We start from the raw sequence: 144,179 nt of genomic DNA, 5'->3' as shown, positions 1-144,179 counted from the left end.
TATCTTTTGAAGAAAATATATCATTATTGTTGTTGATTTTCGAAAACGGGACTTTTCTACACGCAAGCTTGTGGGAACTGTAATGGGGAAACTTATAGCAATTGCCCACCAACTATTTCAGATGAAAATGTGATAGAAGAGGATGAAACCGGGGAAAACATTTAACTTTCATTATACCGTGAGATCATTTAAATTTATAATTAGAGCAGGCTATGACTTGAAAATTATATTGGCAACATCGCTGACATCTTGATTTGGTTTGTCAAAGTGACGCTTCAAAATTCAACAAAAAAATATCCAACTACGAGTTAACAGTTGTATCGAACATCCGGCTTGGATACAACTGTTAACTCGCCGTTTCATAATTTCTATTGAATTTTGAAGCGTCACTTTGACAATTCAAATCAAAGTGTCAGTGGTGTTGCCAATATAATGTTAAAGTCATAGCCTGCTCTAATTATAAATTTAAATGATCTCACTTAATACTCATAATCTCAATAAAAAATTCCGATCAAGATATACCCGATGTCAGGATGGCCACAGAGCAAGTGAGGTCATCGTTATTCCCTGCAAAAGCGCGCTTGTGTTGGTGTTAAAATTCTGAAGCATCATCTTCGATCTCGTCTACATCTCCTAGTGGCATACGGATTTCGATTAATTCAAGGTGTGTTCCATAACATTAAACATTAATTATCGTACCAATTGTAAAAAAGTTGAAAAATAAAGTTTATATCTACGTTGCTATAGTTATTTAGTCATTCATAACGGCCGCTCCCGCTCATAACGGACACCCTTAGACCCTTAACGGACTCCGGCCGTTATGAGGTTGTTTACATGGTGACAAACAGTCCGGAAAGCCACCTTTAACAACTAGATATTACTAAAAAGTATTAACAAAGTATCATAGATTGTGTTGGTAACATCTTGAAACATTCGCGCCACTGATTCTCATTGGTTGTTATGAAACCCACTCGAAAAATAAATTATATGACATTTCAAATTTGAAGTAAATTTGCCAAGTAGTTTAAGCATTTAGATTTGTGGTTTTTCACCTTTAGAGCTTTGTTTTGCGTTTTTCTGGTTTTAAAAGTTATTAGTTTTAATCGTGTCGCTGTTTTGATCTGTTCCGTTGCGATTTTTTTTTTATTTTTTTGATTTTGTGAAAGTGAGTGTGTGCCTGAAGAATCTAGCATAATGAACACTTTAAGAGGAATCCTACCAAAATGCTCCAGCGTTTAGCGGGGGCGCGGGTGACGGGAATTGTACCTGGAAGGCGGAGTTAAGTTGCAACCCAAGATCAGAATAAATGCATTCTGCAAACATTCACCTCTCTAGCCCAACTATAAACTTTATATTTTGTCATCGCTCATACTGACAAATTGTAGATGAATTTGACAACAATTTCATCATTCATGTGTGACAATTTCAATAAAGCATGATTTAGAGTAATTTTTTTTAAATGACAGAAAAATGATGTCCAAAATTTAATGATTGCAATAGTACCATTAGAAATATTGCTGCCGAACTGGATGTTAGCACTAGCACTGTGTTGCGGGCGGGTTTATTTTCACGAATTTGAAAATTTTAAATAAAACTTTGACAAATCTCGGTACGTTCTAAATTTTCAAAAAATCTTACGTTAACTGTAGTCGTTTTTTATTATCACGATGGTACAGTCGATGGACAAATAACACTGGGACAAAAATGATAATCACATACAGTTGCGGCCGTTGAAATCTCAGACAGGAAAGATTTAAACACTCTGTATAAATTCCGAAATTTGATTAGCGTAAACAGGATTTTCATCAAGGTTTATAAAGTCAGTGTCAGTATTTGACATATTAGGTCAGAATCGCGCGTAACTTTTGAAATGCCGCAATTATCTGATTTGCAAAAATGTGTTTGACTGAGGGACGGTGTGAGTATAAGAGCCATTGCGAGAGAAATTAATGTGGATAATATTTGAGTGACATTTTGAGAACGTCACTTTCAATACCATTTACAAAGCCAAAAGTTTGGCGTTGTCAAAGTGTCTGAGTTTTCAACGGCCGTAACTGTACATTCAAAATTTACAAATCTCCATCGTTTAATTACGGCTTTATCACACATATAATCTGTTTCAAAATCAAAAATCCACCAACACTGCATTGTCCCTCGAAAATACAACCGACAACGTCACCAACTTTTGTTCTTAGTGTGTCTGTATATCAGAAAAAACTAGGGTTATGAAAGAAAACTGTTGACAGTCGTTTTGGTCGTAGTTCATCGTGTTTTTTATTCTCATTTTATATTTTACTCAAAAGGTATGATATGGTAGCTACCACCTTTTTGCACATAATAATTATTTTGTGTTAGGTACTCTCGTGTCAAAAATGGATTACTCCCTAGGATTTAGGGATATTCGTTACTAGGTTGCCATAAATTTGGTTAGGTTGGAGGCTATGTGGTTTCTGGTGACAAACAAACGATATCCCAAAAATGTAAGACAGCAAATTAATTGTAACAGTTGCAAATGACTAATTTCTTGCTAAGTGATAGATGATTTTTCGTTTCACAATCAATTTTGGTTACTAGCGGCATATTTATTTGGATTTAATCTCTCAATTCAAAGTAACCAACCTTAGGCATTCAAAATAACTTTTGAAAATTCTAGTTACACACAACATGAAAAACGTTATTTCCCTAAAAATTCGAATTCTAGGGAGTAATCCATTTTTGACACGAGAGTAAATAAACTCAACAGCTCGATGTCAAATTTTGGCGGGAGGTGGGGCCAATCCAAAAAAATGAAACTTATTCTAGGGATTTCTTTTTTCTGCCAACATAATTCCACAGGTGGTGGATTTTTGATTTTGAAACAGATTATAGGTTAACTTTGGTATGACATTTTATGTAAACATTGAAAAATATAATATTTTCTTTATACCATACTGTTATTAGGATTTATCAGTACTCAATGCTTGATTGATATGATACCTATAACAGACTAGGCCGTTATTCAAAATTATCAGACCGAAGCCGTTATTTTTGCTACCGTTGCTACGGTTACGGCATAGATGACAACTAAATTTAATTTTTAAAGTAAAGAGAAATGTCAGTCATCGTTAAATGTTAAGTATTATTGGTATAAAGAAAACTATAAAACAACATACGGCCGATATGGATATAACAGACTCGGTTGATTATACAATACCTCAACCATGTCTGTTATATAACCCATATCGGCCTAATACCGTTATATACTATAACAATTTAATAGTCTGGTTTACGTAGATTAAATTTTAAGTGTTCCAGTTTTATTTGTCCATCGACCGTACATTATCATTATACACAACAATTGATAAATGATTAAACTTAAAATTCCACGGTGTTGTGAATTTGGTTGTGATAACAATGAAAAATCAACGAATATTAATTTTTTCTCATTTTCTAATAAAAATAAAAGTCCGAAAATATAGGTACAGGCAATGTATATTAATATTAGTTGATAAATAGTTATCAAAAGAGTTCTGAAAAGAACTGTTTTTTGAAAAACAAAATGAAAACGGAGGAATGAATTTGCAGAAAAATCATGAAAGCACGAAAGAACACAACTCAAAATCTCAAAAATTGAAATTTGTAATGATATTTGTCCCAAGATGCCAATATAAATTTTCAAATATTGGTAGCACCATGCACCGCTGTCAAATGTCGAAAGCAGACGCAGGTCATGTCGACTTCTTGATTCGGACTATAATAAAAAATGGACTATATTTGTTTTCTTTTAATCAACTTGCAAAATTATTTGATTTGTTGCGATGTTTTGACTGCGGAAGCACTTTCAAATTACAAAAGATTTGTTTTAGGGGGTCTATGTTGCTAGCCACTTTCTTATGTGAAAATAACCATTCTCCCACCTGGAAATCACAGTCCACGGAAAATGTATCATTCCAGTGGAAATGTAGGACTGTCTGCTGCGATGCATTGAATTTTAGGAAATATTTCATTTTTATTGTATCTATGGAAATAAGAAAGAAAAATCAAAGCCAAATAACGAAGTAAATAATCGCAAACCTGATCACAATAATTCAGAATTATTATAGCATTGGCTAGGAAAACACGAATAATCAAAATCTTTAATGTTTTATTTATTTTAAATGAGATCAAAGCTGCACCTTTTGAGCCCCCACATCTTCAAATCTAAAAGAGATAGAATTTTTTTATTGTTTTTCTCATAATTCTCTAACATAATTTGACATTGCCCCCTGAGTTGTTCCACGAATTTTGGGGCACTCAGTATAGTGAGCGGCAAAAGTATGGAATAAATTCATTAAAAATTAAACGAAATCTTTTTCAAAAAATCTTTGGACGTGTCAATTTAAGTTTATAAAAATGCATATTTTAATACAAATCAAATTCCAAGGAATCATTTGTTTTCGAGTGATGACGTCATCGATATTTTTTTTAATGGAAACCCCCAATTTTTTTTATTCTTGATTCTGATAGCCCTTTTATTTGTCTAAGCCTCAGTATACAAATTTTGTTCCCTAATATAAGGACACTTTTGAGAAAAAAAACGTTGGATTTTTTTTTTATAATGAACAAAAACGAGTCAACAACTGTGTTGCTGTGGTCGGTTTCACCAACGCCAGTTAAAGTTAAATCTAGGTTAAAATGGCTCGTTACTTTAGTTACCTATTGTTATAACAATGTTCTCCTATATTTTAATCTGAAGTTAAATTTAACCACGTTGGTGAAACCGGCCCTAAGTACTTAAAATTATGGAATTAAATGTTCGAATTGCTGTCTCCCAGCTTGTTGACAATAAGAAAATCTATTAAGAAATTCCTCCTGTTTTAGTTTTATCTAATTTTATTCCCGCACCCAATCAAAATTCAAATTTCTATACGTTGTGTATAGAGAGTTAAATGAGCCGTTTTGTAAAACAAATAACACATAGGATTGAAATTGACAGTAGGTACCATTTGACTGTTTAATTTATCTACTTGATTTTTTGACTTGTTTCTGTTCGTTATAATATAAAATTTATTTTTTCCAACTTTATTATTTTTTTTCTCAAAAATGTCCTTATGTAAGATAACAAAATTTTTATACTGTCGTTTAGACAATTAAAAGGGCTATCAGAATCAAGAAAAAAAACAGGGGGTTTCCATTTAAAAAAAATATCGATGACGTCATCACTCGAAAACAAATGACTGCTTGGAATTTTATTTGGTATTATATGTATTTTTTATAAACCAAAATTGATACGTCCACAGCTCCTTTAATGTTTTCAGTTTGTCTAATAGCGCAAAAAGATCTTCAATCGATCCGCTAGAGCGCAGCATGCGACAATTAAGTTTTCACACTTGTAATGTTCTGCTATTTTATTAATTACTCGGAAAGAAAAGCGAATTTCATTAAGCAATTGAATCTCATTGCTAGACAAATCTACATTCTGTTCCTGCCATAGCCAAATTAAATTTTTCGACTTAAATTCTGAAAATTTATGTACATAAAATACCGTAAATTTAGAGCTGCGTTAACAAATTTGTAAATACATTTCGAAAAAACTGGCACGGTAGAAACATTGTATGTACTTTTATCTTCAATGCTTTTTTAAATTTTTTGTAATAAACAGCCCCAATTTTACACAAAGTGAAAAATACGGAACAGTGTTTGTGGTATTCAAAATAGCACCGCAGGATTCCTCTTAAGTGACATTATAAACATCGAAAATGATACAGAGGTAATTTTTGTTCATGCATTAAATATTAAATAATCTCTTGTTTGTGTTTAGCCAGTTCCGAAAAAAACTGGATATTTTAATTTCAGTAGCCAGCTTTTTACGGAAATTCGAAAATGTATTGTGGATTGCATTTTTAATTCCGTCGGGCCACGACCTGCTAGATAGTCAGAGTGTCTATAGCGGCCTGAAAAATACCGAAAAATCCTATTGCTCTCATGATTCTGACATTTGGGGTTGTTTTCGGGGGTTGCTGTTAGCAACTAACTGTCATTCTATCAAATGTGTGACAACGTCATGTGCATCGTGACAATTTTGACATGTATCTGCATGATGCATGTAGTCATGCGTAGTTGTCCTGTGATAGTGATAAATGATTACTCTAATTATAATGACAGTTTGGATATTCTAAATTGGCAGAAGCAAGATGTTGGTCCACTGGTTCGGTTGTGCGGGAGGGACAAAGTTTCGGCGCCGCTTTTTTGAAAATATCTTGCTCGGTGGCGACTGCAAATTCATAGAATAATAATTTGTCCAAAATTATATAATTATATTCAAAACTGTACAAAACTTAAAATATACTTTCCACTCATTTCCACCAAGAATGGCACGGATTAATTAACATAATTGTTTTGTAATGGACCCATCTTTATCTGAAATGACCCGCTTAGAAAATAATGTACCTACTGCAAATCCAACAGTTTTAATATTATTCCAGAAATAGGTTTACTATTGGGGACAAATTACTTTGGTCGTCAAAGTCAGTTGACTGACATAAAGTTGTAAAGCAAGCATTAGGACGGTTAACCTTATTTTTTACTACTGTCAACCACTGTCACTGTCAAACTCATCATTGCAAAATGTTAAATACCGAAAAATGGACAAATGAAGGAGATATTAATAGGAGGAAAAATTGAAAAGGTTTCCACAAGGCAATAATTTGAAATTGTCATCACTATTGACTTGACGTTAATGCTTGGTTTACATTAATTTGTTTTGAAGTGACAGAAAAATGACGACCAAAGTATTTTGTCCCCAATAGTACAACTAACGGAATTTGTTGTTGCTGCATTTACCGCAATATCAGTTCTAATATGATAAAAAGCCAGTTCATAAACACTAACAGCAAAATACTAAAAACCAGAAACACCACACAGAACTAGAATCAAAAATTTTTGTTATTAAAGGTACTTTTAAACTATGACACTCTCTGACATTGCACTTTGACAACTTTGCTGAATTTATTACATTTGTTGTAAAGTGGCGCCGTGGAGATCACAGGCACTAAAGCTTCGCCCAGGCAGATGTATAGTGAAATATGTCAATCATCAAGATGGCGGTGCGTCGGGCACATTATCACTCGTGAAATATCCTGTATTAATAAAACCTAATACAGGGTGTTAGGTAAATGTCCGGCCAAACTTTCACCGCGAGCTACTGGCTTCATGTAGAACTCGGAAAAAATATTTAAAAAATTCTACGTCAAAAAATAAATTGACATTTAATTTTTGAGGTAAATTTTTTTTTAACTGCTTTTAGTCTTCTACGTTGTCCCACAACCTTGTAGGTAAAATTTCGGAATATTTTTTTAAATACACCCTGTATATCATATTTTATAAAATGTACGCCAATGCGAAGTAACCTCTAGGAAATATGCTTTAAAACAAGAAAACCGCATTGGTGTACGTTTTATAAAATATCATATACAAGGTGTATTTAAAAAATATTCCGAAATTTTACCTACAAGGTTGTGGGACAACGTAGAAGACTAAAAGCAGTTAAAAAAAAATTTACCTCAAAAATTAAATGTCAATTTATTTTTTGACGTAGAATTTTTTAAATATTTTTTCCGAGTTCTACATGAAGCCAGTAGGTCGCGGTGAAAGTTTGGCCGGACATTTATCTAACACCCTGTATATTACTTCTACTATACTGTAACTTTTCGACCTCTTTTCCTTTTCCTCGATGATTTTTTTCTCCCTCATTTCGTGTATTGTTGGTTGCCGCATTCCCTCGGATGTTATTTTTGCGGAAAAATACGAAACAAAAATAATGACAATGAGAAAAGAAATATTTATGGATCCTACGTTGTGTTTTATTGTTTATTTTGTTTAATTAGGTTCTAACGAGAGGCCGTACCTTTGGAAGGTTTTTCCAAATAGGATTAAAACGATTGAGCACACTTCACTTAAATTTTATTTAACAAATAATCGAGTGTGGTGGTGTTTAGTCCCAACAAATTAACCTTATTTTGAAACCTAAATTGGGCTTGAAACGCTGTTACGTAGTAATTGTCATGTCATGTAACTAAATTCCGTTGATCTGCTACTTCTAAAAATTGTTCTACATTGGTTTGATTCCCCAAAACCGTAATTACTTCGTAAATTTCATTCTCTCTCTCTCACTCACACGTCTGATTTCTACGACTACCTGGCTTTACCGTTACCCGATCCTCTGTGTTTTCTACCGACTCCCTTTCTACTTTGCTTTGTTACTTTTCTAACTAAAAGTGCAAACGATTCTAGTTATTTTCTACGATAAAGCGCTCTGTTTTTTAATTTGCAATTCTCGCCCTTTAATTACAAATATGCCACTAATTTGAGAATGCTAAAAAAAGGTAAATTAACCTAATGAACATTAATTTTGTTGTTCTCTCAATTTGAAACCTGCTAACATCAAATTCATTAATTCAATTATCCCCTGATTTTAACTGGACTCCCCAAATTGTCGAACGAGTAAATTTTGCAATGTTTCTTTTCCTATAAAAACTGTTATCTTTGTGTTGTGTTCGGACAGGACGTGTACCTGCATTTTCAATGAAAGGTTGGCAGATTTCACTTGAGGAATGTGGTGCCGACACGGCTTCAATAAAATTTACAACTGACCAGCATTTCCGTCGCAAATGAACGGTATTTAAAATATTTCGTTGAAATTATTTTAAAATTAAAATTCTTAATTTATCGAACCTATTCGGACCGTGACAATACTGAAGTTTTCTTTTGTCTTTCCTAAGTTCAAACATGCAGAATAATAATAAAACATCACGTGTAAACCTGCTCTTTCCATTTTTTTAAATTTTGCGCCAGATCTATTTGTTGTAGCGTAGAATGGACATTTTTAGTAACATTTATGTCAAGCAATCTATGAGTGGACAGAGTTTACCTGCTAGTTACTAAACAGGGATGCCAAATATTAGCGTTGTTTTGTGGTCGTCGGAAAAATATCGTGTATAACACGTGTTGAAAATTCGATTTCACACTCGTTTGCTTAAGCTACGCGCCTACGGCTTGTGGCTCAATTCTGCAAACCCGTGTGAAATTTTTCATTTTCAACACTTGTTATACAATACTATTGTAAATTCGTTACAGACGCATATGAACAACTGAAATTTATCGACTTTTTTGTTGTTATTTTCCAGTTTATTCCAGGTTTCTGGCATTATATCTCTTCAGTTTTCTAATTGTACACAACATCGTATCAAAAAAATCAAATTTGAATTTGAGAAAAATAATTTCATGGTGTGATCCATCTATATTAAGATCTTAAATGATCCAAAAAGTCTGACACTGAAGAAGTGCACAACTTACCATAAAGTTATATAACTATTGCAATCTTCACTTGTAACGGTGCTTCGTTGGCGACATTCTGAAAGTAAACGTTACATTCGAGAAGAACTATTTAAAATCAAGTATTTAGTCGTTGCAAACGTTTCACTCGAGTTTTGAACTGGCCCACTCATGCCAAAAAAGGCCCAATTTACACAAGGACGAATTTAATACAACGTTTTTTTCTTCGACGAGTCCCCCCAAAGACTCCAAATGGCTGAAAATCTTTAAAATTAGCTTGATGTTTCGTTTTGACAAGTTGTCAAATTCATCAAAATCCGTTCACACAGGAGAACATTCTCAAATTCTGAGTGTGGAACAAAAAAAATTTTTTGGAGAACCAACGAACGATACCTTTGAACTAATACAGTGGGGAGCACAGAATTTCTGGCAGCAATTTATGTCATTTAAAAAAAACACAATGTAGTCTAAGCTTTATTGTCATAAATGTCATAATAATTAATTTTGATTGACCTTCAAAATAAACTGTCACAATTATGCCTTCAGTTTTGTATTATTAATTAGAATGAATGCAATTTGTCAAAATAACGTGATAATTTTTTAATAAACAATTGTCAATGTCAAAATTAAGTAAAAAACCACTCTGTACCACCCTAAAATGTGCGCATATGGACCAGCTGTATAACAATTTGACACCAAATCATAGTTAAGGTTATGTTCACTTCACTTCCCGTACCTTCCTCCCGCGAATTTATTTTCAAAACAAATTGAATGAGAAATCAGCAGAAATCTTTTTCGAATTTGAAATAAACTCTCGCTCGTCAGGGCGCAGGCTCAGTTACATTAAAAAAATGTTGACACTTAGTGTGACTAATCGTATTATCATGAAAATCACTGTTTGGCTCATACCAACATTACAACGTTTTGACAATTGTTTATTTAAAAAATTTCAATTATAATTAGGTATTAAAATATAGCTATTAATATAACGAGAAGATTATGGGATTTATAATATGCGAGGACGTTGCCAGGTGACGAGGCGATTAGCCGAGTCACTTGCACAACGTCCGAGCGTTATTTAAATGTCATAATAATATTATATATATTATATTATAATATTCGAGTTTTGTATTTCAAGCTTTATCGTATGATTGTATTAAACGTATTATGAGCGCGTAACTAATGTATTATAAGTAACTAAGGAAGCTGAGTTATTCGAATATTATGGACTTCATAATTATCAATAAATGTGTAACGTAAAGTGATCATAATCGTTAATGTTACGATGAAAGTTATTAATACGCCTAGCAGTCAAATTCTCTCCAAAGTCCCGTGCTCGCAAAATAGTAAGTACAAGTACCACGTATAAAGATAAATGTATTAAAAGAGTTCTTACTTAGAATACATTATCTGATTTTGTCTGTTTTGAAAAGCAGCTTGTCACAATCACATTGTTTTCGCTTGTCCGATTTGATAAACATCATACCGATAAAAAGTTTATGTAAGTTTCCGATTTAAAAAAAATATTTTCTTTCCATTTGGATCAAACCGGTTTACTACTTTAAAATTGCAAATCATATCTGCTACTATATTTTAAATGGTTTATTTAATTAAAGTAAAATTTATCTTATCACGTGTTTCTGCGTCCTATTATATCGAGCGATTAAATTAATTTGTAATCGAGTTATCCACTTTTCTGCGATCGATATCCTTAATTGTGGCATCTAAAGTTCCGTCATTTTAAAGTTTTTGTTTTTTTAAATTGATTTGTGTTTCAAGAATTTTGATAATGTAATTTTTAAATAGATTCGAAAAAACTGCAGCCTCCACATCTAATTTTGTTGTTAATTTCAATTTTTGACTCGATTACAAATTAATTTGATCGCTCGATTCAACCTGTACTTTATTGGGGGTATTACTACCAAGTACCGTGTGAGCAACAAGTACTGATTGAGTTGGCAATAAATTCTGGTGATTTTTGGTGACTTTTATGTCATGTTCCAATGAGAAAACCATTTTATTAGTAAAAGATTGCAGAAACCAAGACGTTTAAATTTGAAATGTATACCAGCTGTCAATAATGTCAATAAAACAAACCGAAATAGGTACGGTCGGTGGACAAATAAAACTGGGACACTTAAAATTTAATCTATGTAAGTCAGACTATTGAATTGTCAATATATTTGTCAGTGTCTATATAACATGTCATACCAAAGTTAACCTATTTGTGATAAAGCCGTAATTAAACGATGCAAATTTGTAAATTTTGACTTATGTGATTGTCATTTTTGTCCCAGTTTTATTTGTCCATCGACTGTACAATTCACAGTCTTGAAAATTTTATGTAATTTTTTTTTTCCAACTGAAACAGTTATTGTTGCTCACCCTGTAGTAGCACTAATTAACTAATTACCCTAATTAATTAATTAAATGACGTAAAAGTCTGTTCTTCGGTTTAACTTGAGAGCTAGAGCAGTTTCTTGTATTTTTTCTGACTAACTGAAACATTTTTCAGTGCATTAGCAGTGTCATTTAAGATTTTAAACCAAAGATGGATAATTTGCAATGAGATATATCAGACGAAAAGAAGCAGTTGCTTCTTCTACCTTCACTGAAAAGATGTTTCCTTTTGGTTCAATTCAAGAAGGGCATTGAAAAAATGGTTGACGGATGAAATAAGCAATTGTGAAATATTTCTTTGTCTTTGAAGAAGTAAATTTTCGATTTAATGAATGCTTTATCGACGGAGACAGACAAAAATTCCAAACAGTGCTTTCTGCAGAACTTATCGTAAACAAAAAAAAATGTCTAGGACCTACAATAGAGATGTTCAACAATGATGATAACTTCCAACACATAATATCGTTAACACTTTAAAAGTGCCAATAAGAAAAACCGTCGTGGATTTTGTTGGTAGCAAAAACCACCAAATCAGGAAACGTCACAAAATGTCTTTACTCACACACGCCACTTTTATGCCCCGACCTTCAGTTCTTATAGAGAACTCTAGTACCAAAACTGTACGCGCTGCCACTAATCAGACCACTCATCACCATCAAGATAAAACCATTTCAACGAACAATATGTTTCAGTACTGAATGCACGTGCCACCAGATAAGTCACAAAATGTCTCAAATACTAGGTTACACCTTACTAACCGTCCTAACAGGTAAGTAACCCCCAATTAACTTCAGATCGAAAATCAGGACATCATAACTCTTCTAGTTGATCTATTGGCAACTACTGGTGACCTGGCAATAACATGGACATCTCCAGTCTTAACCAAACTGTATTCGAACGATTCTGAAATAAATCCTTTTGGCCGACCCATCACAGCAGACGAAGACTCTTGGATTGTATCTCTGATCAACATAGGCGCGATGATTGGTCCATTCCCTTATGGATACATCGCTGATAAATATGGACGCAAGATAGGTCTGCTCGCCGTTTCCGTTCCTTCCATCGTATCCTTCCTAATTCTCGCTTTTTCAAGAAGCGTATACTTGTACTATTTCGCAAGACTTCTTAGTGGTATCTCTGTCGGTGGAGGTTACACTCTTCTTCCGATGTACGTCGCCGAGATTGCCGAAGACTCCAACAGAGGTATGCTGTCAGCAAGTCTAAATGTATTTTGGACGTTAGGAAATTTAATACCGTACGCCGTCGGTCCATACACTCCCATCGTTTGGTTCAACATCATTCTAGCCTGCATCCCAGCGATATTTTTTGTATTATTTTTTATAATAGGACCAGAATCTCCACGCTATCTAATCGAAAAGAAGGATATCGTTGGTGCCGAGAAGTCACTGATGAAGCTAAGATCGCAGAATAAGAAAGCCGTCGAAGCTGAAATAGACAATATTAAGTTGGGAATAAAACAAACCGAGACTAAAGGAAATTTCTTGGATTTGTTCAGATCAAGAGTGTACATAAAGGGTCTTGTCATATCTACGGTCTTGGTCGTTGCCCAAGAGCTTTCCGGAATCAGCGCCGTACTATTTTACACTGAAGAGATCTTCACGTCATCCGGTGATGGTGGAATGGCACCTGAATTGTCGTCGATAGTAACAGGAATCGTCGTGTTCTTGTCGAGCTTCGCAACACCATTTCTATCCGATAGATGGGGCAGGCGATTGTTGATCCTGATATCACTGATGGGAGTGTTTCTGTCGCATTTGGCACTCGGCGCGTACTTCTACTTGCAAACTTCGACAGACGTCGACGTTACTGGCATCTCTTGGTTGCCGCTGTTCAGTCTGATCATGTTCTTTGTGATGTACAACTTTGGGATGGGACCCTTGCCGTGGACAGTTTCTTCTGAACTGTTTCCAGTTAGTGTTAAGTCGTACGCAGCGTCGCTGGTGTCGTGCGTTTGCTGGACCACTTCGTTCCTCGTGACAAAATTCTTCAACAATTTGAACGAAGCAATCGGCCAAGGGCAGACGTTTTGGTTGTTCGGCGGGTTCTGCTTGGCGACCTGGGTCTTCACAATATTCTTCGTGCCGGAAACGAAAGGAAAGAGTTTTCAAGAAATACAAGAGATTTTGGAGAAGAGGTGATCGGAATGTCTGTGTCACCACCGTTTTGAAAACTTCTCGGAATGCATTATCTGATTTTGTTGAATAGAATTACATAGAAAGACAATAAATGTTTGAGATAATAACGTTTTGTTTTCATTCAATATCCGATCAACATATTTTTGTAATTCGTATTTTCATAACTCGTATCTTTGTGTACACCGCACTTATGGAAAAAAACTTGTCTATTTCTAATTGAAATTCCTTTTTTTACACTTGAATCAAAGTAGATTGTGATATCTATTGATGATTCAGAGTTATCATTATCAATGATCAAGTCAGGTGTTTTTGCAACTACAGAGAGATCTCTGAAAAATCTGATCGCGACATCATTTTTTTCTAGATGTCTGTGATTGAATAGTATATTCTGTAACGAGATTAGAATGAAAATTCGATCTACGAGTGGAAGCGCGAGCGTACGGTCGCGCTCGGAATCTTCCCCTCGTAGATCGAATTTTCATTAGTAATACAACGAGAGGGTACGAAATTGCCGGAAATTTTCGATCTCATTATACGAGTATTTGTTTCGGCGACAATTGTCTAAGGGCCCGATTTCAATGTGCCAATTATGCGCATTGAAATGATTCCAATGATTCAAAATACTACAAGCTGATTGATTGAAATTTTCTGAGTGGAATTGTCATTTATAATACCACGAGGATTTTCTTGAGCCCACACATGCACAATATGGAAGTTGACAACACTATCTCGTGTAAAACACACTTTATCTGCTGCTAAAACTCTAGCAGGAAAGTCAGGATCATCCGCGCTTTTTTGTAAAAACCATCTACAAAATCGAAATCTTTGTACATGATAAGGATAAAGTAGCTGTTCATGCAAAGTCCTAGATACAACCCACTGTGACACATTAAATTGGCTGGCCAATTGTCTGGTACTTAATCGTGGATTCTCTTCCGCTGCGTTTAAAATTTGCTCTTCAACGCATTGAAAGCTGAAGTAATACGGTTTCTCGCAACCTTTGGGCAACTTCCACAAAAATTTGTCGTCTGGGCACTCTTCTGTTATGAAACCGAGCACAATAATGCAGTCTGGATTTATTCGTTTGAAGAGACGTTGGCAGAATTTCAGGAAATTTTTCCCATGGCGTGGAGTACAAAGAAGTTTTGGACAGCACAAGAAGAATTGTTAATAATTTTAGACAAAATGGAAGCGCGAAACGTAAAGAAAGTAGTGGGCCGCCAAAAGTACGGTCTGAAGAATTCATTAAAATGTAAGGCAGATTGTGCAAGAACAACCCAAAATATCTGTTCGACATTTAGGATTACAATTGAATATTCCTTCCACAACAACAGGATATTAAAACAAGATCTGCATTTATACCCTTACATACTTCAAGTATACCAGGAACTGCTTCCTGCAGATCCTGCAGATGGATTAGAATTTAGCACTTGGTTTGTTAATATTTTAGAAAACGACGAAAGAGCATTATCAAAAACTTTTTTCACCGATGAAGCATATTCCCATTTATCAGGGTATGTGAATTCACAAAATATGAGGATGCAGAGTGCTGAAAGCCCTCATTATTATGTTAAGCAACCGCTACATCCTCAAAAAATTGACATGTGGGTAGCCACTAGTCAAGGAAGAAGCATTGGGCTAATTTTTTTTTGAAGATAGTAAATACGTAATTTCAGTAATTTCACTACATAAATAAAATTGTAACAATACAAATTTTAGGTAATCTAAATGCATACATATACCGGAATGAAATATTGACTCCGTTTGCAGAAGAACTGCACGACGATGAATTAGCAGAGAAGGTTATGTTCAGCAAGATGGGGCAAGAGTTCATACAACAATGACTAATATCACATTCTTAGGGAGTTTTATGATAAAAGACTTATTAGCATAAATGCAGCTATAAGATGGCCTCCCAGGTCTTGTGATTGGTGTCACGTCAATTGGACGCCGAAAACTGGACGCGCGAAAACTGGTCGCCGCAACCTGGATTGGCGACAATTGGACGCGCGCGACAATTGGACGCGCCGACAATTGGACGCGCGCGACAATTGGACGCATGCGACAATATTTGAAGTAATTAACTTCATAAATTCCTTATTAAAGGTATCAATAATATTATGTATGTTACAGCTTTTAGGAAACATTCTCTTTTTCTTTAGAATTTTATTATACTTGTTAGGGATGTAATATTTACCTATCTAACCCTTCCGTCCAGAGTAGGTATCATTCTTGTCAGTGGGATGGTTCCTTTCTTAAGAAACAATTAGGGAAATAAGAAAACAGTTGCTGGCAAGATTATTTAAGCCGGTGCTGAAATAAGACTACAAAATTACAGGTTTTCGGCGTTCGGTACTTTGTAAATATTTCGGTTTATGCCCATTAAAAGGTTCTTGTGTAATAAAGCATATTATTCATTTCAGGAATATAATGATAAATATATAAACATGTAAATTCTATTTTATTTCATTTCTTTTGTTGACGAGTGTGCACATATTTAATATGTAATAGCACTTTCACAGTCTAGGACTGGTTTACAAATCTATGAGGGGCATGATGACTAAGGTTCGGATTTTATGTAAAAAACATCTTTTTTGTTGTTAGGAATATCAACCCTATATTTATAATGAGATTAACAATTAAAAAAAATTACATATTTTGCATAAAATATCGTTTTAGTACATATTTTTAGTTTTTGTGGATAAAGTGAATATTTTCTTCTTTTCCGACATAAAATCGTATATTTTTGACAAATTCTTTAGTTTATTACGGTCGCCGACAGTGTTCACTGGAATTTTTCCCACTGACAAGATAAGAAATGCAACTTATTTTAATTTCTATGAATTCTGTTGATTTACAAGAAGAATTATATTTTACAAGCCGATGGTCCATTGTAGGTAAACGAGCTACTTTACCTGCAGTTGTGTCGGATTTAGAGAAAAAGCCTTCGAACCCTTTTAACCACCTTTACTTACTTCTTTCTTATTTACATTTGTCTAACGGTATTTTATTTTTATAACTGTTCCAAAAATTACGTACCTTCGTACCTACTGTTTAAAAGGTTTTGAGATTTTTCAAACAATTTATGTTTTTTTAAGTAGCTTAATTAAAAAATTAGAGACAGATCTTTATGCGAATCAATTTCTGTTGTAAGACATTGCGAAAATTAATTGAAAAAGGTTCCAGGCAGAGTTGGTAAAATCATTCTAGATAAATTTAGTAGTGTTTTAGCGAAGGGAATATCAAACATTTCATCATTAGAGGCCACTGATAAAGATAACAATGATTTAGATCCGCAACATATTTGGTCATTAAAATACGCACCAAAATTTAGAAAAACATTTAATTATCAACTGGTATAATAATAAATAAGTTAAGCAAATCTGATTGTGAAACTGAACAGATTTTGAGTGATACCCATTGTACTTAGGTTTAGTTATTATTATATTACGTAAAGATGGCCCCACTTAAAAAATCGCATCCCTTGTGATTTCACCCATTGCGATTTTTTTCTGTGGCCCCACTTAAAAAATTCAATTTTTCGACAACCAGTGGACAACTTAGGCCAATTACAGGGATGAATTGCAAAAAAATCGTGAAATCAATAACAATCCCGTGATTCTAAATATGTAACGTAATTGAAGGTTTTAAACGCAGAAAAAGGGTTTGCATCAATGAAGATGGACACCATGTTTCTCATTTAACGTAATCAAATAAGTGATGATTATTTTTAGTTACAATGAGCCGTATCATGACATCCTTATTATGTTTACTTTAATCACGACTCTAGTTAACGGCAACTTTAATAACGGTGTCGTGATACGGCCCATTGATTTTGATTTTTCTTAATAATTATTAAGTTAAAACTCCCACTTTTTGTTAAAATGTTTATGATTATTTGTTTGTTGGGGCGTATTCTGTAACTGCTAAATTTTAAAGCCCGTTAAATTAAGTTGTTATAGCAATGGCCAATCAGGGCTTAAAATTTTAAATTTTAAAGAGCGCTAAAATTTTAACGCCCCTTTAAAAATTACAGAATACGCCCCATTATGTGTTAATTTATTATTAGTTTACTCTTAATTTTTAGTTTAACAATTAAGAATGTTTTGTAGTTGCAATAAATGTTAAAAATTGTGTAAAGTCTATTTGATTTTTATTTGAATTGTCAATGTCAAAATTGTGGAAAAAATTCACCATGTATACTAGAGACACTTTTCTGAATCACTCTAATAAGTTAGTAGATTCTGGAAAATTAAAGTGAGGTTAAAGTTCTTCAAACTGTCATTTAGAAAGCGGTCGTAGGTAAAAGTGCATGAACTGTTTTGTTATTTTACTTCTTATTTACTTAACGTCAATGGTTGTGCAGATATTTTAACCTGAGATAGTACGTATTAAAAGAAGGCAAAATGACTCAACTTGCCTTATACAAATGTTAATGGTTTAGAAGAAAATCAAAGGAATCTCTTTGTTTGGGACACGCTGAAAAATTTGGCGGGCAATCTAAAAAGTCAATTGAAGATAACCGTCTACATTCAAACGGCGAGGTAAAACATAGGGGCCTACGAGGTGATTTTCAACAATCTCATCCCACACGTTAATTAAAATGACTCCTGGACTCTTGAATTTCTGTCTTCTTTTGCAACTTCTCGTTGGCGGACAAGATCACGCTTATTCATTTCGAAACGCTCCAAATCGCCAAGATGCTGTGCAAAGTTTACAAAAGGTTCGTGCATTGGAAAGTATCATTTGAAGCAACTTTTCACCTTAGATTTACCGTGCTAGCTTTGAATGTCCACGGGCTTGGCCACAGATCAAAAACAATCGATTTTCTCCAGGTTGGTGAAAGACATTTGTGATTTAAAGCAATGGGCTTGCGAAAAGGAGACGTCACGTGGTCTAGAGGGATACCCGATTCAGTGGCCCCGCCCATCCACTTCTCGGTTTCAGCAAATAATCAGTTAATGGGTTGAAGAATTCTGCATTATCGACAGTATTGTTGGTTGCCTATAAAGCAACATATTTTTGTATTAAGTTTAGTTTAGTTGGCGTTGACGAAAGACTGAAGATTTCCTTTCTTTTCCAGTTGATGATGCAGAAGCGCGACATTGTCCTGACGGCGGTGTTCTCCCGCTTGGCCGCCTTCTTCCTTCTTCCTACTTCTTCCACAAGCGCCGCCGCAAGCGCGACGACGACGAAGACTCTCCGGACGCCAACAGCAGCCGACTCGAAGCAGGCCATGAGAAAAAGTCCCGACTTAACGGTTTCCCCAGTCTCAAGACGCCCATCATATCGACGAAGACCCTAGGGTGAGTCACGTAAACACCCAACCGCCTCCGGGAAACTCCTCTCGATAAGCGCCCCTTTGGCCCCGTTTGGGACTAGCTCCTCGCACGCCCGGCTAGCGGCGATTAACTCAAACCCGATTAAAAATCGCCGCCCCCAGACGCGGTTCACATCGCGACCCATATCGTTGTGGAGGATGTGAAATGGGTCCGCGCCAAGAGTGTGGCGGTATTGATCCTATGTGGCGGTGGCAGTGAGTGAAAGCGTCGGGGTTGGCGTCGCAATAAGACATCAAATGCACAACTGGACCCCCGATGGAATAAATATAATTACGCCGTCATTATTTTCGTTCTGTTAAGGGCGACGGAGAGCTTTTGCCAATTTGTTAAAAGCATCCAAGGTTGTGTTCATCAAGAGGGACTCGAGATGGTGCTAATTAAACTCCGTATCGTTTGATGTAATTTGTTTCCCACAAAGGGGGATGGAGGGAGGAGATGGGATCCGTATGGAGTGGATTAAATTAGAGAGATATGTTTGCTGGTTTGATGGATGCTTCAATGAAACGAAGAAGTCTTGCTAATGCATCTGTCACATAAATAATAATAATAATGAGTTTCAAGAATGTTATTCTTTCTAGAAACATCTTTAAGATCATTTTAAATTGATTTGGAAGCTCCAGTATTTAATATTTGCACTTTTTCTCCCACATTTCTCCTTTTCCTTTTTTTCTAGCATGGAACACTTGTAAATTAGTTAACTTAATACTTACTAATGTGACATTATTGAGAATGCTTTTAAGCATTTCGAAATCCAACAATTTAGGAAATGTCGTTGGAAGTAATTTTTTCCTGACGCGGCCTAAAATTTCCTCACAACAAGCACGATGTGGTCGTGTTGTCAAATCTTGTTCTGTCTCGTTCCTCTTGTTGTCGGTGCAAATTTGACAGTCGACAACGAAACGCAGCTCACTCAAATGGAATACACAATTTTGTTCCGTACCGGAAAGAAAAGTCAAACGAAAACAGACACAATCGTGAGCATGATACCAGACGCCAGAGAAATCTTCGTCGATACCATGAACAACACAATCCTTTGCAACCGAATGTTCAAGAATTTGCAAAATGTCAGTATACTCGTCGTCCACGCGAGAAACATTGTCCAGATCAAAAGTGGATTTTTGCGAGGACAAGACCTGAACGAGACACTTGAAATTATCCGCGGAAGGATAAAATGCATAAGGAAGCACACATTTGCAAGTCTCCAGATAGCCATTTTGAACTTGCCTGATAACAAGATAGCAACAATCGAAGATGAAGCGTTTGTGAACATGTCGCGGCTGGAGAGGATCAGTTTGGAGGCAAATCTGTTGGCAAAAGTGGAACCTGGAAGTTTTGTTGGGTTGCCACAACTCGTCGAGTTTCGTGCAGGAGCTAACAAGATTATGCACTTGCAGAAAAGTGTCTTTCGCTTCTTAAGACGAAACAATTCTATTGTCGATGTGCACGAAAATCTTATCAAATTTGTGGATGAAGATATTTTTTCTGGGTCGAGCGCTGAAAATGTAGAGTTGATTATGGAGCGTAACGCGATTGGAGATTTGCCCAGAAGAATGTTTGAACGGGGTAGTTTCTCCAGGATTAATCTAGGGTACAATAACATTTCTCACATCTCTCCAGATTTTTTTCAAGGCAGGTTTCATGTGGAGTTTCTGGAGATTCAATGCAACCCTCTGGATAACGAAACTGTACAAACGATCGAGATTTGGGCAACTGGGAATAATATTTCTTTGCAGTACCTTCCACTTTTTTCTTACAGTGCAATAAAAACTGAGACTTCTTCTCTGATGTTTGCCATGTTAATGCTTCTGAATTTAATTTGATGGTAGTGATTTGCAAAATATTTGATAACATGATTAAGTATAAGAAAAAAATTTCATTTATTGACACAACATTGTCAGAAAATTATTAAGATTATCTCTGCACCTATGCCTTAGCTTCGCAAAAAGAAATTTAGATTCAAATTCTGAAAGTGAAAAATGTTATCAATTAAAATGTTAACAAACATTAATAATGTCTTTTTTATTATACCTGAATCATAATCCCTAATAATAATAATAATAATAATAATAATAATAATAATAATAATCATAATCCACTAAAGCTTAGGTACAGCTTGCCCATTGCAGCTTGAGCTGTGAGGCATGCCCAAAGTTGAATAAAGAGGTCCGATAAAGAGGTCCTGGAAGCAGCAAAGAAATGCGACAAAACTAGTGTTAGACCATTGCGCATTCACCTGTCACAGCTCATGGGGAAGCTGTAACAACAAATTCACCTATATTTTGAACAATGCTAAATAGACATTTGGACACAATTTATAATAGCAGCGAAACACCAACAATTGACCATTTCTATATTCTCGTGTCAAAAATGGATTACTCCCTAGGATTTATATTATATATTATTTATATTATATTCGTTACTAAGTTGCCATAAATTTGGTTAGGTTCGAGGCTATGTGGTTTCTGGTGACAAACAAAAGATATCCCAAAAATGTAAGACAGCAAATTAATTGTAACAGTTGCAAATGACAAATTTCTCGCTAAGTGATAGATGATTTTTCGTTTCACAATCAATTTTGGTTACTGGCGGCATGTTTATTTGGATTTAATCTCTCAATTCAAAGTAACCAACCTTAGGCATTCAAAATTACTTTTGAAAATTCTAGTTATACAGAATATGAAAAACGTTATTTCCCTAAAAGTTCGAATACTAGGGAGTAATCCATTTTTGACACGAGAGTATCAACGATTAATGACACAGATTACTTCGGAAAAGATATTTCAATTTACTTTTTTTTATAATTTTCAGATTGTAGTGCAGGTATAAAAAAATAGCGTATAATACACTTGTATAAGGGCCTTTAAAGCACTTGCGACGTTAAAAGCACTCCGCTAGGCGTCGTGCTCTTAAACTCGTCGCGCGTGCTTTAAAGGCTTCCTTATAACCTTGTATCATAATATACTATGTATTCTGTTTATGATCTCCGCTAAACTAACAATTATATTTGTTCTACCTTATTAGCATGAGTATCACAAAGTTATTCTATTTATAATTGTTCTTTTTGCCTTTCTATGTAACCTTCTACAGATTGTCTATAAATGAATGTGGGATCCTAGTAAGCGTTGAAAGTTTGCCGACTCTTTCACCAGAACTCGAATAATGTTAGTATTATCTACGATATGCAAACTTCAGAGCAAATTGGTTTTACTGGTTGCCTAGCTTGACAAAATAAATGAAATAAAAATAAAATAATAAAATGCATTATTGATAGGTCTCAACACTCTCAAGTAATTACGTATTTATTGTACACTTAAAAATAAGGTAAATAACATCGATGACTCAGTTTCGTAACATCTGGTCATTGATGTTACGACAACAGTTGGTAATCTCTTCTATTAACTCATTTAATGTGGTTTATACACTTCGTTTTTCAAGTAACCGAACATAGAAAAATCTAAGCGAGTTAAGTCAGACGAACAGATCATTTCCCCTTTTCAACTCTACCTACCGGTAGTAACAAAACGATTAACAATTCGATACACGTGAGCTGCGAGGGACTTTTCAAAAACATTTTGGTCCCGGTAGTTGGCTAAAAATTCTTCTTTGCAGCTTGAATGCTGTATGTCCATTTTCCATCTCTTTTAACACCGTAGCGGTAATAAGACATTCTAATTAATTTATTTTTTTCACTACTAGTCTCAGAAGGCGTCATTATTGACTCTCGAACCGACCCCAGAAGTAGAATTTCTCTCCCTTGGTTAATAATAATTTTCATTATTAACCAAGGTCAACAATAAACAGCCGTCACTTAGCAACGAAAGATTTTCTTTGATTTTATTGGTTAACGTAGACAGACGATTTTCAATTTTCATAGCAACCGTTGAAAAATGAGAACTCGGATCGTCGCATCGGACAAAGAAATTTAATTAATAATTATTATTAGAAAGGGTTTTAACGGATCTAGTAGTGAAAAAAATAATATATACACCACGCTAGAGAAGACAATTTTAAGCCTCGCTTCTTTATTCCCCTCGAAGCTTCGCTTCTCGGGGAATAAACTACCTCGGCTTAAAAAAATGTCTTCTCTACCTTGGCGTATAATATACTATTGTTCAAGTGTAAAGACCATTATTTTAGCAATTCCTTCTAAAATATCTGCGAGGTTATAAAATTATGCTGATTTTCAATATAAAAATAGATAAAGGCACCACCGGAAATTATCTAGCTTTGGAAAAAGCTTTTTTTTTAAAGAATAAGCAGACCGAACGCAAGAAACAACAAAGTAGGACTCCGAAAACGGAAATGAGGTTAAAGTGACAGCTTGTGATTGTGAATATTTGACAGTTTACGATTAGTATTTCATAAATTTAAACGAGGTGGCAAATTCCAGAGCCATCTGCGATCCTACATTCTTTTATAGACAGTCCGTATTTCTTGTGCGATGTGAACCTTTATTGTTTTTATCTTCTGTTTTTTTTTTATCATATTTCTTTTAACGTATTTAGTGTTATTATTCTACACCTGTTTGGTTTGTCATTGTTGTTATTTCAACACCAGATTGATGCTAGAGTTCTGAGATTTTTCGAATCTTCTTTCCTCGTCTCTTTCTTTAACTCTACATTTTTACACTTTATGGTTAGTTTCCCAGTTGATCCAAACATTTCGTATAGGACTAAGATCCGGCAATTGTGATGACCACTTAAGTAAAAAGATGATTCAAATTCAATTCTGCATTTTCATTTGGTCTCTCTATTTCCTTTGTTTCACCTTAATAAATCTGAGAACATTTTATTCTTATCTTTATTGCAATAGATTTGTTTTCGATTCACATGCATATTTTATATTTTCCTCTTCTTTCATTTTAACCTGGTGATAGAAAGTATCATTTTCAAAATGTTACGAAAGTGTTAACTATCATGAAAAGAAACAATTTCCCTATTGCTTCAAGTTTTACTACTTTCTCTCTTATTTTATTCCCAGTTGTCTTGTATGTTTTTTCTTATATAACTCGTTTCATTCTGTTCCAAACTACTTTGAATTTATTTTGATACTCTTCTACTATAGCTAGAAATTTCTGCGTTTTTGTTTCCCACTCCAGATTCAGCCATCATGCCTAATATAGCGAATCGATTTAAGCTTTCCGAGGACCCAGTTTCTCTAGAATGGATTCAACAATCAACAAGATTTGACGCATTTTCGCATATTTTTTTCAAGCAGTAACACTGTCTTTAATCCACTTGAAACTAAAACAGCAGACGTAGGACATTTTGCTTTCATTCAATTTCTTTGGTTTTTATCTCTTTGTAACCCAAAAACTACCTCAGAATTGTTAATTTGCTGCCTTGTGTTGCCACCCACTTCATTATTAACATTATAGTGGGGAGTCCCATTTGAATTCAACAAACAATTACAGAATTCGATGTTACCAACCTATTACATTTCCTGCCGACATTACCCACGCACAATTTACGTGTTCAACCCTTAAGGCTCCTTTGTGTGGAAGTATTTTACTCAATTATCTTGTTAATTTCCCATTTACTTCGTATTGTTTGTAAATTTCGGTTGCACAATAAGTTCAAATACAATTTTTTTTCAAGCTAAAAGTGGAACAAAATTATCTCTGATTACTTTTAATTGTTTACGGCTTTTGTGTAGTAGTCACGATTTTGTAAAAAAAAAATAATACAAATTTATTAGCGTGAATATGTATTAGAGGGACAAAGAACTGTATTACGTAACTGGTGCTACGCAAGGGTCTGTCGTAGGCCCAAATACGTTACAAAAACTTTTTTTTCGGACATATTAATTTAATCTTTCGATCGTAGATATCTTCATTGTTTGAAAAAGAATATTAGCGTATGAACTCTTTGAATAATTTATTCCCTCTACTAATGTGGCACTTTGTGGATTACATTAAAAATAATTGTCATTATCCATGTAAAACTTGTCTGTCAGAACTTGAATCGTTTCGTTGTGATGTACATGACGTAAATTAAGTATCACCATGTGGAGTGTATTCTGCATCACAGTTTACTTAACTTCTAGTGTCTTTCTAGAATCAAATTTTAAATGCAACATAACCTTGATGGACTACACGACTTGGACACGAGACTACAATGAGTTTAAAACCACAACGAGTAAAATTGTGACTGCAGTATACGACATGTTTGTTATTGTTTACGTACGAGACAACAAAATTCTTTGCAACAAAATGTTTGACATTGTTTTAAATATCTCTTCGTTGAACATCTACGCTAACAATGTGGGCGAAATTGAGAAACATTTTTTGCAAGGACGAGACTTAGAAGATAATTTAGAAATAAACCATGGAAATATAAAAACTATAAGGAGACAGACGTTTGTGGATCTTAGGATAAGACTTTTACTCTTGGAAAGTAACAATATTATGAGAATTGAAAACGAAGCCTTTGTTAATCTGTCGCGACTTGAACATCTCAATTTGAGCCGAAACAAACTAAAAGAGTTGAATTGGGAAAGTTTCGTTGGTTTACCGAAGTTGAAAACTTTCTTTTCAAGCCTTAACCGTATTTCAAAGTTGCAAAAGAATGCTTTTCAATTTTTGCAAAGCGACAACGCTTCGATTGTCTTGAAAGGCAATAGCAATGTTATCGAGACCGTGGAGCAAGAAGTTTTCAGTGAGTTGACAATTGGGATTGACACTCTCGATTTGTCCGTCAATAAGATCAAAATCTTGCCCGCGGGAGTTTTCAAAGGGAGTTGTTTTTTGAAGGTTGACTTGTCGGACAATACCTAATATTCAACACATCTCTCCCGGAGTTTTTGAAGGTTTGCACGTCCAGAATCTAGATTTGACATTTAATCCTTTGGACAATGGGACGTTAGTGTTGTTGGAAATTTGGGCAAGTAAAAAAAATGTTTCTTTAAGATATTTACCACCTCCTCCCCATCATCATCTTTTAAAGCGTCTTCGAGCTGGTTCCAACACACGTGTTTTCTCTTCGTTTGATTTTATCGTTAACCGTTGTGTTTATTTTGGCCAAAATGTTCTAAAAGAACTTTTGCTTCGTCTTGTCAATGTGGCGCCAGAATTGGAGTTTTAAAAACATTTTTAGATTTTACCATCAAAAGAAGCAAAAAATTGAAATTTCCGTGGAAGTCATCAAATTGAGTGCTTTCAAAAAGCAAAACATTATTGTTATTAACTCCAACCACTCTAGAGTTTTTGTGACGCAAGCAAGATATGAGTTGTTGCATTGAGTATACTTCTTAAACGCTTAGTTTGTCACGATTTGGAGTTTCCCGTGGTTCCTTATTTGCTTTGCTGTTGATTTATCAGACATTAATCTTCTTTTTTTCTGGAGTTTTCGAAGATTTGCAGGCCCACAATTTAGATTTGAGATTTAATACTTTGGCCAACGAAATCTAAGAGTTGCTGGAAATTTAGACAACCAAAAAAGATGTTTCCTTGACATATTACCACTTCGCCCGCATCATATTTCAAATCATTGTCCGAATAATTCCAGCAGACATTTTTGCCCTTTTGTTTGAAAAAGCGAAATTGGAAATGCACCACTTCGTCTTCAAATTTTTAGAATTTGTCACCAAGAAGTACACATTTTAGGCTCATAATAGATGATAAAGCCTCAAAAGCGAACATTTTCTTATTTTGTTCGTTCTAATGAATAACAGGCATATGAAGTCTGCACATCGAGTCCAGAGTCGGACACTTTATCTATCACCACTCATAATACATAGTTTAAAATCGATACATCGTTATTTGGATAAAATTCTATTCGAAACGAAAATAGAAATAGGCACTGATTGTTTCAAATTCGTAGCAAATAAAATAAACAATAAACAAATAAAAATTGTTTTAGTATTTAATGCAACCAAATTATCATTCCTAATATTACTAACTTTGTAGTTGGGTACAACTTAAGAGCCAAAAAATTCTTTAATAGCTGTGAAGAAGACCAAGCTTGTAGTTAGAATTACCAAACTTCTGAACCTTGAAACTTGAACATTTGTAACGTTACCACATGTTTCGAAAACACCAAATTACGAATTGATTCGAAAAATGTAGCTTTTTTGTCAAGCAGGTAAGGTACGTAAAATGTTGTGTTGGGTAGTTATAGGAGAAACTTGGTTTGTCACAATGTGGAGTCGTCCGTGGTTTCTCCTTTGTTTAAGTTCTTCTGTTCTTCTTCAAGCAAAATCGTAACTACCACAACAGACACCAAAATTATGACTGTAATTTCAACGGGACACAATCGAGTGTAACAAAATGTTTGACAGATTTTTAATGTGGATTCGTTGAGACTTTTTGCTACAAGTGTCGTCGAAATAGAAACGAAATTTTTGCAAGGCCAAAATCTGAACGACGTTCTGTACATAAACGAATACAAAATTAGGACAATCAGAAAGCAAACGTTCGTTGAACTTCCAATAAGGGAGTTGGAGTTCTATTGCTATTAACTTGGCTGTCAACCGTATCGAAACCGTGGACCAAGAAGTTTTCGGTTTAGTGACAGCTGAAGTTGTGTTCAAACAAACTCGGCTTTATACCTACAGATGCTTTCAAATGGCGTCGATTCTTGAATATCGATTTGGCGCATAATGATATCTCACATATCTCACTTGAATTTTTTGATGAGGTTCAAGTTCAGCATCTAGACATCAGCTATAATCGTTTAGACAATAAAAAGTTGGACTTATTGGAAGCTTGGGCAACTCAGACAAATGTTTCGTTGGAATATTTGCTACGTACACTTGATTTCAAAAAAATAGCGTACATCTAATACAGGGTTATTCTAAATGATTGTAGTCGAAGTAGGCGTGAAAACTGAATGTAAAATTTATGGTTGCCGCTCCACATAAAAAAATCATCAAAATGATGTGTTAAATTGGGTGCAAAACAACTCAATATTTTTAAAATTGATTGTAGAACAACTCAATACTTCTGGATTCAATCGTTAATTTAAGAAAAATAAATAAAATCTTCATCACCGCACTTTTCACCTAAAAAATGACAGTGACAGCGACACAACTGACAGTTCACATGAAAGCGGCAAAAACGTAATAACATGGGCATGGCCTACTTCGACTACAATCATTTAGAATAACCCTGTATTTCCCCATGTAATGTTAGCTTTGTTTTCATGGTTACATTAAAGTGACAAAAGCCCGAATCATCACTAAACTAGAAGGAAGGTAGCGTGTTGCCTAGAAACAGTTTATAGCGGGCCATTTACATTAGGAAAATATTAAAAAATCGCTCTCATCACTTGTACGCTATTTTTTTGAAATCAAATGTACTTCACAACGTTCTTGCGGAAGTTGCTTCAAGAGCGAACATTTTCACATATTGTTTTTAATAATTATTATCAAAGCATTTCTGATTGTATTTGTTTTTAACGAAGTGTTTTAAGACTCTTATTTTGCTTTACCTTTACAATGTGATTTTAAAATTTGCGCAAAATTTTAAATACTGATCACAAACGAATGTTGAGTAATTTCCAATGTAGACTTGGAGATTCCGTACTTGCTTACAGCTAGATCTGAGGTGACCAATGTATCTGGAGTTCTCCAAGAATTCGTCAAGGAATCACACATACTTGTGGTAGACAGAGTATATGCAACGGTTCTCCGCAAGGTTTTATCGTGAGACCACGTACAGTATAAAATGTATTTTTTAATTAAATAGTCGGTACACATTTTCAATCCTAACTACTCTTATCCTTAGTAAATGATATTGGTTAATAAGTTTTTTATTATACCTGAATCATAATCCCGGTTTTTGACACTAAAATGCGTGCGAAAAAGGGCCCTTAAAACACTAAAGCTTTAAGGGTCGCTTAGGTAACAACAAATTCACCTATATTTTGAACAATGGTAAATACACAATTTATAATAGCAACGAAACAACATCAATTGACCATTTCTATATCAACGATTAATGACACAGATTACTAGGGAAAAGGTATTTCAATTTAATTTTTTTGTTATAATTTTCAGATTGTAGTGCAGGTATAATAAAAAATAGCGTATGATACACGTTTATAAGGGCCTTTAAAGCACTTGCGACGTTAAAAGCACTCCGCTACGCGTCGTGCTCTTAAACTCGTCTCGCGTGCTTTAAAGGCTTCCTTATAAACTTGTATCATAATATACTATTTTCATTAATTTAATCCTCTATAAAAATGCAAATATCTGAGTTTTTAAACGTTTTGACAACCAAAACAAAGTTGAAGTTTTACCAAAAATAGTCCAGCAGAATTTCTTTGAATTGCTCCAAAAATAGACATTTGCTTCTTTTCTTCTTGTTAAAAAATCAAGGGTTTTAGATTGATTTGATAAGAACCCACTCTTCTTACTTCTCACCCCATTATCAATTTATCCAATACTGAAATAGACTGGTTTGACTAAGAAATCTATAAACAAACACAAAAATTTTGTGTCACACAAGAATCTGTCCCAGGTCCAGTACTAACCCATCCAAACACATAATAACAATTTGGAAGTACGTATTCATCTTGTGTTTTTCTATCGTTCGCGCAATTTCATAGAAAAGACAAATTACTGGTTACAACAAAATGTCAAGCGAACGTTATTAGAAACAATTACCATGTAAAAAGCTTTCAGCAACCATCATTAGTCACTACGATGTCGAGCTCCATTTACGTTGTGTTTTATTTCATCACTTGCGTCTCTACTGAAAGTTCTTTAGGATGTAGTAAAGATCGGATCGACCAAGTGGAGTACTCAATTTTTACCAATAATTCTGAAACATTTCAAATAAGAACTGGCAATATCCTAAGAATCGGAGATAATGTCCTAACCATGCATGTTGATCTTGGGAACAATACAATTCTCTGCAGCAAGATCTTCGATAAACTTCGTAATCTCAAGTCTGTCTTTATCCAGACCACGAACGTGGTCGAAATCGAAACGAATTTTTTGCAAGGTAAGGGATTGGACAGTCGTCTTGACATTCGGATGGAAAATTTCTAACAATAAAGAAACACACTTTTCACAATCTAGAAATCACGTTTTTATCCTGATTTAATAACAAAATTACGACAATAGAAGAAGAAGCTTTCGTCAACTTGTCACAGCTCAAAACCCTCATTCTGGACCGAAATCAACTGAAACAACTGAATCCGCAGAGTTTCGTCGGCTTGCCACTGCTAGACGACTTCAGTGCAGTGGGAAACGTGATTTCGAAACTCCAAAAGAATGTTTTTGAGTTTCTTGAGAATAAAAAAGCTTTCATTGATTTAAGTAGTAACTGCATAGAAACTGTCGATAAGGGAGCTTTCGACGGGTCGAACGCTACAAATGTCATGTTAATTCTGACGAATAATAGAATTTAATTCCTTCTTCCAGAAATATTTCAACATCATCCTGTGGTCAGATTCGACCGGTACAACAGTAGAATCTCGAAGATCTCTCCGGAATATTTTGAGGTAGATTTTAAGTTGACATTGCTGAATATCGACTGCAATCCATTGGACGACAAAACTTTGCAAGCGCTTTTCGATTGGAAAATTCAAAACAATCTTTCCACGACATGGTTTCCCTGTTCTTCTGGTCACGAACCCGATAGCACGTACTGTCACCCAATTTTTATTGCACTGATCATTCTGTTGATTTCATATTGGCCAATCTAATTTTTTTTTTTTGTAGTTACACACATTATTTAATTACCCAAAATTTGGGCAACATTTTCTATTTGGAATGATATAGGGTATTCCTCAAGGGTCAGTCATAGGTCTCAATTAATTGTATTTAAAATTTTTACACAACTCATTTCGTTCTGAGGCATAAAGTGTGCAGGTAGTTCATATCCTTGCTTGCAAGTAATAACTTCTCCACGCAAGACTTCACGCTTCCTCACAAGCAAGTGAATTTGTATCGATCAAGTAACTAAGTACCATTTTCCTGTAACACTATTATTAAGCAATAAACTTTATCCTTGTCAGAAAACAACACCGAAACATTTCTAGCTTTTTTCTACAACTCCTCTTAATTTATTTCTTCTATAATCTGTTTATGAAACTTGTGCGTGTGATGGAAAGTGAGAGTGAGTTTACAAATCAATAATAATTATTAAAAAAAACTCAAAATCTGCAGTTTCAAAAACCTGTAGTCCCACAGGAATCTATCACTGGCCCCCCGGTTTCAACAGTTGTGAAGAAAGTGTATTAATGTATTCCTAATTTTGGTACTACAAGCTACCGTGCGATCATTTAAATTTATAATTAAAGTAGGCTATTACTCAAAAATTAGTTTGGCAACACCGATGACACCTTGATTTAATTGTCACAATACAAAATATGAAAGGGGAGTTAACAGATGTGTCGAACACCCGGCTTGGATGGTGGTATCACGTGTCACAGTCGCTTCTTGGATCTTTTATGTTGCGAATGGAATATTTCAACAAAAATTAAATCTACGATATTTTGCCAATTAGTTTTGCATTATTTTTTGTACAAAAAAAATTGTTCTGAAGCTGTAAGAAAGATACCAAAGTTTCAGTGAGAATGACCACATTCATTAAGTACAACTTATTTCGAAAACACTAAATTAGCAGTATGTTTTACAATGTCCCTTTTTTGTGAGACTAGCAAGGTAAGTTAATAATAATAATAATAGACTTGTTCCCGCCATAGGGAGCACTATCGCAGCGTGAGGCATCGGATGCCATTTACCTGTTAACAGGCTCGGCCGATGTTATGTCTTGGAACAAGTTACGACTCCAACAGGCCGAAGCCCATTTGTGGAGTTGCGAAAATCTTAGTTAGTAGCGACGTGGTTATTGGTACTTCCTTCACTGAGTTTTTGTGTTCTTGAACCAAATTTGAAATGTGATAAAATCAAGATAAATTTGATGACAAAAACAAGAATTTTGAAAAAGTGTCACGCAAGGATCTATCTCAGGTCCACTACTAATCCATCCAAATTATAACAATTTGGAAGTACGTATTCATCTTTTGTTTTTCTATCGTTTATGCAATTGCTTAGAAAAAATAAATTACTGCTTTTACCAAAAGGTCAAGGGAACGCTCTTAGAAACACTTACCCTGCAAAATGATATCGTTAGCAACCATCGTTAGTCACCACGATGTCGAGCTCCATTTACGTTGTGTTTTACCTCATCACTTGCGTCTCTACTGAAAGTTCTTCAGGATGTAGTAAAGCTCAGATCAATCAAGTGGAGTACAAAATTGTCAACAACAATTCTGCCACTCTTCAAATGAGAACTGGCAGTATCATAAGAACGGAATATAATACCGTAGAGGTGGAAGTTAATCTTGGGAACAATACAATCCTCTGCAGCAAGATCTTCGATAAACTTCCTAATGTCAGTCTGTCTATCCGGGCCACGAACGTGGTCAAAATCGAAACGAATTTTTTGCAAGGTAAGGGACTGGGCAGTTGTCTTGGCATTTGGGATGAAAAAATACAAACAATAAAGAAACACACTTTTCACAATCTCGAAATCACGTCCTTGGCCCTATATGAAAACAAAATTACGACAATAGAAGAAGAAGCTTTCGCTAACTTGTCACGGCTCAAAACCTTACATCTGAACAGAAATCAACTCAAAGAACTGAATTCGCGGAGTTTCGTCGGGTTGCCACAGCTGGACGACTTCAATGCCATCGAAAATGTGATTTCGAAACTCCAAAAGAATGTTTTTGGGTTTTTGGAGAACAAAAAAGCTTCCATTGATTTAAGTAGTAACTGCATAGAAACTGTCGACAAGGGAGCTTTCGACGGGTCCAACGCTACAACTGTTGATATATGGCTGAAAAATAATAGAATTGAATTCATTCCTCCAGAAATATGTCAACATCATCGTTTTGTCGAAATCAACGTATGCAACAATCGCATCTCGAAAATCTCTCCCGAATTTTTTTAGGAAGATTTTAACATCACATTTCTGTATATCGAGTGCAATCCGTTGAACGAAAACACTTTGCAAGCGCTTTTTGAAAGGAGAAATCTACATAATTTTTCCGCGAGATGGCATCCCTGTTGTTCTGATCAGGGATCCGGTAATACGTATTGTCACCGGGTATTTGTTGCATTGATAATTCTCTTGATTTCATGTTTGCTAATCTAATTTCTCTTTGTAGTCATGCACTTCATTCTATTATTCAAGAGTAGAATAAAAATTTTAATTTAGATAACAGTGAGTATTGATGTTTTACAAGAGTCAGTTAGTGATCTAACTAAATTGTATTTAAAAATTTTGCGCGATGTACCCACTCTTTTTTTTACTCTCGCTTAAATCACTTAGGTAATTAAAACCTATGATTGTAATATCTCGTCCACGCAAGATTTTACGATTTCTCAATTTAGCTCAGAAGACAGTGAATTTGTATCGACCAAGCAATTAAGCACCATTTTCCTGTAGCACTATTATTATACAATACATTTTGTAATTATCAATAAGTACTGTTACGACCTAAAAGTCCGGCCACAAAACTCGACTCTGGTGGTGTCCAGATGTTTGTGGTGGTTCGGAGGGGCCGAATGGCGAGTCTGAGGGACCGCGCAGTCTTGCTCTTGGCGGATGTTTCGGCAGCCTGGTGAGGACCTCAGTGGGAGACGGACTCGCTTCCTTCCTGGCTGGTGCGGTGTTCCGAGGGGGATGCAACCACGTGGTGGCAATTGGAATGGAAAAACACAAACAATAAAGAAACGCACTTTTCACAATCTCGAAATCACGTCCTTGTCCTTATCTGGTAACAAAATTACGACAATAGAAGAAGAAGCTCAAAACGCTGATCCTGGACAAAAAGCAAGTGAAAGAACTAAATCCGCGGAGTTTTGTTGGTTTGCCACAGCCGGACAACTTCAGAGTTGCCAGAAACGTACTTTCGAAACTCCAAAAGAATGTTTTTCAGTTTCTGGAGAACAGAAAAGTCAGTGAATTTGTATCGATCAAGCAACTAAGCACCATTTCTTGTAGCCCCATTATTAAACAAAAAAATGTGATAACTATCTATCAATAAGTTCAGAATGATATGTACGGTAAAAAGGCAAGCGAGATAATAGATATGCAAAGATATTCCGCAAGGTTTTGTGTTTTAAGCCAACCAATAATAGTGAATAAGCTTCTTAAATAATTAATTCCTTCAATCAATATCAGCGTGTCTTATTATTTCCAATCATGGGTCTGAGAGCAACACACCCTTTCTACTTTTCGCGCCATTATCAATTATACTGAATTACTAGTTTAATTAGGAAATGTCTAAAGGAACACAAAGATTTTAGAAAAGTGTCACGTGAGGATCTCTCTGAGTTCATTAAAGGTCATTTCCACATTACTTTCATCACCGTTTGAGTTACACGGTGTACGATAAAAACTATAAGTTATAAAATGCAACCTCATTGAAACCCTACATGAAGAAGTTTCCACCGAAATGACAATTTTTTTTTGACTCGTCAATTAATAAGATCAAAACCTTGTCTGCAGGAGTTCGTAAAGAGACTAGATTTTCGAATGTTGATTTATCAGATAACAACTTTTTTTTCTTCTGGAGTTTTCGAAGATTTGTAGGCCCAGAATTTAAATTTGAGATTTAATACTCTGGAAATTTAGACAACTGAAAACGATGTTTCCTTGACATAAACTACTCAAAATTGATATTGACCGAACATGTAAGTACAGGGTCATTTTAAATTATTGTCCATCGCAGTAGGGGTTGGTGACGTAGTTGAATGTGCCGCAAGCCACACAACATGAGTGAGACTAGTATCGCCGATAGGTGGCGATACTGGCGATAGTGGAAATCTGTCGACTAGTTTGTCTAACGTTGCGAGGCTGGCCTCACATCCAAAATTTGTGTGGGTTTTCAACGCCAACTGCGATGGGACAATCATTTTTCATTTATAATGACCCTGTATAATCTGTTTCAAAACCAAAAATCCACCAACATTGCATTCTACCTCGAAAACACAACCGACAACGTCGCCAACTTTTGTTTTCAGTGTGTTTGTTTGCAAATGTCAGAAAAAAAATGAGGTTATGAAAGAAAACTGTTGATGGTCGTTTTGGTAGTAGTTCATCGTTTTTTTTTAATTCTAATTTTGTTATTTCACTCAAAAGGTATGATACGGTGGTCATAATTATAATAGCTATAAGCATACAGCTGTAGCTTATTTGTGATATTTGTGACAAACAAAAAAATCAAACTTATTCCAGGGATTTTTTTTTCTGCCAACATAATTCGGTGGATTGACAGCTACAGTTATCAATATAAACTTGCAGTCAAACGATCTTGGTTTTTGCAAACCGATATTTTCAACCTATTATACAGTGTTCTTGTGGGAGTGTCTTTAAGAACGAATATTTGCTCATTTCTCTGATGTAATTGTCAAAGAATCTCTTATTGTCTTTGTTTTTGACAAAGTATTCTAAAAGTCTTGTTTCGCTTTTATCAATTATCATTCCGAATCTCTGTGGTTGGGTACAACTTAAGTGCCACAAAAAATTCTTTTATAGGTGTAAATAAGACCAAACTAACTTGAAGTTAGGATTACCAAACTTCTGAAACTTGAAAGTTGAACAGGTGTAAGGTTACCACATGTTTCGTAAACACCAAATTACGAATTGATTCGAAAAATGTAGCTTTTTTTGTCAAGCAAGTAAGATACGTAAAATGTTGTGTTGGGTATCATAGGAGAAACTTGGTTTGTGACAATGTGGAGCCGTCCATGGTTTCTCCTTTGTTTATGTTCTTGTGTCCTTCTTGAACCAAATTTCCGGTGTCATCAAATGAAGATAAGTTCGATGGAGTACATGACGATGACACGCAACGAAAGTGTTGAATACAAAATGTTTGACAGATTTTTTAATATGGGACTTTTTGTTACAAGTGTCGTCGAAATCGAAACGAAATTTTTGCAAGGCCAAAATCTGAACGACTTTTTGTACATAAACGAATACAAAATTAGGACAATCAGAAAGCAAACGTTCGTTGATCTTCCAATAAGGGTGTTGAAGTTTATGGCGAACAAGATAATAACGATTGAAGAACAAGCTTTTGTTAATCTAACGCGTCTCGAAAGAATCAGTTTGGCAAGAAATCAATTAACGGAGTTGGATCTGAGGAATTTTGTTGATTTACCAAGTTTGAGAGATTTTGATGCATGTATAAACAAGATTTCATAACTGCAAAAGAAGGTTTTTCAGTTTTTGAAAACGAAAAAAATTGCTATTAACTTGGCTGTCAAGTGTTTTGTTTTACTTTGACAACGTGATTTTGAAGTTTGCGCAAAATTTAAATACTGATCACTACGAGTAAACGAATGTTGAGTAACTTCCAATGTACACTTGGAGATTCCGCACTTGCTTAAAGCTATAATCTGAGGTGACAGATGTATCCGAAGTTCTTCAAGAATTCGTCAAAAAACCACACATACTTAACTATTTTGCAACGGTTCTCCGCAAGGTTTTATCGTGAGATCACGTCCAATATAATAGTACTGTTACGATATTTAACGTACGGCCGTCGTTAGAATATCGAACCACGGTGGGGGGTCGTGACGAGCCTGGGCGAGAGAGAGGACACTCTAAAGGTGCAAATCCACGAAGAGATATTTTCATGCAATTTTGGTCTCATGATACAAACATTTCACGAACAACTTGCAGGAGACAATATCTCGTGTTATGTTTCAGTGTTTCATGTCTCTCACGAGTGTTTCCACAATGAAATTTAGTTGTTCGTGAAATTTTTGTATCATGAGACCAAAATTGCATGAAAATATCTCATCGTGGATTTGCACCTTAACACCGCGCTTAAAACTAGTAACATCTCCGGAAAGGTTGCGGGCCTCTAGTGCCCCAGAACACAGTGCACGACTCGTAAAAGACGAAAGCGTCACCGCCGTCGAGCGAATAAAACCTGGGGCACTCAGCAAGGTAATCGCCGTCGCACGGATCAAGCGATCACACCGGAAGCGGAACGGACCTCACCTCATCCCGGAGGCACATCACCTGACGGATAGAAGGGAAGACGCCTGTTGTCCTCCTCAGAAACTCACACCCCTCAAGGCCACTGGCCTACCAGCTCCGGCACCTACCCTGGTCCGGAACAGTTCCGGGCGAGCACGGAACTGCTCCACCATCCAGGTCCACCAGCCAAGGGTCGTACTCGGACCACGCAAACCCAACAAGTAGTATCCGCATTGACATTTATATCTTTTCTTGTTTATAATCACATTCAGCTTTGGTGAAAATACATTGTCTTTTATATTTACATCCCACCCCCCTAGAAGCTACACAGTTGTCACGTGCAAACCCGGGGCTACAACCAAAGAGTTTGTAACAGTAACAGTACCTATATTATGTTATGTGGATGAAAAATGAAGTTTTATGTGCTGCGGCTGGTAGATTGGCTGCCGAACGCAGTGAGGCAGACAAACCAGCCAAAGCACATAAAATCGTTTTGTGTGCAATCGTACGCGAAATGAGCACTTCGCGTGCGTACAACAGGTTGTGAAGTAAAAAGTCATTTTTATATTTATTTATTATCACAATTACAACATATCAGTCTGCTTATTTCCGGTGTAATCTTACAAAATCTGGATTGGTTACAGTTAAAGTTTGATTTTGTGTCAAGAACGGCCACTATTTGTACAGAATTTTCATCCGGTTTGAAATTTCCGCCAAATTCAAATGAGCCGCATGAGAAGGAGTCGATAAGAAAGATCCCCATTATCGATCTATCATCTATATAACACATGCACATGTAAATTAGGTTAATTTTGGTTAATTTTTTACCGATCAAAAAGAGAAATATCTCGTAACATTTCCTGAATGTCATCAACAGACATTTTGGTTTATTTGTGTCTTTGCACGGCTCCTGATATTTCCACGATTAAAATAACCTAAAAAGGAGCAGATGATACAATCTAGCATAACAGAACTTAACATTTACGTTCCACAATAAATAAATTCCAATAAATAGGTAAACCAGTACAACATTATCCGACACGGTTTTCACATTTTTCTTGTTACATCAGTCTCAAAGTCACTGTAACATTTTTCATAATGCCGTTTCGATTTTTCAGGTTTCAAATGCGACACTGCACAATTTATAATATTTTTTTAACTCTGGATGAGTACACGGAACTGAAACATCGTAATTTTTTTCGGACATTTTTGCAATTATTCTCAAAGTGCTGTTGTTTTATTGATGTCGTTTCCATAGCGACATGGCGACATGTAGGCCGACTTTATTTTTATTGACAGTGAAGGAAATTTTACTTGTTCATTTTATAATTACAAATTTTCGGGTTGCACACAAAATGTTGTGTACACCTTGGCAACGAAATCCTTGGACGATCTCGAGATCGTCTTGCCTCGGCCGCAAAGCGGCCTTGGCGACAATTTTTCTCTCGGTTCGTCAAAGTACGATCTCGCATCCTTGATATACAAATAACTATTTGCTCCGAATAACGTACACTATTTTTTCTTCAAACCTTTATAACAAATTATTTAAGACATCTTAAGAAGCCAGGTAGGAATTTCACATGATTTAGCTAGTTTACTTTATAATCGCTCATCAGCGGAGATAATAACTTCACGGACGCTGGTCAGCTCGTTAGATGCCATGACAATGAAGTGACACTTTAGCATTATCAATGCAGCAGTGCAATGTCATATTTTACGGACGTTTGAAGAAAAAATGTATTTTTTAATTAAATAGTCGGTACACATTTTCAACCCTAACTACTCTCATCCTTAGTAAATGATATTGGTTAATTAGTTTTTTGATTAATTTAATCCTCTATAAATATGCAAATATCTGAGTTTTTGAAAATTTTGACAACCAAAATAAAGTTGAAGTTTTCCAAAAAATAGTCCAGCACAATTTCTTGGAATTGCTCAAAAAATAGACATTTGCTTCTTTTCTTACTTCTTCTTACTTCGCACCCAATTATCAATTTATCCAACACTGAAATAGACTGGTTTGACTAGGAAATCTACAAAAGAAACACAAGAATTTTGTGTCACACAAGAATCTATCCCAGGTCCAGTACTAACCCATCCTAATGATAACAGTTTGGAAGCATTCATGTTGTGTTTTCCAGTCGTTCACGCTATTGCATAGAAAAGGCAAATTAGTGGTTACAACAAAATGTCAGGCGAACGTTGTTAGAAACAATTACCACGCAAAAAGTTATCGTTAGCAACCATCGTTAGTCACTACGATGTCGAGCTCCATTTACGTTGTGTTTTACCTCATCTCTTGCGTCTCTACTGAAAGTTCTTTAGGATGTAGTAAAGATCGGATCAATCAAGTGGAGTACAAAATTCTCAACAAGAAATCTGCCACTTTTCAAATGAGAACTAGCAGTATCATAAGAACGGAATATAATACCGTAATGGTGGAAGTTGATCTTGGGAACAAGACAATCCTCTGCAGCAAAATCTTCAATAAACTTCGTAATGTCAGGTCTCTGTCTATCCGGGCCACAAACGTGGTGGAAATCGAAACGAATTTTTTGCAAGGTAAGGAACTGGACAGTCGTCTTGAGATTCACGATGGAAAATTTCAAACAATAAAGAAACACACTTTTCACGATCTCGAAATTACGTTCTTATTCCTATTTAAGACCAAAATTACGACAATAGAAGAAGAAGCTTTCGCTAACTTGTCACGGCTCAAAACCCTAAATCTGAACGGAAATCAACTGAAAGAACTGAATCCGCGGATTTTCTTCGCCTTGCCACAGCTGGCCGACTTCAGAGCCGCCGAAAATGTGATTTCGAAACTCCAAAAGAATGTTTTTGGGTTTTTGGAAAACAGAGAAGCTACTATTGATTTAAGTAGCAACTGTATAGAAGTTGTCGACAAGGGAGCTTTCGACGGGTCCAACGCTACAACTGTCACTATATTTCTGAAAAATAATAGAATTGAATTCATTCCTCCAGAAATATGTCAACATGATCGTTTTGTCGAAATCGACGTATGCAACAATCGCATCTCGAAAATCTCTCCGGAATTTTTTGAGGAAGATTTTAACATCACATTTCTGAATATCAACTGCAATCCCTTGGACGAAAACACTTTGCAAGCGCTTTTTGACTGGAGAAATCAAAGTAATTTTTCCCGGATATGGTTTCCCTGTTGTCCTGGTCAGGGATCCGGTAATACGTATTGTCACCGGGTATTTGTTGCATTGACAATTCTCTTTATTTCATGTTCGCTAATCTAATTTCTCTTTGTAGTCATGCACTTCATTCCATTACTCAAGAGTAGAATAAACATTTTAATTTAGGTAACAGTGTGTTTTACAAGAGTCAGTTAGTGATGTAAATAAATTGTATTTAAAAATTTTGGTCAACAAAACTCGACTCTGGTGGTATCCAGATATTTCTGGTGGTTCCGTGGGGCCGAAAAGCGAGTCTGAGGGACGGCGCAGTTCTGCTCTTGGCGGGTGTTTCAGCAGCCTGGTGGCTGGTGCGGTGTTCCGAGGGGGATGCAACCAGGTGGTGGCATTTGGAATGAAAAAACACAAACAATAACGAAACGCACTTTTCACGATCTCGAAATCACGTCCTTGTCTTGTCTGGTAACAAAATTACGACCATAGAAGCTTTCGTTAACTTGTCACAGCTCAAAACGCTCATCCTGGACAAAAAGCAAGTGAAAGAACTAAATCCGCGGAGTTTTGTTGGCTTGCCACAGTTGGACAACTTCAGAGTTGTCAGAAACGTGATTTCGAAACTACAAAAAAATGTTTTTTTCCAACGTCAAGTCTGAAAATGACATTTCCATCACTCAATTTAGAGATGAAAGTAGGCGTTTGCATCACATGTGAGGAAAGTAAATCACTTCCCTCACTAGTGGGGAAAGTAAAACAAAAATTTGATCCCCATTTAGGTATGTACATACTTTCTTTAAAATAACGTTCAAATATACATTTGTAAGAATTCTTTATTAACAATTAGCACTTACAAAGATACTTAACTTTTTTTATCAGTATTATAGAAATTAAATGTACAATTTTTTACACGAATTAAAACTCCAAATGTTCCTGTTTTTTTTTTCTAAATAACGTGTCGGTACAGAGCTTGACGTTGAAGCCAAACTAGCGCTTCTTGCTACTTGTCTCCATCTCAGTAACGCATTGTATTCTTTTCCGTAGCGTGCTCGAGATTTTATAGGTAATAACTCCAAAGATACCTAGTTCGCTGCTTCTTTAATTTCTGTATTTGGTAAATTTACAACACTATCTTCTACTTCCATCACTATTTGTTTAGTCAATTCTGATTGATTTTCAAGTTTTGGTAAAAACACGACTTGACATTCATTAATTAAATTTTATTGTTTACTGTGAGCATGGAAACGTGATTTTCAAATTTTACTTGTATGTTGATTTGTATAAAATAATAAATTGATAATCCTATGCAAGATAAACCGAAAGCTCTTGACGTTGGAAAAAATAGTATGTTATATACGTGTGGAAAGGTCCATTGCTAAACTTGAATGATTAGATCAACTCGCTATCGCTCGTGATCCAATTGTCATTCTCGTTTAGCAATGCATCCCTTTCCTCACTTATATAACAATATACTATTGTTTTTGTCAGTGAATTTGTATCGATCAAGCAACTAAGCACAATTCCTTGTAGCCCCATTATTAAACAATAAATTTGATAACGATCTATCAATAAGTTCAGAATAATATGTACAGTAAAAAACAAGCGAGATAATAGATATGCAACGATGTTCCGCAAAGTTTTGTCTTGAGCGAACCAATAATAGTGAATAAGCTTCTTGAATTATTAATTCCTTTTTACTTTTCGCGCTATTATCAATTATACTCAATTAGTCTAGTTTTATTAGGAAATGTCTAAACGAACACAAAAACTTTAAAAAAGTGTCACGTGAGGATCTATCCGAGTTCATTCAAAGCTATTTCCAAATTACTTTCATTACCGTTTGAGTTACACGGTTTACGATAAAAACTCTAAGTTCTAAAATGCAACGTCATTGAAACCCTACATGAAGAAGTTTTCACTGAAATGACAATTAATTTTTTTTATCAGATAAAATATGTATTATACAGTGAGCGGCAAAAGTATGGAATAAATTCCTTAAAAATTAAACAAAATTTTTTTCAAAAAAATCTTTGGACAGGTCAATTTTAGTTTATAAAAATACATGTTTTAGTACCAAAGAAAATTCCAAGCAGTCATTTGTTTTCAAGTTATGACGTCATCGATAGTTTTTTTAAATGGAAACCCCCTATTTTTTTTCTTGATTCTGGTAGCCCTTTTAATTGTCTAAATGACAGTGTAAAAATTTTGTTATCTTACATAAGAAAATTTTTGAGAAAAAAAATAATAAAGTTGGAAAAAATACATTTTATAACGAACAAAAACAAGTCAAAAAATCAAGTAGGTAAATCAAACAGTCAAATGTTACTGTCAATTTCATTCGTATGTGTTTTTTGTTTTACAAAACGTTTTCGAAAATGACTCATTTAACAGAAACACAACGTATTGAAATTTTAATTTTGATTGAGTGCGGGGATAAAACTAGATAAAATTAAAACAGAGGGAATTTCTTCATAAACTTGCTTTTTGTCGACAAGCTGGGGGATGGCAATTCGGAGGTTTAATTCCATAATTTTAAGTACTTACTAACACAATTTTTGACTTGTTTTTGTTCGTTACAAAATTTATTTTTTCCAAATTTATTATTGTTTTTCTCAAAAATTTCCTTATGTAAGGTAACAAAATTTTTATACCGACGTTTAGACAATTAAAAGGGCTATCAGAATCAAGAAAAAAAATGGGGGGGTTTCCACTTAAAAAAACTATCGATGACGTCATAACTCGAAAACAAATGACTGCTTGGAATTTTATTTTGTATTAAAATATGTATTTTTATAAACTAAAATTGACTTGTCCAAAGATTTTTTTGAAAAAAATTTTGTTTAATTTTTAATGAATTTATTCCATACTTTTGCCTCTCACTGTATTTAACTTAAGTACTTACATAACATTTTTGTTTTTCAATACAAAAATTTCCGATAATAATGCGGAATCTGGAAAAGTGCCCCGAATGCTTGCAGCGTTTCCACGTTGAATGGCAAGGAAAATCCTCTAAAAAGGAATTTCTTTGATTTTGAATCGCCTGATTCCGCAATAAATCGGTTTCCGATGACATTAATGAAATCGATGGCTTCTTTGCACCGAGGGCCTAAGGTTTCAAAGGCTTTAAATATGTAATTTGACGAAATAATTGAACTATATTTGCAATGTTTGCGTTTGGAAGTCATTTCAGCGGCAAAACCTGAAACTTCAGAAGTTTTTAAAACGTAACTGTCGGCAAGTGTGTCTACAATAGTAACGTTCCAAACTAAAGGTTGACCTTTAATCCGTGGTACTAAAGTCATCACATCTGGGCGTTTTCCAGCATCCCCAGACAGTCCGTTTGGTTCTAAAATTGAATAAACATGAATAGAAGTCAAAGACCGGTTGATAATAGAATTAATTGCAATGGGCCGTATGATTTCCCTTTCATTAAAGCATGGCCAACTTCATCTAGCTTCCGCTGCGCTGTGCACCAGAGACTCCATAGAGAAGTGCTACTACAAATCAGTTATGCTAGTGTATCATGATCTGTAAGTTACGAAAAGGGCGAAGGAAACGCCAAACAGCTTGAAACCTTAAGTTTGACAAACTGACACATCAGTCATAATGACAATAAATGGTCGCTTGCATTGACTTTTTTGAAATGTCAGAAATTTGCCGGCCTAAATTTATTGTCCGCCATAGTACCAAGAAAAGTGTTATTTCCCCAAATTTTTTAGTGTTTACCAGTTTAATCGGCACATGCAGAGAAGCAGAAAATTCTGTATAAGAAACTAATTGACTGTAAAAAATTTGTAAATAATTATTATTTACGTTAGATTAAATAAAAATCAAGTAAGTGGAGCGTGGTTGGAGTTTATTTTGCTTTATTTATTTTATGCGTAAAGTAAATACTTCTCTGCTGCTAAAATTTGTAGGAATGTGCCAGATAAATATTTATTCAACACACTCACATTTGAATATACACATTTTTGTTACACTTTGCTTTTTCAGTAAACGGTGGCGTCTAAACAAGAAACAAAGTTGCTAGTTTTTACATTTCTTCAAGAAATATTTTGGCTTCAATTATGATTGTAATACAGGGGGTTATTCACATAAGAGTACGAGCCTAACATGCATGCAACCCACATTACACTACCGGCACCATGGTTTTTGTAATGTAATTTGGGTTGCATGTTAGGCTAATACAGCGCATACTCTTATGTGAATAGCCCTGTACCTACAGTTCAAAAAAATCATTTTTATATATGTACAACGTGTTTCACGTAAAAATACAAACCTGACGAAGTCTAAATGCAACACAAAATACATTTCACGATGGAAACTAGATTCATCAAAAATTATAAATTGTGGTTTAGGACACCCCTAACTAACACAATCGCTGGAGAGCTTTCCCACAAATGTGTGAAAAAGGGGAAATTTTAAAAAATTCCGGGATGTCCAAACTTTTTGTCAAAACATGATTTATTATACATAGTTACTCACGGAAATCGAATAATTGGGTTGCATTTTGAGATCGTCAGGCTCGTACTCTTACGTAAAACACGTTGTATTTGTCTATAAATTATTTTAAATATAATAATTCTACTAAATATTTTCATATATTCAAATTTTTGATATAATGTAAAAAGTTTTCTTTCATTCGTTTAGAATAAACCTCCTCATTTTTAGAGGTAAATTTTAAACTGTCCATGAAGGACTTGCCCTGTTCAGCTGCTTCGGCAAAATCTGGAGCCTCGTTTGCCTCACAAACCGAAACCGTTATAAGAAATCCACTCAAAACGAGTCCATATCGTGAATACTTTTTTCAGTGCTCGAGCAAATTTGCGTAAACAAAAATTTTGTGAATATCACAACCGAAATACGACAAACATTTCCCTAAACTGTCATGATATATTTTTAACAGATCTTTCACATCCTTGTACTTTCCTGTGTCGCAGCAGGTATAAATAAAATATGATAGGTCCAGAACAGGTGAAGCCAATCCGGAGCATTGCCAATCCAAAATACGGACACTTGTTGGTTGTCCCGTTTCGAGCTGAAAACAAACTTGATAAAATAAAAATAATGCTGGGCTGACATCACAGAATTTACCTCTGTTTTGAACATAAAATTGTTGTTCCAACAGTCACCATGAAGGATTACTTGACGAGCTGGATCTTCAGCATAAAAATCAGTAAAAATGTTTTTGATCTCGCTTGTGGTGAATTGCAACAGTTCTCTTTCATTATTGGTAATTCTCGAAAGATCTTTTGCTCTTTCAAAAACTTGGAACATTATATCAACCATCTGCATTTTTTGTACGAAACTACTAAAGGAATTGATCTTGTTTTTTACCAGTTTTTCAAAAGTTTGGCTTCGTTTGTTTCGCAAGGCCAGTGAAAAAGCGTGCCATTTCCCATAAGCTTGCAAAACTAATTTGATGTGATCGTAGGTCATGAGTATTTTTGTATCCCACAAATTGTAGCCTTGACATTTAAATTTTCAAAAATTAGTAGTTCACTAGAATCTGAAATCTGAGCTGCATAACAGCGCGAGAGAAAATCCAAGAAATTTTCTTTTCCCATTTCCTCCTGAAATTTTCTAAATGACGTAACCACACTATTGTAGATGTAGATTTCTTTTTCAAAAATTTCTTTCATTGGAATCTGCTGTCTGAATATGTCACTCGGTTTAGAAGATTTGATTACCAGATTTAAACACTTCTCCTCTCCAGTCGTAGTCTTACCATTCACAGTTGCAAAAACGATGTTGCTTAAATAACCTTCATCTTTTTTGCTTTTACCTTCAATGTGAATTTTGTATTCTACCAAATCTTCGCTTTTTACTATCAACTGTATCCATTTTTCACTTTTATTCCCAGACATTGTGGACACAAAGGATCACTCAAACTAAGACAAATTGCTGAGTACTAACAGTATTAATATGTCTATTATTTATTATACATTTTTATCTAATTTTATCTCATTCTATTAACAAAATAAATAGCCATCAATTAGTTAGCTATAAATCTGTAGCAATCTTTTGAACAAGACACGCAAATTAATTATAATAGGTATTTATCAAATTACTAATTTAGCTGATAACATAAATAACAACATAAATTAAAGTCCTTGTTAAGTGCTCAGTTTGCTGTTGACGCAATTCACCCAAAAGACGAGATAGTTTTGACATTGATCCTTGTGGTACTTTGTAATAAGTAGGTATAACAAAACAATAAAAAATCTCGTTAAAGAAAAGCGACGAGAAAAGGAAAAAGAAGGATGCATGGAAAGGAACGTACATATAGGTAATAAATGGTGGAAGATAATGACAATATACGGCAAAGAGATGAAGACAACAATAAGAGGTGTCGAGGATACAATGAAAGAAAACAGGGAAGAATGCATGCTCATGGGAGAATAGGAGAAAGAGGAGCAAGAAATTGGGAAGCGGAGAGGGGGGATGGAAAAAGAAATTCCAGAGACAAGGTGGAAAATGCAGAGGGGAAGAGACTGATGGAATGGATCGAAGAAAATAAATGGGAAGTATCGAACGGGAACCAACAAGGGGTCGAAGAAGGGGAATGGACCTGTATAGGTAGCAGGGGGGGAAACAGTGATAGATTACGGAATAGTGAACGAAGAAGCATGGGAATGAGAGGAAAAATTCACAATAGGAGAAAAAGTAGAGTCGGACCATCTCCCGGAAATAAGTATAGAAGAAACGAACCATGAAGAAAGAGGAAAAGGAAGAGCAAGGGAGGAGCAGAAGAAGGTGACAACAAAAGTATGGGATGAACAAGAAGTAGAAGAGTACATGAGGAGACTAGAAAAAGCCACATTTGAGGAGCAGGATGTAGAGAAGATGGCGATAGAAATGAAGAACGTAATTGAGGAAGCGACAACGAAAAAAGAAGTAACAGTCAGGGGAGCAAAAGGAACAGGAAGGAAAAATGAGTGGTGGGTGGGACAAACAATGTGAACAATCGAAGAAGGAAGCAGTAAAGGCGTTGAGAGAATGGAGGAGGAACAAAATCGACAGAAACAGATTCCGAGAAGCGATATAGAGAGAGATGTCGAGAGACGTGGGGAGGGGGGAGATAAAGAGATAAAGAAAATAAGAACAGAGAAGAAGGTATGGAAATACATAAACCAAGAGAGAAAGGAAAAGGAATCAGTGAGCGAGGAAATAGCAATGCAAGAATAGGAAGTGTTTACAAAAACAAAATGTCCGAAATGGAAATGATTTGATCCTACGTTGTGTTGTATTGCTAATTATTTAAAGTAGATTTTGTCACTACTACAACCAAGATATTTTTTAAACTGTCATATCTTTTAAATTTTCCCCCATGCAGTACGTCTACGTAAACGATGACAGATCCAAAACGACTAAAGCTAATCCATAACACTTCCATTCAAATTACTGGGGCGAGCAAAAATAATCGGGAATGGTCCAGAACTGTGCCGAATTTGCACCTGTGTCGCGAACGAAGATGATGTCATCGGATCCCATTTGGGTGACTCACGATCCAGAAAAACTCCTGAAGGTTTTCTGAGCAGAAGTAGAACAGATGCAAAGAAAAAGCTCGTGGCACATAGGCAAATAATTTGTTGACATAAATCAACAGGTGTTGGATATTTGCTATGAATCGGCTTTTGACATCAAAAATATAATAACATTTTTTACTGTTTTATTGTCTAAAGAATGCCAGTGAATGAAATGGGCAATACAATATAAATACACATTCATTTAATACAGTCGTAAGTCAGTAAGTGAACACGTGTTACGTTTTGCTTCATCTCATTGGCGAAAATTTTTCTGTATTTTTTTTACACATAACATTTTGCTCTTATTGCTATAGCATCAAGTATCACCATTAACATCATAACATCTTTAATAATTAATCCAAAACCTGTTTATTATGAAGTCATAATAATCCCGATTTTGAATATGTTATGAGGTCTATAAAACACTAGTGGACTTATGAACCCATAATTAAACTGTTTTTATAATTAAACAGGTTAGAGAGAATTGAACAGTTTATTGAACATCAAAAAATGTAATACATAAAATTAGAATTATACGAAACAGGAATCTCAGATGAAATCATTTGTTGAGGCTTACGTTAACAATTAATACTTTTCGAATTTTAATGGAACGCACCCAAGAATTGTCAAATGTAACGCAGAACCGAGAGATAGCGCTGCTATTTTCATTTCTTCAAGGCCATCTGAATCAAAAAGCTACGCTTATATAAGCGTAGCTTTCTAATTCAGATGGCCTTGCATTTCTTTTAGATTTTATTTTCTAAAACTAATTGAATTCAAAATGTATACATATTGTTATCCTGAAACTCAGCTTCATTAATTTAAAATTGTGTAGTTCTTCTACGTTTCTAAAGTTTAAAAACAAGGATTATTTACTTTGCCGCGTAGTATGTGGGAAAAATTCACCGTCGCACAGTCGCTGTAAAAACAAAGTTTCATGTGACGTGAACAGTGCGTATTTGCAAAGTTTCCATCACAGGAGGCCAAAAAAGAAATTTCCCGCGTGAACACTTAGTTTCCAGCACGACCGCAGAGAGTGCTGCATTAGTGCGAACGTGGGAAATTGCTGCCTGCAAAAGTTAGGTACAATATTTTTGTAACGAATAACTCTAAAATATTTAAAAATAAAATTGAAAAAGTAAATAATTTTACATCAGTAACTTTTTTACTATTGGGTTGGTAGCACTTGCCGCGCTGATTACTAGATTATTAAAATTTAAAGCGTCACGATCACACAACATATTGAACAAATTCTCCTTTTCACTTGAAAAACAACAATAATTATTTTCAGGGTCCTGTTATTACTCTTACCTTTTTCAATTACATATATTCTTATTTGTTTTATGATCAAATTACTTATTTATTGTATTGATGAGAATTAATTCTACAATTGTAAATGTGACGAAACGTCCATTTTGTTTAAAGTGAATTGACATTTCCGTTAGTCTGCGTTATTAAATATCAACCTTACAATGCAATTTCCCCTTGCTTCTGCTGCAGAGTAAAAAACACAGCGTGCGGGAAATCCTTTTTCCCGCACTCCAAGAAGTACCTCTTTTGAGGCTATGAGTACAAAATAGTTATTTTTAACTTAACGATGTACCAAAAGCATTAGCTAAAATAATACCAAGGTTTGATTTTGTATTTATTAGAGGAATTAGGTATAAGTGGTACAGGAGATAGTAATTAAATTTTTAAATTTTTGACATAATGTGAAAAGTTTCCTCTCATTCGCTCAAAATAAACCTCTTCATTCTTGGGTGTAAATTTGACATTATCTGCGAAGGATTTACCTTGCTCGGCGTCCTGAGCAAAATCTGGTGCCTCATCACTATCACATAAGGATAATTTCAAAATAAATGCACTGTTTACGAGTCCATATAATGAAAATGTTTTCCAGTGTTGTAACAAGTGCTCATATGCAAAAATCTTGCTAGCATCACAGCCCAGATATGTCAAACACTTGTTTAAACTGTCGTAGTATACTCTTAGAAGGTCTTTGACGTCGTTGTATTTTTCGGTATCACAGCACGTGTAGATGAAATTGGACAGGTCCAAGACGGGAGAAGCTAAACCAGAGCATTGCCAGTCCAAAATACGAAGACTTGTTGGTTTTCCATATTGTTCCTAAAATCGAAAGGTTGCAACAAGATTTTTTTAATACAGATATAGACAAAACATACCTGACTTTTAAACATGAAGTTATTGGTCCAACAATCACCGTGTAGAATTATTTGATGGTCTGGATCTTTGGTGTAGAAATCAGTGAAGAGGCTTTCTACGCCACTTCTGGTAAACTGTAGCATTTTGATCTCCTCAGGGGAAATTCCTGAAAGGTCCCTTGCTCTTTTTACGTTTTCAAAATGACCATCAACCATGTTGGCCTTTAGTACAAAGTAACTGAATAAATTGATGTTGTTTTCTACAAGTTTTTCGAAAATTTCCTTTCGTCTGTGTCGTAAAGCAAACGAAAAAGCGTGCCACTTTCCGTAAGATTCTAAAATTATTTTCAAATGGTCCCAATTCATTGGTATCTTTCTGTCCCACAAGTCGTACCCTTGAGTTTTCAAATTTTCCAAAATTAACAATTCACCCGACTCTATTGTTTGTGTTGCATAACATTGCGCCATGTAATCCAAGAGGTTTTCTCTGCCCATTTCTTCTTGAAATTTTCTAAACGACGTAAGCACGCGGTCGTAAATGAAAATTTCTTTTTGAAAAAGTTCTCTTATGGGCGCTTCTTTTCGAAACGTTGTACTCACTTTGGCGAATTTTATTGCTAAATCCAGACACTTCTCCTGTCCCGTCTTGGTCTTCCCATTTACAGTGACAAAAACAATGTCGCTCAGGTAACCATCCTCGTTGCTGGTTTTCCCGTGAAGATCAATTTTATAATCCACTAAATCTTCATTTTTTAGAACCAGTTTCACCCATTCTTCATTGTTGTTGACAGACATCTTGCACTTAAATTGTTTTTCGAGTGTATTACAACTGATACTAATTGTCAAGTAACTGATAATTGCGCTTTTATATGAACACGAACGGTACGATCTTGTAGTACTAAAATATTTAGATAGTCAACTAAGCTTATCTGTCTAACAATCGTTAGTTAGTTAACATTTTAAATTGCTAAGGACGAATTGTAATCAGTAAAAGCTGTCGAGTAAGTTCGGCAGAACTTCAATTTGTAAATTGTTACTACAAATATTGTCAGTGCGCCAGTTATTGCTCAGCAATGTCGAAGAAAATACCTATACGTAGCGATATTGTTACAAACAATCTTGGATAAGGATTACATTTTATTTAACAAACAAAAGTATGGTTTGGTAGATTTTTTTTTAATTTAAATTAATCAGAAAAACAATATTCTACTTGCTGACCAAAAAAATTTTAGACTAATTAATTCATTAAATTATTAAAACAAATAAACAAATATTGGATGATTCAAAATGATTGTGGATAAGTATTGCAACTATGTACGAAAATTTATGTGGCAACTGTGTGAATGGGATAAAGTTGACATTTGTATGACATTTCATAAACGTGCATTTGATTTTTTAATTCCATTACACGTTGATTTGACAACTTTCAAAATTGCGCGACTATGAACTGTCAACGAAATGTCAACTCTATCCTACCCACACAGTTGCCACATAAATTTTCGTACATAGTTGCCAGATTTATCCACAATTATTTTGAATCACCCAATATTTACGTTTCGATTTCGATTGCAAGATCAATGTTCAAGTAAACAATCCGATTGGTTTGATTCCCAATTTCACAATCAGCTGTCAAATAACATTTGTACATGTAGGCAAATAAATTGGAATAGAAAGAAAACAACTACATTTGTTGGACAGATCGCGAAACAACACAAAAGTAAAAGCAAATGTAATTTTATTTTAATTTACTGGATTGCGTTTTTCCATATTTTTCTTCAAATCTTCCAGATTTTTTTTCAATTGAAAACAAAAAAAAGCACCAAGCAAATATGTAGCTGCTATTGTCAGTTATGTTGTTCTTTCTTTTTGAAACTTTCGGAAAGCCGGCAAAACTGTGTTGTAGATGTAAATTTCCTTATCAAAAGCTTCTTTAATTGGGGTTTGCTGTCTAAGTAAACTACTCTCTTTGGATGACTTAACCACGAGGTTGAACGACTTATTCTGTCCTGCTTTAGTTTTTCCAACAACTGTGATGAAAATAATGTTGCCCAAATAACCGTCAGCGTTGCTTGATTTGCCTTCAAGAGTAATTGTATAATCCAGCAAGTCTTTATTTTTCATTGCCAAATATACCCATCCTTTAATTTTTTCAGCACTCATTTCACTCTCTGGAACGATACTTGTAATGTCAAACACTGATATACCGGGTGTATTATGAGAAACCTTTGGTGCTGTAACTTCCTTATTTTTTATCCGATTTTAACAAATGATACGTCAAACAAAATCGTTTTAGAAACACTATAGCCCGACATACTATGATTTTTTTTAACATTATATTTTTTGACAGACCGCAGCTAACTTTTTTTTTTTAAGTTGCACTGTATATTTTTTTATCTTTATTCTGATAGATGTTTATCTTCTGAATACACAAACATTAAAATAAAAAGTCAAAAATTTGTTTTTAATAAAAAAATAGAATTTCCAAAAATCAAGTAACCATAACTTTACTATAGCAAATGTTTGAAATTACCTCCATTCTCTCTAAGGCACATTCGAGACCTTCCACTGACACCCATTGCGGCGTTTAATAAAAATTCTGGTGGTAATTGTTCACATACTGCTACGATTCTTTTTATTAAATCATCTCTGTTATTGGCCGGACTCAATGTCCATAGCTGTCTTAGTCACTTTGCAAAATTAGAATGCACTTTTATTACTCTTTAATGTGACTGCTTGATTTTAAAAAAATACATCATTTTTTAATTTCTTCTTTTTGTTTCTATGCATGAGCATGGTTGTTTACATTTTCATATTTAAAATAAAAATCTCTATAAAACTGAACAAAAAAAGTTAATAGTGCCATTTGAAAAAAAACACTTGACTATCATTTGTCAAAAACAGAATTCAAGAACAAATATTGGATCAATTCAAATTGTAGCCCATTTAAAACGATTTTGTTTGACATATCATTTATTAAAATCGGATACAAAATAAGGAAGTTATAGCACCAAAGGTTTTTCATAATACACCCGGTATAAATAGAAATAGCAGTAAATTAAATACCTCATGCAGACAATAATATCTTGATATTTACATTGAGAGGATTTTGATAAGAACTTTCAGTAATCTTAGAGTCGCAGAATGTATTGTGTCAACAAGTTTATGATAAAGTAACGCATAAAATTCAGAAAACGTACAGTACCATGTGATCACTATGTTTGTAAATGATATTATTATAAGTTATTATAACTAACAAGTTCGAAAATCACTAATGTTCTTTCGGTAACCAGCGTGGGTCACGTCATGTCAGATCAGGTCAGGTAAAATTCAATGACTTGCTAAACATTTGACATATACAGGATGTATGCGAATTCGATCGACAAACTTTCAGGGCAGACTCTATGAAATTTTTTGATAAAACGTACAAAAATAAAAAGAAGCTATGTACAATTTGCAAAAATTGTCAAAATTTCGCCCCCCCCGTTCAATGCACAGATAACCCCATAAAATCCAAGGAATTCAGATCGAAATTGTTTTTACGTTTTTGTTGATTATCTCGCAAACTAAGCGTTTTTGACCGTATATGTATTAAGAGTTTTATGCTTATTTTTGATCGTAGAATCTGCCCTGAAAGTTCTTCGGTCGAATTCGGATAGACCTGTATAATGTTTTAAACAGACACATTACAACTGCAGCTTTTAAAACTTATTTTTTGACGTTAATTCACACTTTATATCGAGTTCTAGGTAGACATTTTATTGTAAGTGGAACACAGGCTGCACACGTTTTCATGAAACATTAACAAACAACGTCCTAACCTTACTTTCTCGCAATCTGTCAATTATGCGATATACCGGGTGTCCACTCTCAAAGTCGAACATAGGCAATTAACACTGTGCACTCAGTTTATAGATATTATGTCATTATTTCGATACATGGAGCGCAGCGGAAGCTAGATGAAGTTGGCCATGATACAAATAGATATTTTCAACCTATTATACAGCGTTCTTGTGGGAGTGTCTTTAAGAGCGAACATTTCCTCATTTGTCTGATGTAATTATTGAAGAATCTCTTATTGTGTTTGTTTTTGACAAAGTATTCTAAAAGCCTTGTTTCGCTTTTATCAATTATCATTCCGAATATTACAAACTCTGTAGTTGGGTACAACTTAAGTGTCACAAAAAATTCTTTACTTGCTGTAAAGAAGACCAAACTTGTAGTTAGAATTACCAAACTTCTGAAACTTGAAAGTTGAACAGGTGTAACGTTACCACATGTTTCGTAAACACCAAATTACGAATTGATTCGAAAAATGTAGCTTTTTTGTCAAGCAAGTAAGATAAGTTGTTGTGTTGGGTAGTTTTAGGAGAAACTTGGTTTGTCACAATGTTCAGCCGTCTGTGGTTTCTCCTTTGTTTAAGTTCTTCTGTACTTCTTGAAGAAAATTTCCAGTGTGATCAAATCAAGATAAGTTCGATGGAGTACATGACGATGACACGCAACTACAGTGTTGAACACAAGACAGATAAAATCGTAACTACAACAACAGACACCAAAATGATTACTGTAATTTCAACGGGACACAATCGAGTCTTGTGCAACAAAATGTTTGAGGCATTTTTTAATGTGGATTGGTTGGGAATTTTTGCTACAAGCGTGGTCGAAATCGAAAAGAAATTTTTGCAAGGCCAAGACCTAGACGACGGTCTGTACATAAACCAAGGCAAACTTAAAACTATCAGAAAGCAAACATTCGTTGATCTTCCAATAAGGGAGTTGCGGCTGACGGCGAACAAGATAGCAACGATTGAAGAACAAGCTTTTGTTAATCTAACGCGTTTCGAAAGAATCAGTTTAGCAAGAAATCAATTAACGAGGTTGGATCCGAGGAGTTTTGTTGATTTACCACGCTTCAGAGATTTTACTGTATGTATAAACAAGATTTCACAACTGCAAAAGAACGTTTTTCAGTTTCTGAAAACGAAAAATGTTTCTATTAACTTGGCTGTCAACCATATCGAAACCGTGAACCGAGAAATTTTCGGTGAACTGGCAGCTGAAGTTGTGGACATAGACTTGCATTTAAACAAACTTAGGTTTCCACCTACAGATGTTTTCAAAGGGCGTCGATTCTTGAAAATCGATTTGTCTCAGAATAATATCTCACATATCTCTCCTGAATTTTTTGATGATCTTCAAGTTCGACATCTAGACCTCAGCTTTAATCGTTTAGACAATAAAAGCTTGGACTTATTGGAGGCTTGGGCAACTCAGACAAATGTTTCGTTGGAATATTTGCTACGTACTTCACAACGTTCTTGTGGAAGTTGCTTCAAAAGCGATCATTTTCACATATTGTTTGTACTAATTATCAAAGCATTTCTGATTGTATTTGTTTTTGACGAAGTGTTCTAAGAGTCTTGTTCTGTTTTACTTTGACAACGTGATTTTGAAGTTTGCGCAAAATTTTAAATACTGATCACTAAACGAATGTTGAGTAACTTCCACTGTAGACTTGGAGATTCCGCACTTGCTTAAAACTAGATCTGAGGTGACAGATGTATCTGGAGTTCTCCAAGAATTCCACAAGGAATCACACATACTCTTCTAATTAACTATTTTATGTGGTAGAGAAAGTACATGGAACGGTTTTCCGCAAGGATTCATCTTGAGACCATCACGTACAATATGAAATGTATTTTTTAATTAAGTAGTCGGTACACATAATCAACTCTAAATACTGTTATGCTTAGTAAATGATATTAGTTAATAAGTTTAGTGATTAATTTATTTCTGTATAAAAATGCGATTTTCTGAGATTCGACCACCAAAAAAATTGTTTTTACAAATTGACGTTTTCCTAAAAATTGTCTTGGAATTGTTCCAATAATATACATTTGATCTTCTCTTTTTTTCTAAAAAATCAAGCATTTTAAATTCATTTATTTTAAACCTTAATGCAACCAATTTATCATTTTCCATTACAGTTAACTCTCTAGATATTGTACGGGTCTAATAAAACCATTTGTTCTGGTTTATTCATCCAACTTTTAATAAAGATTAGGAAATCTGTGAAACACTGAAATACACTGAATAGTTGTATCATTACCATAAATTTCGTAAACACTAGACTCGGATAATTTTCCCTTCCTTTATGAACAACTTCTGTAATACCTAGTTTGTCACGACCTGGAGCTTTCCTCGGTTCATCTTTTGCCTAAATTCTTGTGTGCTTCTCGAATCAAATATCGAACGTAACAAAATCAAGATAAGTTTGATGAAGTACATGGTTAGACGAAACGACAGGATTGAAAACAAATCGCCAATCGTGACTTTAATTCTCGCTCCTAAAAATCTCCAGTAAAATATCGTTTTTCTCCTTTATTTGCTTCATTTATTTTAATTACCTGAAATGTTTGAAATGCGTAGGATAATAGTAATTTATTATACGAGTTTTATAAGACACCATTTTGTCGCACGCGTTTTTTAGAGCACGAGGAGCGCAGCGACGAGTGTTATAAAGCAAACAAGTGCGACAAAATGGCTTATAAAACGAGTATAATACAATATTTTTTCTATTTTGCCCCTTAAATTTAAAAAAAGTTCAAACATAATGCTAAGAAAATGATATTTGGCAAATATGTATAAGGGTTGGTAACGCTGGTAAATAGACGAACAATTGTAAGTTTTGAATTTAAAGTGTCGTGAAGTGCAGTGATCACGTAGCAACAACTCACTATGAGTCACTGCCAACATTAAAAATTTAAGTAAATGTTTCTGAAACGCGTATCGAAAAGAGCTCTTTTTCGAAACCCGTTTGAGTGTTATACTGACTGTGTTATAGGTGCAAAATAGAAAAATGGAATATACACGGTATTTCACGACTGATAATAATCATCCCGACGAAATTGAAAATGCAACTTTGCAAATATATTGTGGGTTGCATTTTCAATTTCGTCGGGCTCATTATCACTAGTGAAATAGTTTGTATATGGCACTCTAGTAGATAAAAGCAACTTGCAGCTTTCCAAAATATTTACAAATTAAGTTATATTGGCCGTATTGTGAAACTCCATTTGCTGCTCAAGCAAATGCAACATTATTGTTAACATGAGAATATGAGAACTGACAACAAATTAATTTAATGCAGCTCACACTTTCTGATAATTTTTCGATTATTTTGGGACTATGCTAAATTATCGGTGTAATTCATTCCTAATTGGTCCAATGATTTAAAATACTACAAGCTGATTGAAATTGAGATTTTCTGAGTGGAATTGTCACTTATAATACCACGAGTAGGCAATGTTATGTCGAGAGTCGCCCTCAAATGTCACATGATTTATATTGACAAATCACTCCGAATTGTTTGAATAGCAACCAATCACTATTTAATTAAACGCAAATTTTCCCAAGGTAAAATATTTTTCGGACGAGTCTCTTCCGAATATGCCTCGGCACAGATATACAGGTTGTTTTAAAATTATCGTATTCCGAGTTCGAGGCTTAGTAGGGGACATTGCAGTCATTTTGAAAAAAATATCAAAGTTGCCAATATTTTTTCAAAAGTACCTGATTTGCAATTGGCCAAGAAACAAACGGTGCCCATTTTGAACATTTGTTGCATTATTTTTTAGGACGTAGGATTTGAAAATATTCATGAAACAAATAGGTACTTAGGTAGTGCGTTGTATTCTTTGCGAAGTGAGTTGAATAGTCAAACTTAATAGTATTACAATAAGGATCGTTTCTGTTATAATGTCGAAAGTTACCGACAAATTAAATAAATTTGTGCGGAACTAAAGAAGTCATATTTTTTCAAGTGATGCTTCCGTGTTGTTTTTTCGTAAGATCTGTGAAAAATCGGTTAATTTTGGGAAAATGTATTTTGTTACTCACACATTGAAGGAGTTACTGAAAACATTTATATCAAAATACTATCGACAAATCGGGTTTTTGTTTGACTTATGTGAAAGCAAATTTACCAAATGAATCTACACTTAGAAAAAATATCACGACACATCTTGCCAATCCACAATGCAAGTAAATTACGATATTTCAGAAATCACATGTTTCAAATTTGCTCCTGTAACATCAGTAGGTAGATGTAGAGAGATCATCTTTTTCTCAACTAAAATATTTATTGTCCGATAGGAGACAATTCTTAACGATAGAGAATTCAAGAAAACATTTTATTATTAGCTGTAATTGTTGAAAATTATGTTTTTTCTATAATATACAGTTAACATGATAAGTAAATGAAAAAATCACTGAAACAATAATGCTTATAACAAAATTTTAAATGCCTATTTAATTTTTTTATTTCCGTCTTCTAAGGAAATGACAGTTTACAGGCATTTGTGGTAACTAAGTATGTAAAGGAGTAGTTACGGGTAGAGCCCTGTAATATTTTACAGACTCGTAGAAGAGACGAGTTACGATGCTCATCAAAAAATAATTAATCAAAACTAAATCATTAAAAATTTAAATAAAGGAGAATTTTATAAATATTTAGGTATTAATCAATCAAATCATATTCAACATTCAATTATAAAAGAAAATTTAGAAAAACAATTTTATTTAAGAATTAAATCTATTTTAAAATCAAAATTAAACGGTAATCATTTAATTAAAGCAGTTAATACATATGCTGTTCCATTGTTGACCTATTCTTTTGGTGTTATAAAATGGTCCAAAACTAATTTACAGAATATAAATATTCAAACTAGAGTTCTCTTTACAAAATTTTGTAAACATCACCCCAAATCTGCTATTGAAAGATTTAATTTACCACGCGAAAATGGTGGTAGGGGTTTTTCAAATCTAGAAATTCTACAACACAATCAAATTGCTTCACTAAAAAATTATTCTCTCAATAGAGCTCGTGATAACACTTTTTTTAATGCTTTGGTTTCAGCGGATAAAGGTTACACACCTTTAAATTTAAGTGATAATATAATTTCAGATATTGTTGAGCCACATATACCTGACACTATAGCAAATATAAAACAGAATTCTTTACATGGGAGATATTTTAAAGAACTGGAACAACCAGAAATTAATATTCAGGCTTCTCATGCGTGGCCTAAAAAATCAAATATTCATCCTGAGACTGAGGGTTTTATATTTGCAATACAAGATCGTGTTATAAATACAAGAAATTATAAAAAACACATATGCGGTTTACAATCGATCATTGATAAATGTAGGATTTGCGGAACTGAAGGGGAAACAATTGAACACATCATTTCTTCTTGCACCGTTTTGGCTCAAAGCGAATATAAGAAACGTCATGATATATTCGCAAAAATTATACACATGAATTTAGCAGTTAAATTCAACTTATTAAAGGATACACAATACACAACCACATTATATTTATAAACCAGAAAGTTGTTTGGAAAATGACAATTACAAATTATATTTTGATCGGACAGTTTTAACTGACATTCGTATTCAGCATAACAGACCAGACATTATTATTTTAAATAAACAACAAAAGCAAGCATATCTTTTAGATATAGCTGTTCCAAATTCACACAATATACCTAACACAGACATATAACACAAAAATTAATAAATATTTAGAACTCTCCGTTGCTATGAGAAATCTTTGGTGTTTAGAAAAAATTTCGATTTTACCACTTATAATTTCAGCAACGGGAATAGTACCGCAATCTCTTTTTAAAAATTCAAAAAAGTATATTATTATAATCATGTCATATCGTGAGGAAATTCCTTAACATTGACACAGAACATAAAACACAAAAAAGTCAAAATGTGGAGGCGAGACGCCGGTAATTATGTTGATAAGCACTGCACTATTACTTGATAGTATTATCCGTACTAGTGTATGTACTCCGGCAAAATTGCCGTGCCGCCGGGTGGTGGAGGGTTAAGATTGAATGATTTTTGAAAAAGTTTATTATAAACACAAACAAATTTAACTATCAATTGTTGCAATTACATACGTTGATAATGCATTTTGATCCGTTTTCGAAAGTCATTTATATACCTCTCTTTGGATCGAATCAGTAGAGAACCCCACTTACAGCGTTGGTAATTCCGTGGTTATTTTCTTGCACTTCAAGAAAATCGCCTTCAAAGTCTTCATCGGGCATTAAAGCCATTCTGTTTTTTCTTTCTTTTTGCAACAATTTTCACAAAACTTCTAACAGTATTTTTGCTGTTTATCTCAACACCATGACGACGTAATGTTGACTCAAGTTGCAAAGAATCACTTGTCATTTGCAACACCATTTTTTCAATATTTTTGAACCAAATAAAAATAAAGGCACAACGGGACCAGAAAATCATAGTTTGGATTGAATATGTAGAGAAACGAACTTTATAGAAGAATTGGCTTTATTTCTGACAAGTCTCAAAACTATAATATATCAATAACAATTGAATTCCCTACCAACTTCCTAACTCTAGCCTACTTGCTTCGAGGGTCACTGCACAGCTCCCCCCTGAGTGATAACGTAATCTTTTAACAAAAAGGCTGGTTTAACTCGATCAACGGAAACAACTTTTGCACTATTTTTGATTTGGATGGTGAACGTTTTTTCATTCCTGGAGATTACTCGATAAGGTCCATCATAAGGGTGTTGTAAAGAACGCCTCACAGCATCATGACGGAGAAATACGTGGGAACAGGTTGCAAGAGTTTTGTGAATGAAAACATTCGATCTGCCGTGATGAGCAGCGGCTACAGGACGGAGAAGTTGCATTTTGGTCTTCAAATTTTCTGCGAACACTGACTGACTGACCTCTGATTTCAAATCGGCCAAAAATTCTCCTGGTAACCTGAGAGTATCTCCATACACTAATTCGCTTGTTGAAGTAAGTACCCAAATCTTCATGTAAAACTGAACGAAATCCCAATAAGATAAGTGGCAATGTTTCTATCCACTGAGGGGTAGCATGACACATTATAGCAGCTTTCAAAGGTCTATGCCAACATTCAATTGCTCCGTTTGATTGCGGGTGATAAGCTGTGGTGTGGCTTGTTTTAGTTCCAAATATTTTGGCTACCTCTTTAAAAAGTGAAGATTCGAACTGGGTTCCTTGGTCGTGTTTTATTTCAGCAGGTACTCCGAAACGCGCGATCCAGCCCGACAAAAACGCTTGCACTACTGTTTCGGCTTTGATGGCTTTCCAATGGTATGGCTTCTGTTCAACGAGTAAAACGATCAATACACGTTAGAAGGTATTTGTATCCTTTTGAACAGGGAAGGGGACCTACGATGTCTATGTGCACCGTCTTGAAACGTTCGTTTGGCGTTGGAAGTGTGCTCACTAGACTTCTTGTGTGTTTTCCAATTTTACTTTTCTGACATTGAATACAAGTACGAGTCCACAAAACGCTATCTTTGTTAATTGAAGGCCAAATAAATTTTGTACGAAGAAGTTTCGTTGTCGCTCTTATACCGGAATGGGATAAATTATGGATACTTTCGAACACTTGGCGTCGAAATTGTGGGGGAATGTAAGGTCTGATGACACCTGTAGAAACGTCACAATACATTTGTTTGTTCGAGTCAGGTATCGAGATTTTCTTGAAATGTAAATTTGAATCGGTCGATGTCATCAACAACGATTTTAATTCCTCGTCGTTTTCATGAGCTTCCGCCACTGCTTCGTATTTCACAGGTTTAGGGATAAGAACCTCTTGAATTCTGGAGAGCGTGTCTGCAACAATATTGGCCTTTCCTGAAATATATTGAACATTGGTAGTAAATTGACCAATGTAATCAAGGTGTCGTAACTGACGAGGACTTGCTTTTTCTGATTTTTGCTTAAAAGCGAAAGTAAGTGGCTTGTGAACCGTGAAAAGAACAAATTCACGTCCTTCTAGCATGTGACGAAAGTACCTGATGCTCAGATATGCTGCCAGCAGTTCACGATCATAAGTGCTGTAACGCTGTTGAGTAGCATCCAATTTAGTAGAAAAAAATGCGAGCGGTTGCCATTTGAGCTGTTCTAGAACTCCGCCAACTGAAAAGTTTGATGAATCTACATAAAGTGCCAGCGGTACTCCTGATGTTGGATGAACTAAAAAGGTTGCATCTGCTAGTTTGTTTACAGGTGTCGAATGCTCGTTTTAACTCTTCTGTCCATAATATTTTGGCTCCAGTTTTCTTGTTTTTACCTGACAATATGTTTTGTAATTTGAGTTGTGCTTCTGCTGCGTGAGGGATATAAATCTCCGATAATAATTTACCATTCCTAAAAAACGTTGTAAGTCTTTAATCGTCCCAGGCAACTTAAAATTTGTAATGACTGCTACTTTCTCGGGCAATGGTTGAATACCATTACTATCGATGAGATATCCCAAGAATTTGACGTTGCTTTTACTAAAAACACATTTAGCCTTATTGATAATAATGCCATATTGACGTAAACGTTCAAAAAGAAGTCGGAGATGTTGTTTATGTTGTTCCTGGTTATTAGATGCTACCAAAATGTCGTCAATATAGGGAAAACAAAAATCAAGATTTCTTGTGACTTCGTGGATAAATCTTTGAAAAGTCTGAGCGGCGTTGCATAGCCCAAAAGACATAAAGGGACGTTCAAAAAGACCAAACGGAGTGATAATAGCTGTTTTCGGGATATCTTTGTCTTCCACTGGAATTTGGTGATACGCTTTGACTAAATCAATTGTGCTGAAGATTGAGTTCCCTGCGAGCGTTTGAGCAAAATCATGAATGTGTGGAATTGGATAGCGATCTGAGATCTGATATTGTCACATTGTTCAGCCTGCGATAGTCTCCGCATGGACGCCATTCTCCGTTCTTTCTTGGAATCATATGTAGTGGGCTTGCCCACTCGCTGTTTTCAACTTCTTCTCGGGTGAAAGTCTACGGGCTTTAGAAAAAATTGGCGGTCCAACAGTTTCTATGCGATGTCTAACATTATGTTTAACTGTAATGTTGCCGTTACCAGGCGAACTTGAAATATCTGTGAACTCCTTTAACAAGAACTGAGAAGCAAAATCCATATAGGCGTCTTCAGATCCAACCATAGTTGTTTCCTTATTTGCATTGCCGACATAAGGCGTAATTTCGGATCTAGCGAAGATTCTTTCCTTTTTAATGTCCACCAAAAGGTCGAAATGGTTTAAGAAATCAGAGCCAATGATCGGTTTTGACACGTCCGCAATAAGAAATTTCCGTGTGAACTTTTTGAAATTGAAGTCTAAAGTTAATGTTCTGTCACCATATGTGCCAACCTTTTGAATTAATTCTTCTACTTGATTTTGAAGGTTTTGGAAAATTGCAGGCGGATCCGCAGTTGCTTCATTAATGACTGTGTTAGTAGTAGCCTGCATGATTTTATCTGCTTTTGATGCTAATTCCTCTAACTCAGAATCAAAACACGAAAGTACTGTTTGACATTGTGCCGGCAATCTTCGAATCCACAAAATTTTTAATACGTCATCAGAGAATTTGTTATCTGAGAGTTTCTGCATTTCGCGCAATAGTTGACTAGGACGTTTGTCGCCCAGTTCGAAAGTACGAGTATGTAATAATTTTTTTAATTTGGTCGTCTCTGGTTCCAAAAATCTATTTATCATTGTTGTTTTCAATTTTTCGTACATGTTATTCTCGGGAGTTTTCATTATAATATCACTCACTTCGCTTAAAATATTGCTCTCAATTGCTGCGACTACGGCATGGTATTTTGCGCTATCTTGTACAATACCGCAGTTGATAAATTGAGATTCCAATTGCTTGAACCATAAGGCAGGGTTGGACTTCCAGAATGGAGGAATCTTGAGTGAAACCCTTGATACTTGTGATGTAGTTTCTTGGTTATTCTCCTGTTTAGACATTCTGTTCGACGTCGGGGTCACCAATGTAGAGAAACGAACTTTATAGAAGAATTGGCTTTATTTCTGACAAGTCTCAAAACTATAATATATCAATAACAATTGAATTCCCTACCAACTTCCTAACTCTAGCCTACTTGCTTCGAAGGTCACTGCAAATATTTTCCATATAAGTACAGTTTTAAAGTAATTTCAAATTACTAATGCCCAGTGGCGGCTGGTACAGGAGGGGCAGATGGGCAATGCCCCCCCAAAACAAATTGTAAAATAAGGATAACAACAAATATAAAAATCGTTATATAGTCTACTCAAATATTTAAATTGTAATAAGTTCGCATCGCCTTTGTAATGTGACAATGGGTGCATTTTGTATTTTGCGCGCCGCTCAGCGTCATTTGGATCTTGCGTTACAAAAGCGCCTCGCGGCGTAGGCAAGCACTAGCTTGCCCCGCTTCGTTTATTTTCCCCTACGACGTACGACGCTTCTACAAGTTCTCCGAGAACATCATGTTAAAAAATCCCTATGACGCCGATGCCCATCTCTGTGGGCAAGGGCGACTTTGCCTACAGCGAATAAGAACACATAATTTACCGGACTTCATCGAACGTTGAATTGTTTTTAGCTCGATTGCATCCGAAGTTATGAATTTCAAATTTTAACGAGATTAACGAGATTTCAACTGATTTGCAAGTTCGCAACACTTGTCGTCTAATTCTTAATCAAACGTGTGTTTAGTGCTTTTATTTTCTGCTTTCATTCTGCATTAATAGTAACATTAGGTTTCAGTCGTGCTCTACCCAGTCGTGCTATTTACGAATATTAGGTATCATGAATTCCGTTCAATCAATTAAACATTTAAAAACCGCCGTTGGACTTGGATTTGAAGAGCGGAAAGAAATTAAACACTTGGGTCCACCTCGTCCAAACCTGAAAATTTGTAAACAAAATTTGATCAAGGGTAAAATTGTGGTAAGAAATTTTAACAGAGGTATGTACAATAATGCTAGTTGGTTATGTGCTTGCGATGTAAGTAACTCATTTTATTGTTTCGTGTGTTTGGTAATGGGATCCGCTGATTGCGATCCTGCCTGGGTTCAGACCGGTGTTACAGATTTAAAACATTTGGGCCAAAAAGTTAAAAAGCATGCAATAAGCCAAAAACATTTATTTTATTCAGTCGAGTTTGGAATTTTGGGCAACACGGACCTCCGTAACCAGCTGAGTGGGGTATATCGCCTTGAAATTCAAAAACATAATAAAAAAGTGAAACAAAATCGATATATTTTAAGAAAACTTATTGACGCGATAAAATTTTGCGGGGCATTTGAGTTAGCATTACGTGGACATGATGAAGGGGTTGAGAGCAATAACCCAGGCATTTTTCGAGGATTGATAAATTTAATTGCCGAAGTTGACGATATTTTAAAATTACACATAGATCAATCTAAAAACACCGCGTTCACTGGCACTGACATGGATATAGACAGCAATAAAAAAGTATTGGGTACAATCCGAATTGATCCAAGTGTTGTTGTTGTATGTATATTTAATACCTATACAGGTTTATAAATTATCCGATTTTCGACATTTCCCACTAACTCAATAAAATACAATAAAATATAATTGATCCAAGTGTGCCCTCCCTTTCAATTTGATCACGAGCCGCCACTGCTAATGCCATAAAAATGCTGTTGCAAATGACAAGTGGTTCTTTGCAACTTGAGTCAATTATAGGTATAATTTCCCCACCGCCTTTCATTACAAAATTTTTATAAACATAAATAACAATTAAAAATAGTTATTTGTACAACTATAATCTATTCATTTTGATTGTGACCACTCCCTAGTAACTTTTCAGTTGCTAGGTTATGGATAGGGAATTTTAGATAACTCCAAATGACCAAATCCAGTCGCAGTTGGCAACTCTCGGAGGCGCCATTTTGACAGAGACGTCACGCTCACAGAAGACAGAACGGAGAACGACTTGCGCAAAAGTTTTTCGACGTACACTGTGCGCATATCTATAAAATTGAGTTTTGGTACAAAATTTTAGAATTCAAAAAGAAAATGCCACGTCGTCTTCCCAAAGTTGGGAGCAAAGGGTTAATATTGACTTGTTTCGAGACATTTATTGAAGCCAACGGGAAAACAACCCACAAAGACGAACATCACCAATAAAGTTAACTCTGTTTGTGCTTTTTTGTTGTACATTTTGGCTTGGCTAGTAAGTGTTGTAGTTTGATATCTTCTGCCTTTTCATCCCCTGTAAATCATTTTTTTCAACTTTCTGTCTGATTAGTTTTTATCTGAAAATGCTAATTGAAAGTTCTGATTACCGTTAGTAATCCCCAGGCGTTTTTCGCGTTTGTCTTACTGCCAAATGACCATTTCCTTCGTTCTTCATTAATATCGAGAATTGTATGAGGTGATTTCGAAGTTTTTACGTTAAATAATCTGTACCTGTACAGACGTGATCACAGAATCAGACAGACGTTTTTAGTTTCTCCTACTTCAAATATTGATTTCCGTTATTAATATTGATAAATACATTAAAATAATTGCTTTACTACCACGGTCAAGTTTTGACAATTCTGACATTTTCACATCATGTTCACACCACACAAATATTTAGTGTAAAACGTATGCAGCACACAGCTAAACAGCGCCTACTATGTCTTTGGTTGTGGTCACAATCAAAGAGAATAGATATTAGTTATGAAAGTCATACTTTTTTTCACGAATTTGCAGATTGAATTGAATCAAGCAAATAAGTGAAAAAAGAGACTTTCATTACGTGTTGTACACACTATTTTTTGCATATCGATGTAAGTTGAGAAATTTGGTCTAAAAGGATATATGAAAAATTACAACAAAAAAAATAGGTACCTATGCTTTGACAATCATCTCCAAGGAAATAGAATAAAATGATACAAAAAAGTACTAATTTCACTACGATTTTTCGTGTAAAAAAGTGCTACTTTCACTACGACTTTGCGTGTAAAAAAGTGCCACTTTCATTACGATATGCAAAAAACGAAATAAAGGCTGAAGGCGGAAAGAAAAGTTTATATGCAACTCGCTTAGCAATTAATCTTTACTGGGCTTACTGGCTTATGGATACTCGTTCCTTACGTCACTCGTCCCATAAAGATTAATTTACTTAAGGCGTCACATAAATAACTATTAAATGTCTATTTCGAATTTTTTAATGCTACTTGGCTGCCTATTTTACCGATTTTTAATGCCTAAACATCCGGACTCTATTGATACTGTAATCGAACATCTACTTGACAGTATGAAGTATCCTCTTCTGACCAAACTTTGATGAACATTGAAAATTAGTTCTCTAGCGTCGGAATGAAGATGGCGTTTTCTCTTCCACTGAGTTTCATCGTACGAAAGTTCTTTAACTTGTTCGTCCGGGCCCATTTCTTGTTGGTCCTGAAAAGGACCGTTTTGTTGAACTTTGCGATTTTCCCAAGGTCGAAACATGTTATCTGATATAAATAGCTCGTAACATGCTCGTCATTTTGGTGTAAGTCTGAAGATTGGCAAAGGAATAGGTTTGGAGCAAAATGTGTTTAGAGTTTTTCAATTATTGTGTTTTTTATGGTGTTTGGATCAAAATTTTGAAATAATTAAAAAGCACTCACATAGAAAACAACAAATGGGTGTTTTCTCGTATACATTTTCTGTACTGATACAGAGCATTAAAGAATTATTTCGCGGCCTTGATATACATTTAACTATTTTAGACTTCTCACGCTGCTGTTACTTTTTTAATAAATTGTCTGTAATATAAAAAATGTAAACACTTTTTTTCTTAAATGGAAGTACATGTTAGGTCAATATGCCTATTCAATTTTGGGTAGTTTCTGTCAAGGAAACATCTTTTTCAGTTGTTTATATTTCCAGTAACCCTAAGATTTCGTTGTGCGCAGTATTAAATCTCAAATCTAAATTCTAGGCCTGCAATTCTTCGAAAACTCCAGAAGAAAAGAAAGTTATTGTCCGATAAATCAACATTCGAAAAACTAGTTTTTTTACGAACTCCTGTAGACAAGATTTTCAGTCAAAAAGAAAACTCATTTGTCATTTCAGTGAAAACTTCTCCATCTAGGGTTTCAATGACGTTGCAATTTAGAACATAGAATTGTTGTCGCTTTTCGAGAATTGAACCGTAAGTCGACGAAACCTTGAACGTTTTTCTTAAAGTTTTTAATGTACATCGTGTAGATGAAAGAACATAATTTGGAAATGGCCTTTTTAAAAAGTGCATGTTCTTCAGTACTTTACTTATGTTGACAGCTTTTCATCTACTAATTATGACGTCATCACCAATTTTACTTTTTTTCTCCTCTTTCTGATAGACCTTCCTGATATCTAAACGATCAATAAAAAATTTGGTACCTTACATAACAATTTTTTTTTTTCGACACTGTCCGAATTTGAGAACGGATTTTGATAAATGTCACAACTTGTCAAAACGAAACGTCAAGCTAATTTTAAAGATTTTAAGCGATTTGGAGCCTTTAAGGGGCTCGTCGAACAAAAAAAACGTATTCAACTCGTTCGTGTGTCAATTGGGCTTTTTTGGCACGAGTGGCAAAAAAGCCAATTTATACACGAACTCGTCAAATAAACTACTATTTTGAGAAAATGACAAATTTTTCGAGATCATAAGTTGCTGTTTGAGGTAAAGTTACTTCTCAAACAAGAACAAAATTTAAATCGTCACCCTCCATTGATATCCACAGTAGAAATTGTTGTTATTAATGATCGGGTATTTTTAGCAGTTTTTAAAATCAATAATTTTCGAAAATTCTTTTGGATAAATACCACAACTTTAAAGTAACTAAATCTTATGGTTTTGGGTTGTGCTGATTCAACCACAAGAAGCTAAATATTTCTCAAACTTGGAAGTGTAGTTTTGAATTAATGTCATTGATTTCTTACTCCATTTGATGCAATTTTTATCTATTATTCTTTATTTCCGCGTAATAATCTTCTTTTGTTTTTATGGTGTACAATAGAATTATAACTGGTATCGAATTCACTACCGAAATGAAGCGGAATTTACTTGTTTATCGTGGGTTCCCTTTATCTTCTGTGTGATACCCCCACAAATGATATTCTTAGACATTTAAGACATGCATAATGTTCATTACATATGCAGGTTTTTTATAGTTTAAATGATGGCAGCTATGATTACAACACTTTTCTGCTTGACGGGACTGTTTTTTGGTAATTATGTTTTTATAGTTGTTTTGGAAATTTTCCTGCTTCACCCAAATAGGCAAAACATACCTAACTACAATTTTACACAAAGGCGTTTCACTAAAAAAAATTGCGATTGTCCTGTTATTTAGGACAATTTTGAAGTTTGTGGTATGTACACAAAGACATTTATAATGACATAACACAGCGTAAGAAAAAGTTGTTTAAATGTGAAATTTGCAAAATTTTATTATATTAATCAATTAATGATTTAAAATAGTGTTAAGAGATAATTTTTGTGCTTCAATTAGCCTTTTCCAATGGTTTGTCACGTCCAAGAATTGTTAACGGTGAGGAACTAGACGATATCAGTGATTACTCATATGTGGTAACTTTGCTAACTGAGGACAACCAATTCAAGAATTTTGTATGTGGAGGAACACTGATAGATCCTAGACATGTGATAACTTCAGCCCATTGCCTTGAAAACAGGTTTGTTTATAGATATTTACGATATAAGTGGCATAAGAGCATTTTTAACAAACGCGTGCGAAATTTGCACATCGAGGCGAAGCCGAGTGGTTACTTGCACAGGTTTGTTAATGATGTGTTATCGTACAATATTTTATCTACGACCGCCCAGAATTAAAAAAAATGTTTTTCTACCACTACTAATTTCATTTATGTTTAAATAGTAAGTAAAAATTATTTAACAAATTGCAAAAATTGTGTAATTAATATTTATAAAAAAAATAGTGTTTATACCGCAAATACAGGTGTCCCAAAATGGCCTACTAACGGTGCACTACGGTCTACGCTATTAAATTGTCATAAAAACTACCTCGAATCGTACATATTATCACAAAGTACCAATATCTAATCCTGCAATCCTGAAAAAAAGTGTCCATATTTTTTTCATGTGCATTTTAACATCCTCGATAATGTAGTAAGTAGTTAGAGTGCCAATTTTTATTTCTTATTTAAGCTTTATTATTTAGTTTGCCTGGTACAGATAACTTTGAGTTTTAATTTTTAGATTGGTAATTGAAATAATCGTTGGAAGCAATAATCTCATATATGGCGGAACTCGCTACAGAATATTATCGGCAAGAATTCATCCATATTACAATAACGGGACACATATGCCAGTTAACGATATTGGTATTATCACACTGGGAGAAAATGCGAACGGCGTGACCAAATTTCCAAAAAGAAGGAGACGTGTCTTTAATGATTACCAAACTCCTTGCAAAATACTAGGAAAAGGAAGGGTGGGTGTGGGGGAACACTATGTATTATCAAATAAACTAAAACTGGGTTTCGTTAAACAAGTACCAAAATCTGTTTGTCAACAACAATGGTGGAAAAGCATGAAATACTCCGAATTAGCACCACATACATTGTGTATGACGAGTAATGAGGCGGCTGCTTGTACTGGAGACTCTGGAGGTCCCTTGCTTTGCGAGGGTGAGCTGACTGGTGTTACGTTCTTTGTGCATCTCTGTGGAACTGGAACACCTGATTTGTATATGGATATTTTATATTACAACGACTGGATTGATTGGGTAATTAACAGTGAAAATTATTATTATTGGTACCAGGGTTGATCCCTATGTTGTATCTTTATCTCTGTCTTGATAATAAACTTAAAACAAACAGATTTTATTTTTGTAAATCCTCGTAAGGTGAATACAGGTTGACCTTGAAATTTGTGCAGATATTTTAACCAGCAGTAAAACTCCACAATAGGTAATAATTGAGCCACTAATGCCTTATACAAATGTTAATATTTTTCGAGAAAAAGGAGCTAAAACTTTTTCAAAGAAGTTTGGGAGCCACTGCATCAAAAAAATCATAGTCATTTAATTAAAAATTAAGTCACTTTTACAAAAACATCAATCTTAACCTCAATTTAAATAACAATAATGTCTTTCACCAACCTGGAGACATTCAGAGCTAGCACGACAAATATACGGTGAAAAGTTTCCTCAAAGGATTATTCCCAATGCACGAACCTTTGTGAACGTTGTGCAGCATTTTCCCAATCTTGGCCGCCAGCGAGAAGATCGCATTTTAGTTGCAAATCACGAAAATCGCGCCTTTGTATGTCTCTACAGAAATGCTCATGGTTTGCTATCATCGCCTCCTGTTCAAAATACATCAAAATTTATAGTGTTCCGCTTTTTTTGCCGGTGAGTGTATAAAAAATTATCAAAATGTGAATAGCAAACGATTAGAAGTTGCAACTGTTTACTTTTTAACACTGAACGCCCATCTTGCTCTATTTTTGACATCTGATCTGAGATCCATGGGCACGCCCACAACGGACGACTCGTAAATCACCACAGTGGAATTAAATATTTCGTGTAACTGGTAATTGTAATTAATAAATAAATCGTGACAAATACTTCAATTGACCTTATATTTGATCCGGTCGAGCCGCCTCTGGACACTTCTACTCCTAGGACGTGCAGAATATCTACTACGCTCAGAAAAAAATGCCACTTTAACCGTTTCTATGGAGATACTTACTTAAAGGCGCGATTTTCGACCGTTGAAGATAAACTGTTTTTCAGTTATTTCATCCATAGTAAGGGTTCGTCACTCTCTGTTTCTAGAGCGTTTTTGCGGCTATTCATGTTTCGATTTATTAGAGTTTTCAGAAGCATCTTGTTCGGCATGGAACTAAATTAAATTGGACTTTATGAATTTAAAATGTTTGACCACATTTTCGGTTTATTCACTTATTGAAGATACTATGATTTAAAATGTACATATTGTGTTGGATTTCAATTTCACCCTGTATTTTACAGACCAGTTTAATCAAGAAGTCGATAAAGCAGAGAACACTTTTGGAATGTTACATAAATAAAGAGTACATATTTGGAAAAATATCTGTACAGGAAAGTCAGTACAGAAATCCTCAAAATTTTGTTCCAATCGAAAATACAGGGTGTTATTGAAATGCGTGGACAAATTTTAATCACGAGCTGTTGGCTTCATGTAGAACTCTGTCAAAACAAAATGACATTTATTTTTTGAGCTAGAATTATTTTAATTGCTTTTAGTCTTCTACGTTGTCCCACAACCTCGTAGGTAAAATTTCGGTACATTTTAAAAATACACCCTGTATATCATATTTTATAAAATGTACGCCAATGCAAAGTAACCTCTAGGAAATATGCTTGAAAACAAGGAAACCGCATTGGTGTAATATGTCTCTTAAGATTTGACTCCTAAGAGCTGGTGTTCACAAATCGGGTTGTTGGTCCGCATTACCCCTATCAAAACTTTTCTTTGCAACGCTGTGAACATCATTGCGTTTATGGTAAACGCCGATGACGTCGGAAGAAATTTAAAAAATGCACGTGGCCTTACGTTCTGTGAGTGGTTACGGCGACAAAACAAAGTTGACACTAATTATGTTAATCGGTTCTACACATTCCGTTACAAGAATAAAAATACTTAAATTACTATGTACAAAAATAACAAAGCTCGGCACAATAACTTCTATAACGAATGTACCTTGAAAGCATTCAAAACATGTGTAAGTACATTGTAACCATCCTTTCAATTCAAATCAAGTTATGAATTATAAAAGCTGTAAAATAGTAGATTATATCATTCAGAGTAGAACTGAGTCTTTTTGTGCTAAGCCCAGAGATTGACGGTAACTGAGCGAAGCATAAATAGCATATTATGCACCGAGGGAGTGAAGTGGATGATTTTTACCCGAGGTGCACTTTGTAGCCCGAGGGTTCTACAAAACACTGAGTGTAAAAATCATTCACTCCCGAGGTCCATATACAATTTTTTGCACGACTCACCGATTTTAATAGAAAAAAGGCGAAAATTGGTAAATTATCACTAACTGTCAAGCTAAATTTAAGTGTCATGTTGACAGTTAAAAATAATTTTTAACCTTTCGGCTTTTTCAATTAAAATTTTTGGATCGTGCAAATAATAGTATCTGCACCTCGGGACTGCATGATTGTTACCGTCGGTGCTTTGTAGGACCCTCGGGCTTCGCCTTCGGGCTACAAACTGCACCTCGAGTGAAAAAAAAAATTAATTCGAAATAAATATGTATCATAAAAGATTGAATTGGCTGTGGTTTTATGCCCAATGGGAAAAAAACCCGGTTTACTCCATACAATCAGGGAGTAAAGTTGCTCAATATATACAGGTGGTGCAAAAAAGACCTTATACTCTGTATGATATATAATTTTATCTTCGAGTGGATCACAAAAAAAATCGGACATGAATTCATTTATTTTCTTTTGTTGACAATTTTCAAATTTTAAGGCACCAGTAATTCCTAGTTTTTCTGTTGCAATAGTATTAATACTTAAAGGTTCAATAATATTTGTAAAGTCTACTAACGTCTAAAGTTTACTTTTTAACGTTGAATGGCCATCTTACTATTTTTGATTTTGACATCTGTCATCCGTACACCTGGGCGACTCGTACTACACCAGTGGCACAGGTCAAATTTTCGGTAATAATTTTTTTATTCCACTTTTTTAGAGTTCTTTTTTAATAGGTATAATTTAATTATTAAGTATTTGGTGTAATTATTGATAAATAAATCGTAAGAAATGATTCAAATGACCTTACATTTGACTCGGTCGAGACGCCTGGTGGACATTTCAACTCCTAGGATTTGAAGTATTTCAAGTCCGGTTACAAAAAAAAAGCCATTTCAACCGTTTCTATAAAGATACACAAAGGCGCGATTTTCGACCGTTTGAAGATAAAATAATTTAGTGGCTTTGATATAATCACGAATTTGAGCTGTTGTATTGACAGTTTCATTTTTAGTAAATGCCACCTGAACAAGAAAATCTTCCTTAATTACTATTTTGTATCTCATAATAAAAATTAGACACTATCATTTCTTGTTCGTATAAAGAAAGAATTATTCGCTCACGTGTAGGTGTAACAGGTTAATTACTTTGGGTGGAGTAGTTTACACACAATTTCCATTACTCCTCGATGTTTCCAAAGATAATAGATAACATTTTTCCACTTGGTCCTTGTGTGTGGTAGAGCGCAATTTCCATTACTTATTGACGTTTTGAAAGAAGTTCAACTTACTCGTATTGTCACTTATCAATCAGTACCTTGCGTGCTTAAGTAGATCTGCCAGTCTGTTATGGAGCCTAAGGTACTGGAGGGTCCTCCCGACGAATCGGGAGTTCCCCGTGAATCTCCGGCTAAACTACTTCTGGAGGCTTGCAACACTTATCCTGACAACACAGCTCTGGTAAGAGAATAATTTGGACAATTGGTCTGGTAGTGGCGTCAATTTTTAGATCGACATAAGATCCGGTGCATCACTGACTCACGGTCAGTTGTGCCAACTGGCGAAAAATCTGGCGGCGAGTCTTCGACTTTTGGGCATCAAAAAAGACGACATCATCGGAGTCGTGTCCGAAAACTCGCACAAATTCGTGGTCGCCTATTTGGCGGGGTTGTTCCTGGCGGCTCCTTTGCACCTGATCGGTCCGGGATTTACGAAGTGTTTGTTTCGTCACTTTGGTGGTAACACTTTCTAATTGTTCAATTTTAGACGAATTACGACATATGTTCGCACTATCCAAACCGACTGTCGTGTTTTGTACCGACAAATCTCAAAAGAATGTTTTTGGGGTGGTGAACGAGTTCACTTTTGTCAAGGCGGTTGTTTCCTTTGATGATGCCGTCGACAAAGAAAATGAGATTTTGGCATATTCAGATCTGATCAAAAAGTCGGTGTCTTTTCAAGTTGAAGAAGATGTAGATTTAGAAGATCAAGTGGCCTTGATCTTGAATTCTTCCGGGACAACTGGATTCCCGAAAGGTGTAATGTTCACCTACAAGATGTTGCGAACAAATTTAGTTCATGCTAGGTGAAGGAAATGTTGGAGATCGGTCGAAATCTCATTTGAATCTTTTCAGAGATCCCGATTTCCTTTACATGAAACAGAAAGAAGTCGTTCCTCTAGTTCCCCCGATGTTTCATCTTTATGGGATGCTGATCACGAACGCCGCCCTCTACTCGGGCGCCACCCTCGCGATTTTTGATCACTTCGTGCCGACAATTTTTTTGGAAACCATCCAAAAATATAAAATGGAACAACTGATGTTGGTACCCACCTTGATCAATTTTCTAGCAAACAGTCCTCTGGTCGATCAGTACGATTTGTCTTCGGTGAAGCAGGTGTGGAGTGGGGGATCCCACCTTTTGGAAGAGGACTCGAAAACAGTGTGGAACCGGTGAGTCCCTACTCGTTGTAATAAATTTCAATTGTCACTTAATCTGTCACATGTCATATCAAACATTGCTTCTCATGTTGGTTGGTCACACTGCTCGCGTCATGTAAATATGACGTATAAAATTGACATCTGTTAATTGAAATGTATTTTTCAGACTGAATTTGCAAAAACTCCACGTGATGTACGGAATGACAGAAACGGCGATAGCTGTCCACACGTCCGACAATAGGAAAGAAGGCTGCGGTAGAGTGACTTGCGGCTTCCGCATCAAAATAACGGACCCAGAAACTGGTCGCAAGCTCCCAGCCGGCCAGAGCGGCGAGATCTGCATCGGCGGCGCCGTCACCAAAGGCTACCTGAACGACCCCCAAAAAACGAAAGAGACCATCGACGCGGAGGGATTCATCCACTCTGGAGACATCGGCTACTACGACCCCGCCGGCACCATCTACATCGTGGGCAGGTACAAGGATATCATCAAGTACAAGTCGTACCAAGTGTCTCCGGTCGAGCTCGAGGCCATCCTCGTCAAGCATCCGCAGATTTGTGATGCCGCGGTGGTTGGTAAAGCGGATCGCAGGTTCGGTGAGGTCCCGGTAGGTTTCATCGTGAAGGAAGAGGGCGCCACTTTGACGGAGCGGCAAATCTGCGACTTTCTCGCCACATTCGTCAGCGTCGAGAAGAGGCTCCACGGAGGGGTCAGGTTCGTCGACGTCATTCCTAGAAACGATGTGGGGAAAATATCACGTTGTGATTTGACCAAACTCCTACAAGACGAATTCAAACAAAACAAATAGAACAGGGCGAAGATTTTCAACGAAAGTTGAATAAATTTGTGAGAAATGTCAGATTGGCAGATAACCTATATTTAATCAAAATTTAACAAATAAATTAACAAATTAAGTTAATGTAAAAGGTATTCGAAGTGTCTACCATCGGCTTGTAAACACCCGCGGCGGCGACAGAATTCTTTCCACACTCTCCATAAATGAGGAGCATGTCAGTCTTTTCGTCGTTATTGTAAAAACAATTTTTTTATTATACCTGAATCATAATCCCTATTTTTAACATTAAGGGCAAGTTTCATAATAAACTTAAAGTCGACTTTATCTTAACGTGACTTTAATGGATTGTTTCAACAATATGTTTCTATGGTAAATGGTAAACTTTAATGTTAAAGTAACTTTAGGCTGATTATGAAATTGGCAGTAAAATGCGTGCAAAAAAGGGCCCTTAAGGATGAAGTGGAGTGACATTGAAAATGGCGAAAATTGCTCAAAATTGGTACAACAGTCCTTCTATCCATGCTAAAGTACTGTGCCAAATTTAAAAAAAATTGATCGAGGAATTTTAAAGTTATTACCTTTTAAAGTTTCGGGATATTTTACACGCGCTCTTATGAGAAATCGATCAATACTCGTATAAAATTGATAAAAAACATATTTCAAAATGGCTTAAATTTTTCACACATAAAGTATCAATATCGTAGAATTTTCTAATGAATTTACAAAAAAAGTTGGTCGAGAATTTTCCATGTCCACCTAATCGCTAATTATATGTGGAAAAAGACGGTTTTTGAGGTTATGTACCCGTTGTAATTTCAATAAAAAGTGAACAAAATGCATATAATTGACGGTAAGCAATATTACACCCATATCGCACGTTTTACTACAGTTACGTTAAGAACTTTAACAGAAATGCAATGAAAATTGAACTCAGTGTGCTTCTGTTTACTTTTACGTACAGTCTTAGTCAAAAGATTGTAAAATCACATGTAAGTAATTATCTAAATATCAAGAAAATAAACACAGAATTTACTTGCAACTGATTACAATTCGTTTCCAAAAATTAAAAACTTTTTTTTCAAATATTGATTCGTCGTAATAAACGTTTCATAGCATTATAAGAATTCCGCAACTTTTTGCTGAGATTGTTACTCCAGTTCATCCTTAGAACACTAAAGCTTTAAGGTCGCTTAGGTAACAACAAATTCATTTATTTTGAACAATGATAGATAGACATTGTACACAATTTATGACAGCAACGAAACAACAACAATTAACCATTTCTATATCAACGATTAATGACACACATTACTTCGGAAAAGGTATTTCAATTTACTTTTTGTTATAATTTTCAGATTGTAGTGCAGGTATAATAAAAAATAGCGTATGATACACGTTTATAAGGGCCTTTGAAGCACTTGCGACGTTAAAAGCACTCCGCTACGCGTCGTGCTCTTAAACTCGTCGCGCGTGCTTTAAAGGCTTCCTTATAAACTTATTTCATAATACATACACAGTGTCCCAGAACTCGCGCCCCAGAGAAAAAGGAGAAATCTTCATAGAAGAACAAATAAATAATCCCAATGAAAAATTTTTCTATGTTGAACGGTGTTCAAGAAAAGAACAGTTTAATTCGACTAATCAAAGCATTTTAAGCCATCCAGGTCTATTTCCCGTAATTGTTGCTAGGTTGCATATTTTATTACGTTTTCAATAAACTGACCGGCTATGAAACTTTTGAGAAACGTCAGTGTCAAAATTTCATTCAAATCACTTCAAATCGCTTTAGTACCGCCGTCGTGGTCAACCGTGCTCTTTCATCATGTATTCTGCAGCGGATTATGTGAAAATGTTGATAATTTACGGAGAATGTGGAAATGAAGTAAATTCACATGCTCTATTTTCAAGAGCATTTCAGCAACGATTTTATATAAATTTGTGGGTTGGTCTATTAGGGAATCGTGTGGTATGTCTTCAATAGAAATTAGATTACATGTCAGCTAACTTCCCTCCTTTTCCTGCACGGTAAGCCCGAGACATTCACCCAGAACTTTGAATGGAGAATTTTTGAATCCAGAACTTTCCAATTTGCTTGAAGACATTCCACATCTTTTTTGTGCTATCGACAAGTTCGAGAAATTTTGGATCAACAGTATCCTCATCGATTGATAAGTTGTGGTGGTCCACGACACTGGTCTGTACGGTCCCATTGCCTTATTGCTACAGGAGAACAATTCAAGAGTTGCGTTCAGGAAGCTTTTGGCACAATCACTCCTGAAATGGTTACGAATTCTAAACTGAATCTTTTGCGACTGGCACGGTTATGCTTGCAAATGAATGGTGGCCACTTTGAGCACTTCCTCTGATTGTATTTATTTTTCGTTTCATAATCCCTTTTGACTTGTGTTATACATTTTCTTCCTGTTTTGTACGATAAGCTCACGTGCATTCAGAACCGCCATTTGTTTTTTTATTTAAAAAAATAAAAATACATAGATTCATGTGATCGATGGCGAATGTGACATCTTGAATGACATCTGCCTTAACCTAACATGTTGATGTTGACACTTTAGCGGACATGTCATTCTGACATTATTTAATTGTGACAATTTATAAACTTAGCAACCGATTTTATTCACATTAACACCTCAGAGTTCCCTTTCTGGAATTGGTGGATCTTAGATGTCTCACAACTCTCTTATGCAAACCATTAATTGTTCTTCGTTTGCATTTTTAGAATCAAGATTGTCGTCGGCATTTGTCTGTTTTCTCTGGGGCGCGAGTTCTGGGACATCTACTATTTCGAATTGACAAAATTTTTTTGCTTTAACTTCAAAGAGACAGGACTAAGAGCCATCGTGGATTCAGTTATAATTATTTTCAAAATTTGAAATCAAGATATTGTTGCAATGTGTATAATGGATTGCGGCAAAAAGAAATTCAGAAATACCCCTCTCGTGAATAACCCTGTATTATACCGAGTGACTATAATTGATTGAAAATTATTTTGTTATGTTGGTAACACATTTGAAATCTCTAGTTGGCAACATCGTTGGCATGACACACGTAATTTTTAAAATTGAAACAAACGTCAAAAAAATTTAAATCGACAATGTACTTCGTGACTCAACCTAACCTAAATAGAATGATTGACAGATGATGCACGAGAAGACTTGCATTACCAACTGCATCAGTGTTGCCAATCCACTATTTTCTTTCAGTCATTTATAGTCACTCGGTACATAATATCATAGCTAAGTACAGGGTGAGCAACAATAACTGTTTCAGTTGGCAATAAAAAAAATTTACATGAAATTTTCAAGCCTGTGAATTGTACCGTATTCGGTTTGTTTTATTATTTATTTTATTCAAATTTAAACGTCTAGGTTTTTGTAATCTTTTATTAATAAAATGGTTTTCTCGTTGGAACATGACACTGTAGCGACCTGTTGGAAGCCAGTCACTGCAACCAACAATACATCCGCAACCACCAATAGATCTAAAGATGGCATCATAGAGAAAATAAAATACTATAGAATGAAAAATCCCTAATACATTTTTGGAAAATCGTTTAGCGCACCCTCACCACACCGCAAGAGGGCGCAAATGTTTTAAAAAGTCAAAACTTTAAAATCAAAATAATCTCAATTATCTAAAAATAAGTCAAAGCATTGTCAATTTTTATGTCACTATCTTGTAAGTAATTCAAAATGAGGCTGTGTCACGTTCACAAATAATGTAGTACCGCTGCTAAGATTGCTAAATTTGTTGTTGAGAGATTCAAGCAAAATTTATATAGAAAACAATCAACAAATTGAAAGAAAAATAATACTTCAAGACCAAGAGATTACACCATTATTTGATACACCATATCTTATTAAAGGAATTAGAAATTATAGGATAACAAAAGATTTGGTTTGGGAAGTAAACGAAGAAATTTTAAGTGTGAAATTGGACCATATAGTGAAGGTTTATCTTTATGATTCAGCGTCGGGCGAATTAAGAGTCCCCCACAAAATTACGGACATGCAGATAAGATCCAAAAGATGTCCTATGCAACTCAAGTTTTGAGTCGACATAATCATGATTAATTCAACTATCACGCTATTAGTTAACTGTGGTAATTTCTAATAACAATTGTTCTTAATAATCTAATATATATTTTAACTAACAGGTAGAACAAACCTAAATGATGAAGACTTGGGAACTGCAAAAACAATAACTTTTTTGACAAACTCAATGATAATAATCTGGAGGGAGGAACATTTCGCCCACGTTGCGAGAAACCTCTTGCTTGTGGAGTTTACAAAAATCCGGGGCACACAAAATTTTGGCAGGAAGCAGTCCTACACTTACGCAATATGTATGTACCTAATTTGGAAAAAAATTTGGATTAAAAAAACAGCACTTCCTTCCATAAAAAAAATTGAATGAAAACATTGGAAGGATTTTTGGATGTATACTAAAATTTAGCAGAAAGTGGCAAGTGTGAGTTTTTTAGAGTTTGTAAAAAATGTTAATAAGATTCATAATATTTTCAAAATTATATTCAGTAACATAATTTCGGCCGATAATATTAAAAGCAAAATTTTAACGGTAATTCAAACATAAGTACCTAATGTTAATTTTTCGTTCATTTAAAAATAAAATTGAAGATGAAATTATTGGTAAAATATTTCATTTAACCACATTTACATTAAGGGGTAAAATTTAATTTTAAGTGGTAGGATACGAGAACGGTAACATTTAGGAATAATATTTATAAAAATGAAGCAGAACTGTATCAAAAACGGTTGAAAATAAAATATCGAAAGTATTGCTGGCGTTTTAATTTGTTGTGAAAATTTGCGATGATAAAAAAAATCAAAGGAAAGGTAAGCGCATCCAGTAGGCTGTGATTTTGCACCCTCACCAGGATAAGAGATGGCGGTAAACGCTTTGTGCCCAAAAAATGTATAGGGAGTTTGCGTTCTATATGTTCTTATTTTCTCTATGGATGGCATCACCAGCTACTGCCATCATGACCAACTTCATTAAACTATGTTATGGCCCTTCCAATTCCATTAAAATGGGCTTCGTATGAAGTATGTCATGGATAGTCATGGCCTACTAAATCTGAACTGCGCTGCGCTTATTACGGCCGTAACAAACTGGCTGAATGATTGATTCGGCTAACCTCAAAAAATCTACCCTTAACTAGCGCCATCTCTTTAAAGATATTAAACTACAAATCAACTAAATTTCCACAATAATTTAAATTTCCTTGAATTTCATCAAGGTTGAAGTACTAACATGGGAAAATAGTGCGTTGCATGTGGAGAAAATAACTTAAGTTATTTTCAAATTCCCAGCAACCTCCAAACCAAATCCAAAATTGATAAAATTATAAAAAAAAAACTAAATGAAACATTTCACTGTAATACATGTTTCTTCTTTATTATCTACAGCAACTCCAGGACCCTTGTTACGATTAGTTTGGCTTCAAGACCGTGGGGTCTGTGAATTTGTGGGGCTTTTAAAAGACTTGGCTAATATTGCCACACAAGTTTTATCACATTTAATTCCAAAAAATCCTTGTCAACCACTTGCATCCACATTTAATACAGAATTCCATATTTACCTGTGATAAACACAAAGATAAAATTTGTAAAGTTATTATCCAATTAGTAATGAAACCAATTTTAAACATTTGTTTATAAAAAAAAAACAGATTACATAAAAACGAAATCCATTCAGAATAAACTCACAAGTAGGAAGGTTCTAAAATTATAAACTTACGAGAAAGGTATTGTCTTCCTGCAGATAGATAGTTTTACTTTTAATTTTTCTACTGTGCTCTATCCATTTTCAGATTTTGCAATTCCATTTTATATATAAATATTATGTTTCATAATTTGATTATTGTAATTATTAGGTATTCTTACGTTCATGAAACGTATTCGTGAAAATTTATTTCGCGTCAAAATGACAAAATAGAAAGTGTTAACCTAACAAAATAAACACGTTACGTGATTGTGATTGGATAATTTCAATTCAAATTACATTTTTCTTTTCTATTTCGCTAACAGATGGAGTTGGTTAAGGGTGAATTTTTTGAGGTTAGCGGAAACAATTGCTCCATTGAAAATCCGAGCTTTGTTACGGCCATAATAAGTGCAGCGCAGTTCAGATTTAGTAGGCCATGGGATAGTGATGAAGTGGTGCCATCTGTTTGTCAGACATCAAGGTAAAATTGCCGTCAAATTTGGAATTTTGTCAATCAAAAAACTCTGAAAATGCTCATTAAATGCATTATTTGTGGCAATTCTGAAAAACCTTTATTTCAATTTCCCAGCGACAGTGGAGTTAGAGCTAAATGGTTTGAGGTTCTTCGGGAAATTTGTGGTACTAGAAAAGAAATTCGTTAACATAGTTTAATGAAGTTGGTCATGTGATGGAGATGAAGTGGCGATACCTAGTGAAATTTAGAATAACCACACATTTAAAAAGTTAAATATCAGGTTATGTTATATGCCATTTCATTGTCAAAAACTGTCAGTTTATACCTTTATGACACTATGGCAGGAACCTGAAAAATTAGTTAGCATCTTAGAACCTCGAATTCTGTAATTCTTGCATCGTTTTACTCCGAAATGATCAAGCTCCACGACGAAATTCCCATTCAGAGCGGTTTTGCTGTGATTTTTCATACTTGCGGGTGTGAAAACGTATTTAGAGGAAAGTTAGCGTCTTAAAACCCCGATTTCTGTAATTCTTGCATCGTTTTACTCCGAAATGTTCAAGCTCCACGACGAAATTCCGATTCGGGGCGGGTTTGCTGTGATCCTTCATATTTGCGTGTGTAAAAACGTATTTGGAGGAAAGTTAGCGTCTTAGAACCTCGAATTCTGTAATTCTTGCATCGTTTTACTCCGAAATGATCAAGTTCCACGACGAAAACGTATAAACTGACAGTTTTTGACAATGAAATGGACATATATGGAAATGGCATATAACATAACCTGATATTTAACTTTTTAAATGTGTGGTTATTCTAAATTTCACTAGATATCGCCACTTCATCTCCATCATCATAGACAACACAGTAAACCTATAGAACGCAAACTCCTATGCATTTTCCCCATTTTTTTGGAAACGCACCCACCACAAGCCGTCAGGAGACGCTGCCGTTTTATAAAAATAAAAATCGCGGAAACTTATGCCAAAATTTAAAAAATTATATTCTGACATATTAAGTCATAAGTAATAAATTTACTATTGTGCGACTTTGCACCCTGCAAAGGAATTATTAACCATGTGGAACTCGCCATAGATTTCCAAATCCAATTAAATATCCTGGGCGTTTTATGGAATGGATTAAAAAGACGAGTAACAAGCAGTTATCAACTTTGGAGCCTATGAAAGTGTAGGTATAACAGCTACACTGTGTGTGGACTTCATTTTACCAGCAAAGACTTCGACACGAACGAATATGGCCGTACCCTCGATACAACTTCCCTCGTTTTCCAGTCCAGACTTACTTCCAGTAATAGTAAAAAAATATTGATAATTATATTTTAACTGAAAACTACTTTTTATAGAATTTTCATCCGATCTACTGATCTACGACATTTCTACTGAAGACACTATAATTGTGTAACTCCTGTTTTATGTAGTAATGATAAAATATAAATTCTTGTGAAAGTTTAAAAAAAAAAATAAGAAAAGCTGAGCATATTCAGAATTATAAAAAGGCAGAATGTCGATCCAAAATTCGGGTTGCAAAGTACCGAAAACGTATAAAACTTCATGCAAAATTCGATGTCAAAATAAAGAGCAATTCAATGCAAGGCAAGGATGCGATAAATTTCTATTTGCCGCAATTGAGGAAAAGAAATACCACACCAAAATTTATAAAAATGCAATGGAAATGTATCGAAAAAGATTGAAAATAAAAACTTCAAAATAAATGTTGTCTTTTAGTTTAATAAATAAATTACTTTAAATTAAAATAAATAAAAAAGCCAGGATATCCAGCTGGCTGTGTCTAATTTTGCACCTACCACAAGCCAGTAGATGGCGTCGGGGCACAAAAAACTATGGGAGTTTGCGTTCTATAGGTTTACTGTGTTGTCTATGTCCATCATCATAGACAACACAGTAAACTTATAGAACGCAAACTCCTATGCATTTTATCGGTTTTTTTGGAAACGCACCCACCACAAGCCGTCAGGGGACGCTGCCGTTTTATAAAAATAAAAATCGCGGAAACTTATGCCAAAATTTTTAAAAATATATATTTTGACATATTAAGTCTTAAATAATAAATCTACTGTTGCGAGAATTTGCAGAGTGCAAAGGTGGAACTCGCCATAGATTTTCAAATCCAATTAAATATCCTGGGCATTTTATGGAACGGATTAAAAACACGGGTAACAAGCAGTTATCAACTTTGTAGCCTATGAAAATGTAGGTACTTATAACAGCTACACTGTGTGTGGACTTCATTTTACCAGCAAATACTTCGGCACGAACAATAGATTGCTGAATGTGGCCGTACCCTCGACTCAATACAACTTCCCTGCTTTTCCAGTCCAGACTTACTTCCAGTAATAGTAAAAAAATATTGATAATTATATTTTAACTGAAAACTATTTTTTATAGAATTTTCATCCGATCTACTAATCTACGATATTTCTACTGAAGACGCTATAAGTAAATTATGTAAATCCTGTTTTATGTAGTAATGAAGATATAAATTCTTGTGAAAGTTTCAAAAAGAAAATGAGAAAAGCTGAGCATAATCAAAATTATAAAAAGCCAGAATGTTAATCCAAAATTCGGGCTGAAACTACGGGCTGCAATGTACCGAAAACGTTACATGCAAAATTCGATGTCAAAATAAAGAGCAAAATTTTGAAGGTGAGGAAAAGAAATGCCAAACCAAAATTTATAAAAATGCAATGGAAATGTATCGAAAAAAATTGAAAATAAAAACTTCAAATTAAGTGGTCTTTTAATTTCATAAATAAATTATTTTGAAAATTAAAGTAAATAAAAAAGCCAGGATATCCAGCTGGCTGTGTCTTATTTTGCACCTACCACAAGCCAGTAGATGGCGTCGGTACACAAAAAACTATGGGAGTTTGCGTTCTATAGGTTTACTGTGTTGTCTATGTCCATCATCGACTTGTCATTTGGTTTACGTTTTTTCGACATTTGGGATGGCCATAACATAGTTTAATGAAGTTGATCATGCTGCCATATATCTAATACTCCTATATGGAGCATTCCCTATTTTACTGCATGGACGTTTCGTGGACAGAGCAAGGGAGACAGAGATATTAATGTCTGCATAAGTTGCATCTTACGGATTATTTGGTTCAAAAGCGCAAGCGCAACTTTACAATGCCAAAATTCACACAATCAAATAAGTAATTAATTTTGAAATACCAAAAGGAAAAGTTTGCAACAAAATTAATTTTTAAATGAAAAATTTTACCAGTTAAGCGTTTTTACATTTATTTAAGGGGAATTTTTAATTATATGACGTCTCATTTTGTTCAATATATGTATTACGTATTAGGTAACATACTATTGCATAGTTGTAATAATTCCTCAGTCTTGAAATTGGATATTTGAATAAAAAAACTCCGAACCGGTTCAGACAAAATCATCATCAAAAACTTTTGATGTTATTCTTGTCAATACGCAGATAAAATGAGTCTTGAAACTGAACATTTGCAGCAATCGATCTCCGATGTGTAAATTAGCACATTACGAGTATTATTGTTTTATTAGGATTAAAAGTGGCATTTTTTTGATGAGCAAAATTTGCCGAGCGAATGCAAAAGTCAAAAAAATGCCAGTGGAGACGGGAAACTCCCTAGCTTTAGGTTGGCGGCACTTCGGTGCATGCGCATTTTCACGAAGTGGCACGAAAGGATAGAAACTATCTTCGTCTACTTTCCTCTGTCCACAAATTGAAAGCAAATGCTCCATATAGGAGTATTAGATATATGGCTACTGCCTACTATGGCCCCTACAACTAAAGTCGGTACAGGTTTCAAAGAAGCATCTTGCAACCGACATTGAGAAATTTGCCTAATGTAACGATGTTTGCAACGATTGCAACAGATACTTGTTTGGTATGCGTCGGGATTCTAGTTAACTGTCAAACGCACTGTCAAATTGCTGACTTTTAGGTTATGTGTATTAAACGTTCTCCTTGTAAACGTTATATCAATTTGACAGGGATTTCAAATCTCATGAAAGAAAGAAGCGCCAACGTCGCCAACTATAAATGTTGTAAATTACCAGAAATGTTACCAACATAATTTTTTTCCCTGCTTCTTTGCAACCTGTACCGACTTTACGTTATGGTACCGACATCTGGCTAGCCCAGAATATGGTTGGTAACGCTGAAGTTACTATATGTGTATCTCATCAATAAAGCCGGCTATGATTTACACTTCATTACTTGTTCTGTCACTTCATACTGTCATTGCGTTGTAAAATAATTATTGTAAAACGTAAAACCACTCATTGTAAATAAAAATGCCCAGTTGTTGTAAAAATAGAAATGAGAAGGGATTTACCTTATATAGAATCCCGAAAATTCCTGAGCATCGTGGTAAGTGTTAGAACTAATAAGACCACTAATAAGACCACATAAGAAACTTACAGAAACAAACAATAACTATTAAGGCAAGTACAAGTATGGTAGTGTCTCTATGAATAAAAAAAAATGGTTTATTTACTCTCGTGTCAAAAATGGATTACTCCCTAGGATTGCTAGGATTACTAGGTTGCCATAAATTTGGTTAGGTTGGAGGCTATGTGCTTTCTGGTGACAAACAAAAGATATCCCAAAAATGTAAGACAGCAAATTAATTGCAACAATTGCAAATGACTAATTTCTCGCTAAGTGATAGATGATTTTTCGTTTCACAATCAATTTTGGTTACTGGCGGCATATTTATTTGGATTTAATCTCTCAATTCAAAGTAACCAACCTTAGGCATTCATAATAACTTTTGAAAATTCTAGTTACACACAACATGAAAAACGTTATTTCCCTAAAAGTTCGAATTCTAGAGAGTAATCCATTTTTGACACGAGAGTACTATTCCGGACACGGAATGTTGGAGCGGCCGGTCCAATTTAGTTTATGACGCCGCTTCCAATATTCCTGTCGACAATCATCCCCGGTGCCGGTACGTTGGTGGTCTCTTTCACAATAGTGGGAAAGTCCCGCCATCTGGCTCAGTCACATCTTGCAAAAGACCACCAGCGTACTACCCATGACGGAGAGGGGGTGCGAATTTACTTTTTGTATATTTTCGTTAGTTTTAAGTTAGTTGATAAGCAAATGTAGAACCAGAAACACCAATACATCTTTGCATTAATCTGAAGCATCTATCCTCATTTTGAAATCACGGTCCACATTGTGCGAAACCCCTACGCGTAAAAAGAAAACCCTACCGGACACGCAATTGGCGTGTCATAGGTTCAAACTCCTGGGTGCGGAAACATCCGTCAAACTTCGTAGGAGGCAATTGAACCGAAACACGGAATCTTGGCCATAACTGACATTTAACTGACAAATATGTGTGAACTGGCCTTTATTGAACATAACCCAACTTTTGACTCGATAATTGCAATTGTAATTGCAATTTCCCTGCTTTTTTGATGTCACAAGAAAAACTTTAAAGTATATAAAGTATTAATGACACTAATGGTTGGTTTACATAATTTTTTTTTAGAACTGTCTAAAAAATGTTGGCCAAGATTCCGTGTCCGGAATACATCATAGTTGTGGGGGCCATAATAATTTTTTTAAATGCATATATATGCAACCAACTATACACTGCTGGTTACTTTTAAATGTCATGTGTGGGCCACGATGTCGGTACCATAACGTAGTTGTAGGGGCCATACTGCCTACCAGTCTTGGACGATCCGAATGGAACTTCCTCCAACATCAGCGATCGCCGATAGATGGCGACCCAAACCCTTGACTACCGCTCTGTGAGGCACCAGAAGGAAACATATTCCACCCAAACATCACAACCGGCAGTTCAGTTCGACCAAATCAGTTCCGGTCTTAGTGAGTCAAGTGCAACGCAACAGTGGTGACCCCGACAGACAGTGCTCCAGTAGTGGTTCAGTAGTGTCTTCCAGTGCTTCAGTTGTGAGTCAGTGTACCCCAGTGCCCCCAGAAGTGCTCAGTGCTCCCTAGTGTATCCAAGTACCCCCCAGTAGTGCTCAGTGCTCCCAAGTGCCCCCAGCAGTGTCAGTCCAGTCTGCCAACGTAGTTACCATTCGCGAGTGTTGTGTGTTGATTACCAACTTCTGACCCCTGGACTGCGCACCATGCCCAACAACGGCGAACCCACAGCTCCCGTGCAGACTGAGGCCCCTACGCTCCGCAACCCTGAGGTAGACCGCGTCACAGTTCGAGTCCCACCATTTTGGAGTAACGAGCCCGCGCTTTGGTTTTCGCAACTTGAAAGCCAACTAGCACTAGCTAACGTCACGGCCGACACCACCAAGTTCCACTACGTGGTCTCCAACCTTGACTTCCGGAACACACAAGTCGTTCGCGACAATCTGCAAACACTACCTAGGACTGACAAATACGAAGCACTCAAGACCGCCTTAATATCCCGCCTGTCGAGCTCCGAAGAGCAACGCATTCTGAACTCGCAGACAAGGTCCACGAGATGTTGCCCACTGCGCCACACATTGACGCCACTCAAATAGCAACAACAACCGACCTTAGCAAAGAACTCGCGCAACTACGTAAAGAAGTAGCCGAGCTCCGCAAAGCATGCAACCGCCAGCAGCGCCGTAACCAATCACCGGCACCACAAGACACACCAGAAAACACAATCTGCTGGTACCACAACCGCTTCAAGGGGAAAGCGACCAAATGCACCCAGCCTTGTTTCTACCAAGCGGAAAACTAAGTACTGAACCACTCACGGCGGCAATTGGTCCGTTACCCCAGTAGTCGACGTCGCCACAAAAGAGCGATTCTTGGTGGAAATATCTTGGTGCCGAAATATCTGTTTACCCCGTCAGCACGCTACGCTACCGTCCCGCCGCAACCGAGTTCCAGCTACACGCCGCAAACGGCTCCACCATTACAACTTTTGGTTTTCGAGCCATGGATCTCAACTTAGGTGTATGACGACAATTTACCTGGAAATTCATTGTAGCCGCGGTCACACACCCAATCATCGGCATGGACTTCCTGAGCCACTTCAACCTAGTGATCGACCCCCGCAACAAACGGTTAATCGACACCCAGACGTCCCTCAGCGTCCGTACCGTCTCTACCATAACCGCGACCAATTCTCCACGTCTCCTTGCGGTCACTGATTCAATATATCTCCGCCTGCTCAAAGAATTTTCGCAACTAACCAACCCACAGCAAACCAGAACCACCCTCAAACATGACACTGTGCATCACATTCGCACCACGCCAGGACCTCCTATCTCTTGTAAGACTCGACGAATGGACCCACACAAACTGCAGATAGCCAAGACAGAATTTCAAGCACTACTCAATGACGGCATCATCCGCCCCTCAGCAAGCCCATGGTCTTCACCGCTACACCTAGCACCCAAAAAAGACTCCTCTTGGCGACCCTGCGGCGACTTTCGCACCCTCAACGCACGCACCATACCCGACCAGTATCCCGTGCCGCACATTCAAGACTTTTCGCAAAACCATCGCACCCGAAGACATCCCGAAAACGGCAATCACGACACCGTTCGGACCATACGAGTTCACGTATCTGTCCTTCGGCCTCCGCCACAACAGCCGAGTTAATCTACGGTCAAACCCTTCGTCTGCCTGGAGAATTCTTCAACCCTAGCAAATCACGCCTCAGCGACCCCGAATTTATTCAACAATTCAGAAAATTGATGAACGACCTCCGTCCAACACCAACAAGCAGTCACGGAAACAAACACATTTTCACTTTCCGCGACTTGGAAACCTGCAGCCACGTCTTCTTACGCCACGACGCAGTCAAACCTCCCCTTCAACCGGCATTCGACGGACCCTACAAAGTTCTCCACCGTGATCACAGAACTTTCCGCTTGCTCCTCAACGGTCGTTCGACCTCCGTCTCGACAGATCGTCTCAAACCCGCATACGTCGCCAATGAAGACCCACCACAACCCACCATCACTCCACCAAACACAGCAACAAACACAACAGATACCAACACCAAACAAACGCGATCTGGACGCAAGACGCAACATCCAACGCCCTGTCCGCTTCCGCGACCATCCCGCTGGGAGGGGGGGTGATGTAGCGACCTGTCGGAAGCCAGTCACTGCAACCAACAATACATCCGGAACCACCGATAGTTTAACAAAGCTCTAATTTCCCGACTCGGAACCCCCCCACTATGCACCACTTGTCAAAATTGTAAGAGTAAATACATATTGAAAATTAAAACGCCGACTACACCTGACCTGACCTGACCTGACCTGAAAAATGATGTGACAGCGTCCTTATATCGAAAATAACTATTATTTTGCACGTTTGAACCTGATAAAAGTGGGGGGTGCCGAGTCGGGATATAGGGCTTCATTAGATCTATCGGCAGATTTCCCAACGACCGCCTAAAGATGGCATCACCAGCTACTGCCTACCAGTCTTAGACGATCCGAATGGAACTTCCTCCAGCATTAGCGACTACCGCTCTGTGAGGCACCAGAAGGAAGCATATTCCACCCAAGCATCACAACTGGCAGTTCAGCAGTTCAGCCCGACCAAATCAGTTCCGGTCTTATTGAGTCAAGTGCAACGCAACAGATTCCTTTCTATGGGTTACATTCGAGACAATTTTTATTTGACTCGACTTCACGGGGCACCCGAAAACAGTTAAGAAAAAGGATAGTGCATTTCTGTCAGGAAATATCCCAAAATTTTTTACTGCATGCAACGATGGGCGTTTCTATGTAGAAGGTGTTGACAGTGTCCATGGACCATGGAGGCAATTTTGAGCAACTAGAATTGTTTACAAATTTGGTTACTTAATTTTTGATTTTTAAATTTTTTTCACTTATAATTACCCGAAAGCTTTTTTTTTGTCAAAGATCGAAGTAAACTTGACATTTCAATGAGAATTTTGTTGCCTGGTAATTTAACGAAAAAAACTGCCTCTGAAAAAATTACGTACGTCCGTAGGACTCGTAATTTTTTCAGAGGCAGTTTTTTTCGTTAAATTACCAGGCAACAAAACTCGAATTATAAATGTCAAGTTTACTTCGACCCAAAAAAAAGCTTGAGTGTAATTCGGTAAGACAATTTAATGAATACGAAAAAGTACAGTTGCGGCCGTTGAAAACTCAGACACTTTGACAACGCCAAACTTTTAGCTTTGTAAATGGTATTGAAAGTGACGTTTCTCAAAATGTCACTCAAACATTATCCACATTAATTTCTCTCGCAATGGCTGTTATACTCACACCGTCCCTCAGTCAAACACATTTTTGCAAATCAGATGATTGCGGCATTTCAAATTTACGCGCGATTCTGACCTAATATGTCAAATACTGACACTGACTTTATAATCCTTGATGAAAATCCTGTTTACGCGAATCAAATTTCGGAATTTATACAGAGTGTTTAAATCTTTCTTGTCTGAGATTTCAACGGCCGCAACTGTACGATGATGCAGATCTACTAGAATCAGACGCTTTCAAAAGTTAGGTTCCGTTTTGTCGCTGGAAAAGTTAGGGCAAACTTTTTTCGCTGTCATAGTGACAAAAACACCACTGTTTCTGGGATTTTTAGTGTATGAATTAAATTGTCAATTAAAATTAATTGTTTGTTCATTCCTTTACTGTATGGATATTCAGAAGAAAATTCTCCATTAGAACAAATAAAAAGATACCGGGTGTCCCAGAACTGCCGCATGATATTTTAATAGCGTATTCTGGAGTGAAAATGAAGACTAAAATTGAAAGAAAAAATGTCGAGGGTCCTATAGTATCTATACCGTAAGCGATTTTCGCTGACCAATCATAAGACCTTTGTTAATTGCTTTATTAGGTAAGCTCATTACTTTATTTCATTTCCATGGATTTTCATAATACGATAAAATTCGTTGAATTATTTGGTCCACTGTAATCGAATAATAAATACCACGGCCTCCTAGATATAACGATAGACTTTTAGTCTATCCGGCCGTGCGCATTCGTAGTTCAAGGCATTATTTTTGTTTTGAAGAGTGCGCTGCGGTACGGTGCACGATTGGTTGCCTACTAGCATTAATTTTTTTAACAACATTTTTTTTGCCATTTATGCAATTAGAAAACAAGAACAACGAAAACTACACACTGTAAAATTTAATAAAAGAGATACTGCAACGATTAACAAGGGTTTAATGCTTGATTTGAGTTAAAAAGTATGCAACCAATATTACACATTTTTGTGCTTTTAACTTCGATTCAAAAGAGGGAGCTTAGGTACTCCCGTTAAATGTCATTTCGAAATCACAAACATTTTGCTGACGCGCAGGGCCGGATAAGAGACTTGTCTCTTGTCATATCTAGGAGGCCGTGATAAATACACTGTGACATTTCTTAACGTCATTTTGACAGTATAATTTTTTCTTAAAATCGAAAAGTGAACAGTTTTGAAAATGTTTACTGCTGCATGTGGTGAAAGTGCTTACGCAGCCGTAGAAGCTTATGCTACACGTTTTCTTCTTCGAGAACATCCAACTACAAATGTATTTTTGCGTTTGGTGAATCGCGCTAGGAATACGGGGAATTTATTACCTTAAACTAAAGGAATTGGTGGTATTACACGAGAAGCTCGCACTCCACAAAATGAAGAGACTGTTCTTCAGGCTTTTGAGGAAGACGGAACGTTAAGTATTAGAAGCGTCGCTAGTATGTTTGACATTTCAAAAAGCACAACACAGCGGATTCTAAAGGATAGATAATCGACAACACGCTTATCATACGCGTGTACAAAATCTCTTGCCTGAAGATCTTCCTCTCCGAGTGCAGTTCTGTGAATGATTACTGCAACAACATGAAGCAAATCCCAACTTTGTAAAAAGTATTTTATTTACGGGTGAATGTTTTTTCTCAAGAAACGGAACATTTAGCATTCATAATTATCATGTATGGGCAGACGAAAATCCACATACAATTCATGTTAATGCATTTCAGCATCGGTTTAGCATCAAGCTGTGGACTGGGATTTTAGGAGATTCATTGGCAAGTGTTGATAAACAAACGATTATTAGATAAAATATCGACTGTAGAGTTTCAGGTTGGTCTGTTTGAATTTCCGCCAAGATTAAATGGTGAAGTCTATGCCAATTTTCTTTATGATGAATTGCCTGATCTTCTAGACGATGTGCCATTGCAATTCTTGGCACATCTCTGGTTTCAACACGATGGTGCTTCAGTGCATTATAGAAGATATCATGATTCTTGGATAGGACGTGGTGGGCCAATATATTGGCCGGCTAGGTCGCCTGACCTCACACCTTTAGACTATTTTTTGTGGGGTCACATGAAAAACTATATTTATCGTGAACCAGTGAACTCTTTAGAACAACTGGAAACTGGATGATAGATTGCATGAAGCTTTGGCAACAATTACACCTCAAATGATTCAAGGCGCCCAAGCAAGCTTAATAAGACGAGCACGCCTTTGTATTCAAATTGATGGAGGTCATTTTGAGCAATTATTATAAGAGCATCTACGAATTGTTAACTGTTATGGTTTTTGATTGTTTATTAAACTTTTTTTTTAATTCTAAAAAAACAAAACAACATTGCTTTTCTGTTTTACCCTGCTTAAAAACCAGCTTTTTTTAAGGTATTATTCCAGTCAAACATGAACCTCAATGTTTTTCCCTAGTTTTAAGGAGCGTGTTAACGTTTAACGTTAACGTGTTAACGTTTTCATCTTAGGGTGACGTGCCTCAACGCAGCTATTATTATAAAAATAATGTCACATTGACACTTCATTTCTGTCAAATACAGTGGAGCAGCTAAATTTATAAGAATTTTGAAAAATGTAAATGTAAGTTGTTTCCTAGCAACTAGTCAGATTACTTAATATACCTTAAAACAGGTTGAAAAAAGCTTCACACGATTGGTTAATTTTAATAGTACCATTTAAATACCCTACGGCCCTCGACATTTATTCTTTCAAATTTAGTCTTCATTTTCACTCCAGAATACGTTATTAAAATATCATGCGGCAGTTCTGGGACACCGGTATATACAGCGTAATTTGATAAAAAAAAAGTTGGCTATCGTCTGTCAAAAAACAGATGTGGAAAAAATTTCGAAACACATTTAGTGCGATTCTGTTTCAAAATTTAGCAATATTGTTATTGAACAATATTGATTTTGCATAGATCAAACCAATCAACAGCTTCATATCATAGCAACTATAACATTGTTATAAGCAATATTGGTAAATTTTAAAACAGAATCGCACCAATTATGTGTTTTTAGAACAATATCATTTGATGTGTCATTCATTCAAATCGGATAAAAAGTAAGTAAGATACAGCGTCAAAAGTTTTTCTTCAGTCATCCGGTATATTCAATGACTTATCATCAGATTTCTCTGCTACATTGAAAGCTCTATAGGAGAAAAGCAAAAGATTCTCAAAGAAAGATATGGATTCGGACGAAAAACAATTATTAATAATGGAGCTTAATTTATCTGCAGCTAAATGTCTACAAGCTTTTGGTAATCTTCTAATAGTTGGTAACTGATGTTTTAAATTAATAAGCAATTTTGTGATTGAATCGGTTGAAAAAAAGTAGAACTTTATAGGTTACTAGCTGACCCGGCGAACTTCGTACCGCCTCAGAATCAATAAATGTTGTGTTAAGTTATTAGGTGAATTAAATTAAGTTTTTTTATTAAGATAAAATGAATAATTAAAATGAATTGAAATTTAATGATTTAATGCATACACAAATTTAATACAGTTGGTTGCAAAAAAAAACCGGAAACGAAAATTTTTCTAATGTAAATTTGGTTTTGTCCATTTGTCAATTAATTGTTTACTCGACAATACCTACCAAATAATTTCTAAAAATGTCTGAATTTTGACTCTAATTCTAACTTATCTCTCGTAAGAAGAGGTCACACCATGAAAAAATTGTAAAAATGTGTCAATTTTATTCTGACAGTTCCCGTTTTTTTTTGCAACCAACTGTACCTTAATTTAATACTAAGCACTACGCCCTTCGACGGAGATTATTCATTCGTATTCACGTCACGTGATGTGCAATTTCTGCACGGATGTTGGCCTTCAGGTCTTGTAGGGTCCTTAGATGGTTGATTAAACGCGAGATTTCAAAAAAACCCATAAACAAAATCGCAAGGGGCCAAGTCTGGCGAGCGAGTTCTCTACTACAAATTGTCCCTTATTGAAGTGAAACTCCAGTTCTTCGTCTTGTCGCACTCCCGGTTTGTCTGAACGTAGTGACCCATGTAACAAATGATTTCTGGTTCGGGACACGACCCAACATTGCAGCGATTTCGGAAGGGTTGCGATCACAGAATATCAGTTTGAAAAGTAGACCTCGACGGCAAATGCAGGGTCTCCATCTCCACTCTTCCAACCATGGAGGTAGTATTAACAGGAGGGAGCATTCCCTATAGCCCTATACCGTCAATGCTTTAGATGGGGTATCAGTCGGCCACTCTCTGGTACCACTTTATGACTCTTCTCAAACTACGCGCAAGCGTTAGTGACACTGCTGGCCCTCTGCTGGGATCTTTCCACATGGTGCGCTCTGCATTTAGTACCACTTTATGACAGTGCGCATTTACGCGGCATTTCCGCTTTTTTTAAATAGTGCTCCCTCCTGTTAATACTACCTCCATGCTTCCAACGCATGATGGCAGCTGACAGAGATAGGCAACAAATCTTTAAAACCACGGGACCACGGCTTCCGAATAAGACCACTCCCGCCCCATTACAGTCTGAATGGCGCGCATTTCAAAAAAGGAAGTTATGTTGTCGCACCCTGTACAATGCAAAAGTATGTAAGACAATTGCAGTGCACAGTGACAATGACAGATGACATAACCTTTCAAAATGAATTTTCTTCATACATTTTTTTTCGTTAGTTATTCGATGTTTCTGCTAATCGGGGCGGAGACAAATCCAACAATGTGTAACACAATAAAAATCATTGGTGTGAGCTCGTGAAACATGTCGAGTACTTTTGAGGTTATATGAAATCACTGAATTAACTGAACGATCAAGTTATCGACCGAGGTTGAAAATAATTGATTTACTAATATCGTTATTAAAAAATAGGGGTTGATGGTAGAAGGGTGAAAATTTAGGGTTGTACGTATTTTTTAATGCCACATCATAAAAAAATAAAAATAAACAACTTTGTCCAAAAAATAAAAAAAATAAATTTGGGGTGGACCACCCTTATCACTTAGGGGTATAAAAAATAGATAACAACCTATTCTCAGACCTACTGAATATACATATAAAATTTCATCAAAATCGGTCAAGCCGTTTCGGAGGAGTATGATAACTAAAACTGTGACACGAGAATTTTATATATTAGATTAATATTTGATAGGATATATAGTGGCCTTGATATAATCATGAATTTGGGCTGTTGTATTGACAGATTCCATTTTTAGTAAATGCCAACTGAACAAGAAAAGCTTCCTTAATTATTTTGCATCTAATAATAAAAATTAAACATTATCATTTCTTGTTCGCATAAAGAAAGAATTATTCGCTCAGGTGTAGCTGTAAACTATCACGTAACGGGTTAATCACTTTGGGTGGAGTAGTCTACACACAATTTCCATTACTTCTCGATGTTTCCAAAAAGCATAAATCACATTTTTCTACTTGGTCGCTGTGTGTGGCCGAGCGAAAGTTCCATTACTTGTCGACGTTTTCAAAGAAGTTGAACTTACTCGTAACATCACTTATCAAATCAGTACTTTGCGTGCTTAAATAAATTTGCCAGTCTATTATGGAGCCCAAGGTGCTGGAGGGTCCCTCCGACGAATCGGAAATTTCCCGTGACTCTCCCGTTAAACTACTTCTAGAGGCTTGCAACACCTTTCGCGACAACGCAGCTCTGGTAAGAGAATAATTTGGACAATTGGTCTGGTAGTGGCATCATTCTTTAGATCGACATAAGATCCGGTGCATCACTGACTCACGGTCAGTTGTGCCAACTGGCGAAAAATCTGGCGGCGAGTCTTCGATTTTTGGGCGTCAAAAAAGACGACGTTGTCGGAGTCGTGTCCGAAAACTCCCACAAAGTCATGGTGGCCTATCTGGCGGGGTTGTTCTTGGCGGCTCCTTTGCACCTGATCGGTCCGGGATTTACGGAGTGTTTGTTTCGTCATCTTGATGGTGACACTCTCTATCTGTTCAATTTCAGACGAATTACGAAATATGTTCGCACTATCCAAACCGACTGTCGTCTTTTGTACCGACAAATCTCAAAAGAACGTTCTCAAAGTGGTGAACGAGTTCACTTTTGTCAAGGCGGTTATTTCTTTTGATGATGCCGTCAACGAAGAAAATGAGATTTTTCCATATTCAGATCTGATCAAAAAGTCGGTATCTTTTCAGCTTGAAGAAAATGTCGATTTAGAAGATCAACTGGCTTTGATCTTGAATTCTTCCGGGACAACTGGTTTGCCGAAAGGTGTAATGTTCACCTACAAGATGTTGCGAACAAATTTAGTTCATGCTAGGTGAGGGGAGTGTTGGGAGATCGGTCGAAATCTCATTTGAATCGTTCCAGAGATCCCGATTTCCTCTGCATGAAACAGAAAGAAGTCGTTCCTGTAGTTCTCCCGATGTTTCATATTTATGGAGTGTTGATCACGAACGCCGCCCTCTACTCGGGCGCAACCCTCGCGATTTTTGATCACTTCGTGCCGACAATTTTTTTAGAAACCATCCAAAAATATAAAGTGGAACAACTGATGTTGGTACCTACCTTGATCAATTTTCTAGCAAACAGTCCTCTGGTCGATCAGTACGATTTGTCTTCGGTGAAGCAGGTGTGGAGTGGGGGGTCCCACCTTTTCGAAGAGGACTCGAAAACAGTGCGTAGCCGGTGAGTCCGTACCTGATGTAATATCGGGTGTTTAAAAAGGACTGTTTGAGTTGGCAGTACAATTAAGAGCATTTTGTTATTCGGCTGTTTGCAGTACTGCAACCGGATACGTCTTTTGACAGATATTTGACGAGAAATCAACTGTGACAAAATTGTAGGTCATGTATTAGGTGCACGGCCTCCTAGATTCATAAGAGACTCGTCTCTTATAAGAGGCGAGTCTCTTATGAATCTAGGAGGCCGTGATTAGATGATTCAAAATGATTGTGGCCAAGTATGGCAACTATGTACGAAAATTTATGTGGCAACTGTGTGGGTGGGGTAGAGTTGACATTTCCTTGACAGTTCACAGTCGCGCAATTTTGTAAGTTGTCAAATCAATGTGTAATGGAAAAATCAAATGCACGCTTATGAAATGTCCTACAAATGTCAACTCTACCCCATTCACACAGTTGCCACATAAATTTTCGTACATAGTTGCCATACTTGGCCACAATCATTTTGAATCACCCAATATGTATGAAAATCAACATTCAACGCTGCAAAGAAACAACTTGAACTATCAACCTCGGTGTCACTGTCAACTGCCAGTGTAAAGTTGTCCACAACCGGAAGTTACTCCAGTTATAAGTAAAAATCAGTACTGCCAACTCAAACAGTCCTTTATGATCACGCTGTACATTTGAATTGTCACTTAATCTGATAATCTGTTACTTCTCATACCAAAGATTGCTTCTCATGCTGGTTAGTCAAACTGCTCGCCCGGCCTCTTAAATATTACGTGTCAAATTGACATGTCAGTTGAAATGTATTTTTCAGGCTGAATTTGCAAAACTTGCACGTGGTCTACGGGATGACTGAAATCGGAATAGCTATACACACTTCTAACAACAGCAAAGGGTGCGGCGGTCAAGTCGCTTATGGCTTCCGCGTCAAAATAACGGACCCGGAAACAGGTCGCACGCTCCCGCCCGGCCAGAACGGCGAAATCTGCGTCGCCGGCGCCGTGACCAAAGGCTACCTGAACAACCCCCAAAAGACGAAAGAGACCATCGACGCAGAGGGATTCGTTCACTCTGGAGACATCGGCTACTACGACCCCGCCGGCACCATCTACATCGTGGGCAGGTGCAAGGATATCATCAAGTACAAGTCGTCCCAAGTATCTCCGGTCGAACTCGAGGCCATCCTCGTCAAGCATCCGCAGATTTGTGATGCCGCGGTGGTCGGTAAAGCGGATCGCAGGTTTGGTGAGGTCCCGGTAGGTTTCATCGTGAAGGAAGAGGGCGCCACTTTGACGGAGAGCCAAGTGTGCGATTACCTCGCCGAGTTGGTCAGCGTTGAGAAGAGACTCCACGGAGGGATCAGATTCGTCGACGTTATACGAAGGAATAATTTAGGGAAAATTTTACGCCACGAACTGATTAAACTCTTGTCGAAAGAATAAATCGACACTTTTTCTTGGTAGAATTAGAGGCGCGGAAGCGGTGAGTTTCCATTTATAAAAACTGTCTCCAATCTCCGTTCTGTTGGCCTCACTATTCTCATCTCAACTCTCAACTGATTCAAACATACCTTTCACGCCACGTTTTCGGACTTAGAAATGTTTTCCTTCATATTTGGGTTCCTCGCAACTCCTTTTCAATTTCACTGTTAACTACAAATTAGAAAGATATAAAAATCATCTACGTCGTATAATTTACGTAAAGATGTTGCAGCTTTAATGAATCGCCTAGACGGGTGAGTAGCGGTTGCACGGAGGACTGGGATTAGGTGTGGTGTACCACATGGAGGTTTACTGAAGCTGGAGCTTTTCAACACAGTCGCAATAATACACAAGTTATTCAACATAATATGAATTATTCGCATGTCAAGCATAGTTACACTATGTACATGATATTACAATGTAAATAAATTAAATGGAGAAGAGTGCAATACTGTAGAAATTCGTTATTGTCTATTATATATCTATGTTTTATTTTAATATTTCATATAATGCAACTTTCTCTGTTATATTATCTGGCTACAAATATAGACTTTCGGGATTATGATTATAAAGTCAGGTCAGTCTACAGTGTAACATCAAAATCCCCAAAACAAAATGCGAAAGAGTGGGTTTTGGCGTTGTTCTATCAAGAGCGAGAATATAAAAAGTACGCGTTTAGGCCTTACACTAGAACATTGTTTCTTTACTCGTTAACAAAACGTTCAAAATGATTGGTTATCACATTTCATTAATATCAAAGTAACGATTGAACTTGAAAAAAAACTTAATATGTATTCTGCAATGCAACCATCCGTATAAAAATAAACACCGACTTCCTCCTCGCAAACGCTCACACTACAGCTTTATAAAAAAAGAAAACGACAATACGTAACAAACAAAATGCAACTGAATGAGTCAATGGTGTAATGTCCCTCTGACAGGCTCTAAAAAAATAATATTTACAAATTTCACTTTTGATATTCGTCCTTACAACAAATTTGATTGACGAAAGTGACTACGATTTGGTCAACAGGCCTAGCCAACTACGAATAAATACTTAATATTATTGTTTAGACTTTGATTCGAAGATTGCTTTCATGTCCTTGATGCAGTACGACGGCGACGACTTCTCCTTCCTGGAACGGATCGATCAACACCGACTCCACCTCCTGCCACATTACTCACCTCGGACTCCTCGTCTCCAAGCTGACCCTCCTCGACTTCTCCTCCTCGCCGTCCCTGTCCCTGCTCTCGAACGTGTGCCTCCTCCTCTCGTACCTCGACGTATCCTCGTCCTTCATCCGCACGAACTCCTCCCGTTTGTTGTTCTTGTTCGAGTCGGTGCTCGCTCTTTGGTTGGCTTGCTCGAACACCGCCGCCCGAGATTTCAAACTCGTCCTGTTGCAGGTGCTCTTCTCCTCGTCGAGGCTGTCGACGGCGCTGTCGTCGCTCCGGCTGCTTTTCCTCCGGGTCCGCGGAGCGGGCGGTTCGGGCTCGGGGCGCTCGTCCTTACCCTTGAACAGCTTCAACTTCGACAGGAGGACGTCCTTGTCTTCTTTGAACGACTCGGATCTAAACGAAAGACTTCAACCACACCGAACACTCGCTCGACCGCGCACTCACCTGTATTTGTCGTGGAGGTACTTTCTCCGCTCCTCTTTGTACTTCTCGATCCGCTCCCTCTTCTTCGCCTCCTCTTCGGAGGTCGAGTTTACGTTTTCGGTACTGTGGGCGAGGTGGATCGAGTTCAGTTTCCCGTCGTCCATGGGTATGACTTTCGGGGGGTTGAGAGTCTTGGGTAAGGAATTCGTTTTGTGGCCCATACCCTCGTCCATGGATTTCCTGCGTTCGCCACCGACGCCGCATCCGAACTCCTTCTTGAATTCGTCTTCGTCCAGCGATCTCGTCTTCAGCTGGTTCTTCAAGTTCCTGGCTCTCAAACAAGGCGGAAGACTGTCCTTCTCGTAGAACTTTTTCAGACGCGAATTTGTACCGTTCTCCTTCTCTAGACTCTTGTCCTCGAAGCGACTGGTCAGATCTTTGACGCACACTTTGCCGTCGATGTGGTCTTCCACTTTGCCCTCGACACTCTTCATTTCTTCTCCTTTGACGTTCTCGTAAACGTGCATGTTGTCGGACTCGAGCGAATCGTAATTCTCCTCCACCTCCACCTCCTTCTGTTCGTTCAGCTCCAACAAAGCGTTGACCTCATGTATGGACCGCCTGAAGAACTTCACCTGCTGATACACCGAATTGTCGTCCAAAGTCTCCGTCTCCGACGACTTCCTCTTGTCATTCAGACTACCCCGACTCGTCTCGTCCGTCTCCGTCGGACTGAACTCTATCAAATCTTCCGTCTTCTCCTCTTCTTCGATGAGGTTATTCTGCAACTCGCTCGCCTCTTCGTAGAACGGACTGGGACTCACGTTCGGACTGGAATTCTTCGAATAACTGAGCGGAAAACTCGCCGAACTCTCGCTCAGATTCTCCGTCGAGCTGTGCACGACCTCGCTCAGGCTGAGATCCGTCGGACTGATCCGTTCCGAGTTTTCCATCATTTGGTACACCCCCGAGCTCAGACTCGGAGTGTACTGGACGTTGGAACGCGACGACTGGTTCGAACTCTGATCGGTGAAGCTCACCAGAGAGATCTGCTCGCTGGTGTCGCAGATGGCGCTCGAACTCAAATTTGGTTTCAGGGTGAGATCGTTGCTGGACTCGTCTAGGGCGCTCATGCTCTTCGGACGGCCCTCCTTGTCGTTCGTTTCCGAGAGGAATTCGTTGTCGGGTTGGGCGGCTTCTTGGCTGGGCAGCGAGGCCGTCGAGGTAGGCACCTGCAGCGGAATCGGACACGGTGTAGGTGGAAAATCAGCAAGTGACAGTTAGTGAACTGTTCCAGTGACATTTGTTTGACAGTTACGTTCGAAATCTAGAAACTTTTGAAACACAGACTTTGTCGACCAATGAAAACACGGAACTGTCAAAAACGCAATTTTGACAGTTCTACTCCGTCAAAAATCAGTGTCACAGTTTTAGAAACCGTCTCCACCACTCACCATGGCCTTCTCCACGTTGACAATGACGTTCTCGTAGACGGCGTCCGCGTTGCTCTTCACCGGACTGGCTTCCACACTCCTCGGGGGCGACTTGTACGTGATGCTGATCGTCGTCAAGATGTTCTCGTAGTTGTGGTTGCCCTTCTTGTCGTTGTTGAGATTCTGATAGACGATTTCCGTCGTGGGACTGAAATCCGGCGTGGTGGTGGTGCTCGACTCCCCCAACTGTCTGTACCCGGGACTTTGGGGCGTCGGCGTCGCCACCAGACTGGACGCGTCGAGAAACTTCCTCCCGATGTCCACCTCGGTGAACGACTTGGTGATCCCCTGCTTGCCGCCCCCCACGTCCCTCTCCAAGTTCAGCGACTGTCTCTTGTCCAGATTGTCGGAGTTCCTCGGCGACTTGTTCTTCGGTTGGTACGAGTCCGGCACCGTCTGGACCTGGGGCAAGGCGTGCACCACCGCCATCGTGCACACCATGTTGTCGGGGGTGGTGCAGTCGATGTACTGGATGTCGGACAGCTGGTCCTCGAGGCGGGTCCGCTTCCTGGACATCGAGTCCGGCGACAGGACCACGCGCGCCTGCTTCTTGGGCGAGGGGTTCACCGAGTTGGCGGTGCTGCTGAACTCCTCGGGTCGCGCCCGCGTCAGGATGCGCCTGTGAGTGTCCTTCTGGATGCGCGGGGAGCTGACCAGGCTCTCGTCCTCGGAGAATATCCGCATCTCTGATTCCTCCAGCTCGAAATTGAGCTGGATCTCGCTCAGGTCGAGCAGGGAGCCTTCGGAGTTGTTCTGCGAGGTCTGGAGCGTGTCGAAGTAGGAGTCGTGCGACACGGACCTGCAGCCAACAAATCGTCCAGATCTAGAGACATTTCGAACGCCGCAAGGGTCTGCTCCACGACCTCCACTCTTTCGTCAACACTACATTTCATCGCAATTTTTCCAAAAAAAGGATTAAAAAACATATCTAAATCGGTGCAATTGTCTTTTTATTTCCTTCCATTGTTGAAACGTCAATATTAGCGCAAATTAAATTTATGGCACGCTGAATTGGTTATGTCAAAGTGCTTTGAAAAATTTATGACATGGTGCAATGTACGTTAAGCTGATAGTAAAATCACTAAATCATCTAATTCTCAAATCTGATACGGAGTGTTTTTCACTTGTTTCAGATGTTTTCGCAAACAACTCGAGTGTTTTGCTGAAATTCCCAAGAAAAATTGTTTCACCATTTCTATATAAAATTACAAGTCACAGCAAACGTCCACAGTCATGTAGTCACGGAAGATAATTTTTAATTGTTGCCGACTAAAAAATCTTACATTTCTTATCTGCACGAGTACGTTCTGAGAAAGAAATTGCGTCGAGAAAAATATCGTGAATGGGAGAGGACCTGGAGGGGACCCCTGCGCGACCCCAACTCCTCTTCGCTCACCTGTTGTGCCCCGGGGGCTTGTTCAGCGAGTAGAGCGGTCCCAAACCATCGACCTCGTTCCCGTTGGGTTCCGAATGTCCCGAGGTGAGACTCTCGGCGGACTTGACTGACCTCAGCTTCCTCTTCATGTCGGTGAGGTCCGACTCGGTGACCGATTTCTCCTGCAATGACGACATTCTTTGAGGGGTGTCGGACCGCCGCGGTGCCAACTTACGCTGACTATGATGCCGGGCGTGGAAGCCTTCCTCGGCTTGGCCAGGTTGCCTTGGCTGTTGTTACGAGCCTTGGAGAAGAGCGACCTCCAGCCCAGTGGCGACCTCTTCGTGTGCCCCCTCTTCCTGCCTCCCGACGGCAGCTCGATCACCGTGTGGTACTTCTTGGGGAGGTTCTTCGGCCCGCCGCCCACTTCGATGTAGTTGCACTCCTCGTTCTTGCTGACCAGGTGCTTGGTCCTGGCCTCTTCGAGCGTGATCAGCTTGGTGGGGGTCGAGATAGCGAGACTCTTGGGTCGGCACTTCTTCGGCGACAGCGTGACGTCAGCGTCGACGGGGGGCAGATCCAGGTTGGGGAGGCGGTCGCAGAAGATGAGGTGGGCGTAGCAGATCAGGAATTCGGTCACCACCGCCTTGACGGGAACAATAAAAACGTCACAGTTTAAGTTTAACTTAAATCCTGATCCAGGATTAATCCGCTTCCTGTTGTTATCAATTGCAAAACGATCTTTTATCGATTTCGAATTTCAACAAATATTTGCCACGCATTCAAGGTTACAGTTATTACCTGCACTCCCACCCCTTGGAGGGCGGCGACGCCGCCCACTTCGAGTTCGGCGCACCGGAGCAGGTTGGGGGCCCACACGATCGCCACATTCCTGGTGGTCATGCCCGTGCTGGCACCGTGTTTCGCCACTTTCGCCAGGTGCCTCATCAGGTATTCCAAGGTCCTACAAATACATACACGAAATAGTAAAATAAAAAAAAATTGTCGAGAAAATAAAGAACAAAAAAAAAATCGTCGAATCGTGGAACCAACGAAACAGCCATCGCAGTTTCCAGACTTGTCACCTCGAGAAAAACTCTGGAACGAATTTGATCGACAATAACACACAATTGAATAAACTGTTTCAAAAAAGATGTCTTTAATGTGATTTTGTAAAAAAATTTTTGGGATGTTCATAAACTTCTTGACGACAGAGCTTGAGAAAAAAAAAAGCACAAGTGCAACTAGGTAGATGACAATCAAAATATCTACAGTGTGTCGCACTTAAGATGAAAACAGTTTAATATTTTCGTTATCTCTAAGAGTAGACATTTGAATTTTTGAAGGTGCATCTCTTCAGATACTTAATTCAACTGGAAGTTGTAAATCCAGCCAACTGCGATCTCGCCAATTCTCCGTACCACGTTCTAAAGCACAATTCGCACTTTGATTTTTTAGTAATTTTCAGCAGTTTATTTTATACACGTGTCCCAGAATGAACCAGCATAATTTTAACCACGAGCTACTGGCTTCATGTAGAACTCGGAAAAAATATTTTTGTAATTTGCCTCCATTTTGATTCTCTAATAGACATATTAACGAACGCGACGTCATCATCTGGGATGTCCTTATAGCCATTATTTCACGGAACATTTTACGAAAATTTTTAGGTTGGCATAGCTTGATCCGTCATGCGTGTCAGTTTATATTACAAAATGTGCAAAGAATTATTTATCAGGCAACAAATTCGCGACCGTATTTTTGGCAATTTCACGTATTTCAGCGGGCGTACATGAAAGATTATCTTCCATATTCGTGTTTTGTGACAGAATTTGGATAAAACAAAAGGCGACTTTGAAGACTTGATCAAATTATCACTTTTAAAATTAAGACATTACCAACCGCCACAAAAATCCCTAAATCGAGGAAAGTAAACATTTTTGTTTAAAAACGGCTTAAAAAGGGCAAATTACAAAAAATAGTATAAAAAACTCGTTTCATAAGACCTTGAAGTACTCTTTAAAATAACTCGTGGCTACGCCACTCGTTTTTTAATCTTGAATTCGTGCTTCAAGACTGGTCTTATGAAACTTGTCTTTTAATATACTATTAAAAAATTCTGTCAAAAAATAAAATGACATTTAATTTTTGAGGTACAATTTTTTTATTGCTCTTAGTCAACCGCGAAAGTAAAATTTCGGCGCATTTTAAAAATACACCCTTGTGTATCTTAACCCTCCACCACCCGGCGGCACGGCAATTTTGCCGGAGTACATACACTATTACGGATAATACTATCAAGTAATAGTGCAGTGCTTATCAACATAATTACCGGCGTCTCGCCTCCACATTTTGACTTTTTTGTGTTTTATGTTCTGTGTTAATATTAAGGAATTTCCTCACGATATGACATAAGTATAATAATATACCTTTTTGAATTTCAACCACCAATGTGTTCTCTAAGTCCAAAATTTTTAAATTTTTAAAAAGAATATTCTTTTTATATTATTTTTGACAAGTTGTTCCGTTTTCGTGTGAAAAACAAAACTAGCAGTCATTTTAAAAAATCAAAATGCGAATTTTGCTTTGAAACTCGGTGTATGGACTCAAACTGTGATTCTGAATAACTTTTTCTGGTTACTTCTTTCGATACCGAATTAGTGACAATCAGTGACATGGCAGTTAGGTGGGTCCGCAAATTACGTACCTGAAAAGGTACACCTGATGGAGTTCATGACCGAGCGAAAATTCAAATCGCTATTCCTATAAATATCGAAAATATAGGGTTGTCTTCATCAAGTGTGACACATTGTATGAAATGAAAAGGGATTAATCAAAATAAAATGGAAAAAAACACCACAGTATTTTATTTAATTGCACCAATAAAGTAAAAATATCGGTGCATGGTGCATTGTATCATAATTCATAACTGATAAACGACTCTAAATTTTCGACGAATTATCATTGACACATCGTTCAAAAAACCTAATTAATGCAGTACCATAATTTAAAGTAAGTACTTCAAATATTATCGGTTTAAATTTTTTTTTTATATAATTACATTGTGATTAACTGATTAGAATAAGACACTAAAAGTTGGTCGAGGATAAATTTTGTATTTTTCATGTTTCTACCTATGCCGCTGTACAAAAATTTAAAAAAAATGAGAGAAAACATTTTAAGCTAGTTTGACACGAATTTTGTAGAAAATTTATTAGAAAATGAGAGAGACCCTCGATCAGGACCAATGCACGATCAGGATCATAGTCTGTCTTTGTCATTTTTACAGAATTTTCTGTGAAATTTAGTATCGTGTCACACTAGTTTTACATTTCCTTCTTAATTTTGTAAATGTTAATGTTTTCAAAGGTCTTTTTAAAACATATGTTATGACGTTTACACAAAACAGAAACTGTAAAAAAGTAACAGTATTCCCTAACCAAAGACTGTATTTTTCGATTGATGAATAGATGAATAATATAAAAATAGTAATTTATTATAAGAGTTTTATAAGACCCCATTTTGTAGCACGCCACGAATGCTATAAAGCAAACAAGTGCGACAAAATGGCTTATAAAGCGCGTATAATATATACCCTATTTTTTCTATGTTTCCCCTTAAGGCTCTCTATCAGTACCGAAAATGTATACGAGAAAACACCCATTTTTTACCGATAAATAACATCTTTAATCTTCAATTCTAAAGGGAGATCGATATTTATACAGTATGACAAAGTTGTTTTCTATGTCAGGACAGGTTAATTATTTTTAAATTTTGATCAGAACGCCTTAAAAAACACAATAATTGAAAAACTTTTCATACATTTTTCTCCAAAGCTATTTCTTTGCCAATCTTCAGACTTACACCAAAATGACGAGCATCTTGCGAACTAGGTAGGTGTGTGTTTACTTTTTTAGTAAATGGAATGTAATTCTCTCTATTTAAAAATAATGAATCGAAGCAACGTAACTTTTGCATCGAAAAATTCCTTTTCGAGGGGTGATTTATAAGCCCTCATAATTTATATTGCCCCCCTGGAGAGCGGTCGGACTCGCCGCCTCGCTACTGCTTTAAATAGACACAGACCTAGGTACCAATTCTGTTTGCCGATTTTGTCTACAAATACTTCGACTGTGTCTTTAAAATTTAATTTCATACTGTCCGGTAGATGTTCGATTACATTATCAATAGAGCATTAAGCATTAAAAATTGGTAAAATAGGCAGGGAAAAAGGCATTAAAAATTCGAAGATAAACATTGACAATTAAATGTTGCTATAAGTATTATTGTTTCAGTGATTCACTGTACATTATAGAAAAAAAAAAACATCATTTACAACAATCAAATACATTTTCTCAAAATTCACTGATTTTTGACAGATCTTACAAAAAAACAACACGAAAGCATCACTTGAAAAAATAAGACTTCTAAAGTTTCGCACAAATTTATTTAATTTGTCGGTAACTTTCGACATTATGACAGAAACGATTCTTACTGTAAAAAATTTGAAAGTGAACGAATATCACAGAAAGAAAGTAATTTCCAGGTAAAACGAGATAAAAGCAGAAAGGGGCATTTAAGTTACATTGTGGATTATAGGAAAACTCGAGTCAGGTAATGTAGATACCGTAATGGGATGGGATTTTCTATGAACTGTAGATAAAGTTAGTTCGTTGCTGCTATGTATTCCATGAAAAACAAAATTTATGTCAAAATTGGCAGTTATATAAGCCAAATGGGCTTTTTTTAGGAAATGATCAATTTGAGTCCGGTAGGTGAGTTACAACAGGGAATACTTACCACTGCTTTATTTTTATAAATCAAATCTTACAGTGAAAAGTTAAAAAGTCAAAAAATATTCGGTCATTGTTGTAACCGGTGTTTGTAAATTTCTCTGATGGTTAAACTAGGTACTGATAAGACATGGAAAATTTCTCCGATGGTCAAATTAGCCCCTAATTAGGCATGGTAAATTTCTCCGCCGGATTATGGAAGCATCACGTCCGACCGATCGACTACCCCACATAATCGTAGAATATTATCGATTCATGATGAATGTGGATGAGGGGCGGCTGTGATTTATTTTTATCATCTTGGATAAACTGACACAATTTTGTTATTTTTTCTTGTCAGAAATATAACATGTTTGTTCCGACATTGAAATTTGAACAATGTTGTCTAATTTAATTTGATTAAAATTTTTTGTTTGTTTGTTAGGGTATATATTAAGGTACAGTCGCCAGCAATAAATTTTGTTCGTCAATGTCATTTCAAAATTTGGTTAGATTGTCACAAATTTAAAAAAAATCCCCGTCTGATTATACTCACGTCAATAAAGTGTCAAAAAATTGAGAAAAAAAATGCAATTATTAATGTATCACAATAGAGCATTTTCTATTGCGTCAAAGAATGACATTGACGACTAAGATTTATTGCTCGCAACTGTACTTACCATTTGGTTGAAACAAATTATAAGAAATCAATTTGTGATAGAAAAAATAAATACATGCCTACTCGTGTGTCAAAATAATAAGCGCCTACTGAAGAGTTAATCCTCTCAGGTACCGAACAGACCACCGGAGCAATTTGCCACTTTCCAGAAAGGCTAGGGTTAATCCTTCAGAGCAATTTACATGTTTGAAATCGGAGGAATTTACGTCTGCCCGGTGTAACATAACATATTTAGCCGTGACAACCAAAAACAAGATAGTGGAACGTATTGATATGAAAATACAGGGTGTGTCTGAAATAAGTACATTAATTTTAACTGGTAATAGAACTCATCAAAAGGAACAACTTTTCTCTCTGCCATTTTGGCGAAAAACGTTGCGTAGTGGCTTAAAAAAATAGGAAAGATTTTCCTAAAACCGTTCATATCTCCAAAACTAAGCTACCTAAAAACGTGAAACAACCAGATTCTTACGAAGTGGTTTTTTTGCTATACGGGTAGATTTCTTTGAATTTCGATTTCTGCGTTAAAACACGTTTTCTGGATGAAAATGGACGTTTTTTTCATATTAGCGCTGATCTCAATTAGCCATTGCAGTATTTAGTGGCGTAGGGCTATTTTAGTGAAAAATCTCTCCAATTTTTTTTTGGAATTAAACATCGTTTTTCGGCAAAATGGTAGATAGAAAAGTTGTTCCTTTTGACGAGTTCTATTACCAGTTAAAATTAATGTACTTATTTCTGTTACGCGTTGTACCTATGTAACCTGTGTTTCAACCTGTGTTTATTGGCAGAGTGTTTATTGGTGGAGTTCCAGTATCGACATACGATTTCGGATTCATGGATAGCTTGATTACAAATTAATTTGATCGCTCTTTATAAGATCACAGAATTCCAAATATATAATTCTTCTGGGAAGTTTTCCTGATCTGCCGTGTCCAAATTACCTGCCACCTGGCTGTTTCGGCTAGCTAAAGGATCATTATTGGACGACACCGTTATTCATCCCCGTTTCAGGTACAATCTTGAATATAAATATGCTGTGTTTGTTTATACATATTTCTATTTATTTTGACTGCGTCCTAGTGACTAGAAGTTGAGTTATTATCCGAGTGCGTTTTAAAAATTGGTGTCCATGGCAAGAATAAGATTGCTACAAACGGTTACCGGAAAAGTATAAAACGTAGAATGAAGGCAATACGTAATAAGAGGTAAATACGAGTATAATGAATATAATTTCTTTCTCAATTTTACTCTGTCTTACTTTTCGCAACTGTACGACACTTGCAATCTGCAGCTACGTTATTTATTACAATTATGTTATTGTTACATGTTATTCTTATGCTTTTTTAGATCAAACAGTACTTTTCAATTGTTTCATTGCCAACAGACTCAGTCATTGTTGATCACGCTGTATAAAGACAAAAGCAAATAAGAATTAGTTAATTACTTTAATTTAAGCAGTAAAAAAACGTAACAGTGCTTTTGAAATCAACAATGCCGAAACGGACAACAAAACTAAAAAATTATAATCAAGGTTCGCGCAGGGCAAGCAACAATATCATATGCGTACACACCGTACTGTCACTATTTACAAAACATAATTACAGAGCCAAAAATAATGTATATTTATTTAATTATGAAAATAAACTGATTTATAATTTCAAAATTTTTATTTTCTTACTTATAAATTTAAATCATATTCTGGGGAATCCGACGGAAATTTCGTAAAGCGGCTCGGGATTTAGAAACAGGGCAGAGTAGCAGGTAGTCTCCTTTGGGCGAAGTGCTCCTCTTCACACTAGGACGTAACAAATACTAATCCCCTCATTATTAGCACTGCATGGTAGTGCCTGTCGTAAAACGGTCAGCAGGTGTTGTATGGTTGGTTGTATAGTTACGAAATAGATATTTTCGTTGGGTGATGGGCACCCTTAAATTTAAAAAAAGTTCAAAACATAATGCTAGGAAAATTATATTTGGCTGGTAAATAGACGAACAATTGCAAGTTTTGAATTTAAATTGTCGTAAAATGCGGTGATCACGTAGCAACAACTCATTATGAGTCACTGCCAACATTAAAAATAAGTAAATGTTCCTGAAACGCGTATCGTAAGCGTACGCGAGAAAGTTGGTCATGTTTCAACTTTGGCGTCAACGTCTTGCGTCAGCAGTTCAATTCGACCAATCACAAGCCAGAAAATGCACACAGCCGAACCTGCGTACTCACAAACAGAAGTTGACAGATGACAGAAGTGTTTTTTTCGTCGTTGGTCGTGTTCTAGGCCTTTTCCACCGCCTTGTCCTTCTTATGTTTGTTCCAGCAAAATGAGCTGCACCTAATACAGTGCAATCGACAATTATTCAGATCAAAGAAGGGGTTGAAATCTTCACCGTGTGTCGACAGGGGTGGAAGTATTTCTGGTTGCGTATACCCGTTACAATTTAAATTTCGAAATGTTTTCCGAATCTCGGTCAAACAGGCAATAGCGCTGTATGTCTATTCTTCGTTATTGAAAACATCATTACGAAAGTAAAATTAATCTTTTAAGTCCTGAAGTAAAAACCATTTTTGCGTTAAAATTTGGTTCATGGTGACAGTTATTTGACGTTTATTAGCTGAGTTAGCAAAGATACGAAAAATCTGACACTGTCAAAGTCATAGCCGCCCCTTATCTAAGTAATTGTTGATTGCACCGTATGAGCAACCTTGTAGCTGCTACGAGTAATAATTAATAAACAATAAATAACAAATTTGTGTCTTGGTCTGCCATCACTGATTTATGACTTTTACTTTTGCGCTTGCGTACCGAATGCGATAGGCCAATTTATAAAATGGTCTGTCATCGACTATGACAGGTCAACGTCAGCGGTACCGTCAACGTTTGCGTCATACGTACGGACGTCAATCTATAAATCGAGCTTTATACTGACTATGTTATACGTGCAAAATAAAAAAATATATTTCTCTAACGAGTAAATACCAATTGATGTTTTTATTTTTTTATGAATCCAAGACTGCTTTTATTGAGACAATTTTCAGTTGTAATTACGTGACATCTATCATGTATTTGTGTTTAAATAAAAATAACCTAAAAAATGTACATTAATTTAGATGTCAACTTCATGTCAAATTTAAAAAAACTAAAACCAACTGTTTTATTTATTTATTTTTTTCATAAATAAAAATGATCGACGAAGGCGATGAAAATGTATAACTGGTTGTGTTTCAATGTTTGTAAAGGCTGTATGACACGATGCTAAATTTTGTAGAAAATTTGTTAGAAAATGAGAGAGGACCAATGAACGATCAGGATCTGACAAAGACAGATTATGATCCTGATAGTTCATTGGTCCTGATCGAGGGTCTCTCTCATTTTCTAACAAATTTTCTACAAAATTTAAATTTAGCATCGTGTCAAACAAGCTTAAGGCCCATTATTTCTCGTGAATAACCCTGTATTCTTCGAAACATGTGTTTAAAAAAAAAACAATTTTTGAAAATTATTGGAAGTGCTCTCGTGTCAAAAATAAATTACTCCCTAAGATTTAGGGATATTCGTTACTAGGTTGCCATAAATTTGGTTAGGTTGGAGGCTATGTGGTTTCTGGTAACAAACAAAAGATATCCTAAAAATGTAAGACAGCAAATTAATTGTAACAGTTGCAAATGACTAATTTCTCGCTAAGTGATAGATGATTTTTCGTTCCACAATCAATTTTGGTTACTGGCTGCATATTTATTTGGATTTAATCTCTCAATTCAAAGTAACCAACCTTAGGCATTCAAAATTACTTTTGAAAATTCTAGTTACGCACAACATGAAAAACGTTATTTCCCTAAAAGTTCGAATTCTAGGGAGTAATTTATTTTTGACACGAGAGTATGTATAATCTGATTCAAAATTAAAAATCCACCAACACTGCATTCTACCTCGAAAATACAACCAACAACGTCGCCAACTTTTGTTTTTAGTTGTGTTTGTTTGCAAGTGTCAGAAAAAAATGGGGTTATGAAGGAAAACTGTTGACAGTCGTTTTACTCGTTCGTCGTAGTTCATCTTGTTTTTTTATTCTCAAAAGATATGACATGGTAGCTGTAGCTATAATTATAATAGCTATAGCCATATAGCCATAGCTTATAATTTGATATTTGTGACAAACCGAATGTCAAATTTTGATGGAAGGACCAACCCAAAAAAATGAAACTCATTCTAGGGATTTCTTTCTTTCTACCAACATAATTCAACAGGTGGTGTATTTTTGATTTTGGAACAGATTTATATTAATAAAACAGAATTTTTTTCAGACAACAAAATAAATAGAGATGGTCCATTTTCAAAAATAACACTGACTACTATCAAAAGATCAAGGTTGGTAATTTGTATAGTAGGTTGCCTCGTTGAAAATTGGGGGGTGGGGGGAAAAGTAACTCGTGACGTAAAATCAACCCAGAAATTTTGAATGTTCGAATAGAACCCAAGGTTTATAATCTCCGTGAGGTTTATTGGGTTTCATTCTAGTGAGGGAACACCTAATGCGTGATTGACAGACACTGCAGTAAAAGTTTAGTAGTGCATTATGACGTCATGAGTAACTTTTGCGGAGGGAAAAAATTCAAACTATTGTTTTAAATGGCAAAGAGGCAACCTACTGTACAAATCAGTCAGTTCTACCAACCTTGCCAAAGATGACAATTATCCGAACATTTTATATTCCTCGAGACACTTGGTAAAGACGAAAAAAAAATCAATTTCTGAAAACAATTATAAGTATGGTGAATTTGTAAAATACGAACCTCTTGACAATGACTAAAATCCAAATGTTACATTTTAAGAAGTGACGCTAGGAACTGTGAAAAGATGGTTCTAAAACTTTGTACTGCTTGGAACATGACATTAAAAACGTATTATCATTATTACACCATAAAATAAAAATGTCAAATTTAAAAAAATCAATGGATGCGAACAGGCTTATAAAACATATTTTTGCACGAGCGGGCGTGAAATTGAATTTTAAGACGCTGTTAGCGGGCGTAAAATAGCACTTTTCAGCCCTAGGGCCATATGCCTTTTTATAAATTTTCGTTGACATTAAAGGCAATAAGTTCAAGGCTATCATTTTCTGCGCCTTGTAACATAATTAAGCTGCGTTATTTACACAAATAAACTGAAACTTTCACGTTTTAATTGTGGTTTTCATTTAAATTTATAAATAACAGAACCATTGTTTTATTACTATGGATATACAGGACCTTCCAAGACGGAGCCCGGGTGCTATTGTATCGTCCCAAATGCATTTTCTTTTTTCATTTAGGAATGTATTAGCAGTGTCCCGTGCAACAAATTTTGTATGTATGACAAGCGTAAACGGCATTTTTGGCCCTTATCGTGTTAGAGCCCTTGGCTTCGCCTCGGGTTCTAATCTCACTCCGCGGGCCAAAAACGCCTACTTTACGCCCTTAATATATAAATAACTATTTTAATTTTCATTTAAATACGCGCCAAATATGCTGCAGCCCAACGACATTCGTTTACACTGTCATAGCCCACTTGATAGAAAGACTTTTGGATCGCTCGGTATAATGAACCCGTACAACAGGAACTTCTTCTGAACAATGAAGACGGAAATAGAGATAGTACTAACCGACTACCTATTACGATCATTAAATTTTGAACGTCCATTTTTCTGTCACATAAAAAAAATTGCACAAATTATGCTTTATTGAAATTGTCACATGAATGATGAAATTGGTGTAAAATTTGTCTACAATTTGTCAATATGCCACCCATTTAAAATATTAGGATTTTACAGGGTGTCTCAAAATTCCCGAATTCCGAATTCAGAGCCTTGTAGGGGATCATTTCAGTAGTCCAAATATGGAAATTAAAAAAAAATCGGGTCTCCCCCCACAAAGATACATTGGTCTGAAGGTGCACTCTTTGAACTGCAGTTACTTCAAATACAGGCTGAAAAGTTCAGTGTTTATTGTTATTTATGGTGTAGATGATTGTAGAAAATAATAACGTAAAACAATTTTTTTGAAGAATAGCTTTACTTTGGAGTAAAAAAAATCTTAAATTTTTGTAATTTTTCTTAAAAATGGAACGACAACGTAGCTAGAATAGTATTTTGTTACTGTGGATATGCAGGCTAATTGAACAAAATTAAAGTGCTTATATCTTCTTCAGGAAGATCGAATTTACTAACTCCACTGGGTCCTTCCCTACCACGCTCTGAATTCGGAATTCGCAAATTTTGAAACACCCTGTATTTATTTTATATTTTTTATTAATTAAAACCTCGTTCCATTCCATTTGTCACATTTTCAAAATCGACACAAAAATCAAAATTAAGATTATTAATACATAAGGGTCGCTTCAGAATGTATGACAGCATGGTGACGCTTGGGTTTAAAATTAATTGATCGCCACCGTACCAGGTGACTTTTAATGATTGAGACAAATTTATTGGGTGGGTACTCCCGAATAATTGGTACGCCTAGTAATTTGTCAAAGAGTTGTCTGTTGATTCGCTTTCTAGTCTATACAGCATTCACGATTGTTTCAAATTCGGACTGTCTATGGAAATCTGGCATTTCAGTTAGCAATATTGTGATTTGGCATAATAAATCTATTTTAAGTTATAACTGAATTGCACTAAATCAATTACGGAATTCTCAACAAGACGAATATTTAATAACGAAACGTCATATGACAGGACCTGACGCCAATCTTGGCCTGCTGCGTGTTTAAAACAATCGTGAACGGCTGGCTAATAGTTAAAATTTGATTTATTTTGACTTTTGAAATGTCATATTTGAATTTGACAGTCAAGTGCACCAACATAATATCGTAAATGTTTTGCCAACCAAACAAAAATTATTTCAAAAATTAAGTCATCCGGTATATTTCCAAGAAAGGCAGTTGCAACTGACAAAAAATAAAATGTATTTCCTTCTAACCAAAAATTTTATACTGTCTGAAGTATTGAGTATAAATTTGAAAAACTATTCAAGAAGTGTCGAGCATTCGTAAAATTGAAATTTGTTCAAAAAACGAAAGAAAAAAATCGAGATGATACACTTTCAGAAATGACAGTAACAACTGTCAAAAGATGATATTTGGAACCCTCCAACCTAAAACGCTATTTGTTTGTTCGGAACATCGCACTTTTCAAATTAATCATTAGCACCGCAAATCAGGAAATTCTTCCGGGAGCCATTTTGCTTACCGCATTAACACAGAAAAAAATCATTTTGATCAGAATCGTTCGCCTTCACGGTAGGTACACTTGGCGTTGCGCAAACGTAACTTTTATTTGTGTGATAAGATATTCGCGATGTGACAGTTTAAGACCATAATACGTTTTACGATGTGACATATATCTAAACAAGTGGTTCCCCATAAAATTCAACTTTTATTTTGACAGATTGATATTGATCTTCTCTTGTCTAACCTATCTACTTCCGGTCTTAAGACCACTTTGCTCTGGACTACCACATTTACGCAGTACAACGTGTTCTATCACTTTTTTCCTTGATCCATTACAACTTTTATCAATTGTTCAAAATCGTGACCAAGTCAGACTCAACTCCAACAAATCTACTTAACTGAGCCGAAATCGTGTATGGCAAATGTTTCTCCACTATCTTCCTAATAATACATTGTTTTCACTAATAGTCTCAGAAGGCGTCATTATTGACTCTCAAACCGATCCCAGAAGTAGAATTTCTCTCGCTAGGTTAATAATAATTTTCATTATTAACCAAGGTCAATAATGAACAGCCGTCACTTAGCAACGAAAGATTTTCGTTGATTTCATTGGTTAACGTAGACGATCTTCACAGCAACCGTTGAAAAATGAGTCGGATCGTCGCATCAGACAAAATAATTTGATTAATAATTATTATCAGAAAGGATTTTAACGTATCTAGTAGTGGAAAAATAGTATATAAACCACGGTGAAGAAGTCCCTTATAGCCTTCGCGCCTTAGAACCCTCGGCACGCCTCGGGCTCTAATCTTGGCGCTCTGGCTATAATCATGAACTTCTCCACCTTGGTGTATAATATACTATTTTATCATACCTTAATCATAATTCCTGTTTTTGACACTAAAATGCGTGCGAAAAAGGGCCTTTAAAACACTAAAGCTTTAAGGGTTGCTTAGGTAACAACAAATTCACCGACATTTTGAACAATGATAAATAGACATTTCTATATCAACGATTAATGACACAGATTACTTCGGAAAAGTTATTTCAATTAACTTTTTTTGTTATAATTTTCAGATTGTAGTGCAGGTATAATAAAAAATAGCGCATGATACACGTTTATAAGGGCCTTTAAAGCACTTGCGACGTTAAAAGCACTCCGCTACGCCTCGTGCTCTTAAACATTTTTTTTAAATCATATTTTTGTTGTACTACGGTTTTATTAAGTTCCGTTCTTTGAGATTTTGTTGCAGTTTTTGTGACCACACCTGTCCTCGAAAATAGTCGAGATTTTAAGACTCGTCGAGCTAAAACAAACGAAAGCCTAAAGGCAACCTTGTCGTGCTCCTTCATCACCATCTAACCAAACAAATTATGACATTATTAAACCCTGCATAATTAAGAACGGCCGTATCAGTCGTGATCTGTATCCTCTGATACAATCAAACAAGATTAAACACGCCACCTCTTCCGATAAAGTTAATAATAGAGTAAATACGCAGAATAAGTTTGTTGTTTTTACGTTCGTTTGTTTTTCAAACTGGAATTATTAATCCACTGGTTATATTATCAAGTGGAGCATTTCGCACCCACTCAAGAAAACCGCTTCCAGAAAAACAACACTCTTTACAAGTCATAAACACGCAATGACTAATTTATTGTCGATTATTACCCTCTGATACTTGCGGTCGTAATTGTGACAAATTCTTAAATCTTTTATTGCATAGAGTTATTACCTGTAGTGGGGCGGCGGAAGTTTCTGCACCGCCTCGCGCATCTTCAGCAGCCTATCGTGATCGCTCTCCGAGCTTCTCACCCCCGAGTTGCACCCCTGGACAGCGTTGACGAAGCTCTGGTACAGCTGGTAGGTGCAGAGGGGGTTGGGCAATTCCCTGAAAAAATCATACAGTCGAACGTCAAAACCTGGATACATTTACGAATTTTTCGAGTCGTCTCTGGCGCGAGAAGCGATCCCTTTATCGCCGACTCGATCGATTTTCATGTCAAACTTTGAAATCCTTTCAGAATGCGATCATAAAACGATTATTCGCAATAAAAGTGGTGTTTGAAGTGAGATAAATGATTAATCTTTCGAATTATCGGATCGAAAAGTCACTCTGACTAAATTTCCACAGGTATTTTTTATCGGGAATGTACTTTATGGCCTAGGCTTATGATCTGATAACGCGCGTGATGATATAAAAGGGATCGCGGATCGATTTCTGTTAACAAGTGGTTGTCAATTTGTTACTATAAGTTCAAAAAATTTTGTAGTATAGTGACAGGTGAACCAGAATTATTATCGTGATGACCAGTAAGTGTGTCCGGTGTTGGTGACGACAAATCTAATCAATATTTTCCGTTGCAGGAACGAAAGGTCACAAACTCGTCGCGGCTGTGATTCTCACTCTCGCCTACCAGCTCAGCGTTTCAGGTAAATTAATTAAATTTATTTACAAAGTGCTTTAGTGTTCTGTTGTGTTGAGGTGACGTTCTGCAGTTATTTGAGAGCACTCACTCGAAAGAGATTAGTCGATAAAGCGCCTAAAACCGAACAAATAACAGTCAAATCAAAATCAGCGGATTTGTGACTTCACAAAAATGTATTTGTGTTTTTTTTTTTTTGCAGAGGCTGGCGACACAGAAATCTGGCCGATACCAACTGAGTGTCCCAAAACGGATCCACTGGACTACACCGTCCACCTCCAACACGAATCCGACTGCACCAAGTTCTACAAATGCGATCACGGCGATCGAGTTTTGTTCGACTGTCCTCCAGGACTGCACTTTAATCCTGTTCTGCAAGTGTGCGATTGGCCCGCACAAGCCAATTGCACTTTGGGGCAAGAATCGTCGCCGAGTCCTACACCCTCGCAGACACCTTCTCCAAAACCAGAACCGACACCTCCGGCAGAGAGAGATCCGGAGTGTCCGTGGCCCGATCCGTTGGATCACACGGTGCATCTCCCGCACGAGACAGATTGCACCAAATTCTACAAATGTGACAATGGAAAGAAGGTTGAATTCGATTGTCCGGATGGTCTCCACTTTAATAAAGAATTACAAGTTTGTGATTGGCCACAAGATGCAGGATGTGAGGACGTCAATACGCCTTCGACAGCGAGTCCTTCACCAACACCTTCAAGAACTCCAAAACCAACAACGACAAAAACGCCTAAACCGTCACCGACGCCTTCTCCAAAACCAACTCGCCCTCCAGGTGACCCCGAGTGCCCATGGCCAGACCCATTGAACTACACGGTGCATCTCCCACACGAGACAGATTGCACCAAATTCTACAAATGTGATAATGGAAAGAAGGTTGAATTCGATTGTCCGGATGGTCTCCACTTTAATAAAGAATTAGAAGTTTGTGATTGGCCACAAGATGCAGGATGTGAAGACGTCAATACGCCTTCGACAGCGAGTCCTTCACCAACACCTTCAAGAACTCCAAAACCAACAACGACAAAAACGCCTAAACCGTCACCGACGCCTTCTCCAAAACCAACTCGCCCTCCAGGTGACCCCGAGTGCCCATGGCCAGACCCATTGAACTACACGGTGCATCTCCCACACGAGACAGATTGCACCAAATTCTACAAATGTGATAATGGAAAGAAGGTTGAATTCGATTGTCCGGATGGTCTCCACTTTAACAAAGAATTAGAAGTTTGTGATTGGCCACAAGATGCAGGATGTGAAGAAGTCAATACCCCTTCGACAGCGAGTCCTTCACCAACACCTTCAAGAACTCCAAAACCAACAACGACAAAAACGCCTAAACCGTCACCGACGCCTTCTCCAAAACCAACTCGCCCTCCAGGTGACCCCGAGTGCCCATGGCCAGACCCATTGAACTACACGGTGCATCTACCACACGAGACAGATTGCACCAAATTCTACAAATGTGACAATGGAAAGAAGGTTGAATTCGATTGTCCGGATGGTCTCCACTTTAATAAAGAATTAGAAGTTTGTGATTGGCCACAAGATGCAGGATGTGAAGACGTCAATACGCCTTCGACAGCGAGTCCTTCACCAACACCTTCAAGAACTCCAAAACCAACAACGACAAAAACGCCTAAACCGTCACCGACGCCTTCTCCAAAACCAACTCGCCCTCCAGGTGACCCCGAGTGCCCATGGCCAGACCCATTGAACTACACGGTGCATCTCCCACACGAGACAGATTGCACCAAATTCTACAAATGTGATAATGGAAAGAAGGTTGAATTCGATTGTCCGGATGGTCTCCACTTTAACAAAGAATTAGAAGTTTGTGATTGGCCACAAGATGCAGGATGTGAAGAAGTCAATACCCCTTCGACAGCGAGTCCTTCACCAACACCTTCAAGAACTCCAAAACCAACAACGACAAAAACGCCTAAACCGTCACCGACGCCTTCTCCAAAACCAACTCGCCCTCCAGGTGACCCCGAGTGCCCATGGCCAGACCCATTGAACTACACGGTGCATCTCCCACACGAGACAGATTGCACCAAATTCTACAAATGTGATAATGGAAAGAAGGTTGAATTCGATTGTCCGGATGGTCTCCACTTTAACAAAGAATTAGAAGTTTGTGATTGGCCACAAGATGCAGGATGTGAAGACGTCAATACGCCTTCGACAGCGAGTCCTTCACCAACACCTTCAAGAACTCCAAAACCAACAACGACAAAAACGCCTAAACCGTCACCGACGCCTTCTCCAAAACCAACTCGCCCTCCAGGTGACCCCGAGTGCCCATGGCCAGACCCATTGAACTACACGGTGCATCTCCCACACGAGACAGATTGCACCAAGTTCTACAAATGTGATAATGGAAAGAAGGTTGAATTCGATTGTCCGGATGGTCTCCACTTTAATAAAGAATTAGAAGTTTGTGATTGGCCACAAGATGCAGGATGTGAAGAAGTCAATACCCCTTCGACAGCGAGTCCTTCACCAACACCTTCAAGAACTCCAAAACCAACAACGACAAAAACGCCTAAACCGTCACCGACGCCTTCTCCAAAACCAACTCGCCCTCCAGGTGACCCCGAGTGCCCATGGCCAGACCCATTGAACTACACGGTGCATCTCCCACACGAGACAGATTGCACCAAGTTCTACAAATGTGATAATGGAAAGAAGGTTGAATTCGATTGTCCGGATGGTCTCCACTTTAATAAAGAATTAGAAGTTTGTGATTGGCCACAAGATGCAGGATGTGAAGAAGTCAATACCCCTTCGACAGCGAGTCCTTCACCAACACCTTCAAGAACTCCAAAACCAACAACGACAAAAACGCCTAAACCGTCACCGACGCCTTCTCCAAAACCAACTCGCCCTCCAGGTGACCCCGAGTGCCCATGGCCAGACCCATTGAACTACACGGTGCATCTCCCACACGAGACAGATTGCACCAAGTTCTACAAATGTGATAATGGAAAGAAGGTTGAATTCGATTGTCCGGATGGTCTCCACTTTAATAAAGAATTAGAAGTTTGTGATTGGCCACAAGATGCAGGATGTGAAGAAGTCAATACCCCTTCGACAGCGAGTCCTTCACCAACACCTTCAAGAACTCCAAAACCAACAACGACAAAAACGCCTAAACCGTCACCGACGCCTTCTCCAAAACCAACTCGCCCTCCAGGTGACCCCGAGTGCCCATGGCCAGACCCATTGAACTACACGGTGCATCTCCCACACGAGACAGATTGCACCAAATTCTACAAATGTGACAATGGAAAGAAGGTTGAATTCGATTGTCCGGATGGTCTCCACTTTAATAAAGAATTAGAAGTTTGTGATTGGCCACAAGATGCAGGATGTGAAGACGTCAATACGCCTTCGACAGCGAGTCCTTCACCAACGCCTTCAAGAACTCCAAAACCTACAACGACAAAAACGCCTAAACCGTCACCGACGCCTTCTCCACAACCAGAACCAACTCGCCCTCCAGGTTGGCACCCCGAGTGTCCCTGGCCGGACCCACTGAACTACACGGTGCATCTACCCCACGAAACCGACTGCACCAAGTTCTACAAATGCGACAACGGACAAAAAGTAGAATTTGATTGTCCAGATGGTCTCCATTTCAATGAGGAATTGGAAGTGTGCGATTGGCCAGAATACGCTGGATGTGAAGACATCGAGCCTCCTCCATGCCCTACGGGTCCACCATCATCAACACCTCCGGAACCGAAACCGACACCTCCAATAGATCCCGAATGTCCTTGGCCTGATCCGCTCAACTACACGGTGCATCTACCCCACGAGACTGACTGCACCAAGTTCTACAAATGCGACAACGGACAAAAAGTCGAATTTGATTGCCCAGATGGTCTCCACTTTAACAAAGAATTAGAAGTTTGTGATTGGCCACAAGATGCAGGATGTGAAGATGTCAATCCGCCTTCCACAGCGAGTCCTTCACCAACACCTTCAATAACTCCACAACCTATACCGACAAAAACGCCTAACCCATCACCGACGCCTTCTCCAGAACCAGAACCAACTCGCCCTCCAGGTTGGGACCCCGAGTGTCCCTGGCCGGACCCACTGAACTACACAGTGCATCTACCCCACGAAACCGACTGCACCAAGTTCTACAAGTGCGACAATGGCGGCAAAGTCGAATTCGACTGTCCCGACGGCCTCCACTTCAACAAGGAGCTCCAGGTGTGCGACTGGCCCCAAGATGCTGGTTGCGAAGATGTTTCCACCGAGCCCGCACCGACCACGACACCAGCTGATCGTTGCCCGCACGTGGAATGTCAAGACTCGACGATCTACCTCCCCGACCTCAGCAACCCTCGACGGTACATCCGGTGCGTCCGAGGAGTCGAGGTGGTGGAGACTTGTCCCGGAACTCTCGTCTTCGACAGACGCTTGGCCACGTGCAACTTGCAGCACTTGGAAGGACCGGTGTTGTAACGATTAGACGATTTAAAATAATTTAAAAGTTTATACCTACTTATTTATATGAATATTTATGCAATTATGACTTACAAAAATAAATGAATAAACATGTTCAAAGCTTCGATCGCATCGGTTACGCTCGTTTTTATCGACACTTACTTTACTTTTCCGACCGAAAATGACCCCCCTCCCCAACTTGACATCCCCTCACCTGAAATACATCTTCAACAACGACGCCACCGAATGTATGTCCTGCAGGATGTCCTCGGTGTAGAGATTCGGTATCCTATCCTCGTCGAAGGCGTTCCTCAACTTCTGTATGTTGGACGTCACCCCCGACAACCTGTAGATCCCGTCGACGATACCGTGACTCTCTATGAACTCGGCGCAGCACTTGAGGACCATCGGAATGTCGTGTCCCGAATTCAACAGGTGCTCCCCCAGGTCGCAACCGAACACCCTCTCCTTCAGTATGCCCGACTGCTTGAGCCTCCTCCTCGACGGTCTGTTCAAGATGAAGCTCCTAAAGAACGTGATCAGCTTGCCGTGCTTCCTCAGGACGGGCTTGATCGGCGTCAGCGCCAGCGACCTGCACCACATCCACAATGACACTAATGCCGTCAAAATCGCAAACGGATTTACCGACCCGACGACCGGCGGCGGCAACGGCATGTTCCTGGGGACCTTGTCGCCGATTATGTGGACGCAGTGCTGGGGGAAGAAGCCAACCTGGAAGCCCCTTTTGCCTCTCCACCACATCGACTCGCCCGGACTCGCCATGTCTATCACCGAGATCATGTCCCCCACCTCCAGGTTGAGCTCGTCGCGGGCCTGAAACGTGACTTTTTGAGACGAGCGACGACAAAATTTGGGGGGCGGCTACCTGGGAGACGTACCGGCGGACGCTGTACGCCGCCGCCACCGCCGGGGTGTTGATCGAGCGGCTCTCCTCGCTCGGCACCAGGAGGCGGTGGCCCTTGTTGTCCATCTGCAGCCAGTTCAGGACGGGGCCGCAGTTCACCGAGTTGTCCGCGATGTCGCTGAACCGCTCCAAGTAACCCTTCAGCTTCACCTGAAAAACGCGTTTCGTTTATTCTGAAGCGACGCCGACCTGGCGGAATACCTCGAGGTCCTCGTCGTCGGGAGACTGGTCCGACAGGTCGAGCAGCTGGAAGATCTTCCTGTCGTAGATGCACTGGTGGAGTTGGTCGTCGAGCATCTTGAAGTTCTCGAAGTTCCTCTGCAGCAGCCAGCACTCGTCGCCCGACGTCACCTGCACCATGAACCACTCGGTGCCGTCGTCGTCGTTGGCTGCAACCCCTAACGCTCAACCCTCGCCAACCCCCGTACGCCGGAAACTCACCGTGTTGGGAATGCAACGACTGCTCGATGTTCGTCTGGAGCGTGACGGTCAGCTTGGGCAGCTGCACCCTCTCGTAGTGGAAGTGGGCGCACTCCTCCAGCTTGGGAAAGCGACAGGGCTCCGCCCCCGGGGCCGGCGCCCCTCCGGCCGCCTCCGATATCTGCATGTCAGTGGCGTTGTGCGTTTCCGTGCATAATGCCTGTCGCACAACAGAAAAATCGCTATCAGCACACCCCAAGACAACTCGATTGGATTCAGATCGTGCCGGCGGCGAGGCGCGAGAGCCGGGATGCGACAACTAACAACGGACCAGCCGAGACGGAATTACGCAACAAAATAAAAACAATATTTACGCCGTGCATCCTCCAAGACCATGTGCTCACCATACACACACACAACAGCTCCACGACGATTGTTATAATAAACACGAACGTGCAGACATGCAAAATGGAAACTGATCGGCGGGGTCAAGTGGGATTTTCCGGCGGAAAACAAATTGATTCGAGCGGAAAAGCTATCCGAGAGAGTATCGCTTCCAGATTTTTTTCTTCCTTTTCTTGGAGACGGACGAAAACGGGGCAAAGTTCTATATTTAGGGCGCCGACCATCGCGCTCGACGCACAACCGGATTAACGAACACGCCACAAAAAAGAACTTCTTCGATTCTACGCAGCAAAAAAGAAGAAACTTCTTCAAATTCTCCTCCGAATTAAATTCGTCACGATTTCGGGGCCTCTAAATTGCCCCAATCACAACGCCAACACTCCAATTTCGTCCCATCTTGTCCGTCCGTTTCGCAATAAACTCGACAGCTAATTGAAAAAAATTCGCACCGCTGACGTTCGAGATGAATATTTACAACCGGCGGATCCGAATTAATTGGTAATTAAACGGAATTAATACCGTCCGGGGAGAGTCGGATCAATTCCGATTAGTGTCGCCGCAATCTGAAGAACTTCCATTTGTGATAATGACGTTGCGCTCGTTTCCGTCGAAAGTGCGAACGTAAATCAATTGTCGCGTTTCGATATCGAACTTGACGTAATTTAAGTTATGAACGGGTCTTTTGTTTCAGTATTTTCGAATTCTTTGCATCGACGTCCGAAAGTACAGTTGGCTCTGGACCAACTGATGCAAAGATAAAAGTGTGCCATGGAAAAAAAGCGCAACAACGATTTCTCAGGGCACGCTGCGACTGCATCCGTCGGATATTTCGATCAATGACTCACCCTGTATAAGAGACAATCTGTCACGTTCGAAATGCAATCGTTCATTTTTGCGGCGCTTGATTGTTTTTTTTTTTTTTGGAATCACTGTGTACAGACGGGAGCCGTTTGGTTTGGGGGCACTGTTTCGCTGCGAATCTGCGACGGAAGCGATTTCGAATCAATTAGCCCACGTGACCCTCGCAAAGACAAAACACAAGAAGCGCTCCTGGCATCCGAGCAATCCACCGAAAATACTCTGGCACCGAGATATTTCGCATAGTTGCCGCACTGGCGGATTTCGGCACACAAAGAAGGGGGAAAAACAACAACAACAACAAGAGGAAAAAGCGGAGGCGGCACCGCCCCCCGGCCGTCGCGGCGTCGACAACACTGACTTTGGCGAAATTGACGCAGAACATCTCGAACGGCGGAACGGCAGCACGAGCACGTCATCGGTTTTTCGCGTGTGTGGCGGGCGTCGTCGTCGTCATCGTCGCCGCCGCCGCACACACCCCTTTCGCCGACGCCGGAATGTGGGTTAGGAGCGGCGGCCGTCGAGTCCCGTCGACCGCGTACGTTCGTCTGTGCGTCGGAAAGCGAAAGCGGCGGTGGCAGCACGCGCGCCCCCCAAAAATATCGAGCGGCGGTGTGCGCCGCGACGCGCCAAAGCACACTAGATCGATCGATCTTCGAACGGCGGGAAATTCGCCGATCGAGCGTCGGCGAAAAAACGCGGGGGCCGAGGCGGTGTCCCCGCAACTAATGTGATTGGGATCGCCCGCGTAGTAATTGCTCTGGGGACGGCCGCCGTCGCCACCGCCGATGGAACCGACTTTATCTGGGTCGACGCATCCAGAATACGGACCCGCACTGCAAATGTGTTCGCGGTGGAAATGTTTCACGAATTTGAAATTTTCACGAACAAACACAGATCTCGACTAAACGTTGGTAAAAAGTTCCGTTTCTGTGCCGTTCCGTGTATACATAAATAACGTTGGGTTCGTTGCGCGTCCTTGCGTAACTCCTGTAATGAGCCAAATTAGTATGGATCCTGTGATTTCTAATGGTGTTAGCTCGCTTCACGAATGTGGGTTAGATGTCACTGGAACCCGTTCAAATTTTCTAAAATATGCAGCTGCTTGCTGGGAGATTATCTTAACGCACAAAATTATGACGAAATTTGTAGCGGTTGAGAGAAAGTGAGATTTAAAAATTCTCAACCGAATAAAACATTATGTATCTTCTATTCAGAAAAAAAAATGTAATCGTTTTTAGTATTAAACTGATATTTTAAAAATTATTGTACTAGATGCGCTCCCTTGTAGCACACCAGACATGAAGTAAACTTGATCATCAGAAAAAATAGTTCCTTTCGATTCTTTACTATACAGTAAGTTTAAGATAAAAACTGTCTCAAGGCTCTAACTTGGGTCTTTTACAGTTCTCAAAAATGTATAAAAGACTTACTTTTCTGTTATAATGAACAGAAAAGTCTTCAAGACAATTTTTCTAAATAATTTGTATTTAATGACGATGACTGTTACGTGTTTAAAAATAAAATAATTTTGTATTTACGAGTTGGAAACATAAGTTTGTCCTATTGGTCTTCAGATTTAAATTAAATTTAAATAAACCTTTTAGGCACCTTTAATGAAAACGATAATTTTACGTACTCACAAGCGGACGAAAATTAACTCTTTTTCGGGCGCACTTTTTTGGACGCTAACCGTGGCGCCATCTGTTGATCTGTTTAGTAAGTTAACAACGAGACCTACAAAATCGATAATTATCCTGTCACAATCAATTATGCAAATACTATTGGGGACACGGAAAACTGGGCAGATGTGTCATTCAGTTGTCAAAATTTCTAAACCATACCTTAGCTACTCATAACCAAGCTTAAGTTAATTTGACAGTTTTTTTTGAAAATATCAATCATAATGACGGTAAAGGTGCATTTACATTGACATTTTTTGAAATAACAATAACAGACTGCCCAGGATTCCATGTCCCTCATTGTACATATGTAGTAAATTTCTAGTTTTGTTGGCAGGCTGATAAAAAAATACTATTAAAAAATTGTTAATATGTATTAATAAATGTATGTACATATCTGTTTGAAAAAGGTAGATACAAAATAAACTTGTAATTTTTCCAATTATGTCTTTTGCTTTGTACCTACTTCGTGCGGTCCCCTAAAAAATTTAATGTGCACCTCTGCCAAAAAATGCCTTTTGTCCTCGCCTGTTTGAAGCCTCGGCTGCGCCTCGGCCAGAAAACTCAGACTCGGACAAAAAAGATGCACTTTTTGGCCTTGATACACAAATGACTACATATTTAAAATTTTTGAATGTTTTACTTTATATTTACACCGTTAAATGAACGAATTCAACTCGCAACATCTGGAATGCTTCCAGATGCAAAGATTGCTCATTACTCACAATTATAAAATGAATTTCGTTCATTTTTCTCTTTAAAAATACAGGGTCGGGCATCGTACACGCGCACGCGAAAAATCGAGACTTCTAATTAAATAAAATTGTCGAAATTTTTCACACTTACCTGGGTATTGGTAAGGTACATTTCATAATTTTTAATTTACTAAACCAAAAAAAAACTACATTTTACTAGAAAGTCAAATTCTGATTTTTATACTAACCTATCCAGATTCACTTCCTATAATTATTTACGAAATCAGCGGAAAAAAACACCAATTAGATTTTGAATTAAACGCAATTTTACATTTTCACTTGGAAAATCATTTTTGTTCATGACCTGCTACTTGTGCTGTTGTAAATTTAGGTGACAATGGAAACTGTCAATTTTATGGCAAAGCTGTAAATAAGAGGCTCAAAACGGTCGGCCAATAGTGAATAATCCTTTTGTTGGCAAATTATACCATTTGGGCCATAAATCACGCGTCTGGTTGGCGTTTAATTAAAAAAGCGAATTATTTAGCTGACCAAGTCAAAATTTGTAAATGTGCCACCAGGGTTTGATGCGCTAGCAGGTACAGATTCATTTAATGTAAAAACTTTATAGGTAAATTAACAGTTCATTTCAGAAAACTAATAAAACTGTTACGGCCTGATTTATTAACAAAAAAAAAAAAAAATTAAAAACCCCAAATATACCTTATTAATAATTAGTTAGGTACATATATAAAATTTCGACAATTTTATTTAATTAGAAGTCGCGATTTCTCGCGTGCGCATATACGATGCCCGACCCTGTAGAAATTCACAGAACTGTCTCCAAATCTGACACCTCTTGACTTTTTAAGGTCGCATTAAAAACGAGATCTGCACGAAAAAGCTCTGCAATTTAAAAATCAAACATATTTGACGTTTTCAGTGGTCATTCAATTGCATTCAATTGCATTTTAAATTCTAATATCCGGAGTGCTGTGATTATCACATAATTGCAAAAAAAATCTGCAAAACACTTTTTTAACATCGGGAATGCTTCAAGGGTCTAACCTAGATCCACTACTGTTCTCAAAATCTACAAGAAAATTGTTGACCTAATTTTGAAATGCATTCTGAAACAAACAGTGCGGATGATCAATAACGCAACATTTACAAAAACATTTTTTTTTTATTTAGCCGAGTTCTCGGTCACTATAGATAAAAATCCATGGAGTTGCCAACTAGATTTCCCGATTCAACATCTCTTGCGTTTTTTGAGTCATATTTATGGCGAGGTAAACAGGAACATCTGTTTTAAATGAAGATTTAGAAGTTTTGGTTGTCAATCTTGTATTACAAGTGCTTAGCAAGACTCTAAATTATTGTTAGTCCTCCAGACTCGTAAAAGATCACTCCTACATGTTGTAACGTCAACAATACCTTTAAAAAATGCACCGGAAATTGCTTCTTTACTTACTGTTATCTCGAAATTTTCAGATTCAGAAAACGATCTTTTAACTCTGAACGTTAAACAAAAGAGGTCCATTTATAGACCCTTGCGAAACACCGAAACTGACGAAAACATCAAAACATCTAAAACCAAAACAATTAACATGTCCCATTTCAGACAAACAACAATAGAAAAATCAACAAAGCTTGAAGATAACTGAAATTTATCTAATTTGCTTAAGAGCGTTCGATGATCTGTTTTGCAAAGTCCGCACAGATCACATCTGTTTACGAACACTCGTCCAATTCTTTTCTTTTTGACATATGTAGAGCATGCAGTTCGTTCATGAAGACGCAACGCGACAAGCAAAAACTGAACAAGAACCGGCAAATTGTACAAGTTGGAGTTATCAACGTCGTCAGGTCGAGACTACTGTACGCCAAACAGTGCTCGCCCCCACACGACCAAACCTCGTTTTTCCTTCGCGTTTATTTATTTATCGTCACCCAACCCTGAAAACACCGACGGACCCGCAAATTATCAGAAAACCGCAAGTAGACTCCGTCCCCTTGATTAAACTTCGTTTCGCAATCAATCTAATTGAATTATTTACACCGCAAGCGGCGGCTGTACCGGCTTCCGTTTTACGTAAACGCTCTCCTTTTAGCGCACCGTCCTTGGCCGGTCGAAATTCGAGATACGGCGGAAAAACGACATCTTAGAAAATTTCGCATAAAACCCGCCATAAACGCAAACCCGAATAACAAAATAAACGTGGAAATTGTGCAAGCGCGTTTATTTTCGTTTTGTGTAAATCGAGAGCGGTTGCGGCACCTCGCTCGTTTTTTGATTTAACTCTTTGCTTGAACGACTTAACAATCAAAGGATTGTGCGATTTGACTCGAAAGTCACCCCAGGTCTCCCCTTGCAGATCTGTGCGATTCTCGACACCCTGAATGATCGATTGTCGACTTTGAAATGCGCTTTTATTGGTAGATTTATTCCGACGCGGATATTAGAGGCGTTTATTGATGGATTAGGTGCGTCAGAGCTGCAACTTTATTATCGACCAAAGCTGGAAGTGGAGCAATATTTTCAGTCTAAACTGGACGGCGCTGCTCGACCAATAATTTCTAATTGGACAAGATGATGCAAGACCCCACGCTGCGCAAATGCAACACGGTTTTTATTTGCCGAATGTGTACTTAAATCTTTCGGCTCGTCGTAAATCTGATGCCATCAAAGTTTTCTATTTTGTGGAGAGTTGGCCTGTTGTGTGACCTAGAGTGAATCTAAGTGGTGGAGCTTTCTATTTAATGAAGTCTCACCCTGTCTCTAGAGTCGGTGGCGTTTTCGCAAAAGGATTTGTTCGTTTAAATCTTCCAACTCTGGGATTAAGCTATCCTCAACTTGTCTCAGCTTGTCGGCATTTTCGTCCTTCGACACCGTCAGGACAAATCCTTCGACAACTCTTGACACTACAAATTTAGATGGCAGAGTAAATTCCTTGGAAAAAATTGCGTGTTTATTCGTAAACAGAGTGATAACTTAGTGAAATGCTCCGACGCTTTGAGCAATCGATAAGTGCTTTGCTCTCTTCCGCAAATATACGAATATCCGTCTTACACCATTATAAAATTTAATCGTTTAATGACTTATGAGCTGAAACGCACGACATTCTGTGAGATTTTTAAATTAAAAGGCTTCTGTAAGACGTTTTCAGTCAATCGACACTTCAATTTGACAATCGGGAATCCCTCAAGGCTCCATCTTACGCCCAGTACTGTTTCAAAATCTTGAAATAATAAATAAATCAAACTTATTCAAGCACAGCTTTTTGCTTTCAAGTAAAATTAATTTTACTCGATTTCCCTTTGACAGACGGAAATTGCGATCAGATCGCCCGATCTGACACCTCTTGCCCTTTCTGGAGTCACTACACAAGTGTTCGGGGAGAAAACATAATATGTCGAAGGACCAGGATCACAGAAGAGGCGTTAACAACAAGTGAGTTTTAGAAAGAAAACCGTGAAATAAAAAAGATCCTATGCCATCAGCGAAATTCCTCGGTTGCCTCAAAGCTCTAATTTAGGACCGTTTCTATTCCTATTCATATTATTAAAAATTGATACAAAACGCTAAGAGATTGTAAAACTTTTCAAAACAATGTCCAATCTAATTATTCACAGCCATGACTGCATTTTCTCGTCCCATCTATGAAAAGTCCATACAATTTGCGGCTCTAACACCCGTTGTTGTTTATTGGTTTATATATAATACACGAAGTAATACACTTCTCGCAGCTGTTCCGACATTATACTCTTATCTGACGATGCAAATAAAAATACCAAGTGGCCATAAAATGTTCTGACGTTTTCCATACGTTGGTAATGCAAATGTTGGTCATTCTGAAGACAATTCGTGTTTGACAATGGACATGGGCGTGCGTGCTTCGAAAGGGGCGTGAATTCATAGAAAAAATAAAAAACGGTGTATTTTAACAAACATAGTGAGTGATTAGAGATAATAATGTTCAAAATGACGTCCACTTTGCTGCAAACAAGATTCTATTTCAAGTTCCACATTTGCTACATCTTCAAGTGCTCGATGGAGTTTTTGAAAGTTGTCAATCGGATTTCTAAACATTACGTTTTTTAAATGTGGAACCAAAAGAAATCAAGAGGAGTCAAATCAAGTGATCGGCTTGGCTCTGTAACTAAACAGCGCCGGACAAAATAGCGTTGGACAAAATGACGTGCGACAAAATAGCGAACAACTAAAATATCGCGCGACAAAAAAGCGACGCGACTAAAAAGCGTGCTACTAAACAGCGTGCGACATAATAGCGCAAAAATAAATAAACTTAAAATAAAATTAGTCGGCTCCATAACTAAACAGCGCTGAACAAAATAACAGCGACAAAATAAATTAGTCAACGTCAATGGAATACATAAAGTCGCAGAAAAACGGTAAACTCTTGCTGTGTGATGGGTACAGATATAGAAAAGATAAGGCGCGCCTCAATTCCACTTCGTGGCGATGCACCAAAACTGGTTGCAAGGGGAGGCTGTTGGTGACGGGAGAAAATTACAAGAAGGCAACAAATGAGCACAATCACGGTCCGGATCCCGCAAGCAATGAAGCACAAATTGTTAGAGAAAAAATTAGAAAGTCAGCTGTATCATCCGAAGAAAGGCCAAGGGCTATTATTCAAGCATGCAGCAGTAATATTTCCGAAGAAGCTTGTGTCCAAATTCAAAGTTACGATGCTGCAAGACGTACTATACAGCGTCAGAGAAATAAAATTCTTACAAGAAATACAACCAGGAATAAGAATATTTCAGAAATTGACATTAATGAAGAGTACAAAAAAACCGACAGAGGGGAAAATTTTTTGCTGTACGATTCTGGTAATAATGACAACAATCGAATCATCATGTTTGGCACGGCAAGAAATATTGCACTGCTAAATGAATTTCCACACTGGGGCTCTGTAACTAAACAGCGCCGGACAAAATAGCGTTGGACAAAATGACGTGCGACAAAATAGCGAACAACTAAAATATCGCGCGACAAAAAAGCGACGCGACTAAAAAGCGTGCTACTAAACAGCGTGCGACATAATAGCGCAAAAATAAATAAACTTAAAATAAAATTAGTCGGCTCCATAACTAAACAGCGCTGAACAAAATAACAGCGACAAAATAAATTAGTCAACGTCAATGGAATACATAAAGTCGCAGAAAAACGGTAAACTCTTGCTGTGTGATGGGTACAGATATAGAAAAGATAAGGCGCGCCTCAATTCCACTTCGTGGCGATGCACCAAAACTGGTTGCAAGGGGAGGCTGTTGGTGACGGGAGAAAATTACAAGAAGGCAACAAATGAGCACAATCACGGTCCGGATCCCGCAAGCAATGAAGCACAAATTGTTAGAGAAAAAATTAGAAAGTCAGCTGTATCATCCGAAGAAAGGCCAAGGGCTATTATTCAAGCATGCAGCAGTAATATTTCCGAAGAAGCTTGTGTCCAAATTCAAAGTTACGATGCTGCAAGACGTACTATACAGCGTCAGAGAAATAAAATTCTTACAAGAAATACAACCAGGAATAAGAATATTTCAGAAATTGACATTAATGAAGAGTACAAAAAAACCGACAGAGGGGAAAATTTTTTGCTGTACGATTCTGGTAATAATGACAACAATCGAATCATCATGTTTGGCACGGCAAGAAATATTGCACTGCTAAATGAATTTCCACACTGGTGCGTTGATGGGACATTTAAGGTAGCTCCACAATTCTTCACTCAAGTATATACTGTTCACGCATTGATCAACAACAGAGCTCTACCTATGATATATGTATTATTAAACAATAAACAACAGGCAACGTATAAGAGAGTATTTGAGAAGTTGATGGAAATTGAGCCAACGCTAAGACCTGAAAGCATAGTAAGCGATTTTGAAATATCCGCAATCAACGCCATAAATGAGGTTTTTCCAAATGCACAAATTACAGGATGCATGTTTCATCTGGCCCAAAATCTTTGGAAAAAAATTCAAAAAACCCATTTAGTGGAATGCTACAGAGAAAATGAGGACACAAGAAAAAAATGTAAGATGTTATTAGCATTAAGTTATGTTCCTGTAAAGGATGTACAATTTGCTTTCGAAATTATTACTGAAAATTTTCCGGACGAACTGAAACCGTTAATAGATTATTGGGAAAACTACTATGTTGGTAGAAGAATTCTCAATGTACGACCAAGATTTGAAATTAACATTTGGAATATGTATGACAGAATTCGAAGTGACTTGCCTAAAACAAATAATTCTGTGGAAGCATGGCACAATTCATTTCAGAAAAGTTTAGATTGTCATCACCCCTGTGTATCCAAGTTACTGATGCATTTAAAGAAAGAACAAAGTTTTACAGAGACCTTCATTACGCGGTACCGCGCTGGTATCAGAGAACCAAAAAAACCCAACTGCAAGTACGTGCAGCTAAGAAGTAGGCTTAAAGTTCTGGCTGAAAACTATGCCTTTAGAAACGTAGAGGATTATTTGGTTTCGGTCGCACTTAATCTTTCATTGTAATTATAATTGTTGTGGTTTACGTTGTGTTTATATTATTCTTGTTTTAGAAATAAAGTTGATTTGAAAATTTTAAATATTGAGGTTGACAAACTTTGACAAATCTCGGTAGGTACGTTCACTCAGCCTAAATTTTCAAAAAATCTCAGAGGCGTCCCAAGTTAACTGTAGTCGATTTTTATCATCACAATGGTACCACATAAAGCTGTTTTCAACTTGCGCCATTTTGACTAACGCTGTTTTGTCCTGCGCTGAATTGACCAACGCTGTTTTCAACTTGCGCTATTTTGACTGACGCTGTTTTGTCGTGGCGCTATTTTGTCGCTGTTATTTTGTCCAGCGCTATTTTGTCCGGCGCTGTTTAGTTACAGAGCCCCACACTGGTGCGTTGATGGGACATTTAAGGTAGCTCCACAATTCTTCACTCAAGTATATACTGTTCACGCATTGATCAACAACAGAGCTCTACCTATGATATATGTATTATTAAACAATAAACAACAGGCAACGTATAAGAGAGTATTTGAGAAGTTGATGGAAATTGAGCCAACGCTAAGACCTGAAAGCATAGTAAGCGATTTTGAAATATCCGCAATCAACGCCATAAATGAGGTTTTTCCAAATGCACAAATTACAGGATGCATGTTTCATCTGGCCCAAAATCTTTGGAAAAAAATTCAAAAAACCCATTTAGTGGAATGCTACAGAGAAAATGAGGACACAAGAAAAAAATGTAAGATGTTATTAGCATTAAGTTATGTTCCTGTAAAGGATGTACAATTTGCTTTCGAAATTATTACTGAAAATTTTCCGGACGAACTGAAACCGTTAATAGATTATTGGGAAAACTACTATGTTGGTAGAAGAATTCTCAATGTACGACCAAGATTTGAAATTAACATTTGGAATATGTATGACAGAATTCGAAGTGACTTGCCTAAAACAAATAATTCTGTGGAAGCATGGCACAATTCATTTCAGAAAAGTTTAGATTGTCATCACCCCTGTGTATCCAAGTTACTGATGCATTTAAAGAAAGAACAAAGTTTTACAGAGACCTTCATTACGCGGTACCGCGCTGGTATCAGAGAACCAAAAAAACCCAACTGCAAGTACGTGCAGCTAAGAAGTAGGCTTAAAGTTCTGGCTGAAAACTATGCCTTTAGAAACGTAGAGGATTATTTGGTTTCGGTCGCACTTAATCTTTCATTGTAATTATAATTGTTGTGGTTTACGTTGTGTTTATATTATTCTTGTTTTAGAAATAAAGTTGATTTGAAAATTTTAAATATTGAGGTTGACAAACTTTGACAAATCTCGGTAGGTACGTTCACTCAGCCTAAATTTTCAAAAAATCTCAGAGGCGTCCCAAGTTAACTGTAGTCGATTTTTATCATCACAATGGTACCACATAAAGCTGTTTTCAACTTGCGCCATTTTGACTAACGCTGTTTTGTCCTGCGCTGAATTGACCAACGCTGTTTTCAACTTGCGCTATTTTGACTGACGCTGTTTTGTCGTGGCGCTATTTTGTCGCTGTTATTTTGTCCAGCGCTATTTTGTCCGGCGCTGTTTAGTTACAGAGCCGATCGGGGCTCTGTAACTAAACAGCGCCGGACAAAATAGCGTTGGACAAAATGACGTGCGACAAAATAGCGAACAACTAAAATATCGCGCGACAAAAAAGCGACGCGACTAAAAAGCGTGCTACTAAACAGCGTGCGACATAATAGCGCAAAAATAAATAAACTTAAAATAAAATTAGTCGGCTCCATAACTAAACAGCGCTGAACAAAATAACAGCGACAAAATAAATTAGTCAACGTCAATGGAATACATAAAGTCGCAGAAAAACGGTAAACTCTTGCTGTGTGATGGGTACAGATATAGAAAAGATAAGGCGCGCCTCAATTCCACTTCGTGGCGATGCACCAAAACTGGTTGCAAGGGGAGGCTGTTGGTGACGGGAGAAAATTACAAGAAGGCAACAAATGAGCACAATCACGGTCCGGATCCCGCAAGCAATGAAGCACAAATTGTTAGAGAAAAAATTAGAAAGTCAGCTGTATCATCCGAAGAAAGGCCAAGGGCTATTATTCAAGCATGCAGCAGTAATATTTCCGAAGAAGCTTGTGTCCAAATTCAAAGTTACGATGCTGCAAGACGTACTATACAGCGTCAGAGAAATAAAATTCTTACAAGAAATACAACCAGGAATAAGAATATTTCAGAAATTGACATTAATGAAGAGTACAAAAAAACCGACAGAGGGGAAAATTTTTTGCTGTACGATTCTGGTAATAATGACAACAATCGAATCATCATGTTTGGCACGGCAAGAAATATTGCACTGCTAAATGAATTTCCACACTGGTGCGTTGATGGGACATTTAAGGTAGCTCCACAATTCTTCACTCAAGTATATACTGTTCACGCATTGATCAACAACAGAGCTCTACCTATGATATATGTATTATTAAACAATAAACAACAGGCAACGTATAAGAGAGTATTTGAGAAGTTGATGGAAATTGAGCCAACGCTAAGACCTGAAAGCATAGTAAGCGATTTTGAAATATCCGCAATCAACGCCATAAATGAGGTTTTTCCAAATGCACAAATTACAGGATGCATGTTTCATCTGGCCCAAAATCTTTGGAAAAAAATTCAAAAAACCCATTTAGTGGAATGCTACAGAGAAAATGAGGACACAAGAAAAAAATGTAAGATGTTATTAGCATTAAGTTATGTTCCTGTAAAGGATGTACAATTTGCTTTCGAAATTATTACTGAAAATTTTCCGGACGAACTGAAACCGTTAATAGATTATTGGGAAAACTACTATGTTGGTAGAAGAATTCTCAATGTACGACCAAGATTTGAAATTAACATTTGGAATATGTATGACAGAATTCGAAGTGACTTGCCTAAAACAAATAATTCTGTGGAAGCATGGCACAATTCATTTCAGAAAAGTTTAGATTGTCATCACCCCTGTGTATCCAAGTTACTGATGCATTTAAAGAAAGAACAAAGTTTTACAGAGACCTTCATTACGCGGTACCGCGCTGGTATCAGAGAACCAAAAAAACCCAACTGCAAGTACGTGCAGCTAAGAAGTAGGCTTAAAGTTCTGGCTGAAAACTATGCCTTTAGAAACGTAGAGGATTATTTGGTTTCGGTCGCACTTAATCTTTCATTGTAATTATAATTGTTGTGGTTTACGTTGTGTTTATATTATTCTTGTTTTAGAAATAAAGTTGATTTGAAAATTTTAAATATTGAGGTTGACAAACTTTGACAAATCTCGGTAGGTACGTTCACTCAGCCTAAATTTTCAAAAAATCTCAGAGGCGTCCCAAGTTAACTGTAGTCGATTTTTATCATCACAATGGTACCACATAAAGCTGTTTTCAACTTGCGCCATTTTGACTAACGCTGTTTTGTCCTGCGCTGAATTGACCAACGCTGTTTTCAACTTGCGCTATTTTGACTGACGCTGTTTTGTCGTGGCGCTATTTTGTCGCTGTTATTTTGTCCAGCGCTATTTTGTCCGGCGCTGTTTAGTTACAGAGCCGATCGGCTTGACCACAATCCTACACTTATCAATCGGCCCGAGAAGAACTCCTCTAAATAATTAATTGTTGTTCGTGTCGTGTGAGCAGTAGCATCTTGTGGGGAAATAATGTTAGTTAGTTCCACATCATCCAGTTGATTTATACACGGTTCAAGGAGTTTCTGGTAGAGCGTTAATAGTTGCATTAAAGTAAATCGAGCCAATAATTCGCCTCGAGACGTCACAACGCAAACACCAATTTTAATTGGATGCAACATTGTGCGAATTATATACTGACCGAGGCCCACGGCTTTGAGAATCAACGAAACCAGAAAAGTGAAACCAAGCCTCATCAAAAAACCAAATGTCTTGCATGTCATTATAAGCAAATTGTTGTTGTACCAATCGCAAAATTGGTTCGTGGAAAGCAATCAGGAGGGAGGAGTTGTTGAACCAAAGAGTATGTATTTGTATGCATTTGCATTGGCGTACGGATCGTTGCGGTGTCATCTGCGATAAAAACTCTGGAGCTCGGGGCGAATTTCATCATCCACTCTGTATATGCTATATTTCAAGACAAATAAGTTTTTTAAAATGTTTCCTTCGATATCGATTTATTAACGTTCAAACAGGTCATTCGTTCAATTGTAGTAGGTGATCCACAAACTTTCTCCGCTCGACGCGCCACAGATTTTCTAATGTGGACAATGCGACGTCCATCTCACAACATATTTTTTGTATATATGTATGTACTTAGTTTCGTAAAAAAAATCCCCTTTCCATATTTTTTTCTGAACATTCATTTAGACAACTAAAACTTCAAACTATTTATTTTCTGAAATCTAAATCTATTCTGCGACTATTAATAAACATAATACTCCTTAAACATTAAATTAAATAATAACCATATATCATGGAAAATGCAACACCTATAAATAGTGAATATATTTTGATGAAACTACAGTACAGAACAGTAATTAGGTGTTAGAGGTAAAGTCAAAACGAAACATGACATCACGTGATTTGCGCAGAAGACGAATGTGGAATTTGTACCGTGCGATCGAAAATAAAAAAAATCGAGATAGCCATGATTAATACACTTCAGTTGGCAGCACGTAAAAATTTAATTAAAATGTCATTACAATGGCAACAACAACAACTTGCGCAGAAAGTCTACAAATGCGTAAACATGTTTTTGGAAACAGGTAGTGTTCTGCGCGAAAAAGGCAGTAGACGACCGACAAAAAGATCAGCTGAAAATATTGAAGAGGGTGAACAAAGAATTATTGCAGAGATTAACCCAAGAATCTAACCTATCATTTGGTACAGTTCAGCTTATCCTTAAAAAAGATTTGCACTTTTTTCTTTATCGTGTGTCTGTCGTGTATGAAATTACCCCTTGACAATAAGAGCCCCCACAACCGACAACAATCTCTCTGGATAATATTGATTGATCGATGATCGTTGGATCTTGGATCGATTTCTAAACAAGCGGCGCACAGAGGGGTATTAGACCCTGAAAGTTGATCAAAAGTCGAAAATTTAAAATTTAATTTCATTAAGTTGAACCATGTAGTGGGGTAATAGATAAAGTATGTTGTCATTTGCCGGTTTAAAAAAAAAATGCACGATGGCGGACGCCCAGACGAACCTTATTGTTTCTCAGGGCTATGTTCTGGCCTGCTACGTTATTGGTTATACGAAGTTTCAGTGTCAATTTTTTCTGTATTTATAAAGTTTTCTGTGATGGACTCGAGTCAGTAAGCGTTTTGATTATTTTTTTAATACCATTAACACAAAGGAACTGCAATTGGAAGTTATAAATAACGTATGTTGTAAAAGGGGTGTGTTTTAAACTAATTTCCAAGGTCTTCCAAGGCCCATTTCTAATTTTTACGTGCACTAACCTCTATACAGAAGTGACTTAAAAAGAAAAAAATCACCAAAACACACCAATTATTTTTAAATATACAGGGTCGCTAGATGTATGGATACAGCTAAATATTTTCAGAACGGTTTAGCAGAGCTCCTTGAAATTTGGCACACAGTTAGAAGTGTTTAAAATCTATCATCTAACATTTTTTTTCAATTTTTCAACATCATTTATTTTGAAGATACAAGGCTAATTTGCTTTTTTTTAAATGGCATGGGGGGTCAAATTTAATCTTTTTAAAAAGAATATTTTTTTGTGGTTACATTGCCCAACTATATGAAATTAATTTTAAATTCTCGACTTTTGAACAACTTTGACCGTCCAATACCCCTCTGTGCGGCGTGCGCGTGCTCCGTGCTCACCGTTGACGTTAAATAAAGGTGCGGGAGTTTTAAATCGTATTGTTTCATTGCACTAACTGAGGAAATTCTTTTACAACCGACAGGTCACACAAAATTCATTATGAAAATCAAGATTTCAACATTCTCAAAATCACTAACCTAACTTTTAAGACTGACATCAGATAATTGAAATCTTAACGAATTGCCAACTAAAATTTTTGGTCAGCGCCTACTCTAATTTTTTTTTGGATCTCACGGTATAATGGATCAGTTGAATCCAGCTCACTTACATGACAGTGGCGGAATCAAAAATTAAAAAAAAAAAAACATTTTTCTTTTGTTTACGCTATACAGGATGTTAGGGGAATCGTCTTAAGATGAAGATAGTTTTCATTATTCTATTAGAGGTTCTACAACAAAAGTAGATGACCTCGGTGTAGAATTTTTTTCATCAGATGAAGAAAACTGGGTTTTGGTTAAGTTTTTATTAAAAAAAAATCATTTTGTTTATAAATAAAATGTATGTAAAATCATGCTTACTAATGTACGCAAAGTAAATGTTTTTGCCCATAAACTAACGATTGTATGATACGCCACTGTCAGCGGTAAATTGACGAGCGTGCATCAAAGCTCCGTCCTGTCATGTTTCGTTTTGACTTTACCTGTAACTAAAGATAAAATGATGATAATTTGAAAGAAATATCTGAAGAAAATACCCGTATCTTTTAGATGATTCTTATCCGACACGCATTTCTTTTTATTCTTGACGATCAGTTATCATCAATAACTTCAATATATCGCAGCATTTAATAGTACGTAGTTTATTTAACGAGTTCGTGTGTAAATTGGGCTTTTTTTGGCATGAGTGGACCAGTTTAAAACGCGAGTGAAACGAGTGCCAAAAGAGCTCAATTTACACACGAACGAGTTGAATAGGTTTTTTTGTTCGACGAGCCCCTTAAAGGCTCCAAACCGCTTAAAATCTTTCAAATTAGCTTGACGTTTCTTTTTGACAAGTTGTGACATTTATCAAAATCCGTTCACACAATTTGAAAGAGGCCGCATTATCCGAATGCGATCGCAGGTCTTTCCTATAGGGCAATCGCTCAAAGTGTGGGACGAAATGTGGCCGCTGTGTTACGGTGTTGTCGTGCCTGGTTTAAAGACCAATGTTACTGAAACTTTCACCGTTTTATCTTAGTTATGGCCCAATTATTGTACAAAGTTTAATCAAAATATGCTATTTCTGGGTGTTGCATTTTCCATGACAAGTAGTACAATAGAAAATAAAAAATTCCTTTGTTCCCCCACAAAACCAGCATAACCCAAACAGACTCAAACCTGGCGACTCCTCCCCAAAATTTTACCCTGTACACCCGAACCGAAGCCGTCACATTTCCGTCAAGTTTGCAATCCAGAAATGCGTCTTTCGGGCCGCGAGCCAAATCTCCAATCTCCCGAAACCGTTACAGTTATTGCTTCCTCTCGAAGATCGCATCCCTCCGTGGAAACTGCGACGATTTTTCCTGACCCACGCGAAAATTCCTCCAACGCATCGACAGAATAATGAACCAAGGGTCGACGTGCTAGATGACAATTAGCAAAAATTAGCGATCGAGATGTTCCCAATTTTCGAAATCGTCTGGGTGCGCCAAAGAACGCGTCGCCTTTTATGGATCGGATGGAAAAAAATGTTAATTGTGCTCGTTAAGGAGTCTCGCGTGAATATCAATAAACGTCTCTCGAAAAGGCATCGAAAATCGCTGTTAAATACGATGAGATTTAACGAGACGATTAACCTACAACTAGAGAAATCTCGCCGTTTCGATGCGGACGTCAAAGGAGCTTTTCCCGATGAATAACTAATAAAAATAATCACTGAAATAGTAAAAAGATAAGAAAAACAAACAAACCGAACAGTATCTGCGTTCAGTTTTATTACTGTCGTGACGTTCAGATCGATCATCTCCTATCGCGGCACTCCACCAGTTTTTTTTCCTCCAAATTAAAAAAAAAAAAATCGAGATCACCGTTACGATTTCACCGGTGTCTTGGTGACCCACAGGAACTGAAAAATTAGGTCCGCAACACGATTTTGATTGTGTCGTCTTGATCCGTTATCTCCAACAAACAAAACGCTGTTTGCAGAATGTCACGGGTCGCACTCGCCCATCAAACATTACAAAAAGTTACGAAAAGCTCTTCGATTATGATCGGTCAAGTTTGCGGGCTGGGGTGCGTCTGTACTGGAGTCGACCTTGTCCGAATGTCAACGGTGACAGTTGCGAATGTACGAAACCAGCAAAGACGCACGTTCGGCTAGTCTCGTCTCGTTAGGATGGGGGCGCAAATATTTACCGATTCGAGGAGGCCGACACGATTTCGGTCACACCCGGTATAACGTGACATCGTGCAAATATTTATTCGACGGAATCGGGTCGATCGGAGGAAGTAGCGCAACTTGGACGCAGGGACGGCTCCAGTAAACGATAAATATGTCATGGGAGGAGGATTGGTATGACCGTGGTTGGCTGTTTATTGTGAAGGAGATGAAAATGTATTCGTAAATTGCAACAGTGACAATATGCACAAGCTGCTTTGAAAAAACATGTTTTGATATTTTTCGAATTTTTGTGTCATAAAGATTTTACTCAAATCTTTGACAGTTCAACGATAACAAGCGCGAAAAAATTCTAAACCAAGACTTATTTCTTTAAAGAAACGAATTCCAAAAAAATCAAACCATTCTCATAAATCTGTGACAGTGATATTAAAACATTTTCTCAATAAGATAGTTTGATGTTTTTCAAAATTAAAAAAAAAAAAAACGAAAAAATCTTACATCTTTACATAGAGAAAGAAAGTAAGCCGTTTCCAATTACATAATTCCAAAAACAGTACTGCTGTTACAAATTAATAAATTTCGTCCTTTATTTAAAGTGTGAAAAAATATGACATTAAAATATACAGGACGTACCAAGAACGATTTATAAAATAGATGCAAACTTTATAAACGGCGAGAGCAAACAAACTTTGGGTGGCCTGTTTGAACTAATTCCACCAGTCCAAAGACCGTGACTTAGTTCCAAAAATAAACC

General features: G+C 37.2%; 5 protein-coding genes and 1 long non-coding RNA gene across 8 annotated transcripts; 4 read left to right on the top strand and 2 right to left on the bottom strand.

Moving 5' to 3' along the window:
* Positions 1-10,484: 10,484 nt before the first annotated feature.
* On the top strand, positions 10,485-13,954 carry LOC138128836 (facilitated trehalose transporter Tret1-like). The gene is made up of 3 exons (XM_069045038.1): positions 10,485-10,637; positions 12,384-12,460; positions 12,517-13,954. Exons 2-3 carry the CDS (start codon positions 12,418-12,420, stop codon positions 13,848-13,850), a joined length of 1,377 nt encoding a protein of 458 aa, XP_068901139.1. The 5' UTR covers positions 10,485-10,637; positions 12,384-12,417; the 3' UTR covers positions 13,851-13,954.
* A 35,500-nt stretch (positions 13,955-49,454) lies between these two features.
* Positions 49,455-52,838, bottom strand: LOC138129551 (uncharacterized). Its single transcript, XR_011159251.1, has 2 exons — positions 50,010-52,838; positions 49,455-49,953 (listed from the first exon to the last, which is right to left on the bottom strand). It is a non-coding gene; the product is annotated as an uncharacterized lncRNA (long non-coding RNA).
* Positions 52,839-71,044: 18,206 nt separating this feature from the next.
* On the top strand, positions 71,045-76,263 carry LOC138128356 (luciferin 4-monooxygenase-like). Its single transcript, XM_069044558.1, has 5 exons — positions 71,045-74,306; positions 74,356-74,563; positions 74,613-74,931; positions 74,981-75,298; positions 75,453-76,263. Exons 1-5 carry the CDS (start codon positions 74,196-74,198, stop codon positions 76,093-76,095), a joined length of 1,599 nt encoding a protein of 532 aa, XP_068900659.1. The 5' UTR covers positions 71,045-74,195; the 3' UTR covers positions 76,096-76,263.
* Positions 76,264-96,855: 20,592 nt separating this feature from the next.
* On the top strand, positions 96,856-100,561 carry LOC138128587 (luciferin 4-monooxygenase-like). Of its 3 annotated transcripts, none has more exons than XM_069044787.1 (4): positions 96,856-97,828; positions 97,879-98,196; positions 99,016-99,683; positions 99,915-100,561. In XM_069044787.1, exons 1-3 carry the CDS (start codon positions 97,479-97,481, stop codon positions 99,641-99,643), a joined length of 1,296 nt encoding a protein of 431 aa, XP_068900888.1. In that variant the 5' UTR covers positions 96,856-97,478; the 3' UTR covers positions 99,644-99,683; positions 99,915-100,561. The 3 variants fall into 3 exon arrangements, with proteins under 3 accessions (XP_068900888.1, XP_068900889.1, XP_068900887.1); XM_069044788.1 differs by having other exon boundaries at positions 99,906-100,561; XM_069044786.1 differs by having other exon boundaries at positions 99,016-100,561.
* On the bottom strand, positions 100,037-127,078 carry CdGAPr (GTPase-activating protein CdGAPr). The gene is given in 15 exon segments (XM_069044774.1): positions 100,037-100,818; positions 100,868-101,254; positions 101,306-102,516; positions 102,739-103,576; positions 104,174-104,334; positions 104,388-104,798; positions 104,954-105,116; positions 118,551-118,706; positions 123,938-124,315; positions 124,373-124,557; positions 124,610-124,798; positions 124,850-125,037; positions 125,090-125,288; positions 126,693-126,720; positions 126,722-127,078. Coding segments are annotated over 15 exon segments (4,596 nt in total). The 5' UTR covers positions 126,751-127,078; the 3' UTR covers positions 100,037-100,745.
* On the top strand, positions 118,985-123,860 carry LOC138128581 (mucin-2-like). The gene is made up of 3 exons (XM_069044775.1): positions 118,985-119,128; positions 119,183-119,248; positions 119,444-123,860. The coding sequence occupies exons 1-3, from the start codon at positions 119,122-119,124 to the stop codon at positions 123,739-123,741; spliced, it is 4,371 nt and encodes a 1,456-aa protein (XP_068900876.1). The 5' UTR covers positions 118,985-119,121; the 3' UTR covers positions 123,742-123,860.
* Positions 127,079-144,179: the final 17,101 nt, after the last annotated feature.

This window comes from Tenebrio molitor, chromosome 4 (genome assembly GCF_963966145.1).
Source record: "Tenebrio molitor chromosome 4, icTenMoli1.1, whole genome shotgun sequence".
Classification (NCBI taxonomy): Eukaryota; Metazoa; Arthropoda; class Insecta; order Coleoptera; family Tenebrionidae; genus Tenebrio; species Tenebrio molitor.
The sequence above is the reverse complement of the archived record's forward strand: the minus strand, read 5'-3'. Positions and strand labels throughout refer to the sequence as shown.

Bases quoted from the DNA above. Each gene is read 5' to 3' on its own strand.
- LOC138128836 (XM_069045038.1), top strand. From the start codon at position 12,418: ATGTCTCAAATACTAGGTTACACCTTACTAACCGTCCTAACAG. The intron at 12,461-12,516 runs GTAAGTAACCCC...TAACTCTTCTAG, and splicing joins CTTACTAACCGTCCTAACAG to TTGATCTATTGGCAACTACT.
- LOC138128356 (XM_069044558.1), top strand. From the start codon at position 74,196: ATGGAGCCTAAGGTACTGGAGGGTCCTCCCGACGAATCGGGAGTTCCC. The intron at 74,307-74,355 runs GTAAGAGAATAA...GTCAATTTTTAG, and splicing joins ATCCTGACAACACAGCTCTG to ATCGACATAAGATCCGGTGC. The intron at 75,299-75,452 runs GTGAGTCCCTAC...TGTATTTTTCAG, and splicing joins TCGAAAACAGTGTGGAACCG to ACTGAATTTGCAAAAACTCC.
- LOC138128587 (XM_069044787.1), top strand. From the start codon at position 97,479: ATGGTGACACTCTCTATCTGTTCAATTTCAGACGAATTACGAAATATG. The intron at 97,829-97,878 runs GTGAGGGGAGTG...GAATCGTTCCAG, and splicing joins ACAAATTTAGTTCATGCTAG to AGATCCCGATTTCCTCTGCA. The intron at 98,197-99,015 runs GTGAGTCCGTAC...TGTATTTTTCAG, and splicing joins TCGAAAACAGTGCGTAGCCG to GCTGAATTTGCAAAACTTGC.
- LOC138128581 (XM_069044775.1), top strand. The intron at 119,249-119,443 runs GTAAATTAATTA...TTTTTTTTGCAG, and splicing joins CTACCAGCTCAGCGTTTCAG to AGGCTGGCGACACAGAAATC.